The following is a 144,179-nucleotide window of genomic DNA, read 5'->3' as shown; positions in this document are numbered from 1 at the left end:
GCTTATATACAAAACAAATGAGTTCCTTCAACTTTCTCTTTCTTTTCACCATGCCCTTTGACTTGTAACAGTCCACCTGGATCTCACTCGACCCTCCCCTCTGAGTTGAATTCATACTGGTAGAATGAAAAGAGGTATTGCTTTGGCTTGGCACAAGGAGCACAAGGCAAGACAATGAGGTGAGAAGCAAACTGACTCCATTATTTGGTCCCGACTGGCTTGGTTTATTAATTCTTTGCAGCTACCCTACTTAAGACTCATTCACTCAGTGTGAAAAATATGGCACATCGAGTGATTTCACAGTCATATAACTCCTGAAGCTCCCTGCATTAGAACATGCAAGCAAAATATCCACATAGTAAATAATATAAGCATGGGGAAACCTTGCACGAGCAAAGTATAAAACCACATCAACAAAGTATTGACACACGGTAGGTGAGTTGCTCATTCCACAGGTAAAATGGTCCAGTGAAATTTCTGCTGGGTTCTTTGTTGTTGAGAAGGAATAGAAAATGCAAAACAGGGGCCGAAGAGATGGCACAGAGGTAGTGCGTTTGCCTAGCATGCAGAAGGTCAGTGTCAATCCCGGCATCCCATATGGTCCCCTGAGCCTGCCAGGGGCAATTTCTGAGCGAAGAGCCAGGAGTAATCCTGAGCGCTGCTGGGTGTGACCCAAAAACAACAACAGCAACAACAGAAAAAAATGCAAAACATTTATGGTTGTCTGGGTGTATAGGTATTTTGTAAAAATAGTCTTTTAGGTCTATCACCACCAATGGCTAGTCTTAGGAATAGCCCCAGGCACAGGAAGGCCAGATTGTAGTGGGCTCATGGAATCCATGGTGGAGTTAACATTCCTTAAATCAAGTAACAACTACCATTTGCCCTACTTCTTTTGTGTATTAAAGACAGGAGAATTCCATTCTGAAAATGAGGTTACAATGTGTCCAAACATAAGCTATTCTGCTACCAAATCTATTAGCACCTTTAATTTTATGCTGTTGAAGGGACACTATGGCATCCACACATGGTCTTGAGATTTCCACTGAATTCAGAGAGGTGGTGGATGCTGAACCGCAATGACCCCCCACTAGAAAGGTGTGGCCTCAGGGCCAGAGAGATAGGTGTGGCTTCTATTTGGGGTCAGATAGGGGACTGGGGGAGAAACATTAAATTTTTTTTTGTGGTTTTTCGGTCACAGCCGGCAGTGCTCAGGGGTTATTCCTGGCTCCAGGCTCAGAACTTGCTCCTGGCAGGCATGGGGGACCATGTGGGGCGCTGGGATTTGAACCAATGACCTTCTGCATGAAAGGCAAATGCTTTACCTCCATGCTATCTCTCTGGCCCCCAATTTCTTTTTTTTTTTTTGGTTTTGGGTCACACCCGGCAGCGCTCAAGGGTTAAATCATTCCTGGCAGGCTTGAGGGACCATATGGGATGCTGGGATTCAAACCACTGTCCTTCTGCATGAAAGGCAAGTGCCTTACCTCCATGCTATCTCTCCAGCCCCGAGGAATATTAATTTGAGTATGCCACTATTCGTGTAGATCTTTTTTTTTGGGGGGGGGGCACACCTATTTGACGTTCAGGGATTACTTCTGGCTATGTGCTCAGAAATCGCCCCTGGCTTGGGGGGACCATATGGGACACCAGGGGATTTTGGGCATAAAAATATATCTACTAGGGCCCGGAGAGATAGCACAGCGGGCATTTGCCTTGCAAGCAGCCGATTCAGGACCTAAGGTGGTTGGTTCGAATCCCGGTGTCCCATATGGTCCCCCGTGCCTGCCAGGAGCTATTTCTGAGCAGACAGCCAGGAGTAACCCCTGAGCACCGCCAGGTGTGGCCCAAAAAAAAAAAAAACAAAAACAAACAAACAAACAAAAAAAAACCCCAAAAAAAAAATACCTGAGGAGTCCAAAACGCAATTTTACTCAGCCCGTAAGGTACTTAGTACAGTACAGGACCATTGTTCCAGATGAGACACAGGCCCTTTTTAAACTGGCAGAGCAAAGCCCTATTAAGCCTTTATAAGATGGGGCTGATGGAGGCAGAGAGATAGCATGGAGGTAGGGCATTTGCCTTACATGCAGAAGGATGGTGGTTCGAATCCTGGCATCCCATATGGTCCCCCAAGCCTGCTGGGGCTATATTTCTGAGCGTAGAGCCAGAAGTAACCCCTGAGCGTTGCTGGGTGTGACCCAAAAACAAACAAACAAACAAAATCAATTAAAAAAAACTAACAAGGGCCCGGAGAGATAGCACAGCGGTGTTTGCCTTGCAAGCAGCCTATCCAGGACCAAAGGTGGTTGGTTCGAATCCCGGTGTCCCATATGGTTCCCCGTGCCTGCCAGGAGCTATTTCTGAGCAGACAGCCAGGAGTAATCCCTGAGCAGCGCCGGGTGTGGCCCAAAAAAAAAAAAAAAAAAAAAAAAAAAACCCCCAAAAAAACTAACAAGAGGGGCTGGGAAGGTGGCGCTAGAAGTAAGGTGTCTGTTTTGCGAGTGCTAGTGTAGGACGGACCAAGGTCCCCAAAGCCAGGGGCGATTTCTGAGTACATAGCCAGGAGTAACCCCTGAGCATCAAATGGGTGTGCCCCCACCAAAAAAAAAAAAAAACCTAACAAGATGGGACTGATATCTTCCAGATGGGTAGGTGGGGGGAACATCGAAGTTCATGGGGCTAGATAGTAATTGTGAGCTTCACCTGGAACTATGTCTAAGTAGTCTCTAAAGGACTGCAGTGAAAGTAATGCATTTCTACTGAGCCATTTTCAGACTTTGATCTGAAGAGTTAGTAGTTGCTGGCTCATCACATGCACCTTCCTCATCTGATGTAGTAGACCTGGCAGATTAGGGCCTCTCTGGTTTTATGCCGGAAATTAATGATGAATTATTGGCCCTGGGACAGCTTCTAATTCAGAAGTACATTGTCACTAGTAAGGCACTTCTACCCTCTAGTGTAGAAGACAGTTTAGAAAATATGTCATGGGGCCGGAGAGATAGCATGGAGGTAAGGCATTTGCCTTTCAAGCAGAAGGTCATCGGTTTGAATCCCGGCGTCCCATATGGTCCCCCGTGCCTGCCAGGAGCAATTTCTGAGCATGAAGCCAGGAGTAACCCCTGAGCACTGCCGGGTGTGACCCAAAAACCACAAAAAAAAAAACCACAAAAAAAAAAACATGTCATATAGGGGCCTGGAGAGATAGCATAGCGGCGTTTGCCTTGCAAGCAGCCGATCCAGGACCTAAGGTGGTTGGTTCGAATCTCGGTGTCCCATATGGCCCCCCGTGCCTGCCAGGAGCTATTTCTGAGCAGACAGCCAGGAGTCACCCCTGAGCACCAAAAAAAAAAAAAAAAAAAAAAAAGAAAGCATGTTATATAAATTCTTGTGCAAGAGATGCATTTGCAGGCACAAGAATAACATCAAGCCACATCGCATGTATGTCAACTCTCCCTTAAAAGGCTTAGCACTTTCAATCAAGAACCAGGAGAATATTATGGCCTTAATCCATCAAGGGATCACTTGTGAGTGATAACTCACCATTTTTTTGAGGTGTCTTATTAGGTCCTTGTTCCGGGACCACACTCACACTCCACACCTTGTTGGCTTTACAGGCCATAATCCAGGCCAAGTTTGAGTTGTTTTTCTTTCTTTGGCTTTTAAGTCACACCTGGCTCTGTGCTCAGAAATCGTTCCTGTGGTTGAAGAGATGGAGGTAGGGCTTTTGCCTTGCATGCAGAAGGATGGTGGTTTGAATTCTGGCATCCCATATGGTCCCCCCGAGCCTGCCAGGAGCATAGAGTCAGGAGTCACTTTTGAGTACCGCCGGGTGTGATCCCCCCAAAAAACAAAACAAAACAAAACAAAAACAAAAACAAAACAGAAATCGTTCCTGGCAGGCACGGTCGACCATATGGGATGCCAGAATTTAGACCTCTGTACGTCCTGGATCGACTGTGTGCAAGGCAAACGCCCTACTGCTATACTACTCTCCGGCCCACCAGGCCAAGTTTGAGAAAGTGAAATATGTGTGGTTGGAGTGAGAGGAGAGAATGAGGGAGGAAAGAGGAGAGGAGAGGAGAGAAAAAAAATGAGAGGCTTAATTTGAACTAATCCTGCCAGGTAGGCTTTGACATGTAGAATATGAGGAAGTAATTAGGGAAAAATGTCAAACATATAAACCAGGGGTGATCTTTGTTTTGGGAGAAAACAAGTTGTAAGTTATAAACCAACAGCATCTACAGAAGTAAAATAGGGGGGCTGGAGCAGTGGCTTAAGCAATAGGACATTTGCCTTGCATGCGCTAACCTAAGACAGACTGCATTTCTATCCCCTGAGGTCACATATGGTCCCCAAGCTAGGAGCGCATAGCAAGAAGTAATCCTTGAGCATCACCGAGTGTGGCCCTAAACCAAAAAGAAGAAGAAGGAGAAGAGGAGGAGGAGGAGAAGAAAAGAGAAGAAGAAGGAAAAGGAGAAGAAAAGAAGAGGAGGAAGAAGGAGGAGAATAAGAAGGAAAAGAAGAAAGAGAAGAGAAGAAAAAGTAGAAGGAGAAAAAGGAAAAGGACAAGAAGGAAAAGAAGGAGGACAAGGAGAAGAAGAGGAAGAAAAAGGAGGAGAAGAAGTAGAAGAAGAAAAAGAAAAAGAAGGAAGAGGAGGAGGAAGAGGAGGAGGAGGAGATGGAGAAGGAGGAGGGAAGAAGGAGAAAGAGAAGAAGAAGAAGAAGGAGAAGAAGAAGAAGGAGAAGGAGAAGAAGGAGAAGAAGAAGAAGAAGAAGAAGAAGAAGAAGAAGAAGAAGAAGAAGAAGAAGAAGAAGAAGAAGAAGAAGAAGAAGAAGAAGAAGAAGAAGAAGAAGAAGGAGAAGGAGGAGAAGGAGGAGGAGCAGGAGGAGGAGGAGAAGGAGAAGGAGAAGAAGAAGAAGAAGAAGAAGAAGAAGAAGAAGAAGAAGAAGAAGAAGAAGAAGAAGAAGAAGAAGAAGAAGAAGAAGAAGACTTTTTTTTGGGGGGGGAATCCTTAATTATGGTTTTAATTTTCTTACTTGTATTTGGCCTTAAATGGTTTTCTTTTCTTTTTCTTTTTCTTTTTTTTTTAGTTTTTGGGCCACACCCGGCGGTGCTCAGGGGTTACTCCTGGCTGTCTGCTCAGAAATAGCTCCTGGCAGGCACGGGGGACCATATGGGACACCAGGATTCGAACCAACCACCTTTGATCCTGGATCGGTTGCTTGCAAGGCAAACGCCGCTGTGCTATCTCTCCGGGCCTTTAAATGGTTTTCTAATTCTTTATCGTCCACCTTTGGAAGATTACATAGTTCTTAATAATCTATTAGTATTTTCTAGGTTCTTCAGTTTAAGGATATAAAGTTGTTCATATATTTTAAATTTCTGATGGTGCCAGAGCAGTGGCGCAAGTGGTAAGGTGTCTGCTAGCCTAGGACTAACCGTGGTTTGATCCTTTGGCGTCCTACATGGTACCCCAAGCCAGGAACAATTTCTGAGTGGATAGCCAGGAGTAACCTCTAAGTGTCACTGGATGTGGCTCAAAAAAAGCCAAAAAATTTTTTTTCAGAAGGGCATTTTAATTTCACCCCTTTCATGCCTGATCTGATTTAGTTGAATATTTTCCTTTTTTTTTTCTTGTAAGTCTAGCTAAAGGTTTATCATCTACCTTGTTTATTGTTTCAAAGAACCAGTTACTGGTTTTACTGATCCTCTGAACTGTTTTCTGTTTTCTGTTGTTGATTTCTGCTCTCATTTTAAGTATTTCCATCCTACTACTTTTTGGGTTTTTTTTTTTTTTTTTTTTTTTTTTTTTTGGTTTTTGGATCACACCCGGCAGCACTCGGGTTACTCCTGCCTCTATGCTCAGAAATCGCTCCTGGCAGGCTCGGGGGACCTGGATTCAAACCAATGACCTTTTGCAGGAAAGGCAAATGCCTTACCTCCATGCTATCTCTCCGGCCCCAAAGGTTTTTTCTTCTTAATACATGCATGTATTATTTTAAATTTCTCTCTTAGTACAGATTTTGCTGTATCCCATAGATTCTGATAGCTTGTATGTTGATTGTCATTAGTTTCAAAGAATCTTATTTTGTTTATTTTGGGGACAAACCCAGGGGCACTCAGGGTACTCCTGTCTCTGTGCTTAGAAATTAGGCCTGAAAAAAGAAAAAAAGAAATTAGACCTGGCAGGCTTGGGAGACCATCTGGGATGCAAGGGATTGAACTCAGGTCAGCTGTATGCAATGCAAATGCCCTACCTGCTGTGCTTTTGCTCTAGCCCCAAGGAATCTTTTAATTTCTTGACTTCCTCTTTAATTCATTTGTTGTTGAGCAGTTTTCCACCTGTTTTGTTCTGTTTCTGCTCATTGGAAGTTTCTCCATCTTTTTTCTGTGCTTAGTTTTTAGTTTTATGGCTTTTTGGTCTGAAAGGTAACTTGTGAGTTAAAAAAAAAAGAAGATTCTTTGTACAACTTTTATATTTGTAAATTTGAATGTTGGATTACTGGTCCTACCCTAGTCAATATTCATCCTCCACCCTAGGGTGTGATCTGGTGATGAGACTATTGGATTATTCTCTACTTGGTATTTCTCTTCCACCTTAGGGTGTGGCCTGGTTCTTGTCAATAAAAGCAGGAATCTGAGGAAGGAAGACACCCATTTTTCTACTCTTTCCCCTTCATTGCCTATTATGTCCCACCTGAGGGGGCTTCTGCCACCATCAGTGGTGGGGCAACTGAGTGAGGCCAGGGATGAATTGGCAGAACCTATGCTTATCGGGAGCATATCAGTTATCTTTCACCAGCATACAGCCAGGTCCAGATACATTATGTTTTTGGACCCCTCTCTCCTCCCATGATATCAAACTGCACAGTCTCCCCATCTCCAACATAACACAGAAACTTCCTGTGATTGCTTCTGTTATTATATTGCTTCTCTTAATAGCTGTCCAGTGAACAAAGACATCTTCTTTGGTGTTATTTCTGTTGATAAATCCATAACCATTCCAGACATTGAACCATTTGACAGTATCCAGGATTTGGATTGCCAGTACTGGCTTGTCTGCCTGACTTGTCTACCTTGGGGGTGTTGGGGGGGTATCTCTGGTTGAGCTGTTTTTTAGATTCTGAGTCTGCAGAGATGGTAGCTGGCTTATGATTCTTGGGAGTTGGATTCTTTCTGGTTTACTACCAGTACTCAATGATAAATTATCAGCCCTGGAATGCCACTAGATCAACAACTTGTCACCACTGAGAAGGCACTCTTTCCCTCTTTTGGCATGTGTGCAGGAGAATCTCTAGGGAGCCTAGCAGGTACAGTCCAGAGTGAGAAATGCAGGTATGTTGTCCAAAGCAACTTGAAGTCATTCAGAAAAGGGGCCATGTCAACCAATGTTCCAGTGAAAAGCAGAGCACATTCAGTCCAGCTCAAGGGGGTTATCATGGTGATAATCCACCAGAGGGTCAAGTCACTCACCACTGTTGGGGTTTTCTTGGGTCTTCAGATCCCTGTTCTGGCTTCTGTTGTAAAACCATCCTGAGAGCCTTATCTCCAACCCCAGGTGAACACCCGGCATTGCTCAGGGGTTACTCCTGGCTGTCTGCTCAGAAATAGCTCCTGGCAGGCACGGGGGACCATATGGGACACCGGGATTCGAACCAACCACCTTTGGTCCTGGATCGGCTGCTTGCAAGGCAAACGCCGCTGTGCTATCTCTCCGAGCCCATCTGGCAGTCTTATACTTCATCTCTTCACCCCTCTGCCTGACAGAACTACCATTTTTTTTTTTTTTTTTTTTGGTTTTTCGGGCCACACCCGTTAGATGCTCAGGGGTTACTCCTGGCTATGCAATCAGAAATTGCCCCTGGCTTGGGGGGACCATATGGGACACCGGGGAATCGAACCGTGGTCCTTTCCTTGGCTAGCGCTTGCAAGGCAGACACCTTACCTCTAGCGCCACCTCGCCGGCCCCAGAACTACCATTTTTATTGAGTACAGAGACTACCCCTGTGTGGGACAGTAAGGACAAAAGGCTCAGGATATCCTGAGTCAGTCCCACCCAAGTTTACAAGTAAGACAATCTCTGTTTTGGGGTAAATCCAAGTTGTAAACAAACATACAAAGAAACCAGGGATGATCTTTGTTTTAGGTCAAATAAGGTGTAACCTAACAAATTTTTGTAAAAGTTTTTGGGCCAAACCCAATAGTGCACACGGGTTGCTCCTAGTTATGTGTTCAAAAATCACTCCTGACAGGCTCAAGGGACAATATGAGATGCTAGGGTCAAAACTAGGTTGGCCACATGCAAGGTAAGCTCCCTACCTTCTATACTATGAACCCAATCTCTATACTTATAAATTTATATATGTTAAATTATTCCCTAATATGTGATCTCTCCTGAAAACCATTCCAAGTTCATTAGAGAAGAATGTGTTTTTTTTTTTTTTTGTGTGTGTGTGTGTGTGTGTGTGTGTGTGTGTGTCACACCCAGCAATGCTCAGGGGTTATTCCTGCTCTATGTTCAGAAATCGCCCCCGGCAGGCTTGGGGGACCATATGGGATTCCGGGATTTGAACCAGAGACCTTCCACATGCAAGGCAAATGCCTTACCGTGGTGCTATCTCTCTGGTCCCAGAATGTGTAATTTTTTTTGGGGGGGGGTGAAGAGCATTGCATATATGGCCAACAATCTCAGTCCTTTTAGCTCCTAACTAGGGTTTAACTTCAATTTTCTTGTGTCTCATTTTGTTTCTGATAGTCATGTATCTGATTTTGTTTCTTGATATTCTCTCTAGTCGTAAAAGTGTAATGTAATGTTTAAGTCTCCCACAACTATTGTGTTTCCATTAATATGTTTTTTTAGGTTTGTGAACAGAAACTTTATGAACTCTGCTGGGCCTTCATTTTGTGTATAAATGTTGATAGTATTTCTTGATCTTTTGTTTCCTTAACAATAGTAGTAGTATCTATCATTGTCTAATTACTTTCTTTGGTGGGGGCACACCCATCGGTGCTCAGGGGTTATTCCTGATTCTACATTCCGGGGTCATTCCTAATGGCACTCAGGGGACCATATAAGATGCTGGGGATCATCTGGGTCAGCGATGTGTAGGGCAAATCTGGGTCACCTTACCCGCTGTGTTATTGCTCTGACCCTCTAATTACTTTCTTTATATTGGATGCTACTTGGCTTAATGGATATATGACTGTCCTAGATCGTTTTATTCCCCCTTCCATTGGCTTGTATGATTTTTTACATCCTTTCACTCTGAATCTCCATTTAATCATGTGAGGTTAGGTATGTTCCTACCGGTAACAGAGGAATGGATTTTCTTTCCTGATCCATGTTGTTTTTTTTTAATGTTTTTATCCAATTTTTTTGTTTGTTTGTTTTTGGGCCACACCTGGTGACGCTCAGGGGTTACTCCTGGCTTGGGGGACTATATGGAATGCCGGGGGATTGAACCGAGGTCCGTCCAAGGCTATCGAAGGCAAGGCAGGCACCTTACCTCAAGCACCACCGCCCGGTTATTCAATGTTTTTAAGAATTGAAATTTTAAATTTTATTCAAGGTCAGTGCTGATTTATAGAGTCCCCAGGTGCAGTCAACATGTATACAGAGGTTTATTTATGTATGAGCCTAATATTCCATGGCTACTATGCATTGTTCATTTGTAACAGTTATGAAATGTTTAGATTCTACAATCTAAGTGTCACAAAATTTTCTTTTTGTTTTTGGGCCACACCCATCGACGCTCAGGGTTCTCTCCTGGCTATGTGCTCAGAAATCGCTCCTGGCTTGAGTGGGAGAGGACCATATGAGAAGCCAGGGAATCCAACCACAGTCCATCCTAGGCTAGTGCTTGCAAGGCAGATGCTTTACCTCTAGCGCCACTGCTCCACACCCAAAGTGTCACAAAGTTTTAAAAGATGACCACCCTTGGGGCTGGAGAGATAGCATGGAGGTAAGGCCTTTCATGCCTTTCATGCAGAAGGACAGTGGTTTGAATCCTGGCCAGGTTTGACAAAAAAAAAAAGATGGGCCCGGAGAGATAGCACAGCAGTGTTTGCCTTGCAAGCAGCTGATCTAGGACCAAAGGTGGTTGGTTCAAATCCCGGTGTCCCATATGGTCCCCCGTGCCTGCCAGGAGCTATTTCTGAGCAGACAGCCAGGAGTAACCCCTGAGCACTGCCACGTGTGGGCCAAAAACCAAAAAAAAAAAAAAAAAAAAAAAAAGATAACTACCCTTGCTGCTTTTTTTTTGTCAGCTGGAGATGAAAAAAATCAGTTGGCAGAGTTTAAAGTGGATGACTTATTTTATTTGAATTTGATTTTGATTGTGTAGAAATGAACCAATCAAATAATAGGGGCCGGAGAGTTAGCATGGAGGTAAGGCATTTGCCTTTTATGCAGAAGGACGATGGTTCAAATCCCGGCATCCCATATGGTCCCCTGAGCCTGCCAGGAGCAATTTCTGAGTATAGAGCCAGGAGTAACCTTTGAGAGCTGACGGGTGTGACCCAAAAACCAAAACCAAAACAAAACAAAAAGAGGGACCAGAGAGATAGCACAGTGGCAGGGCGCTTGCCTTGCATGTGGCCAAATCAGGATGGACCAAAGTTGATTCCCATCATTTCATATGATTCCCCAAGCTTGTCAGGAGTGATTTCTGAGTGCAGAGCCAAGAGAACCCTTGAGTGCAGCCAGGTGTGGCCAAAAAATGAAAAAACAAAAAACAAAACAAAAATCAAATGCCAACAAAAACTTAAGCAATAAAACTATTCTTGGGGACCAGACCAATAGAATAGGGTGCTTGCCTTGCACACATTACACCTGGATTCGATATCCAGCACTTTATAGTGCCATCTAAGCCTGCCAGGAGTGATAGCTGAGAATTGCTGGGAGTGGCCCCAAAAAACCAAAAAGAAAAGGAAAATTGAAGAGATGAAATAGTACAGTCCAGTTAGATTTATTATTTTTATTATTTCTTGTTTGTTTGTTTTTGGGTCACACCCAGCGGTGCTCAGGGGCTACTCCTGGCTGTCTGCTCAGAAATAGCTCCTGGCAGGCACGGGGGACCATATGGGACACCGGGATTTGAACCAACCACCTTTGGTCCTGGATCAGCTGCTTGCAAGGCAAACGCCGCTATGCTATCTCTCCGGGCCCCCAGTTAGATTTATAATGAACAGGCTGAAGAAAAAGAGCTACAGAAAGTTAAGGAAATCAAAGAAGCACAAAAAAATATCCTTCTTATACTTCCCTTCCAGGAGTCAATCTAAAAAAAAAAAAAAGATACAGAAATTACAACTATATTATGGACATGGAAGATGTTTTATTATTTCTTTATTTTTTTGCTATAGTACAGCAGGTAGGGTGTTTGTCTTGTACATTGCCAACCCCTGTTTCATTACCAGCCTCCCATATGATATCCCGAGCCCTCCAGGAGTAATCCACGAGCACAGCCTGGTATAACATACCTATAACACCCCAGTTTACTTGTTTTGTTTTGTTTTGGGGCCACACCGATGGTGCTTAGTGGTCAGTCCTGATTTTAAACTCAGGAATTACTCCTGGCGGCTCGGGAGACCATATGGGAGGCCTAGAATTGAATTTGGGTCAATCTAGTGCAAGACACAAGTCCAATTCACTGTGGGTGAGGTGTTCAGGGATTACCTCTGGCTCTGCACTCAGGAATTGCTCCTGGTGGACTCAGGGATCATGAGATCCCAAATGGCTGTGATGTAGGAGATTGAACCCTGATCAAACCCCCTCCCATCTTCATGGTTTTGTTTTCATTTTTACTGAATGAAACATACACATGACAAGAGAGAACATGGGCTTTCCCAATGTGGGAAAGTAATATAGCATAGCAATACTATGAACTGTCTATACAATAAAAACAATTAATTATATTTATCTTTGTTGATCTGGACTGAAGTCTATAGTATACTGTTTATTAAAAACTCAAATATGGGGCCCGGAGAGATAGCACAGCGGCGTTTGCCTGCCAGGAGCTATTTCTGAGCAGACAGCCAGGAGTAAACCCTGAGCACCGCCGGGTGTGGCCCAAAAACAAAAACAAAAAAAAAAAAAAAAAAAAAAAAAAAAAAAACCAAAAAAAACAAAAAACAAAAAAAACAACTCAAATATGAGAGTGATGGGGTCGGAGAGATAGCATGGAGGTAGGGCATTTGCCTTGCATGCAGAAGGACGATGGTTCGAATCCTGGCATCCCATATGGTCCCCCGAGCCTGCCAGGGGTGATTTCTGAGCATAGAGCCAGGAGAACCCCTGAGTGCTGCTGGGTGTAACCCAAAAACCAAAAAATAAATACATAAAATAAAATAAATTAAAAGAATATGTGATACAAAAATAGAATTTCATTTTATATTGAAAAATATTATCTGGGGATGGAGAAATAGTATGGAGGTAGAGTGTTTGCCTTGTATGTAGGAGGACGGTGGTTTGAATCCAGGTACCCCATATGCTCCCCCGAGCTTGCCAGGAGTGATTTCTGAGTGTAGATCCAGGAGTGTGAGCACTGCCAGGTGTGACTCAAGGGCCACTACATATATATTGTGGAGCTGTAGTGATAATACTCCAAGAAGTACTCCAGGTATAGCACTTGCAGTTACAGTACATTACTGACACAGATTCAATCCCATGAGATCCTCTAAGACCAACCAAGAATGACCCTTAAGTGCAAAGTCAGATGTAAGCCCTGAGCACTGCCGAATATGGCCATCCTCCCCACAAAATTATTAGTGCAAACATCTGAATAACTGCAATATCAATATAGGACCACATTAGATTAATTTTTTGAAAGAATTATGAAGCCTGTTCTTGTTATTGCCTTGAAAAAATGATAGAGCTGGGGAAATAACTTTATAGTTCACAGTGGTGGAACACATGCTCTGTGTGGAGCAGCTCTAGGTTCTTTCCCCAGCAAGGCATGGTCACCTCGACATTGCCTGGAATAGCCTCAGCACTGCTAAATGTATCCAAAAACCAGTAACCAAAATGCACAAATTCATTTATGAAACTCACCTTTATGGGGACCAGTGGCATAAATAGAGTACTTGTCTTGTGTGTCTTTTTTTTTTTTTTTTGGTTTTTGGGCCACACCCGTTTGATGCTCAGGGGTTACTCCTGGCTATGTGCTCAGAAATCGCCCCTGGCTTGGGGGAACCATATGGGACGCCGGGGGATCGAACCGCGGTCCTTCCTTGGCTAGCGCTTGCAAGGCAGACACCTTACCTCCAGCGCCACCTACCCGGCCCCGTCTTGTGTGTCTTGAGCTTCCCAAAGTTAAATCTCTAACACCTCAAATTAAAAGGATGGACTGTTTACAATTTACAACTTGGTTCCACCCAAAACAAAGATTATCCCTGGTTTCTTTGAGTCTGTTTACATCTTGTTTTTATCCAAAATAGAGATGTTGCTATTTAGCTTGTTTTAGCAAATCTTGATAGGACCGGCTCAGGATGGCCCTACCCTTACTCCCCGCCTGGGGGTGGTCTTTGTACTTAAAAAAACTGCAGTCTTGGGGCTGGAGAGATAGTACAGTGGCAGGGTGCTTGTCTTACACAAAGCCAACACAGGAAGGACCCTGGTTTGATTCCAGGCATTCCATATGGTCCTCGAGCCTGCCAGGGGCAATTTCTGAGCGCAGAGCCAGGAGTAACTCCTGAGAGTTGCCGGGTGTGACCCCAACCCCCCCCCCCCAATTAAAGATTAAAACTGCAATCATGCAGGCAGCTTGCTCGCTTGGCTTGACGAGACAGATTGCTATTTGGCCACATGTATTTCACTGTCAGTTTTGTTTGAATTATTTTGTGCCGCGACCCCTGCTTCAGACCTGCTTTTTCTTGGGTGAAAACATGGCATCTGTTGCCATTACAAGGGACCAGGGCCAGAGCAATAGCACAATGGTTAGGACTTTTGCCTTGCATGCCGCTGACCCGGGTTCAATCTTTTGTATCCCATATGATCCCCTAAACCTGCCAGGAGTCTCTGACACAGAGCCAGGAGTAACCCTTGAGGGTTGTAGTCCAAAAATAAAAAACAAAACAATAAAAAAAAAAGGCGATGGCTCAGTGATAGGGAGTTGCCTTGCACGCAGCTGACCCAGGACGGACTGCAGTTTGATTCCCCGACATCCCATATGGTTCCCCAAGCCAGGAGCAATTTCTGAGCACATAGCCAGGAGTAGCCCCTGAGCATCACAGGGTGTGCTTCCCCAAACAACAACAACACCCCCCCCCAAAAAAAAACAATAAAAAGAAAATGAGGAATGGATGGAAGGGTAAAGAGGAGAGAGAAAGGGGCTGGAGAGATAGCATGGAGGTAAGGCGTTTGCCTTTCATGCAAGAGGTCATCGGTTCGAATCCCAGCGTCCCATATGGTCCCCCGTGCCTGCCAGGAGCAATTTCTGAGCATGGAGCCAGGAGTAACCCTGAGCACTGCCGGGTGTGACCCAAAAACCACAAAAAAAAAAAAAAAAAAAAAAAAAAAAAAAAAAAAGAGGAGAGAGAAAAATACACACACAACCCCCACAGACCGAGAGAGAAGGAATAAAAAGAAAATGTCTATGGCCATACCACCCTGAACGCGCCCGATCTCGTCTACTCTCGGAAGCTAAGCAGGGTCGGGCCTGGTTAGTACTTGGATGGGAGACCACCTGGGATTACCAGGTGCTGTAGTTTTTTTTTTTTTTTTAAAGGTGCTATTAATATAATAGATCCTAGTGAGATATACCTATTGAGTACATGGACTGTTAGTACAAGAAATGAATTTGTTACTCAATTTTAAATAGTCCTAATAGCATAGTTGACCAGTGAGTATATTGATCATCATAAAAATATTTTATAGATTAAATGCAAAAATGATAACAAGTCAGAAAATAATAATTTTAAAATAATAATTATATCAAGAAACATTCTTCATTCTTTAAACCTTTTGAACATTAAATTATTGTTTAACTTCAAAAAAAAAGAAAAGAAAAATGTAGTTGATCCAAAATGGAGGTCTAGATGTTTTTTTTCTTCTATCTAGTAATGAAAATAAGAAACATTATAATCGGGGCAGGAGAGATAGCACAGTGATAGGGCGTTTGCCTTGCATGTGGCAGATCCAGGGTGGACCTGGGTTCGATTCCTGGCATCCCATATGGTCCCTAAGCCAGGAGCTATTTCTGAGCACAGAGTCAGGAATAACCCCTGAACGCTGCTGGGTGTGGCCCAAAAACCAACCAACCAAACAAACAAAAAAACCAACATTATAATCTACTCAGAATCTGGAGGCTTTCAAAGAAAACTCTTTTCCTTGATTTGTTTAACAGTTATTTTTGTTTAATCAGTTTTCCTCCAAACTTGCTGTTTATTTCTGATATTCATTATATTACTCTGCTTACTATCAACCAAATTCTTTTCTTGCTCTATTTGCAATACTTCTCTCTAATCTTTTTTTCCTGAAAGCAAAATGTTTCCTTTTCTCTTTTATGTTTTGGGTCATATCAGGTGGTGCTCAGTTGCTTTTCCTGGCCTGTTACTTTGGTGGTTACTTCTTTTTTTTTTTGCTTTTTGGGTCACACTTGGTGACATTCAGGGGTTACTCCTGGCTATAAACTCAGAAATCTCTCCTGGCTTGGGGGACCATTTGGGATACTGGGGGATTGAACTGCTGTCCTTCTAGGCTAGAGCGGGAAAGGCAGATGTCTTACCACTTGTGCCACCGCTCCGGCCCTTGGCAGTTACTTCTGGTGTCCTTGGGAATTGAGCTAGACTCAGCATACAAAGTACAATGCACTCCAGTTCTCTTTTTTTTGGTGGGGGTTTGGCGCAACAGGTGGTGAGTAGAGGTTACTCCTAGCCCTGCTCTCAGAAATTAGTAACTCCTGAGAGTCAACAGGTTTGAACCACCCCCAAAAAACCAAACATACGAGCCAAAAAAAAACAAAGATAAATTACCAAATACATGGATTCCTACCCTTCAAGGACAAAGCAAAAACTGTAAACAACTTATCTTTATTTTTGTATTATAATAATTTATAAATTATATAAAATTATAAGTGAGTTCTGAAGAGCCATGTCTAATATGTTTCTGAGTAGTGCAAATATAGACTTAACTCTTTTTGTTCTGGACTTAGTAGTAGGTTGAGCTATCACCAGTTCTGTACTAGTCATATGCCATCTGTCACCATAGCAATCACTTCAAAGGGGACAGGAAGCTGAGAAGTCAACATCTCCAGTGGCCTAGTGCTCCTGCCCAATTCTTGGTTGCAGGGCAAGCTTGGATTTACCTGTGTATGGGTAACACATATGCACTTGTGGGGCCTGGAGATCTGAGAGGGCCTGATAAGAAACTCAGCCATAGAAGAAGTTGGAGATCACAAGGAAAATTTTACCCTAAAGCTGTGTCAGGCGGTAACTTCACTGCACCAAGGTCAGAACAGAGGTGACAGGTGATTGCAACAGATTCCAAATCAAACAGAATGAAGCCAAAGTGGCAGAGACCAGAGATTCTATAATTTATTGTCATCTTTGTCTTGTCAACCCCACAGTAAAGCTAGAGCCAAGTGATGCAGAGCAGGGCCATGGCTCTGAACATGTGAGTCCCAGGAATACCAAAGGATGCACTCACAGTAGTCACCTATATTACCCATGGAATATGCTCTCACAGGGCCCCACTCAGCTGACCCCTTGTAGCAGGCACTCTCAGTGCCATCAGTAAAGCACACACAGTACAACAAGCAGAATTCACAGATCATGCAGTCACAGAGCTACCAGTGGAACCCATGGAGCATACATTCACAGCACGACCAGTACAACCCACAGAGCATGCACTTACCATGTTATCAGTGACACCTATGAAGCACTCACTTATCACCACCAGTGGAAGATATGGTACACACACAATGACAATATTGGAATCCATAGGACACACATAGCATCACTAGTGAAACCCACAGAGCATGCATTCATAGCACCCACCCAGTCAAATAAGACAAAGGACTTACTACGCCCCTTAATTTCCACAAGGATCATGGAATAGGCCCTTGGAAGACAGTGGTATACTGATATGCAGGACCAGCCCTCTTTGGAAATCATTTCATCTCTAAAAACAGAAGATGAAACGTTCTATTTGAACAATGTGCAATGGGCACTTCTTTGCTGTGGTTTTGAACTTCATTACTTATTTGATTAATAAAATTGCACACAGGGAGGGGCCAGAGAGATAGCATGGAGGTAAAGCGTTTGCCTTTCATACAGAAGGATGGTGGTTCGAATCCCAGCATCCCATATGGTCCCCTGAGCGCTGCCAGGTGTGACCCCCCAAAAAAAATTGCACACAGGGGCTGGAGAGATAGCACAGCAGTAGGGTGCGTGTTTTGCAAGCGACTGACCCAGGACCAACGGTGGTTCGAATCCCAGCATCCCATATAATCCCCCGTGCCTGCCAGGAGTGATTTCTGAGCACAGAGCCAGGAGTAACCCCTGAGCACTGCTGGGTTTGGCCCAAGACCAAAAAAAAAAAAAAATTCACACAAGGTAGCCCATGATCCTGGCTGCTCACTGGGGTTGCCTCCAGCTGTGATGTCTGCTCCTGTGCTCATACAGACACCTTTTGTAAATGTGAGGCTTATGTACTATGTGGAACACAACTCCTCTAGCTCAGTGTCCAGCTCTGTAACATGCAAATGCTCTGTAGCATGTAGTAAACCTCAGAGCTGACTCTCTGGTTCATTGACACAAAATGACAACAAGAACCAAGGAGACAGCTCAAAGTCTCTGGACATGAGCTTTGCAAGTGGAAGTTCATGGTTTGTACCTTGGTGACATGGGCCCACATGGTCTGGTGGTAACTTCTTTTTTTCTTTTTTTTTTCCGGCTACACCCGTTTGATGCTCAGGAGTTACTTCTGGCTAAGCACTCAGAAATTGCCCCTGGATTGGGGAGACCATATGGGACGCTGAACCGTGGTCTTCCTTGGCTAGCGCTTGCAAGGCAGACACCTTACCTCTAGCGCCACCTCACTGGCCCCTGGTGGTAACTTCTGAGCACAGAAAGAGAGTAGGCTCCCTCCCACGACCTTCAGGTATGGTCTCTAGAACAAAAATAATCCATGTAAACTATTTATTGGTTGTACATTTACAAGTTCTGCAACTTTTATTTCTACTAAACTTTGCTTGTAGACTTTTACCTTAATGCAATATATATTTATTATTTAAAATACTTTAGAGATTATCTGGGGCCGTAGCGATAACACAGTGGTAGGGCATTTGCCTTGCAAGCGGCTGACCTGGGACAGACCTGGGTTCGATCCCTGGAGTCCCATATGGTCCTTTGAGCCAGGAGCAATTTCTGAGTGCATAGCCAGGAGTAACCCCTAAGTGTCACCAGGCATGGCCCAAAAATAAAAAAAAGAGAGATATCCTATTTTATTACTCTGCAATAAAATATTCAGGGGCTGGAGTGGTGGCGCAAGTAGTAGGGCTTTTTGCCTTGCACATGCTAACCTATGACTGACCACAGTTCAATCCCCTGGCATCCTATATAGTCCCCCAAGCCAGGAGCAATTTCTGAGTGCATAGCCAGGAGTAACCCCTAAGCGTTACTGGGTTAGGCCTAAAAAGAAAATATAGATAAATAGATAGATAGATAGATAGATAGATAGATAGATAGATAGATAGCTATAGATATTCAAACACAGTGACCTGTCTGCATTTGGCCAGTCCTACAGATACACTCTGTTTTTGAAAAAGATGTATACCAAGCTATGGAAAATTATGGGCATATTGACCATGACGTGGAAAGCTGATATCACAGGACTTTTTGGGAGTGAGTGTGGACACCTTTCCTGCTTTTTTGTTCTTCTAGAAGCCCTGGCAGATAAAAATATGCCACACAAAAGCCTCAGTACCATCAATAGTGCTTGGAATTCCTGGACTATACAAAAGTTCCTATTTTATTTTTAAATTCTGTCATCCTTTTAGGAAATACCATCTTAGGGGCCAGAGAGAGTAGTGTTTGTCTTGCATGTGGTCAAACTGGAACCTAAATGGGTTTGATGCCCAGCATCCCATATGGTCCCCCCAGCCTGCCAGGAGTAATTTCTGAATGCAAAGCCAGGTATAATCTCATGAGCACCACCAAGTGTGGCCTCCCCCCACCAAAAAAAAAAAAATACAAAAAAGGAAATACCATCTTAGGTGTCAATGTGTTATCTGAAGTTATCTTTTTTTTTTTTTTTTTTTTTTTTTTTGGTTTTTGGGCCACACTCAGCGGTGCTCAGGGGTGACTCCTGGCTGTCTGCTCAGAAATAGCTCCTGGCAGGCACGGGGACCAAATGGGACACTGGGATTCGAACCAACCACCTTAGGTCCTGAATAGGCTGCTTGCAAGGCAAACACTGCTGTGCTATCTCTCCAGGCCCTATCTGAAGTTATCTAATGTTCAGAAGCAAAAGAAGTAACAGAATGATCAACTAGCAATCTGATAATGACTGAACGACCTCTATTAGGCATCAAGATCGACCTCCTACTCAACGAACCAGTACCCTGCACCCAGGCGAGGGGACACCCAGATAAACCCACACCTCGTCTCCTGAAAGAAAAGACAGCCAACTCCCCTGTGGACTCATGCTGCGAGGCCCTCCCTACTAACTCTCCCTAACGCGGACTGTTCCTTGAAACTGGGCCTAGCTCCAAAAGTATCCCCAATGCAAGAACTCTTCCAAGACCTCCCTGCCGCAAATTTTAATAATCTGAAAAAATTGTAATCAAATTCTTGTCGTTGATTTCTCCTTTCAGTTCATGATTGCCCCCAATTTAACGTTTTTTTGCCTGTTTCACTAGTTTATCTCCCCCATTGTTTTTTTTTTTTTTTTTTTTTTTTTGTGGTTTTTGGGTCACACCCGGCAGTGCTCAGGGGTTATTCCTGGCTCCAGGCTCAGAAATTGCTCCTGGCAGGCACGGGAGGACCATATATGGGACGCCGGGATTCGAACCGATGACCTCCTGCATGAGAGGCAAACGCCTTACCTCCATGCTATCTCTCCGGCCCTCCCCCATTGTTTTACATTTGTTTCTTTAGTCCTCGTACCACTGTGTTTTGGTTGTTTTAATGCCTAAATTGACTGTTAGATCAAAAATTGCCTTATTACCTCCTAAATATAATCTTGTGTCTCTCCCCGCTGCAGTACAAAAATCAAACACTGCCATCACCCTAGCCTTATTAAAAGGCCTAGGTGTTATTGGTGTAAGCACAAATATTTATTCATTGGTTCATACTCTAGAATCTGCTAATGCCTTATAACTGTTGCTAAAAATGTTTACAAACTTAAAGAAGTTTACACTACTGTTGATTTCCTAGCAAAGAGTACAGAATAACCGCCGTGGTTCAAAATTTAACATTTTTTTTGAGGGAGGGGGGAATTTGTGTCATCCTTAGAGTAAAAGATTGCTTTTTAAAATAAATTCGGCTTAGCTAGAGATAGCATTCAACACATAGAGGATAATTTAGTAAATAGACAAAAAGATATAGAGCAGAGTGAGAGCTGGTACAAAAATTGGTTTTCTACCACTCCATGGATAACAACAGTGCTCCCAGCCTTTTTGGGGCCCTTCATTGGCTTTATGTTGCTAGTTTCCTTTGGTCCTTGGGCTTTTCGCAAACTCACCACCTTCGTAAAGAATCAAGTGGATGAAGCAACCAGAAAGGACTCAAAGGTTCTATACCAACAACTATGCACCTCAGAAGACCAGCTGACACCTGACATCTCCCCTCCTGCCAACTCTCCGCCACTTAAGTTTGAAGTTATCGAGGAGCTGGCGCATAGACCTCAATCTGTGCCTTGCCAAGCTTTGGAAACGGCTGAATCAAGGGTAGCAGATGCGGTGACTGGAAGCCCCACACCTCTTCACCCAGTGTGGCCAGTCCACCGAGGCACGTCTGTCCCTTCTATATTGTATACTAAACAGGGGGAGATGTGGGAGATCGAGCACCCCACATATCAAAGGAACTCTGAATGAATTTTCCACCGCCTGTCTGATTCAAGCCACAAAAGTTTGCATAGCCCCGAACCAACAGAAAACTCTGCAAATAAATTTAGCTCAGCACAAAGAATCTGGCTTAACCAGATGCCTTAACCTTTCCATGGAACCTGTTTTTGTAACTGCTCTCAAGCATGTAGTTATAGATATGTTTTTGTAAAGTTTAAATTATGATCCTTATTGCTTGCACAAAAGATAGATCTAAATGGAAAATAGGCTAAACAAATAATTGTATTTGCGTAAATATCAATTAGCTATTTGTTTAAGAATTTGCTTCCCCTCCCCCCATCCTGCCAGGTTCTTCTTTATCCTTCCCGCCATCAAAATGTGTTTATGCTCCCATTGGTTAAAATTGTTGTACTTGTACAAATCTGATTGGTTTATGTTTCAATCCTATGTTACTAAAATAGGCCCTGGATTGAGCTATTATGAAAGGGGCCCTTGGGCTACTGTGAAGGTAAGAAGTGCTCAGGCCATGGGGGTATTGTTGGAAAGATGTGTGCAGAAATAATGTTAACCGTATATTAACTTCTGATCCTCAATAAAAATAAGCTATTATAAAAAAAAAATAATGAGAAAGATCAAACTGAAAATTTCCACTTGTTTTAATTTGCATCGGTTGTGTAATTTACACAACACAGTACTGCAATGTATTACAGAACATAAAGTTAGTAAAGTAGGTACATTAAAGCACCAAACCCACAGTACTGTACTGGAGAGTGTACAAGATGGAAAAAGGATATTTAAAATAAGATAAAATAATGGTGAAGAGATGGTAGTAAGTGTGAGCGGTAGCTAAACAGAGAGGTCGTTAAGCGAGGAGTATCTGAATTCTAGAAAAAGGCATAAAAAGATCTAATTAACAATTAGTAGATTGCCACAAGTAACAATTGGCAGATTTTTTTTGGGGGGGTCACACCCGGTGGCGCTCTGGGTTTACTCCTGGCTCTCCGCTCAGAAATGGCCCCTGGCAGGCTCGGGGGACCATATGGGATGCCGGGATTCAAACTACTCTCCTTCTGCATGCAAGGCAAACCTTACCTCCATACCTCCATGCTATTCTCCGGCCCCACAATTGGTAGATTTGATATAAATTTTTTTTGTTTTTGTTTTTTGGGCCACACCCGTTAGATGCTCAGGGGTTACGCCTGGCTACGTGCTCAGAAATTGCTCCTGGCTTAGGGGGACCATATGGGACACCGGAGGATCGAACCGTGGTCCTTTCCTTGGCTAGCGCTTGCAAGGCAAGACCTTACCTCTAGCGCCACCTCGCCGGCCCCTGATATAAATTTTGACTTTGTGTTTTCCTATGTTCAAATATCTTTGTTAGTTGCATTCCAATTTTAGCAAAATGTAAAATATATTGTTGGGAATTTGGGAAGAAGAAAGGAAGCCTTAATATCTTTTTTTTGAAGGGGGGCTACACCCCGCGGCACTCAGGTGTTACTCCTGGCTATCTGCTCAGAAATAGCTCCTAGCAGGCATGGGGGACCATATGGGATGCTGGGATTCGAACCAGCCAGAACTAAGGTTCTGGATCAGCTGCTTGCAAGGCAAACGCCGCTGTGCTGTCTCTCGACCCCTAATACCTATTTTTAAAGGGCTTTATTTCAGGGGTCGAAGAGATAGCACAGGGGTAGGGCGGCTTTTGCCTTGTGTGCAGTCGACCAAGGTCGGACTGTAGTTCGAATCCCGGCATCCCATATGGTCCCCGTGCTTGCCAGGGGTGATTTTTTTTTTTGGGGCCACACCCGGCTGTGCTCAGGGGTTACTCCTGGCTGTCTGCTCAGAAATAGTTCCTGTCAGGCACTGGGGACCATATGGGACACCGGGATTTGAACCAACCACCTTTGGTCCTGGATCGGCTGCTTGCAAGGCAAACGCCGTTGTGCTATCTCTCTGGGCCCGCCAGGGGTGATTTCTAAGCACAAAGCCAGAAGTAACTAACCCCTGAGCACTGCTTAGTGTAACCCTAAAACCAAACCCCCCCAAAAAAGGGGGATTTATTTCAACCTATAGTTCATTCTCTCTCTCTCTAAATATATATATATATATATATATATATATATATATATATTTTTTTTTTTTTTTTTTTAATATTGAATCTTGATTTAAGGGGAAGAGAGATAGCACAGCAGTAGGGCACTTGCCTTACAAGTAGCTGACCCAGGACCGATGGTGGTTCGAATCCGAGCATCCCATATGGTTCTTCGTGCCTGCCAGGAACAATTTCTGGGCACAGAGCTAGGAGTAACCCCTGAGTGCTGCTGGGTGTAACCAAAAAACCAAAACCAAAACCAACCAAACAAAAAACACCTTTATTTAAGCACATGATTACAAGCATGATTGTAGTTGGGTTTCAGTCATAAACAGAATACCCCCTTCACCAGTGCAACTTCCCACCACCAATGGCCCCCTCCTCCTCCACTTCTGCCTGTATTCTCGAAGGGCATTCTACCTCTTCTTCTTTAACATAGTCATGCTAGTTGTTAGTGTAGTTACTTCCCTAACTGCATTCAGCACTCTGTGTGGTGTACCCTCTGTTTCTATTATCACCGTGTGCCTGTTTTTGAAAACTTAAACTTATACATGATTTGCTTTAGGTCGTGCTCATAATTTACTCCAGGTGGCTCTTGGGGGAACATACAGGCTAGGGGTTAACTCCAAGACTCAGGCCCCTACACTTTGAACTATTTCCATTATCCTTAAGAAATTTTTTTTTTTTTTTTGGTCACACCCGGCAGCGCTCAAGGGTTACTCCTGGCTCTACACTCAGAAATTGCTCCTGGGAGGCTCCGGGGACCATCTGGGATGCCAGGATTTGAACCAGTGTTCTTATGCATGCAAGGCAAACACCCTACCTTCATGCTATCCATCCGGCCCATCCTTAAGACATTTCAATTTTTTTTGTGTGTGTGTTTTTTGGGTCACACCCGGCAGTGCTCAGGGGTTATTTCTGGCTCCAGGCTCAGAAATTGCTCCTGGCAGGCACAAGGGACCATATGGGGTGCCGGGATTTGAACCGATGACCTCCTGCATGAAAGGCAAACGCCTTACCTCCATGCTATCTCTCCGGCCCCAAGACATTTCAATTTTTTAATTTTTTTTTGACAATCATTTCTGATAGTTCTTAGGAACTCTGAAATTACTCTTGGTGGGTATGGGAGACCATATGAGATACTGGGGATAAAATCCAAGTTGGCCTTGCAAAGCAAGTGCCCTGCCAGCTGTATTGTCTCTCTGACCCATTAAGACCTTTTATTTTTCTTTTTGGGCCACACCCAGCAGCACTCCGGGGTTACCTGGCTCTAGGGACCTTACAGGTTGCCTGGGATCCTGCAAGGCAAACGCCCAACCCACTGTGCTATTGCTTCACCCTTCTCTCCCTTAAGTCATTTAAAAAAGATCAAAAGGGTCCTAAACTGGGGTACTGTTTTTTAACTTTAGGAATAAAAAGTAGTGTTCTCCCTTTTTAGTAGTAGAATATGCTACTTTGTATTAGTTCTCTTATACACCGTCAGTATTCTCTCAATATGATCTTTCAGTCCCTCATACACATACTAGGAGATAATATTAATTCATTTTTAAAAAGAAAAGAAAATTGAAGAATGGGGCCGAAGTGATGGTGCAAGCGGTAGGGTGTCTGCCTTGCACATCCTAACCTAAGAGAAACCTCGGTTCGATCCCCCAGTGTCACATATGGTCCCCCAAGCCAGGAGTAACCCCTGAGTGTCACCAGGTGTAGCCCAAAAAAAGAAAAAAGAAAAAAAGAAAGAAAATTGAAGAATTTTTTTTCAAGATTTGATCTGCTGGGGCCGAAGAGATAGCATGGAGATAAGGCGTTTGTCTTTCATGTAGAAGGACGGTGGTTCGAATCCCAGCATCCCATATGGTCCCCATGCCTGCCTGGGGCGATTTCTAGGCAGGCATTTCTAGGTTACTGAGTAACCCCTCAGTGCTGCCGTATGACCCAAAAACCAAAATGAAAAAAAAAAAAAAAAAGATTTGACCTGTTTATTGCAAATATGATGATGTTGGTTTTGATTGCTTACTAGCACACTATGATAGAGACTAACAATGTGTTCAACATAAAACGTATTATATATTTTAATGTTTTTATTTTTGATTTTTGAGTCACATCCATCAATGTTCAGTGGCTACTTCTGGCAGTGCTTCAAGAACCATATGGAGTTCCAGGGACTGAATCGAGGTTGGCTGCGTGCAAAGCAAGTGTCATATCTATTATACTCTCTGTAATATGTTTTATTATAATATCCAGAGTCAGTTGTTAATAATAAAAAACTCTTTTGCTTTGGGTCACACAGAAGTTCTCAGAATTTACTCTTGATTCTGTACCCCAGGATGACCCCTGGTGGGGCTTGGGGGCACCTATGTGGTGCTGGGAATTAAATCTGGTTGATCACGTGCAAGGCAAGTGTCTACCTGCTGTACTATCTCTCCAGCTCCAAAATATCTGTTGAAGACTTACCAAGCAGAAGGTCCATGTTTGTTGGTTATTTTACATATGTAATTTTTTATTAAATCCCTCTAAAATATGGGGCCGGAGAGATAGCATGGAGAGATAGGCGTTTGCCTTGCATGCAGAAGGATGGTGGTTCGAATCCCAGCATCCTATATGATCCCCTCAGCCTGCCAGGAGCGATTTCTGAGAGTAGAGCCAGGGAGTAACCCCTGAGTACTGCCGGGTGTAAAACCCCCCCCCCCAAATTATTAAATCCCTCTAAAACAATGGCATTATTATTTTCATTTGCTTAAGAACATATTTTTTTGGGGGGGGGTCATACCCGGCAGTGCTCAGGGGTTACTCCTGGCTCCATGCTCAGAAATCGCTCCTGGCAGGCACGGGGGACCATATGGAATGCCAGGATTTAAACCAATGACCTGCATAAAAGGCAAGTACCTTACCTCCATGTTATCTCTCCGGCCCAGCAACATTTTTTTTAACACATGCCTTCTGTTACCCATTGAGTTATGGGAATAACAGATTTTAAACTTGAGTATTCTTTTTTTTTTAATCTTTATTTAAGCACCATGATTACAAACATGTTTGTAATTGGGTTTCAGTTATAAAAAATAACTTCTAATCTATATTCACAGTAACTGCTATATTTTACCTCAAATACTGGCAAGCTCTTCATTGTTCTATATTCAATTATACCTAACTTAAAATAAAAATGTAATTAGGGGGGCCGGGCGGTGGCACTAGAGGTAAGGTGCCTGCCTTGCCTGTGCTAGCCTAGGACGGACCGCGGTGGACCGCGGTTTGATCCCCCGGCGTCCCATATGGTCCCCCAAGCCAGGAGCGACTTCTGAGCGCATAGCCAGGAGTAACCCCTGAGCGTCAAATGGGTGTGGCCCAAAAACCAAAAAAAAAAAAAATGTAATTAGGGGCTGGAGCGATAGCACAGCAGATAGGGCATTGCATTGCATGTGGCAGATCCGGGCTTGATCTCCGGCATCTCATATGGTCTCCCAGCTGGGTCAGGAAGACTTCTGAGTGCATAGCCAGGAGCTCTGATCGCGATGGACTGTGGCCCAAAAAGAAAAAAAAAAGTAGGAGCCAGAGAGATAGCACAGCCATTGGTTTGCCTTGTATGTGGCCAACCACTGGGTGTGGCCCAAAAACAGAAAAAAGAAAAGTAACTGACATTAGTTTTGAGTGCAAAGCACAGTCACTTGAAATATGAATATCGTATATATTTATTTCATATATATTTATCAAATATATATTGTATATATTTTTGTATGTTGTGATACTTTGAGTGTCACACCTTTGGAGTACCATGCAGTTCTGACAGCTAAAACTAGGGCCTCCCTCATATGTGAGGACAAGTACTTTACCACTGAGTTCCTGAAATATGCATACATTGTGAAACAATTTTCACAATAAACCTATTTAACACCTATGAACCTGATTTTTAAAATTTTTGTTTGTTTGTTTTTGGGCCACATCCGTTTGACGCTCAGGGGTTACTTCTGGCTATGCGCTCAGAAATCGCCCCTGGTTTGGGGGGACCATATGGGACGCTGGGGGATCGAACCGTGGTCCGACCTACGCTAGCGCTTGCAAGGTAGACACCTTACCTCTAGCGCCACCTTCCCGGCCCCTAAATTTTTTGATTATTTTTAGTTTTTGGGCCACACCTGGTGGCAATCAGAGCTCCTGGATATGTATTCAGAAAGCACACCTGGTAAAACTTGGGAGACCATGTGGGATAATGTAGATCAAACCCAGGTAGGCTGTGTGCAAGGCAAATGCCTACCCACAATGCTCAGGATTACTGGTTCTGTGCTCAGGAATCACTCCTGGTGAGGTTTGGGGGGAACCATATGAAATGTTGGGGATCGAATCTGAGTTGGTCATGTGCAAGGTGAGCACCTTACCTGCTGTACTATTGTTTCAGTCAATTTATTTATTATTTATTTAGGGTTTTGGGTCATACCTGGCAGTGCTCAGGGGTTACTCTGTACTCAGAAATTGCTCTTGGCAAGCCAGATGACTAAATGGGATACCTATACCTAAGATCTAACCTGTGTTGGTCCTGGGTCAGCCTCATACAAGGAAAATGCCCTACTCTCTGTGCTATCTCTTCGGCCCCTAAATGAAAGCTCTTAAAATTTCTTCTATAAGTAATTTCTAACATTTTTATTTATCATATTCACAAGTGTTATTTGATCCTTTTTGTAGTTGAAGCTGGTGATGTTAGTTCCCGGGCAATCAGAGTGCTTACAAATTCAAAACCATCATGAACACTTGTGAGGGGTGATAACTTGATTTATTTTTGGTGGGAGTAGGATACTTATGAGGTTAGGGAAAAATAGGTTGTCAGTGCTGTGTGTTTAGGGGATTAGCGGAAAACAGGGTGTGTGTTCTGTGTGCTTAGGGGAAAGCAGGGTGTGTGTTCTGTGTTTAGGCGAAAGTAGGACATGTGCTGTTTATAGGAAAACAGGCTACGTGCTTTGTATGTTTAGCTACAGTGTTTTGCTTTAGTTTATAAAGTATGAAAACTGGTGATCAGAGGGGAAGACAACTTGTTCAAGACTTTTAGCACCAAACAAGTTTATTTAAAATGCAAATCTTTTTTTTTTTTTTTTTTTTTGGGTCACACCCGGCAGTGCTCAGGGGTTATTCCTGGCTCCAGGCTCAGAAATTGCTCCTGGCAGGCACGAGGGACCATATGGGGCGCCGGGATTCGAACCAATGACCTCCTGTATGAAAGGCAAATGCCTTACCTCCATGCTATCTCTCCGGCCCAAAATGCAAATCTTTTTATGAACTCTTTTTTTTTTTTTTTTTTTTTTTTTTTTTTTTTTTTTTTGGTTTTTTGGGCCACACCCAGCGGTGCTCAGGGGTTACTCCTGGCTGTCTGCTCAGAAATAGCTCCAGGCAGGCACGGGGGACCATATGGGACACCGGGATTCGAACCAACCACCTTTGGTCCTGGATCGGCTGCTTGCAAGGCAAACGCCGCATCTTGCCGCTGTGCTATCTCTCCGGGCCCTTTTATGAACTCTTCACACAGACTATTACTTTGTAATATTTAGATACTTTCCCCTCCTTTTTGCTTTCGGGGACTACTTCTGTAAGTGCTAGGGGAGTGCTGTTGTGGAGCTAGAACCTGGGGTTCTTTCCATGCAAAACAAACCTTTTGAGAATCCTCCAGTCTAAGTTTGGGTTCTTAGTTTTCAGTAGTATAAAATAATGCTACTAAACATTTTTTAGTAGTTTTATTGAGTTAAAATTGCATTAATGCATTTGGCATGCATGCAGCTGCCTCTAGTTGGATCTCTGATACCATATATGACCCTCAGAGCCTCTCCAGGAGTGAATCCTGATAGCAGAGCCAGGGTTCTAAGCATCACCCACTAGGTGTGGCTTACTATGCCGCAATCACCCCAAAAGCATACTATAGGGGCCAGGAGGGTCTTAGGGTTTGTGAAGTATGTACCTTGCCTAGGTTTGATTCTGGCACCTTGGATTACCACCCAGATCTGATCCAAAAGGAACCCGAGAATCCACATATGTTGGATTAACCAGATGCCACCCCACTCAGTATACGCCTAGTTACTCATTCTTGGGAATCTCTCTCTTTTTTTTTTTTTGGCCTCGACAGCGCTCAGGGGTTACTCCTGGCTCTACGCTCAGAAATCGCTCCGGGCAGGCTCGGGGGACCATATGGAATGCCGGGATTCAAACCAATGACCTTCTGCATGAAAGGCAAACGCCTTACTTCCATGTTATCTCTCCGCCCCATTGGGAATATCTTTGAATGTAGCACCTTGGATTTGTATTTAGTCTACTTGTTCTCCACTCCAAGGTGTGGTCAGATTCTTCCCAATAAATATCCCAGGTCTCAGGAAAACTCTCTTGCATTTCCGGCTTTCCTCTCTGAGTTTGCTGCCTCTTAGGAGTGGAAGGCTTGCATATTGGAATTCCTGATTCAGTTTCACCCTCGAGTGTGTGTGGATTATTTCCTGCACTGGTGTGTGCTTCCAGACCTGTGTCTGTTTCTCTGGCTTTGGAGATTGAGGCTTCATTCTCATACACAGATGTGGTCCAGGAGGCCCACACCACCAGGTGGCCTGAAATCCCTGGTAGCAGGGCCCAGCAGCATTGCATCTTTGGGCCTTGCACCTGAAATGTCAGTTGGTTGGCTCAGAATCAGGGGGTTAGCGGGCTTCTGACCACTGTTTGGGAATCCTTCCATTTCATACATCATCATCTAAAGTGGCTCTATTCAGTGTTGTGCTGTCCTCACTATAATTAATTTTATAACATTTCTTTAGATATAGAATCTCCTAAACATTGGCTTATACTCATCACTTTTCAAGGTGCAGATACCAACTAATTTACCTTCTGTATTTGTTTGCCTTGTTTGGACAATTCAAATATATATAATAGCACTATGTCATGTCTTTTGTATCTGATTAATTCCCTTAGTACGGGTTCAAGGGTAATCCATTGCAAAGCATGTACCATAACTTTATTCCTTATTATAGCTTAATTTCCACTGTAGGTTTCATTTTGTTTATGCATCCATTACTTGGACATTTAGTCTGTCTCTTCCATTAACAAGTTATAAATATTATATTGTTATGGTTTTAACATAAAATTTAGTATTTTTTTTTTTTTTTTTTGGTTTTTGGGCCACACCCGGTAACGCTCAGGGGTTACTCCTGGCTATGCGCTCAGAAGTTGCTCCTGGCTTGGGGGACCATATGGGACACCGGGGGATCGAACCGCGGTCTGTCCAAGGCTAGCGCAGGCAAGGCAGGCACCTTACCTTTTAGCGCCACCACCCGGCCCCAAAATTTAGTATTTTTATTTAAATATGACAAAAATATCCTGTCACCCATAGTTCGACTTTCAACTAAGAATTCCATACTATGCAGACAGTCCAGTGAACATTTCCAAAGTCCATTGGTTTTGTTCCAAAGGAAAATAAAATATTATATGTTGTGTCGCTTCGGCAGCACATATACTAAAACACATGTTTATCATTCATGTTGATTGTTACCAAATACCCAGGGAGTCTATAATATGAGGGAATTTTTGAGAGCAGTTTACTGTAGTGTCAAAAATCAGGAAGTAAACCTAAGTTTTATGACAGTAGATTTGGAGGTATGTTAGGCCTTCTAAATATAAATTGACCCTAAACTGAACCAGTAATTATTGCTTCATGGTGACAAAATATAGAGCCTAAATGTTCATGAAGTACAGTGTTATTGTGCATTTGGTACCAGAGGATGTTCTTTTCTGAAGTTAGTGACATCCAGAACACTAATTTCAAAAAATACAGATAAGGGTCATAGATATCCTAGTGGATAGGGCTCTTGTCTTGCCGGTGGCAGATCCAGACTTGATCTCAGGCCTGGCAGGAGTAATTCCTGAATGCAGAGCGAGGAGTAACCCCTGGGCATGGCTGGGTGTGGCTCAAAATAAAAAAAACATTAAAGGCTATAGATTAAAAAAATAATGGAGATTTAGGGGCTGGGTAGAAAGCACAGCGGGTAGAGCAGACAAGGGTTTGATCCCGGACATCCCATATATTCTCAGGCTTATGCCAGGAGTGATAGCTGCGTGCAGAGTCAGGAGTAACCCCTGAACAACGCTGGACATGACCCAAATACACTCCCCTATACACGGAGATTAAATATTTCAATTCAGAATCGCAAAAAGTAAATCATGTAGGCTAATCTACAGAAGAGCTTGGAGAAAGCTGCTTCATAGACTGGAGACTCAGTAAGTCGAATGCATTCTTCGCACTTCAGCGTGAGTGGAGGGAGAATGAACTCGCTTCTTCTTTTTTTTTTTTTTTTTTTGGATTTTGGGCCACACCCGGCGTTCCTCAAGGGTTCCTCCTGGCTGTGTGCTCAGAAATAGCTCCTGGCAGGCACGGGGGACCATATGGGACACCGGGATTCGAACCAACCACCTTTGGTCCTGGATCGGCTGCTTGCAAGGCAAACGCCGCTGAGCTATCTCTCCGGGCCCTTGAACTCGTTTCTTGAGGAAGCACGTCGGCTTCCACACAGACGAAGGAAGCCCTGCGGGTCTTGAGGCAAAAAGCACCCGCACACCACGGGCGCCAGCCAAGGGCGACGGAACGTCGTCTCAGAGCTCGAGGAGTCGAATCGTTCGCAGGTAGCAGCCCCTCCTCCTCCTCAGGCAGTGAGTGAGCGGGCCAGCGTCATGGAAGCCGGACCACGAAGCGCGAACCGGCGAAGCCCTGCCATGCCGCCTGTGGCCGCCAGGGCGCCAGCGACCGGGCCGCCAGATCGTGGGGGCTCGAGGCCTCGGTCCGCCGTCCGCGCAGGACGCGCTGTCGATGGGGAACAAAGAGGCGCCGGCCTAGGCCGCAGGGGGGCTCCCGCGTGCAGGCGGGCGCTAGGCCGCGGCCCCTGAGGGGCTGCCTGGATGCCGCGAAGGCCGCAGCCCGCGCCACGAGGGGCCTCGCTGAGGGGAGCCCCGCTTGAGGAGCCCGCGGCGGCCTCCATCTTGGTGGAGGGAGTCGGGCGCGGGGTCCGGGCCAGTCTGGGGCCCAGCTCGCCGCCCTTCGAGTGTGAGCTACCGACTGCGTAGCCAGGGGCCGCCATTGCGGGGCCCGGTGAGAGAGAGCGAGAGTCCCCGAAGCCCTGAGGGCCGCGGGGGCACCGGCCCCCGCACAGTTGTTCGGCGGCCCGACAAAATGGAGGACGCCGTCTCTGTCTCCTCGGGCAGCCATGACTAGCGGTGGGGGGCCCGCTCCGCTCCCCTCCCCACGGGGCTGAGGCGAGTGGAGCCCCGCACCCTCGGGGCGGCTTCCCCCGCAGCTCGCCCTGGAGCGCTTCCGCCGGTCGGCCGCGCCCGAGGGCGGGGAGGGGGCTTCGCGCCTCGGGCCGGCCAGTCAGTCAGTCAGTCAGGACCGGGCGGGAAGCGAGGGCCATCGAGGCCGGGCGGGCGTCTCAGTCTAGGCAGGCTTCTCCACAGGAGCGGCCGCCTGAGGGCCTGCGAGAGCGCCCGAGCGACCGCGGCCGCCGTCCCTCTCTTCCTCCCTCAGCCTGCGGGGCCCGCGAGAGGCGTCGTCCCCGGGGAGCAGACGCGAGCTCCCAACTCGGCTCCCTGACTGACCCTGACAGAACCCGGAGCGAGGGCGGGCTCGGAGGGGAGGGGAAGGGAGGGGAGGGGCGCGGCGACGAGGAGCGTCCGCGCGGGGGGCGTGGCCGGCGTCGAAGGACGGCCTTCCGGACCGCCTCCTCATTGGCGGTAGGCGTGACGGAAGGCGGAGGCACCCAATAGCGCGGCGGGAGCTTTCCAGCCCGCCCCTCGGGCCCGCCAATGAGGAGCAGGGGCGGGGCCTGCCGCGCCGCCGCCGCCTCCGCCTCCTCCTCCTCCTCCTCCTCCTCCTCGTCGCCTCAGCGCTCCTGCCGGGCCTGGACGGAGCGGAGCGGAGCCGAGGCGAGCCGAGCCGAGTTGCGCGTCGCCGCCGAGGGGGCCGGGCCGGGCGGGCCGGGCGAGGAGGAGGCGGCGGAGGCGGGAGGTCGGGACGGTCCGCTCGGCGGAGCCGCGGCCGGAGCCGGGTGAGGCGTCTCTTCTGTCCTCTTCTCTCCTCTTTTCGGCGCTGCGGTGCGGGGCGGTGCGGGCGCCGCGCGTGGGGTGGCGTCCGCGGCGAGTGAGGCGCCCTGAGGCGGAGACGTGAGAGGGAAGGAAGGAAGCAAGCAAGCCTCGGAGCCTCGAGTTCCCCGCGGCGCAGCACGGCGCGCTTCGAAGCGCCGACCTCGGCCGCCTGGGCCTGGGCGCGTCGGGGCCTCCCTCCCTCCCTCCCTCCCTCCCGTCCGTCCGTCCGTCCCTCCCCCCCCCCGAGGGCCGCGGCGGGCGGGGGCGGCTCGGCTGGGCTCGTGTCGGCGGCGGGTCCCGAGTGGGCGAGGCCGTCCGGGCCGGGCCGGGCGGTGGGTCCTGCGGGGGCTCCGCTCCGCTCCGGGTGGGGTGGGTGGGGGTGGGGCCGGCGCCTCCTCCTCCTCCTCCGGCCCCGCGTCGGGCCCCGGCCTCTGCCTGCCTCGCTGCCCCGCTGCCGCGCTCTCCCTCCCCTCCGGCGTCGGCGCCGCCATCCCAAGTTGCTTCTTCTTCTCCTCCTCCCCGGGTCGGCCGTGCCCCCGGCCGGGCTCCCCTCTGCGCCCCTGTGCGCGGCGCGGCGCGGCGCGGCTCTCGCTCCGCACGTATTGTTTGGCTCGGGCTCTAATGGCGGACGTGGAGGCAGCGCCGCCGGTCGCGACGGACTGCGGGGGGTGGGGGCGGGCGCGTCTCCGGGCCCGGGAGTTACTGCTCGGGGGCCACTGGGACCCCCCTGGGGCGCCGGGCCGCCACCCTCGCGAGCGGCTCTTCTGCGACCTGGAACCCCGAGCCCGGCTTCGGCGGCGCCCGAGGGGAGCGGATGCCCTTCGTGGCGTCGAGGCTGCTCGCCCTTCCCCCGCCCTGCCTTCCCGGTGCGCCCCTCTCCTGCCCCTCTCCTGGGGGGCTCCTCGAGGCGACTGGCCCGAGGGAGGGTCCGGACGCTTGGTGATGACCTCGCCTTCTCTTCACGGACTCTCAGGGCGGGGGACGAGCAGACAGACACACAACACAGACCTAGCTTTCCACCTGGCTGCAGCATTTTTTTCTTTCTTATCCCCCCCCCCTTTTCCTCCCAGGACCTGAAATCTCTCCTTAAATCGTCTTCTCTGGTGCATTCCTGCCTGCAAGTGAGGACAGCACTCCGATTGATTGTGAGTCCTTCGTGGCTAAATCTCTCGGTGGGTGTTAAAGAGGACCGTGTACAGTCAGGTTGGATGTCTTGATTTCAGGGTCCGGCTCTCGAGTGGCAGCTGCCCCCCTTGGCTGCTGCAGTGGGGATGGGGACCAGGCTTCGCAGCTGCAGCAGCTGGGAGTGGACGCTGCTTCTGCACCGCTGCAGACCTAGTGAGTGCTTGCCCGCGGCTTGCTGCAGACCAACCTCGGCGACCAGTGCTGGGCCTTGCAGCTGCTGGCTTTTGGGAGTAGGGCATCTTTTGGGTGCCCCCTAGAGTTCCGAGTAGGAATGGATGTTGTTTGATCCGCTGTGCGTTGGGGCTTCTTAGAGCATTGTCAGCTGGACCCCTGCTTATGAGAAAGGGTGGTGTGTGTGTGTGTGTGTGTGTGTGTGTGTGTGTGTGTGTGTGTTTGTGGGAGAAGAGCAAAAGTAGGAAGAACCACAGGGTATCTTTTGTTGATGTTTTTTATTTGGAGGACGGATGTGTGTGTGTGTGTGTGTGTGTGTGTGTGTGTGTTTGTGGGAGAAGAGCAAAAGTAGGAAGAACCACAGGGTATCTTTTGTTCATGTTTTTTATTTGGAGGACGGAGAGGATAAGAAAGGGAGAGAGGAATATGGACTTCTCCAAAGGTGGGAGAGCCAGCATGAAAGTAGGAAAGTACTCCTATCAAGAGGGCAATCGGTTCATATAAAGACCATGTTCCATGTGCCCTGGGAGCACATGTGCACCAGACCACTCAGTTTTTGACTCGAGTTAAAGCACAAAGTTAGACAGCTTACATTCACAATTGGCTTGCCTTTTTTATTGTCTTTAGTTAGTGAAGGGCACGAAGTTGCCTCCTGCGTACTCAGAAATTGCTCCTGGCAGGCTTGGGGGTGACCATATGGGATGCAGGGACTCGAACTAAGGTCCATTCTGTGTTTGCCCCGTGCAAGGCAAACGCCTTACCTCTGTTCTGTGGCTCCGGCCCCCTGCTTTGTTAGTTTTTAGGTGGACTTTGAAGTGCTGCAGCTCGAATCAGTGGAAGCATGAGCTTGAAATTTGTTACAGAGTACCAGTAAACCTAATGTTGAGAAGACCTTGTACCTCTCTTGAGCTTGTCAATACTGTAACTTTACATCAGTTAGATGTGGAGATGATAAGCACACTAGCTTAAATAGGTCAAATTGAAGTTTATTGTTGATTATTTAGTAAATACTGGTTTTGAAGGATAAAGTAGGACAGCAGCTTATTAAAATGCATACCATTCTGGTCACAGTAGACCACTTTCATGTATCTGTTTTGTTTTTGTTTTTGGGCCACATCTGGCAATGCTCAGTTGGTTACTCCTGGATCTGCCCTCAGGAATCACTCCTGGCAGTGCTGTGGGACCACACCAGATGCCAGGTTGACTGCTTGCTAGGCAGGTGCCTTACCAACTGTACCATCACTTTGGCGCGCGCCCCCCCCCCCCCTCAGCTTTCATGTATTTTAATCCTAGCAAGTAGCCTGCAGAGTCCTTAACTGCCAGCACAGTTCTAAATTTAGTGTTAAAGAAATGGAAAAAAAATTTTGTTCTTGGGTTTTTGGGCCACACCTCAGGGGTTACTCCTAGCTATGTGCTCAGAAATCGCCACTGTGTTGGGGGACCACATGGCACGCTGGGGGATCGAACCACAGCCCATCCTAGGCTAGCGCGGGCAAGGCAGATGTCTTATCGTTTGCGCCACCGCTTAGGGCTGGAATGATAGCACAAAGCATAGGGCATTTGCCTTGTATACGGTGGACCCGGGTTTGATTACTGGCATCCCATATGGTCCCCCGAGCTGGCCAGGAATTTTTTTTTTTTTTTAATTTTGGGTTACACTCAGCAGCTCTTAGGGGTTACTCCTGGCTCTACACTCAGAAATCACTCCTGGCAGGCTTGGGGGACCCTATGGGATGCTGGGATTCAAACTAGCGTCCTTCTACATGCAAGGCAAATGCCCTACCTCCATGCTATCTCTACGGCTCCAGGAAAAAAATTTTTTTTGTTTGTTTTTTGACTTTTGGTTCACACCCAACAGCGCTCAGGGGTTACTTCTGGCTCTACGCTAGGAAATCCGCTCCTGGCAGGCTCGGGGGACCATATGGGATGCTGGCATTTGAACCACCTTTCTTCTGCATGAAAGGCAAACGCGCTACCTCCATGCTATTTCTCCGGCCCCCAGGCATAATTTTTTAATGCAGAGCAAGGAGTAACCCCCTGAGCACTGCCGAATATGACCTAAAAAATTTCAGATTTATAAGTGAAATTAGTATTCTGAATCTGTCATTTATAAAATGTTAACAAATTATCAGTACACAACCAAACTAATGTTTAACAAACATTAAATCATTTCTCATTGATGATGATGGGAGGAGACAGGAATAGCCTAGATAACCCAGGTAATTTTGGTAAATCAAAATTTTCAACTTAAAAAAAAAATTCAACTTAAGCAGTTTCAGAGCCTAAGTTCAGCAACTGTGTAAATATCTACTTTAATATGTTTGTTTTACAAATTTAGAAATAACAACAGTAAATTCCCTCCACCCCCCCACCCAGACTCTGATTCTTTGTTTGGGGACAATGTAAATAAATAAAGTGTGAACCTTTTTAGAAGAAAACCTAGTAGAACCAAAGGTAGATTGCTATACTATTTTAGTGCCTCATTTCAAAATTTAAAGGATTTCTTTCTTTTATTTATTTTTTTGGATTTTGGGTCACACCTGCCAGCGCTCAGGTGTTACTCCTGGCTCTATGCTCAGAAATGATCCCTGGCAGGCTCAGGGGACCTTATGGGATGCTGGGAATCGAACCACCGAACTTCTGCATGCAAGGCAAATGCCTTACCTTCATGCTATCTCTCCGCCCCCGGATTTCTTGAGTCAGAATAACATTCTTTTTTTTTTTTTTTTGGTTTTTGGGCCACACCCAGTAACGCTCAGGGGTTACTCCTGGCTATGTGCTCAGAAGTTGCTCCTGGCTTGGGCAACCATATGGGACACCGGGGAATGGAACCGCGGGGAATGGAACCGCGGTCCATCCAAGGCTAGCGCAGGCAAGGCAGGCACCTTACCTTTAGCGCCACCGCCCGGCCCCTCAGAATAACATTCTTAAAAAAAATTTCTTTTCGGGACCCGGCACAGCGGCGTTTGCCTTGCAAGCAGCCAATCCAGGACTAAAGGTGGTCGGTTCGAATCCCAGTGTCCCATATGGTCCCCCTTGCCTGCCAGGATCTATTTTTTTTTTTTTTTTGGTTTTTGGGCCACACCCGGCGGTGCTCAGGGGATACTCCTGGCTGTCTGCTCAGAAATAGTTCCTGGCAGGCACGGGGGACCATATGGGACACCGGGATTCGAACCAACCACCTTTGGTCCTGGATCGGCTGCTTGCAAGGCAAATGCCGCTGTGCTATCTCTCCGGGCCCCAGGATCTATTTCTGAGCAGACAGCCAGGAGTCACCCCTGAGCACCGCCGGGTGTGGCCCAAAAACCAAAAACCAAAAAAAAGAAAAAAAAAAAGAAATTCCTTTTCAGTGCCTGTATAAGTTATTTGGTTGTGTATAGAGTCCATAATTGTTTATTAGATGCTACTATTTTAATGTAATTTCTCTTAAGTTCTTTTCATGCATAATGTCGTTTCAATGAAATCTGAAGGTTTTTTTTAGTTGTTTTGGGAGATGTCCAGCAATGGTCTATGTGCATTCCTTGTTCTGTGCTTGTTCCTAGTGACACTTTGGGGGACCATAAGAAGTGCCAGGGATCTCACTTGGGTAGAACCTATAAGGGAATAACTGCCTTACTTGTTGTGTTGTCTTTCTGGGCCCAACACTCAGGTATTGCAGATAGAGGGGCAACACTTACCATATTTCCTAGTATTTAATCACCACTGATATTTTTTCTTTGTCTTTAGTTTTCACAAAGGAATTTTTCTTTTTTTCCCTTTTTGGGCCACACCTGGCGGCGCTCAGGGGTTACTCCTGTCTCTGTGCTCAGAAATTGCTCCTGGCAGGCTCAGGGGACCACATGGTATGCCAAGAATCAAATCCAGGTCTGTCCTGTTTCACTGTGCTATCACTCTGGCCCCACAAAGATATTCTTAATAGGTGGTTATTTTTAGTAGATATTTGGAATTGACATACAAAATGTACAGTCAAAACTTGATCATGGGGGCTGGAAAAATTGTATAGCAGGTAGAATGTTTGCCTTGCATTTATTAGACCTGGGGTTAATCAATCTCCAGCATCCTGTATTGTTCTGGTATGCCACTGGAATGATTCCTGAGTGCAGAGCCTGGTGTGAGTTCCTGAGAATTGCCTAGTGTGATTTCAAAACAAAACAAAACAAAAACTTTGTCAGTCATAGGGTCACAGTTCTTAAAGATAAAGCCAAAAATGTGATTATTTACATGCTGATTTACCTCAGAGTTATAAATTACTTGAAAAGCATCAGCATGGGGCCGGGCTGTGGCGCTGAAGGTAAGGTGCCTGCCTTGCCTGCGCTAGCCTTGGACAGACCGCAGTTCGATCCCCCGGTGTCCCATATGGTCCCCCAAGCCAGGAGCAACTTCTGAGCACATAGCCAGAAGTAACCCCTGAGTGTTACCGGGTGTGGCCCAAAAACCCAAAAAAAAAAAAAAAAAAAAGAAAAGCATCAGCAGATCATTCTGACATGTGCTGGATAAGTAAGATAAAAATAACATGACAGGGGGCCCGGGGCCTGGAAGGTGGCACTAGAGGTAAGGTGTCTGCCTTGCAAGCGCTAGCGTAGGACGGACCGCGGTTCAATCCCCTGGAGTCCCATATGGTCCTCCCAAGCTAGGGGCGATTTCTGAGCGCATAGCCAGGAGTAATCCCTGAGCATCAAACGGGTGTGGCCTAAAAATAAAACAAAAACACACACACAAAAAAAACATGACAGAGATAGCATGGAGGTAGGGCATTTGTCTTGCATGCAGAAGGTCAATATTTCAAATCCTGGCATCCCATATGATTCTCCCGAGCCTGCCAGGAGCAATTTCTGAGTGTAGAGCCAGGAGTGATTTCTGAATGTAGAGCCAGGAGTAACCCCTAAGCACTGCCAGGTGTGACCCAAAAACAACAACAACAACAGAAAAGGAAAATGATAACATGACAGTTTTAAAATATTTTTTGATTTCTGGGCCATGCCTGGCAGCACTCAGTACTTATTTCTGGCTCTGTGCTTAGTGATCATGGGCATTTGGGACTATATATGGTGCTAGGATTGAACAAGGCAGACACACCCTACCTACTGTTCTGTTGTTCTGGCCCCTAATGTGACTTAGGGGTTACTCCTGGCTATGTGCTCAGAAATTGCTCCTGGCTTGGGGGACCATATGGGACACAGCGGGATTTACTGTGGTCCATCCTAGGTCAGCTACATGAAGGCAAATGCCCTACCGTTGCGCCACCATTCTGGCCCCAAGAATCTTTTTTGTTTGTTTGTTTGTTTTGTTCTTTTGTTGGGGGGGGCTACATTCAGGTGCTTGGATTTCTCCTGGCAGGCTTGGGGAACCATATGAAATGCTGAGGATTGAACCTAGGTTGACTGCATGCAAGGCAAATGCCCTATCAGCTGTGCTATCAATCCGGCTTTTGTCTTTTTCTTTTTGGTTTTTGGTTTTTGGGTCACACCCGGCAGCATTCAGGGGCCACTCCTGGCTCTAACACTCAGTAATTGCTCCTGGCAGACTTGGGAGACCATAGGGGATGCCGAGATTTGAACCACTGTCCTTCTGCATGCAAGGCACCTTACCTCCATGCTATCTCTCCGGCTCCTCACTCCGGCTTTTGTGACAGTTTTTGATTGTCCTTGACTTAAGTTCTTTGGGTCACTTAATATTGAGTTATGCGTGTAGGAATGTAGTTACTTTTTTTTGTTTTGTTTTGTTTTCTTTTGTTTTTGGATCACACCTGGCTGCGCTCAGGGGTTACTCCTGGCTCTGCATTCAGAAATCTTTCCTAGCAGGCATATGGCAGGGGTCTCAAACTCGTGCACTTGAGGCCCTCTGTACAACATTTTGTGGCCCGCGGCCGGCCTTCAAATATCATAGTAATCACAATAAAAATCGCATTAGAAAGAAAAAAAATTGCATTAAACATTCAAATATCCGAGCAGTTTCGTTTGGGTTATGCAAATGTTTAATGCGATTTTTTGCTTCTTACTAATGTGATTTTTTTTTTTTTTTGGTTTTTGGGCCACACCCGGCGGTGCTCAGGGGTGACTCCTGGCTGGTCCCCAGGATTCGAACCAACCACCTTTGGTCCTGGATCGGCTGCTTGCAAGGCAAATGCTGCTGTGCTATCTCTCCGGGCCCACTAATGTGATTTTTTATTGTGAATATTCGGTAAGTGAATAATTGCGAATACTTTGCGTCTAGCGCAGACGTCATTTCCGCTGCTCTTGCCCGCTGTCCTTTGCGTTATCGGAGGCCTAAGGGAGAGAAAGGAGAGAAGTTTATTACAGAATTAGATTTTGTCATACTTTCATCATAACTTCATCAAAGCCTGCAGTGAAGAGAGTGATTGATGATGAGCACAATTTCAGGGAAAGTGGGAGATGCAGTATTTCTTTGTTGAGCACAGGGGCATCCCCACATGTCTTATTTGCTCAGAGAAAGTTGCAGTGCACCAGGAATACAACTTGAAACACCATTCTTCAACTAAACATGCTGAGGAATGTGCAAAATATCAAGAAAATGAGAGAGCCAAGTGGGTTGCCAGTCTTAAAGCATGTCTAATGAGGCAACAAGATTTCCTTAAGAAAGCAACTAAAGAGAATGTTGCATCAGTCAAAGCTAGTTACATGGTTAGTGAGATGATTGCTAAGGCAGGGAAACCATTCACAAAAGGAGAGTTTGTTAAAAAAATGTATGTTACAGGCTGTGCAAGTATTATCTGTCCAGAAAAGAAAGGTCAGTTTAGCAAAATCAGCCTTTCTGCCAGCACTGTGGCAGAGCACATTTCTGACATGTCAAGTGACATTTATCATCAACTGTGTGAGAAAGCCAAATGTTTTGATGTATACTCAGTTGCTTTTGACGAGGGGACAGATATAACAGACACTGCACAGTTCACAATTTATGTCCGTGGTGTTGATTGCAATTTTGAATCAACAGAGGAGCTGCTCTCAATAATTCCAATGCATGGCCAGACCACCACTAATGAGATATTTCGGCATCTGTGTGATGCCGTTGAGAATGCAGGTTTGCCATGGAAGAAATTTGTTGGAATAATAACCGATGGAGCACCATCGATGACAGGGAGGAAAAATGGACTGGTGGCACTTGTTCAAAAAAACTTGAAGAGGAGGGTGTAGCGAAAACCATTGCTCTTCGCTGTATTACCCATCAGCAGGCCCTTTGCAGTAAATGCCTGTTGTGTGACAATGTGATGTCTGTTGTTGTGAAATGCATCAACCAAATCAGATTCAGGGGCTTAAAGCACAGGAGGTTCCGTGCTTTTTTAGAGGAAATGGAGTCAGAATATGGGGATGTGCTCTATTTCACCGAGGTATGAGGTACGTTGGCTCAGCAGGGGAAATGTCCTGAAAAGATTTTTTGAGTTGAGAGAAGTGAAAGCCTTCATGGAGAAGGATGGGAATGCTGTTTCTGAGTTGCGTGATCACAAGTGGACTTAGCTTTTCTTGTTGACATCACACATAAGCTGAATGCACTAAATAAGATATTCCAAGGCCCAGGGCAGCTTATCAGTGCTGCCTATGACAACGTGAGAGCATTCTCCACAAAACTTGTGTTATGGAAATCCCAGCTCTCTCAGACAAAACTTTGCCATTTCCCAGCATGCAAGGAACTTGTGGATGCAGGCATACCAGTCAGTGGTGAGAAATATGTTGATGCTATTTTTAAGGTAGAGAAGGAATTTGATCACAGATTTGCAGACTTCAAAAAGCACAGAGCCACTTTCTAAATTTTTGTGGCCCCTTTTCCTTTGATGTGCAAGATGCCCCTCCTGTGCTTCAAATGGAGCTCATTGACCTGCAATGCAACTCTGATCTCAAAGCCAAGTTCAGGGAGATTAGTGGAAAAGCAGACATGCATGGGCAGTTTTTGAGAGAATTGCCCCCCAGCTTCCCTGAGCTTTCCCGAATGTTCAAGCACACCATGTGCCTTTTTTGGGAGCACATGTTTGTGTGAAAAGTTATTCTCCACATTGAACTTCAATAAGTCAAAGTACAGGTCTAGACTTCATGATGATCATCTTCAAGCCATACTGAGGGTCTCAACTGCTTCCTCTCTAAAGCCAAATGTGGTTCAGATTTGTGAGAAGAAGTACTGTCAAGTCTCTGGCAGCAAGGAGTAGGCAAAAGATGCCATGTTCAGAAGAACTGTTCATGATCTTCACTCATTTGATTAAAAAAAAAAGTATTTTGTTAAATGCTGGAGAACATGTGTTGGATGTGGGAGCCTTTTGATTGATCTCCCAGCATTGCAACTTGCTTATCCTCAACAGCCCAAAAAAACTTTTTACATTTGTGATATTTTTCTGTAGTGTATCCTTAATAGTTTCTTACTTATTATTATTATTATTTTTGTGCCACACCCGGGGGTGCTCAGGGGTTACTCCTGGCTGACTGCTCAGAAATAGCTCCTGGCAGGCATGGGGAACCATATGGGACACCGGGATTCCAACCAACCACCTTAGGTCTTGAATCGGCTGATTGCAAGGCAAACGCCGCTGTGTATCTCTCCGGGCCCTACTTATTTTTAATATATTTATTTAAGCACCATTATTACAAACATATTTGAAGTTGGTTTTTAGATGTAAAAGAAAAACCAAATCACCCCCCTTAACTAGTGCAAAATTCCAATCACCAATGCCCTCCATCTTCCTCCGACCTCACCCCTTGCCTGTATTTGAGACAGGTATTCTGTTTCTTTCATTACCATTGTCATAATAGTTGTTGGTGTAATTACTTCTCTAACTGAACTCACCACTCTTTGTGGTATCATTGGCCAGTCCTTCCCAGCTCTCATTTATTGTCTCTGGGTATTATTACAATAATGTGTTTTATTTTTCTTAAATCCAATAGATAAGTGAGACTATTCTGTGACTGTTTCTTTACCTGTGACTTATTTCACTCAGCATAATAGTTTCCATGTCCATCCATGTATAGGAAAATTCCATGACTTCAATTTTTCTGACAGCTGCATAGTATTTCATTATGTAGAAGTACCACAGTTTCTTTAACCGCTCATCTGTTGTCAGATTTATCCTTAATAAGTTTGTAATTCTCTTGCCATCTCCTTTTAATCTGTCCTCTTAGATATTTGGGGAGAAATCTGTTTTTTTTTTTTTTGTTTTGTTTTTGGTTTTTGGGCCACACCCGGTGATGCTCAGGGGTTACTCCTGGCTATGCGCTCAGAAGTCGCTTCTGGCTTGGGGGACCATATGGGACACCGGGGGATCGAACCGCGGTCCGTCCTAGGCTAGCCCTGGCAAGGCAGACACCTTACCTCTAGCGCCACCATGCCGGCCCCGTAATCTATGTTCTTTTTTTTTTTTTTTTTTTTTTTTTTTTTTTTGGTTTTTGGGCCACACCCGGTAACGCTCAGGGGTTACTCCTGGCTATGCGCTCAGAAGTCGCTCCTGGCTTGGGGGACCATATGGGACGCCGGGGGATCGAACCGCGGTCCGTCTCCTAGGCTAGCGCAGGTAAGGCAGGCACCTTACCTCCAGCGCCACCGCCCGGCCCGTAATCTATGTTCTTATATAATCCAACGGGGTGGACTTTTGTACTCTATGTTATGAAATAATTCTAAAACATAGCACAAAGATGCTGGCATGAATGTTTCAGCTTTTTTCATGAATGTGGAGCTTTATGTATATGACAATTTTTATGTTAGAACTGTTTTTTGCCTTTGCTTTCTTTGTATGGTGGGGAAAAAAACAATGCATTTGTAAGAGTGAATCTTTCCTTTTGATCAGTTGCTGTGTTATTACTGTTTAAAAGAATGAGCCGGGCTGTGCAGCATTTATGTTGTATGTGACTGAACAGGTTTGATCCCCAACATCCCATATCGTTCCCTGAACTCACTAGGAGTTAATGGCCAGGAGTGACTCCTCAGCACTCATGAGTGTGGCCCCCAAACAAAAAGGGCCTGAGTGATAATATAGCACGTAGAACATTTGCCTTGCATTTAGATGACCGGGGTACAATCCCTGGCATCTCACATGGTCCCTGAGCTTGCCAGGAGTGATTCCTGGGCGCAGAGCCAGGAGTAATAATGCCTGATGACTAATGTTGATCATTAGTGCCTGTGACACATAAAACAAAAAAAAAAGTTTGAAATTCTGAAACTCCTCAGTATGTGTGGTACAATTAGAAATCTTCTGGTTTTTTTTTCTTCCCCCTATTAGGTCCCTTTTAAAGATGTTGGCATATTCAACTTGATGCATTTGAACATTTTTGATTAGGATATTTTGTTTGTTTTGTTTTTGGGTCACACCCAGCAGCACTCAGGGGTTACTCCTGGCTCTATGCTCAGAAATCACTCCTGGCAGTCTCAGGGGACCATATGGGATGCCGGGATTCAAACCACTGATCTTCTGCATGCAAGGCAAATGCCCTACCTCCATGCTATCTCTCCAGTCCCGCATTTGAACATTTTTAAATTTTCATGTGGGCCATACCTTCCTTGGGTACCACCAGAGTCACAAATGATTTGCTGGAGGTTGGTATGTGTGGTACCAGGGATCAAAGTCAGGGCCTTAAACACGTACTTTATCACTTGAGCTATCTTTCTGACCCAAACCTGGAGAAACTTTTTTTTGTGTGTTTTTTTTTTTTTTTGGGCCACTCTAAGCGATGCTAGGGTTTCTCTTGACTCTGCACTCAGAAATTACTCCTGGCAGGTTTGGGAGAGCATATGGGATAATAGGGATTGAACCCAGTTCGGCCATATGTAGGGCAAATGCCATATCCACTGTGGTATGACTGGCCTCACCAAACCTGATTATATTTTTTAAGGAAATATCAGAGTTCAAAGTGTTCTCCTTTAGGATTTATCTTTTTTGGGGGAGCCACAATGTGGTAGTGCTCAGGGTTATTCTTGGTTCTGCACTGAGAAATTCTGGCAATGCTCAGGGGACCATATGGGTTGTCAAGGATTGGACTTGGGTTGGCTACGGATTCGTGTGTGCAAGAAAAATATCCTACCCAGAGGTCCCACACCTCTCTGGGTATTTTCTAACAGTGTTTTCTCTAAAGAAACAAGGAGAGATTTCTTTGAGTGCAGACATTTTTTTCAGTTTTAATTGCATTCTGCTTATTTTTCATTTTTTTTTTTTTAGGCCACACCAAGTGGTCAGGGGTTACTCACAAATTCCTGACTTTTTTATTTTTGGGCCACACCCATTTGACGCTCAAGGGTTACTCCTGGCTATGAGCTCAGAAATTGCTCCTGGCTTGTGGGGACCATATGGGACGCCCGGGGATTGAACTGTGGTCCTTCCTTGGCTAGCATTTGCAAGGCAGGCACCTTACCTCTAGCGCAACCTCACCGGCCCCCTGACCTTTTTTTTTTATGGTTTTGGGGTTATTCCTGGCTCTCTGCTCAGAAATCGGGGGACCATATGGGATTCTGGAAATTGGACCTTGAACCTGAGTCCCTCAGTGGTTGGTGTATGTTAGGCAAAAACCCTACAGCTGTCTGTTGCTCTGGCCCCAAACCCCTGACTTCTATTGTTTATTTGTATATTTTCTGTTACTCCTGGCTCTGTGCTCAGAAATTGCTCCTGTCAGCCTCGGGGGACCATGTAGGATGGCGGGAATCAAAACACTGTTTGCCCTGGGTTGGCTGTGTGCAAGGCAAATGCCCTACTGCTGTGCTATCTCTCCGGCTCCTATTCTAGGTGCTTTTTTTCCCCCTTCAGTTTATTTATTTATTTATTAATTGATTGGTTTTTTTGGCCACACCCGGTGATGCTCAGGGGTTGCGCCTGGCTCTGCATTCGGAAATCGCCCCTGGCAGGCTGGGGGACGACTATGATTGCTGGAATAGAATCAGGTCTGTCCTGGGTTGGCTGCATGCTAGGCAAATGCCCTACCACAGCGCGATCTCTCTGGCCCCTATTCTAAGTCTTAATCATGCTATACTTAGATGGGGCTTATCCAGATTTTATTTCATTTTATTTTATTTGGGTTTTTGGGTCACACCTGGCAGCGCTCAACTCCTTGCTCTACACTCAAAAATTGCTTCTGGCAGACACGGGGAACCATATGGGATGCTGGGATTGGAACCACTGTTCTTCCTGGATGGGCTGCAAGGCAAATACCCTACTGCTGTGCTATCTCTCTGGCCCCATTATCCAGATTTTAGAAACAGTTTGAATTTGGTGAGATCCTGGGATTTGGTCTAGTTCTAGTGGTATATTGAGACCTTACATAGAAAGCGAATTAGTGAAACTTTTCAATCTTTCTGTCTTAAAAATCTAATTTTTGGGGCCCGAGAGATAGCACAGCGGTGTTTGCCTTGCAAGCAGCCGATCCAGGACCAAAGGTGATTGGTTCGAATCCCGGTGTCCCATATGGCCCCCCGTGCCTGCCAGGAGCTATTTCTGAGTAGAGAGCCAGGAGTAACCCCTGAGCACCGCCGAGTGTGGCCCAAAAACTAAAAACCAAAAAAAAAAAAAAAAAAAATCTAATTTTTGGGGCCAGAGAGCTAGCATGGAGGTAAGGCGTTTGTCTTTCATGCAGAAGGACGGTGGTTCGAATCCCGGCATCCCATATGGTCCCCTGAGCCTGTCAAAAGCGATTTCTTTTCTTTTTTCAGGAGTGATTTCTGAGCATAGAGCCAGGAATAACCCCTGAGTGCTGCCAGGTGTGGCCTCAAACCCGCCCCCCCCCAAATCAAATTTTGCAGGCCAGAGAGATAGCATGGAAGTAGGACTTTTACCTTGCATGCAGAATGGACAATGGTTTGAATCCCAGTATCCCATATGGTCCCCTGAGCCTGCCAGGAGCAATTTCTGAGCTTAGAGCCAGGAGTAACCCCTGAGCACTGCCAGATGTGACCCAAAATCCAAAAAAAAAAAAAAAAAAAAAAAAGGAAGGAAGGAAAGAAATGCGTGCAAGGCAAGCGCCCTACTGCTCTGCTATTCCTCCAGCCCCAAAAATCTCATTTTGCCAGTGAGCATCCCAGAAATGATTTTTTTGGGTGGTGAGGGTGTTCTGAAAGTACATTGTGGCAATGACTTCCATAGGTGTCTACGTTTAGTATAAGCTTGGGTGCTAGAGTGATAGTATAGCATGTAGCATATTTGCATGTAGCTGACCCAGTTTCTATCCCTTTTATCCCTGGCATCTGATATGGTACTCTGAACACTACCAGGCATAATATCCGAGTACAAGCCAGGAATAACCCTGAGAATCAATGGGATGTGATCTTTTAAAGGCCCTCCTCCCTTTTATTTAAAACGAATGTTTAATTATATTTTAAGTTTAACCTGAGTACAATGTTTATTCTAGTTTTATTTCACTGTTTATCAGTTTTTGATCTTTGGTAAGACATTTGACAAATGATTGTAGTAAAGCCTGTTTTCCTGAGATTGCTAGGAGATAACTGTTTACAAATAGTACAGTTTAGCCAATTTTAGGTACTCAGTAATAGCAGTTATGATTCAGTCTGTATGCCTATTATACTTTTTTAAAATATTTTTTTTTCGGGGAGAGACACAACACCTCACAGTGTTCAGAGCTTCTTGGCTCTGCAATTTTGGTGTGCTTGGGATGCCACTAGGCAGCCCAGGATTGAACCAGGGTTGGCCACATACAGATCATGCTTTCCCCTGACCTCTGCTATTTCTCTGGTTTCAGATTTGCTCTCTTGTCTCAGTTGCCAGGTCTCCTTTGTTGTTTTAATTCTTTAATATATAAAATTTAATATTTTTATTTCTAGACTTCTGGGAGTTTGAATTTAACATGGTCCTGACCATTTTCTTTACCAACTTTTATTGAAATTCATAAATATCAGGACCTTAAGTGTTCTTTTTTTTTCTGGGGGTGTGTGGCATACCTAACAACACTCGGATTACCGTATTTTTCGAGAGATAGCATAGAAGTAAGGCGTTTGCCTTTCATGCAAAAGGACAGTGGTTCGAATCCTAGCATCCCATATGGTCCCCTGTGCCTGCCAGGAGTAACTCCTGAGTGCTGTCGGGTGTGACCCAAAAGCCAAAAAGAAAGAGAGAGAGAGAGAGGGAGGGAGGGAGGGAGGGAGGGAGGGAGGGAGGGAGAGAGAGAGGGAGAGAGAGAGAGAGAGAGAGAGAGAGAGAGGGAGGGAGGGAGGGAAGAAAAGAGAGAAAGAGAGAGGGAGGGGGAGAGAGAGAGCTCGAGGGAGCCACCTTTCTTTGTTTTTGTTTTTTTTTGTTTTTTTTTTTTAATTGCTCCTGGCAGGCACGGGGGACCATATGGGACCCAGGGATTAGAACCGATGACCTGCATGAAAGGCAAATGCCTTATCTCCATGCTATCTCTCAGGCCCCCGTTTTTTTTTAAATATGGAATGCTTCACAAATTTGTGTGTCATCCTTGGCGCAGGAACCATGCCAATCTTCTCTGTATCGTTCCAATTTTAGTATATGTGCTATTCCTCCTTTCTTTTTGACTAGTTGTTTACTTAAAGGTGTGTGTGTGTGTGTGTGAGAGAGAGAGAGAGAGAGAGAGAGAGAGAGAGAGAGCGAGGGGGAGAGAGAGAGAGAGAGAGAGAGAGAGAGAGAGAGAGAGAGAGAGAGAGAGAGAGAGAGAGAGAGAGAGAGAGAGAGAAACCAATTGTTGGTTTTTTGTTTTGTTTTTGGGTCACACCTGGTAGCACTCGGGTTCCTCTTGGCTCTACTCTCTGAAAGCGCTCTTTCTGCATGCAAGGCAAATAAATGCCTTACCTCCATGCTATCTCTCTGGCCCTTTGGGTTTTCTTTTATGCTCTTGTTATTTTTAGCTTCATTCCATTTTAAATGCAGAAAAGCTATTCTGTGTAATTTTGTTTGTTTGGTTTTTGCTACCCCTATGGTGGTGCTCCTGGCACTGCACTAAGAAATATTTTTTGTATTCTCAGGAGACTATGGAATGCTGAGGATTGAGCCCTGCTTGGCTGTTTGCAAGGCATACGCCCTACTTACTGTCCTATTTCTCTGGTCCCTTTATATAATTTTGTCTTACTTTTGTTTTTGTTTTTGGACCACACCCAGTGACGCTCAGGGGTTACTTCTGGCTATGCTCTCAGAAATTGCTCCTGACTTGGGGGACTACATGGGACACTGGGGAATATAACCGTGGTCCGTCCTGGGTCATCTGCTGCAAGGCAAATGTGTACTGCTGTGCTGTCGTTCTAGCCTCTGATTTTGGCTTTTTTAAATTGGTGTAGAAATGTTTTGTAGTTACCAGAGAGTTTATACAAGTGAATTTGTAGTTGAGAACATATGTCTGTTGTTGTTGGGTGGAGTCTTTTATTTGGCCCCCATCCAGCAGCTTTGAGGGCAGCTATATTTTTGGTGCTTGGAGAAACATGGGTGAGTAGGGATTGAACCTTGACCTTTCACTTCAAAGTAAAGTATATGTGCATGGGGCCGAAGTGATAGTACAGCAGGTAAGGGCACTTGTCTTATATATGGCTGGCTCAGGCTCAATCTGCGGCACCCTGAATAAGCCCCCAAACAATGCCCAGAGTAATCCCTGAGTGTAGAGCTAGGAGTAATTCTCTAGCACTGCTGGGTGTGGCTCCCCAAATAATGAATAAATAGAAAAAATTGAAAACAAAACCTCAAAGTACAGTCTTTATAGCTCCAAGTAGAGCATTCTAGTTGATTTGTGGTGTTGGTTCTACCCATTATTGAGAGTATATGTGCTTGTTTTATGTTGTGCTTGTTTTTTTAATGAAAATAAAATAATTCACCACCCATTCACACCCCCTTTGTTTTGAGGAGCATACACGAGTGTTGCGTTGCTTGCATACTTGGTTCTGGTGCTTTTTTGGGAGTCTCAACTCTTGGTTGTGGGGTTCAAGGGATCCATATGCAGGGTAGTGTCTAGGATTTTTTTTTTATGGGTTTTGGGTCACATCCGGCAGCGCCCAGGGATAACTCCTGGCTCTATGCTCAGAAATCATTCTTGGCAGACTAAGGGGACCATATGGGATGCCGGGATTCAAACCATCGACCTTCTGCATGTAAGGTAAACACCTTACCTCCATGCTATCTCTCTGGCCCCCCCCATTTATTTATTTTTTTTTGGTTTTTGGTTTTTGGTTTTTGGGTCACACCTGGCTGCACTCGGGTTACTCCTGACTTACTCAGAAATCGCTCCTGGTGGGCTTGGGGCCCAACTCTTATGCTTTTTATTATTTTGGGGAAGATTTAGGATTAAGGTACAGAGATCATGTGGTGTTGGGGATGAAACTACAGTCATCTTCATGCACAGCTAGTGCCCTTGCCCTGTCCTATCATTTCATTTACTATTTAGTTATATTCTCATGCTTCCTTTCACTCATTCAGACCAACTTATTACAAACAACTGTGGTAATAGTAAAAAATATACTTGGGTCATGGAGCTTGTTCATCTGTAGAATGCACGACACATGTGAGCCTTGGATTCAAACCCCTATGCTACAAGAAATACATATATTCTTGTTTTTGTTTTGTTTTGTTTTGTTTTTGGGCTCCCCAAATCTGCCAGGAATAACCCCTGAGCGCTGCCGAGTGTGACCCAAAAACAAAAACAAAAATCCTAATAAAAAATGTTCAAATGCGGGCCCGGAGAGATAGCACAGCGGTGTTTGCCTTGCAAGCAGCTGATCCAGGACCAAAGGTAGTTGGTTCAAATCCCGGTGTCCCATATGGTCCCCCGTGCCTGCCAGGAGCTATTTCTGAGCAGACAGCCAGGAGTAAACCCTGAGCATCGCCGGGTGTGGCCCCCCCAAAAAAACAAAACAAAAAAAATATGTCAAATGCATCACCGGGTGTGGCCCAAAAAAGCAAAAAAAAAAAAATACCAACCAAAACACCCCAAAATAATAAAAACAAAACAATAAATAAATACAAATAAAATAATAATAAAATAATACAAATAAAAACAAAATAATAAAAACAAAACCAGGAGCCTGAGTGATAACACAGCGGTAGAGCCTTTGCCTTGCACATAGCTGATCTAGAATGGACGGTGGTTCGAATCCTGGCATCCCATATGGTCCCCCAAGCCTGCCAGGAGCGATTAATGAGCGAAGAGCCTCGAGTAACCTTTGGGGTATGACCCCAAAACCAAAACCAAAACAAACCAAAAACATCCCAGAGCTGCGATGTGACTGAACATAGTACTTAAGGAATACGTATACCTACAGGTTTGAATCTTTGAGCTTGATCCTATAATTTGTTGCATTAAATTTTTGTATTCAAGAAATTAGGGTTCGGGGCCGGAGAGATAGCATGGAGGTAAGGTGTTTGCCTTTCATGCAGGAGGTCATCGGTTCGAATCCCGGCGTCCCATATGGTCCCCTGTGCCTGCCAGGAGCAATTTCTGAGTCTGGAGCCAGGAATAACCCCTGAGCACTGCCGGGTGTGACCCAAAAACCAAAAACCAAAAAAAAAAAGAAATTAGGGTTTTTTTTCTTTCAGTTGTTTAGCAGTCATTAGAACCTTTACATTCTGGATCAGTTTTAGAATTTTAGTCTAGATTGCTAAAAAGCAGGCATATGTCTGTAAAGTTAATTTACTGGTGCTTTTTGTCAAGTGGTTACTCAGTTACTAACTTTGTAATGTCTGTATTTGCAAAAATAAAGGTACTCATTTTTTGTGCTGGGGCAGATAGGATACTGGGCTATAACTGGCCATGTAAAACATGCATTTTTTTTAACTATAATGGAACTTTATAAGGAGTTTACCATTTAGTATGCTAATAAGTTTTTTTATAATCTTTTTTTTTTTGTTTTTTGTTTTTGGGCCACACCCGGCGGTGCTCAGGGGTTACTCCTGGCTGTCTGCTCAGGAATAGCTCCTGGCAGGCACGGGGGACCATATGGGACGCAGGGATTCGAACCAACCACCTTAGGTCATAGATTGACTGCTTGCAACACCACTGTGCTATCTTTCTGGGCGGTATGCTAATAAGTTTTTAATACCTAGTTATTTCTTTGAATTCTAAGAAAAGTCCTGATAATTCTTATGTCACTTATAGTAGTGAAAATTGAAATTCAGAATACTTGTATTGCCTTGGTACATGGTTTCTGAGCACATGTCGCCCACATTAACTTTTTTTTTTTGGCCACACCTAGTGGCGTTCAGAAGTTATTCCTGGCTCTGCACCTAGAAATCGCCCTTGAGGGCCCGGAGAGATAGCACAGTGGTGTTTTCCGATCCAGGACCAAAGGTGGTTGGTTCGAATCCCGGTGTCCCATATGGTCCCCCGTGCCTGCCAGGAGCAATTTCTGAGCAGACAGCCAGGAGTAACCCCTGAGCACAGCCGGGTGTGGCCCCCCCCCAAAAAAAATGTCGCCATTGGCAGGGTTGGAGGACCATTTTTTTGTTGTTGTTGTTGGGTTACACCTGGCAGTGCTCAGGGGTTACTCCTGGCTCTATGCTCAGAAATAGCTCCTGGCAGGCTCGGGGGACCAAATGGGATGCCAGGATTTGAACTGTCCTTAAGGCAAACGCCTTACCGCTGTGCTATCTCTCTGGTCCCTGGGGGACCATTTGGGATGCTGGGAATCACCCTAACGCTGTGCTATCTCTCCTGCCCTAAAATTTTTTTTTTTAGCTTTTAAAAAAATCCCAGAGAAGTGATTTGCTTAATAATCTAAATAGGTAATTGGAAATTGACTTGGCCTAAAAATGTGTCTTAATGAAATAGGTTTTATTTGAATGATGTAGTTTTGTTTTTTTTTTTTTTTTTTGTTTTGTTTATGGGCCACATCTAATGGCATTCAGTTGTTACTGCTGGCTCTAAGCTCAGAAATTACTCCTGGCAAGCTCAGGGAACCACATTGGCAATTGAACCTGAGTTGGTTGCATGCAAGGTAAACACCCTTCCCACTCTCTTAACTATTCCTCCAACTTTGAATGATAATAGATATTGCAACTGAGTAGTTATTCTGGTTTTGATTTATTGCTTTTGGTTTTTGGGCCACACCAGTAGTGTTCAGGGGTTTCTTCTGGTTCTGCACCCAGACATAAGTCCTGGTCATGGTTGGGGGACCACATGGGATGCTGGAATCCAAACCTGGTTGGCCATGTGCATGGCAAGCAAGTGCCCTGTCCACTGTACCTTATTATTCTATTTTGTTGGTTTATTTATTTGCTTTTTTTTTTTTTTTTTTTTGGATACACCTGATGGCACTTGGGTTATTCCTGGCTCTGTGTTCAGAAATCGCTCCTGGTAGGACTAGGCACGAGGGACCATATGGGATGCTGGAGATTGAACCTGGGTCCGCCACATTAAAGGCAAATGCTTTACTTAGTGTGCTATCCCTCTGGCCCCCCATTATTCTGTTTTGTGACATTGATTGCTCTGTGCTGACAAGGTTTTGCTATCTTTTGGTTGGGGAACATGAGTTTTTTTGGGGGGGGTGGGGTGGGGTCATTGGACCAGTGGTGGTCATTGGACCATATGTGGTACTGGGGATTGAACCCTGAAAGGCCATTGCTTTGCCACTGCCTAGGGGAAATTTTTTCTCTTTTAGGTAAGCAGAAACAAAGGATATAGAAACTCATGTACTTGAAGCTTTGAATTTCATAATACATGAAGATTTGTCTTTTTCTCTGAAAATTGTTATTTTGCTTAATACTACCATCATTCTGATGAATGAACATTAACCTCAGGTTTAGCTTATGTGTTTTTGGTGGTACCTGAAATATACAACTCAGGGAGCACATACCTAAGCCTGTGCTTGACCTCAATCTCATTTATATTCTTTTTATTTTAACTACCTCCCTCCACTCCCTTTGTTCTTTCTTTTTTGTTATTGTGAAGAACAGGGTCACACTTTGTATACGGAACTTGCATAAATTGTCTTAGGTGCTTGCTGATGTTTATGCTTCACTTTTTGGGGTTTGGAAGGGGTTTTGAACCACATCTGGTGACATCGGGATACTACTGGTTTTGTGCTCAGGAATCACTCGGACCATATGGGATGCTGGGGATTGAATTTAGGTTGGTTGTGTGCAAGATAAATGCCCTTCCTGCTGTGCTATCACTTGGCCACAAAAGTCCCTTATACTGTTGGTTTTTTTTTTCACATTTGTTGGGGGTTGAACATACTTGGCCTACTTGTCAGTGTTTAGTTTGCTACTGGCAGGCTTGAGGGACATATGGGATGCCAGGGATTGAAACTGGGGAGATGCATACAAAGGGGCTAATCTGGAGTTGCGGTTTAATGGTCAGGTTGTAATGCTGGCCAGGGATGACCATGATGCTTGTCCACTTGCCAGGGTCATCCTTCTTTGCCATGATTGCTTGAACATCTTTTCTTTTTCCTTTGGAGCTTCATCTGATTGTTCTGAAAAAACTGTGCTGCTGAGATTTAAACCCAGGGCTCCTGCATACAAAGTATGTGTTCAGTCTTTTTTTTTTTTTTTTTTTTTTTTTGGTTTTTGGGCCACACCCGTTGGTGCTCAGGGTTTACTCCTGGCTGTCTGCTCAGAAATAGCTCCTGGCAGGCACGGGGGACCATATGGGACACCGGGATTCGAACCAACCACCTTTGGTCCTGGATCGGCTGTTTGCAAGGCAAACGCCACTGTGCTATCTCTCCGGGCCCTGTGTTCAGTCTTTTGAATCATCCTCCCAGTCATTGCTCAATGGCACCCTGGCAGCAGTCCATTGCAGGATTTTATTTTTTTGAGGCAAGGGTTGTTACATCCAGTATCGCTCAGGGCTTACTCCTGTCTCTGCACTCAGGGATCACTCTGGGCCAGCTTAGAGTATCCATATTGGGTATTGGAAATTGAACTTGGGATGGCCATGTGCAAGGCAAGTGCCCTATCCTCTTGCTCCAGGCGCTGTACAGGCTTAGTTTTTTTTTTTTTTTAAAGGTTTTGGGTCATACCCAACAATGCTCAGGGTTTACTACTGGCTTAGGAATCACTCCTGATGGGCTCAGGGAACCATATGGGACACTGGGGATCAAACCTGGGCCACTCGAATGCAGGCAAGCACTCTACCTGCTATATATTGGTCTGGCCCTACAGGCTTAATTTTGAGGCTGAATTTTCTTTCAATCTGAACATTGGAAATAATATTTTTACTTCAGGGTGGGCTATAACACTTACCTGAAATGAGGCCGGAGAGATAGCATAGCGATAGGGTGTTTGCCTTGCATGCAGCTGATCCAGGACAGACGGTGGTTTGAATCCCAGCATCCCATATAGTCCCCTGTACCTGCCAGGGTGACTTCTGAGCACAGAGTCAGGAGTAACCCCTGAGTGCCACTGGGTTTGATCCAAAAACCAAAACCAAAACAAAAACCAACAATTATCTAAATGAGTAATGCTCATAACAAGAATGAAGTATTTGTTAAGCATTATTGATTAATGTACTATACACTAAAATTACTGAATTATGAACATTTTGATATGCAATGATGTCATAGTACTATCAACATAACATAAATGTTATATCAAAGCAAAATAAATATTCTTACCTTGTCTTGTGATTTGGTCACACTTGGCAATATTCAGGGGTTACTCTTTGCTCTGCACTCAGGGACTCACTTCTGGCTATGTTTGGGTGACCATTTGGGATGCCAGGGATTGAACCTAGGTCAGCTTTGTGCAAGGCAAGTGTCCTACTCATTGTACTATTGCTCAGGTCCCAACATGAATATTTCTTTTTTACTTGTTTGTTTGTTTTTGGGCCACATTCAGTGGTGCTAGGGCTTATACCTGGCTCTATGTGCAAGGGTCATTTCTACAGTGCACACCTGGGTCAGCCGTGTGCAGGGTATACGTCTTACTTGCTGTGTTATTTCTTCACCCTTCCCCTAAATCAGGGGTCTCAAACTCAGTTTACCTGGGGCCGCAGGAGGCAAAGTCGGGGTGATCCTTGAGTGCAAAGTCAGTAGTTAGCCTTGAACATTGGGGGTGTGTGACCCAAACAACTAAAACAAAACAAAACAAAAAAAGATTCCTCTAGGGCAGGGCCACACAATGTTGTATGGAGGTCTGTTTGCTGCCCGCGGGCACTGAGTAATTAATTATCTTTCAGAAAAGGGGTTGTTAGTAGGTTAAGTATGTTTGGGAACCTCCACTTTGGAGTAGTAGTGTTTCTATTTAAGTTTTGAAAATGTATTTAAAATTGTCTTATATATTTGGTTGGGGATGTAGCATAGCAGTAGAGCACATACCTTGTGTGTGTGAAGTCCTGGATTTGATTCCCAGCTCTACAAACAAGAAAACAAACCAATAAAATACCTTAAATGGAATGATAGTTTGTAGGTCTTTGGAAAAGCAAATAATTTCCCATAATGTTTTAAAGCAGAATAAGTATCTTTTGCCATTTCCACATTAACTTGTCTTCATTACTGAAGACAACACTTAAGGATGAGTGGACTGGTTTTGGAATTGAGTTTTCTTTTGTACATGGTGTTTGAAAATTGGTGTGTTGTCTTAGAACCTTGAATATAAACAACTCAGGTTATTTTGTAGGTTATTATTATTATTATGAAAAGCTTTATAAACACGTGAAGAGGAAAAAAAAGCAATTTAGTTTTTCTGTCTCTTATCATTAATATTGTTTCATATCTCACTGAGATATGTCATCGGTGATAAGTGACCAGCTAGTTGGGCTTTTTTCTTCCAGTTTTGCTCTTTTGTGGTATATTTCCCTTGCAGTGTAAACATAAGTGAGGTTGTATTAGCCTTTTAGTGAAAACACTGCAATGTTTTTTGTTACAGTAAAAATCAAACTAAAACCTTTAGAATTTTTGCTTTCTGATGATAACAAAGTTCAGCTGTTTGTTTATTGTTTCTCAAGTATATAGGGTGGTATTTTGTAAATATGCTGTGCTCTGTAATTCATTTTATTATCTTGCATCCGTTTTTATATTTCACCTCATTTGCATGTTCCAATCACTTTGATTTTTACTGTGCTTGAATTTTTCCATCCGTCACTCTTCTGTTCAGTTCTAGCATCATTTTATGTCATTGTCCTTTCAGAGACTTTATATAGTAGTATAAGCAGTGCAGTCTTTGTGGACTTTATTACAAAAAACCCAGATTACAGAGGATTTAAATGTTGATATTTCGGTCTTTATAACCATCTTTAAGGGGCTAGCGCTTGGAGTGATAGCACAGTAGCACACGTGGCGGGCATTTACCTTGCACAAAGCTGCCTCAGAATGGACCCGGTTTTGATTCCCGGCATCCCATATGGTCCTCCGAGCCTGCCAGGAGTGATTTCTGAGTACAAAGCTAGGAGTAACCCCTGAGCACCGCTGAGTGTGGTCCAAACCCCAAAAACAAAAACTAAAAATCTATCTTTAAAAACTCTATATTTGGGGGCCGGGCGGTGGTGCTAGAGGTAAGGTGCCTGCCTTGCCTGTGCTAGCCTTGGACGAACCACAGTTCGATCCCCCGGTGTCCCATATGGTCCCCCAAGCCAGGAACAACTTCTGAGCGCATAGCCAGGAATAACCCCTGAGCGTTACTGGGTGTGGCCCAGAAACAAACAAAAAAAACAAAAAACAAAAAAAAAACTATATTTGAAAAATAAAAGGGGGGAGGGTCCTAGAGAGGTAGCATGGAGGTAGGGTGTTTTCCTTGCATGCAGAAGGACAGTGGTTTGAATCCTGGCATCCCATACGGTCCCCTGAGCCTGCCAGGAGCGATTTCTGAGCATAGAGCCAAGAGTGTGTGTGACCCCAAACAAAAATAGAGAAATGTATATTTACTACTTACCTTTTCAAATAGTTTAGAAAGAGGCTACCTTGATAAATCAGAATTCCATACATTCTATTTACAAATTTACCTGCAAGTTATATTCACATACTCCACATTTCATTTTGTTTCCTTCTAGGTTTGGGTTTTCTTTTTATATTGTTTTTGTTTTTTTTTTTTTTTTGGTTTTTGGTTTTTGGGCCACACCCGGCGTTGCTCAGGGGTTACTCCTGGCTGTCTGCTCAGAAATAGCTCCTGGCAGGCACGGGGGACCATATGGGACACCGGAATTCGAACCAACCACCTTTGGTCCTGGATCAGCTGTATCTCTCCGGGCCCTATATTGGTTTTGTTTTTAACCCTGTTTAGTCACTGAGATTAGGGAGATCTATTAAGTTTTACTTTGACCTATGCCCCTCTCTTTGCCCTCTTCATCAGCTCAAGCATTTGTTTTTTATTTTGGGCAACTTTCACATGATTTTGGCTTTAGTACTATCCATTATATTTAGTTGGTGCTCAGAAAATATTAATTGAAAATAAAACGATGAAGAATATAAATTGTTGAGATAAAGATTTGGGCATGTAGCTGTGTGATTTGGATATGTAAGTCCTTTTTTTTGTTTGTTTTGTTTTGGGTCATGCCCAGAGGTGCTCAGGGGTTATTCTTGGCTCTGCACTCAGAAATTGCTCCTGGCAGTCTGTGGGGGACCATTCGGGATGCCAGGATTTGAACCACTGTCTGACCTGGGTCGGCTGTGTACAAGGGAAATACCCTTCTGCTGTGTTATCTCTCTGGCCTAATCTAAGTCATTCTTTTTTTTTCTTTTTTCTTTCGGTTTTTGATTTTTGAGTCATACCTAGTGATGCTCAGGAGTTACTTCTGGCTCTGTGCTCAGAAATCTCTCCTGGCAGGCTTGAGGGACCATATGGGATGCTGGGAATCAAACCCAGATCCACCCTGGGGAGGCTGCATGCAAGGCAAACACCTTAGCACTGTGCTATCTCTCCAGCTCCAATCTGTCATTCTTATGACAGTATTTGGGTTGGGGGTTTGGGCGATACCCCTCTGTGCCAGGGTTTATTTCGGGCTTTGTGCTCAATGATTGGATCTGGTTTGACCACATGCAAAGCACTTGCCTTTTTGTTTGGTTTTGTTTTTGGTGCCACACCCAGTGTTGTCAGGGGGTTACTCTTGGCTCTGCACTCAGGGATCACTTCTGGTAGTGCTTTGGGAAGATCATTTGGGGTGCAGAGGTTAGAACCTGTTTGGTTATATGCAAGGCAAGTGCCTTACCTACTGTATTTTCACTCCTGCTCCTTTACCCACTGTACTTTCTTCAATCCCATAACCAGTGTTTCTAAATGATTGCAGTAGGATAAATAATGCATCAAGGATTGTTTTGAAATTGTACAAAATTTGTCACTCATGATAAATTACTGCAAACTTATTGGCTTGACAAAAAGAAATTTTGTTTTCAAAGTTCTGGAAGTCAGAAGTTAGAAATCAGTGACACTAAATTCGTCAAGTTGTGCATACCGTCATGCTTTCCTCTGGAGGATTTTAGAGGAGAATCCAATTCTTGTCTCTCTATGTCTTATGACTGCCACCATTTCCTGGGCTATTTATAAGTTCACCTATGATCAGATGGCCTGTTCTTCCTATAATCTCCCTCTATCTCCTGTTCCTAATGCTATGTTTATGGTTGTATTTAGATTCCATCAGGTAATTTAACTCGAAAATACTTAGATTATTTATATTATGCAATGATCCCTACTTTTTTTTTTCCTCTTTAAGGTAAAACATTACAGATTGCTTTGTTTGTTTTTGTTTTTGGACCACACCTGGCTGGATTCAGGGGTTACTCCTCTGTGCTCAAGGAGGGCACTTATGGCAGACTTGGGTGAACTTGGGCCATCTGCATGCAAGGCAAATGCCCTACCTCTGTGCTAATATTCTGAACCCAATATTACAGATTCTTGATATGTTTAGGGACCATCCTTAAACATATTATATAATACATGATTATAAAGAACCACAAAATAATGATTGAAGTGATTTAGTTATATAGAACTGGAACCATTTGGAGGCATTAAAAGAAAATGAAAAAAAAAAAGTTAAGGATTAGGCCATATAATTTTTTTGTTTGTGTTTTGGGTCACACCCAGCAGTGCTTAGGGGTTGTTACTGTTGGCTCTGTGCTCAGAAATCGCTCTGTAGGCTTGGGGGACCATAGAGATGCCGGGGATTGATCCATGCCCATCTGGGGTTGGCAGCATGGTGCCCTAACGCTATGTTATTGCTCCAACACTCATTTTATTTAATGGTATAAAACTAAAGATTTTATTTTGTTGGGTATGTGGGGCGATTTCTGTTTCATTTTTTTTGTTTTTTTGTTTTTGGGCCACACCCGGCGGTGCTCGGGGGTTACTCCTGGCTGTCTGCTTAGAAATAGCTCCTGGCAGGCACGGGGGACCATATGGGACACCGGGATTCGAACCAACCACCTTTGGTCCTGGATCGGCTGCTTGCAAGGCAAACACCGCTGTGCTATCTCTCCGGGCCCTCTGTTTCATTTTAAGGTTTTAGATTAAATAGTGTGCTCTATAAGAAGGTGGTAGAACATAAAATTTATATATTACTGAAGTAATATTTAATTAGAATAATTTAAAATCACATACTGACAATTTCTGTTTTCCATCTCATTAACAGACACTGGCATGGACACAGGATCAGTGGCAGGATTGGAACTGACTGATCAGACTCCTGTTTTATTAGGGAATACGACCATGGCAACTAGTCTCACAAATGTAGGAAATTCATTCAGTAGTCCATCTAATCCTTTACTATCCAGAGCTAATAAGTTTCAAAACTCATCGGTAGAAGATGATGATGATGTTGTTTTTATCGAACCTGTACAACCTCCCCCACCAGTGGTACCTGATCAAAGAGCCATAACATTTACATCATCCAAAAACGAAGAACTACAAGGAAATGACTCAAAAATTCTTCCTTCCTCAAAAGAATTGGCTTCTCAGAAGGGGAGTGTAAGTGAGACAATTGTCATTGATGATGAAGAAGACATGGAAACAAATCAAGGTCAGGAGAAAAATTCCTCCAATTTTATTGAACGACGACCTTCTGAAACTAAAAACAGAACCAATGATACGGATTTCTCCACTCCTACTTTTTCAAGAAGTAAGGTAAATGCAGGAATGGGTAATAGTGGTATCACCACAGAACCAGACTCTGAAATTCAGATTGCTAATGTTACAACTTTAGAAACAGGTGTAAGCTCTGTGAATGATGGCCAATTAGAAAATACAGACGGGAGAGATATGAACTTAATGATTACACATGTAACATCACTGCAAAATACCAACTTGGGAGATGTCTCTAACGGACTACAGCCAAGTAATTTTGCTGTTAATATACAAACATACACCCCATCTTTAACTTCACAGAGCAAGACTGGAGTAGGACCTTTTAATCCTGGTAGAATGAATGTGGCAGGAGACGTTTTTCAGAATGGAGAATCTGCAACACATCATAATCCTGGTAAGTAGTCAGCAGTCTCTAATCCTAACCCTAACCCCATGCATATGAATTAAAATTTTGACTGATTCTTTTCATTGTAGTAGTTGGTGCTACTTTGCTTAGCTTATATATGTTAATATTCTTGATGTTTATAACTAATAAGAGATGTGAAACCTGGGCTGGCGAGGTGGCGCTAGAGGTAAGGTATCTGCCTTGCAAGCGCTAGCCAAGGAAAGATCGCTACCGCGGGGGTCCCATATGGTCAACCCAAGCCAGGGGCCAATTTTTTTAAATATATTTTTTATTTAAGTAACATAATCATATTTGGGTTACAGTCATAACCAGAACACCTCCCTTCACCAGTGTAACATTACCCCCTCCCCCCTTCTCATCCCCTGCCTGTATTCGAGACAGGCATTCTGCTACAGTTATTTGTTTTTAAGTTCAATAAGTTGTATTTTTTTTCCTTAAAGGATAAGAGTAAAAAAGTATAGTAAAGGTGTGATAGTGGCAATCGCCGTTGTTTGCATAGGTCCAGTAAAATGGGGAAAATGGAAAAAAAATTCTTTTTTTTTTTTTTTGTTTTTGGGCCACACCCTGTGACGCTCAGGGCTTACTCCTGGCTATGCGCTCAGAAGTTGCTCCTGGCTTCTTGGGGGACCATATGGGACGCCGGGGGATCGAACCTCGGTCCGTCCTAGGCTAGCGCAGGCAAGGCAGGCACCTTACCTCCAGCGCCACCGCCCGGCCCCCGAAAAAAAATTCTTGACCTGATTACAAAAAGGCCTCACGCCAGAAATTTATTGGCATAAGACAGACTCTGGGTTCCAGGCATACCAGTTCGTCCAACTGGGATGATGGGATTCCAACTGGGTCCTTCTCGGTCTGGCCGCATGCAAGGCAAATGCCCCACCACTGTACTATCTCTTTCGCCCCAGAAAAGTAAAAAATATTATTATTATTGTTTGCTTTTGGGTTACACCCGGCAGTGATCTGGCAGGCACTGGGGATGGGGGACCATATGGGATGCCGATATTCGAACCACCATCTTTTAGAATCAGCTGCATACAAGGCAAATGCCCTATTGCTGTGCTATCTCTCTGGGCCCAGAAAAGTAATTCTTCTTGAATAAAGCAGGAATTCTGTGAACCAGTTCCCATGGAGTCAATAAACGGTTTCTATCTTTTGATTCTCCAAAGACTTAACTATAGTTGTCTCTTGGAATCTGCAGAGTCTGAGAGAAAGGTTGTGAAGGTCGGGATAGAATTGGTTTTAGGATAACCTAATGGACCCCCTAGCTCAAGTCTCTTATATTTGGCCCAGCATGAACATGACCTCCAAATTCATGGATTTGATCGCCTGCATATGTTGCACAGCTATACATGCATTTAAATTTGTTTTCACTTTCTGTTTAATTTTGACATTTTTTTTAGAGGGTGGAGAGGGGGAAAAGGAAAAAATAGGGGGGCAGGAAAGGAAGGAGGGGATTAGAGGAAGCTAATTTTGATTTCTATATGATTTTAAACTTTTATTTTATTAGTCCTTTTGGTTTTTATAAAGTCTTAAAAGCTTCTTGACTATTTGAAAGTTTTTTTTTTGTGCCAGCTTTTCTCTGAAAACACTAGAGAAATCTCAGGAATTATCTCTTTCTTAGGGTCATATCTTTTTATTCCTTTATATGCCCTCAAACCTTTGAGTTGATTTCATGTACCTCTGACTTTATATTAATCATATGTATGTATATAAAATTATTTAAATTAGGCTCTAGCAATTATCAATCTCAGAATTGTGGAGAATAATGTGTGATTTACAATAAATTTTTTTTTGTCACACCCGGCAGTGCTTAGGTGTTACTCCTGGGTCTACGCTCAGAAATTGCTCCTGGCAGGCTTGGGGGACCATATGGTATGCCAGGATTCAAACCACCTTCCTTCTGCATGCAAGGCGAACATCTTACCTCCATACTATCTAATGGGCCCCAAGAACATCCTTTTTTTTTTTGTTTTTGGTTTTTGGTTTTTGGGTCACTCCTGGCGGTGCTCAGGGTTTTCTCCTGGCTGTCTGCTTAGAAATAGCTCCTGGCGGGAGAGATAGCACAGCGGCGTTTGCCTTGCAAGCAGCCGATCCAGGACCAAAGGTGGTTGGTTCAAATCCTGGTGTCCCATATGGTCCCCCGTGCCTGCCAGGAGCTATTTCTGAGCAGACAGCCAGGAGTAACCCCTGAGCAATGCTGGGTGTGGCCAAAAAAAAAAAAAAAAAAAAAAAAAAAAGAAATAGCTCCTGGCAGGCACTGGGGAACCATATGAGATACCGGGATTCGAACCAACCACCTTTGGTCCTGGATTGGCTGATTGCAAGGCAAACGCCGCTGTGCTATCTCTCCGGGCCCCCAAGAATATTCTTTAAAAAAATTTTTTTTTATTGTGGGTGGAGAGATAGCAAAGCGGTAGGAGTTTGCCTTGCTTGCAGCCAGACAGTGGTTCGAATCCGGGCATCCTATATAGTCCCCTGTGCCTGCCAGGAGCAATTTATGAGCACAGTGCCAGGAGTAAGTGCCGCCAAAAAACAAAAAAATGTGTGAGAGATGTTATTGAATATTTGGAAAATTGAATTTGAAAATGAAGGAAGTTTCTTATAGCACTAATTAAAGATTCTTTCCTGATCCTTTTTTTTTGGTTTTTGGGCCACACCCAGCATTGCTCAGGGTTTACTCCTGGCTGTCTGCTCAGAAATAGCTCCTGGCAGGCACGGGGGACCATATGGGACACCGGGATTCGAACCAACCACCTTTGGTCCTGGATCGGCTGCTTGCAAGGCAAACGCCGCTGTGCTATCTCTCCGGGCCCCTCTTTCCTGATCCTTGGGAGCTTGGGTACTTGGGAGCTATTCCTATTTCTGTGCTTAGAGGCTATGCAGAGGATCAATTATGGAAGGCTGTGTGGCTTAACCCCCACAGTGCTATCTCTCGAATCCTCTGTCATTTTCCTTTTTATTTTCTAACTAAGTTGAAGTATGATAAATTTGCTTCTACCTTTCCTTCATTTAATTTTACTGTAATTTCTCAAAACATTAAGATTGACAGCTTGCTCCAACTTACTCTGTTTGTTAATTTGTTAATATTTTTAGCTCAGCTCTGATGTGTATACCATTTACATATTTTAATTTTACATAGTCTGCCATATTTTATTATAGTAGGTACATATTATGTTTGAATTTCATATTTCTATAGAGTAGACTATATCATAGAAGTAAAGTTAATAGACTAAAGAATGGTTATCTGTGCTTTCATAAAATTTTTGGTCTTACACAATTTAGTGGGGCCGGGCGGTGGCGCTAGAGGTAAGGTGCCTGCCTTACCTGCGCTAGCCCTGGACGGACCACGGTTCGATCCCCCGGCATCCCATATGGTCCCCCAAGCCAGGAGCGACTTCTGAGCACATAGCCAGGAGTAACCCCTGAGTGTCACCGGGTGTGGCCCAAAAACCAAAAAACAAAACAAAACAAAACACAATTTAGTGATTTTAAGAAAAATACGTTTCTTACTATTGTTTTGAAAATTCTTAGGGGCCGGGCGGTGGCGCTAAAGGTAAGGTGCCTGCCTTGCCTGCGCTAACCTTGGACGGACCGCGTTCGATCCCCCGGTGTCCTATATGGTCCCCCAAGCCAGGAGCAACTTCTGAGCACATAGCCAGGAGTAACCCCTGAGCATTCCCGGGTGTGGCCCAAAAAAACTCAAAAAAAAAAAACCAAAAAAAAAAAAATATTCTTGACTTATAAGACCACATGTGTTTGTATTATAGAGGTAGGTTGGTAGGTTGGTCTGTTGGTCAGTTGTTCAATCTGTGAGTGCCTTTTGTTGTCTGCCTCTGGATGTGGGTTTTTTTTGGTGGGATGTGTGTGTGGGTATGAGTATGAACATAATTAGATTAATACTTTTCCAGAAAAATCCATATTGTCATACTACTAACAGTTATTTATTTAAGTGTCTTTTGTTTTTTTTTTTGTTTCTTTGGGTCACACCCAGCAGCGCTCAGGGTTCTACGCAATTGCTCCTGGCAGGCTCAGGGGATCATATGGGATGCCAGAATTTGAACCACCGTCCTTCTGCACGTTCTGCACGCAAGGCAAACGCCTTACCTCCATGCTCACTCTCTGGCCCCATTTGACTGTTTTTTATTGTAGTTTTCAGCTTATGAAAAGTTTTATAAAGGATCAGTTTTGCATATGCAAGATTTTGATTTTGGGTTAGGGAAGTAGCACAAAGGGTTGGAGCACCTGCAAGTTGTGGTTGAGTTTGATATTAGCACATGGTATTCCAGGCACTGCAGGATGTCACCCTGCTGACTCCCTAGTGTTGTTTCACTAAGTTGTCAGACCTGTGTAGTGAGGAGTGGCCTCTGGGTTCTCTGAACGTTGCTTAGGAGTCTTCAAGCCTCCTCACAATAACCTGTTTTGATTTTTTTGTTTTGTTTTGTTTTTGTTATTCGGTCATACCCAACAACTCTCAGGGGTTACTCCTAGCTCTACTCTCAGAATTCGCTCCGGGCAGGCTTGGGGGACCATATGGGATGCCGGGATTCGAACCATCGTCCTTCTACATGCAAGGCAAAAAGCGCTACCTCCATGCTATTTCTCAGCCTCCTCTTTTGATTTTTTTATATATATTCGTATATAAAATAAGAATGTGAAAAAGAAAATTACATTTAATCTCCCCAAAGAGAATTCTAATCTGAGGTTAGTTTTCTCTCTTTTACCCTTTAAATGCATAATAATAAATACTTTAAGGGTAATTGTTATTTTGTTAATTTGAGCTCAGCTTTAGTTTTCTTTTCTCTTTTTGGGGGGTTCATACCTGGTGACGCTCAGCATTAATCCTGGCTATGCGCTCAGAAATTGCTCCTGGCTTGGGGGACCATATGGGACACCAGGGGATCAAACAGCTCTCCACCCGAGGTCAGCCACACGCAAGGCAAATGCTCTACCACGGCGCCATCGCTCTGGCCCCTAGTTTTCATTTTTTAAATAACTCAAAATTTGTGGGGGGTGGTTCTTGGGCCACACCTGGGTTACTCCTGGCTTTGTGCTCAGGAGTTGCTCCTGGCTGGACCATATGAGATACTGGGGACCGAACCCGGGTCTGTCTAAGGTCAGCAGTATGCAAGGCAAATACCCTACTGCTGTGCTTTCGGTCTGACGCCAAAATACCGCAATATTCTTTTTTTTTTTTTTTTTTTGGTTTTTGGGCCACACCCGTTTGACGCTCAGGGGTTACTCCTGGCTATGAGCTCAGAAATCGCCCCTGGCTTGGGGAGACCATATGGGACGCCGGGGGATCGAACCGAGGTCCGTCCTACGCTAGCGCTTGTAAGGCAGACACCTTAGCTCTAGCGCCACCTTCCCGGCCCCCATCCGCAATATTCTTATACACAAATTTTGATTCTGTTTGTTCCTCTACCCAGGGGCCACCCTAAGTGGTACTCAACAGTCTCGGGTGTTCCCCACCAGGAATACCTGGCCAACTGGACAAGTCGTTCAGTGCAAAGTCTTGCAGATACAATGCTGTTAAGACCTAGCAGTGCTGTGGATACGTAGACTACCCTGGAGGTATTTAGGGGTTGCTAGGACTGTATCTCTATTTTTTGGGGGGCCACACGGCGCTTGGGTTTTACTCCTGGCTCTGGCTCAGAAATTGCTCCTGGCAGCCTCAGGGGACCATATGGAATGCGTGGTATCAAACTTGGGCTTGTATGGGCCCCAACCAGGGCTGTATCTCTAATGTTTGGGGGACTGTGTGGTGCTGGGATTCAAACCCATGACAGGTATAGAACAGACTTGTAACTTTATTAATTAATTAATTAAATTTTATTTTTTTTGCCACACCTGGCTGTGCTCAGGGGTTACTCCTCACTTTGCGCTCAGAAATCACTCTTGGCAGGCTGGGGTAGGAAGAATGACCATGTGGGATGCCCAGGATTGAACCCAGGTCCATCTTGGGTCAGTAGCTTACAAGGCAAATGCCCTACCACTCTGTTATCACTCCGGCACTCAGATTTGTACTTTAACTGCTGTGTTAGTTCCTAGCCATGGTGGTGGTGGTGGTGGTATTCCTTCCTTCCTTCCTTCCTTCCTTCCTTCCTTCCTTCCTTCCTTCCTTCCTTCCTTCCTTCCTTCCTTCCTTCCTTCCTTCCTTCCTTCCTTCCTTCCTTCCTTCCTTCCTTCCTTCCTTCCTTCCTTCCTTCCTTCCTTCCTTCCCTCCCTCCTTCCCTCTCCCTCCCTCCCTTCCTCCCTCCTTCCCTCTCCCTCCCTCCCTCCCTCCCTCCCTCCCTCCCTCCCTCTCTCCCTCTCCCTCCCCTCCCTCCCCTCTCCCTTCCTCCCCCTCCCCTCCTTCCTCCTTCTGGCCCGCAGAGGTTCGTCCTGGATCAGCTGTGTGCAAGGCAGATGCCCGACTGCTGTGCTATCGCTTCTGTCATGTTTCTTATTTTTTTTATGAGTCATAAACTAATCAGGTGCTTATACTAGCTCAGGGGACAGTGTAATGCTGGAAATCAAATCTGAAGCAATATCTTGAATGTCTGCTGAATCAGTTTTATGTATTATAGGAATTATATTCCTATTCACTAAAAAATAATCCAACTTTTAAATGTGCACTCATTAAAAGTATAACACCATGTTAAAAGATAACACCATGTACCAAGATAAAATCCAAATGGATAAAAAGTCCTTGATATTAGATCTGATACCATAAGGTATATAGAACAACATGTAGGTAAAACACTTCATGACAATTGAGACTAAAGGCATCTTAAAGGAGGAAACTGCACTTTCCAAAGCAAGTGGAAGCAGAGATAAACTGATGGGACTATATTAAACTGAGAAGCTTCTGCACCTCAAAGGAAGTGCCCAGAATACAAGAGCCATCCAATGAGTGGGAGAAACTATTCACCCAATACCCATCAGATAAGGGACTAATATTCAAAATATACAAGGCACTGATGGAACTTTACAAGAAAAAAAAATCTAATCCCATCAAAAAATGAGGAGAAGAAATGAACAGACACTTTGTAAAAGAAGAAATACATATGGCAAAAAGGCACATGAAAAAATGCTCCACATCACTATTCATCAGGGAGATGCAAATCAAAACAACTATGGGGTACCATCTCACGCTACTGAGATTAGCACACAAAGAATGAGAACAAGCAGTGCTGGCGGGGATGTGGAGAGAAAGGAACTCTTTTTTTTTTTTTTTTTTTTGTGGTTTTTGGGTCACACCCGGCAGTGCTCAGGGGTTATTCCTGGCTCCAGGCTCAGAAATTGCTCCTGGCAGGCACAGGGGACCATATGGGATGCCGGTATTCGAACCGATGACCTCCTGCATGAAAGGTAAACGCCTTACCTCCATGCTATCTCTCCGGCCCCGAGAAAGGAACTCTTATCCAGTGCTGGTGGGAATGCCGTCTAGTCCAACCTTTATGGAAAGTGATAGGGAGATTCCTCCAAAAACTGGAAATTGAGCTCCCATGCGATCCAGCTATACCACTCCTAGGGATATACCCTAGGAATACAAAAATACAATACAAAAATCCCTTCCTTACACCTATATTCATTGCAGCACTATTTACTATAGCAAGACTCTGGAAACAACTGAAATGCCCTTCACCAGATAAATGGCTAAAGAAACTGTGGTACATTTAGACAATGGAATATTATGCAGCCGTCAGGAGAGATGAAGTCATGAAATTTTCCTATACATGGATGTACATGGAATCTATTATGCTGAGTGAAATAAGTCAGAGAGAGAGACGCAGAATGGTCTCACTCATCTATAGGTTTTAAGAAAAATGAAAGACACTCTTGCAATAATTTTCAGAGACGAGAGGAGGGCTGGAAGTTACAGCTCACTTCATGAAGCTCACCACAAAGGGTATTGAGTATAGTTAGAGAAATAACTACATTGAGAACTAGCCTAACAATGTGAATGAATGAGGAAAGTAGAAAGCCTGTCTAAGAGTATAGACAGGGGTATGGTGCGGAGGAGGGATATTTGGGACTTTGGTGATGGGAATGTTGCACTGGTGAAGGGGGGTGTTCTTTACATGACTGAAACCCAACTACAATCATATTTGTAATCACAGTATTTAAATAAAGATATTAAAAAGAAAGTATAAATAAGACTAGAGTGGTGGCATGGAGCGGTAAGGCATCTGCTTTGCTGGTGCTATACTAGGAAGAACTGTGGTTCGATCCCCAGTGTCCCATATGGTCCCCCAAGCCAGGAGTAACCCCTGAGCATCACCTGTGTTGCCAAAAAATTAAAAAAAAAAAAGTAATACATATACTTTTATTTATTTTTTCTTTTTATTATATATATATTTTTTTGGGGGGGGGGGAGCCACACCCAGCGTTGCTCAGAGGTTACTCCTGGCTCTCTCTCTCTCTCTTTTTTTTTTTTTTTTTGGTTTTTGTGTCACACCCGGCAGTGCTCAGGGGTTACTCCTGGCTCCATGCTCAGAAATTGCTCCTGGCAGGCACGGGGGACCATATGGGACGCTGGGATTCGAACCGATGACCTCTTGCATGAAAGGCAAACGCCTTACCTCCATGCTATCTCTCCAGCCCCACTCCTGGCTCTCTGCTCAGAAATAGCTCTTGGCAGGCACGGGGGACCATCTGGGACACCGGGATTCAAACCAACCACCTTTGGCCCTGGATCGGCTGCTTGCAAGGCAAACATCGCTGTGCTATCTCTCCAGGCCCTATTTTTATATATTTTGTATTTGTTAATAGAAAGTTGTAATGTCTTGGCTAATTAGAATAATTGTGAGTGGGAGAAAATTAACCCTTGTATAAAATAATTTATATAAAATTATTTAATCACTTCTAAGGTATTTTGATATTAGAGGAAATGATAATTTGAAGGTAAGGACGTGTAACATAAGGGAATCATGATTTACACAGGCTCTAAATTGAATTGAACTTAAACAGAATAGAAATTTGCCAGTTTAAAAAAAATAAAAGTTTTGCTTTCAGTTTAAAATAGATGGTACAGTGGGTTGGGTGCTTGCCTTGGGCACAGCTGATTCTGGTGTGGTCCTAAAACAGTCCAGAAAATAAAACCTTATATTGGTTTCTTTACTAATTATTCTCCAGTGCTGTATCTACAAAGTTGAAAACCTGAAGGTGTCAGTAATTGCTTTGTAAACATAAACTATATGTTCTTGTTAATGTTCAGATTTTTAGATTAGTTTGTTTTTAGACCCCATCCAGCATTGTTCAGGGATTACTCCTGGCTCAGCACCCAGGGTTCATTGTTGGCAGCGCTTGGGGGACCATAGGGGATTCTGGGGATTGAAACCCAGATTGACTATTTACAAGGCAAATGACCTATCTTCTGTACTATTCTTCTAGTCCCATATGTTCAATTAATATTGGATTTTTTTTTAGTGGGGAGAGATGAAGTTCCCAAGCAGTGTTCAGAAAGACACCCCCACCTCCCCTGGTGATGTTTTAATTTGGCCAATTATTTAGGGCAAGAATCAAAAGATGCAATACTTTTAGGGCCCTTCAATGCCAGGGATACCCGGGCCTTCTAAGCAGTGCACTAGGGGCCATCAGGATCACACCTGGAGCTACAGGATGGGGTGGGGTGAGCATGTGGTGCTGGGGATTGAACCTCAGTAGGGTACATGTTAGGCATGAACACTAATTGCAGTATTATCTTTCGGCCCCATATTCACAATTAATTTTTCTTGATCAGAAGGAATGCTTAAGGTATTTATTTAGGGGTCACTACCTGTAATACTTGGTTATTGAATACAAATTCAAGCCAGGGATTCAAGCTGCATGCAAGGAAAGTTGCTTATATATGTGGAAGTTCAAAATTCAGAGATACTAGTAAGGGAAATAATGAAGGGAAATTTAAGTAGTAGAGGTTAGGAATAGTGACCTCAAAGTTTGAAAATAAAGTTGGGGGCAAAGTGATAATACAGTGGGTAGGGTGTTTGCCTTGCATACAGCCAGCCTGGGTTTGATCCCTGGCACCCCATCTGATTCCCCAAGCCCTGTCAGGAGTGATCCCTGAGTGTTGAGTCAGGAATAATCCCAGATCATTACCCGTTGTGGCCCAAAAATAAGGGAGAGGGGACTGTTACTTTTAGTAATATAATGAAAAGACTGGAGTAATAGCACAGAATAATAGCACAACGGTAGGGCGTTTGCCTTGCATACCACTGATTCTGTATGACCTGGATTGATCCCCAGCATCCTATATGGTCCCCCAAACCTGCCAGGAGCAATTTCTGAGTGAGCCAGGAGTAAGCCCTGAACGCTGCCAGGTTTGGCCCCCCCCAAAACCAAAACACAAAAGACGAGACTGTGGAACAATAAGAGTAGTAAGCTGGTGACTTGTGAAAATGTTACTCAGTTGAGAATAGATATATCTGTGCCCTCACAATGTAATGTCAGACATTTTTTTTTTTTTTTTTTTTTGGTTTTTGGTTTTTGGGCCACACCCGGCGTTGCTCAGGGGTTACTCCTGGCTGTCTGCTCAGAAATAGCTCCTGGCAGGCACGGGTGACCATATGGGACACCGGGATTCGAACCAACCACCTTTGGTCCTGGATCGGCTGCTTGCAAGGCAAACGCCGCTGTGCTATCTCTCCGGGCCCTAATGTTAGACATTTTTTAATGCTGTGTGATGCCAGATTTGTAGTGGTATATGATGGATTGGTCACTATGTTTTTTGTTTTTTTGTTTTTGGTTTTTGGGTCACACCTGCGGTGCTCAGGGGTTACTCCTGGCTCTACACTCAGTAATCTGCTCCTCACAGGCTCTGGGGACCATATTGGATGTCGGGATTCGAACCACTGTTCTTCTGCATGCAAGGCAAACGTCTTAGCTCCATGCTATCTCTCCAGCCCACTACATGTTTTTTTAACAAAATTTCTGTTAGTACTCATAGTATACTATGAGTATATATGATATATATTATCAAATATTTTTATAGTTTGTATAAACTATACCTAAGAATAAACTAAACCTAAGAATCTTATATGGGCCGGAGAGATAGCATAGAGGTAGGGCATTTGCCTTGCATGCAGAAGGACAATGGTTCGAATCCCGGTATCCTATATGGTCCCCTGAATGTAGAGCTAGGAGTAACCCCTGAGCGCAGCTAGGTGTGACCCAAAAACCAAAAAAAAATAACGAAAAATATGTTCCCAACCTGTGTTTGTATCTTGGGACTATGTACTTCCTTGAACATCTGTAGTACAGCCTCTGAGTACTATTGGATTTGGCCAGTTGAGGCCCTAGAGGTCACCCTCAGCATTGCTGTGGTTACCCAGGTTTCCCTCATACAGCAGAGCCTGTGTGGCATCACATCCATGGGCCCTTGCACTAAATTGATGTGACTTGCTTAGAATTGCTGTGGGCCCCAGTCCCTCTGAGCATTGCTTGGGAGGTCTTCACTTCCCCAAAAGAGAACCTATTTTGTTTTTGTGCCATACCCATAAGTGCTTGAGGCTTACTTCTGGCACTATACTTAGGGATCACTCCTGGTGGTTTTGGGAACCATATAGGCTATCTTGGGGTCAATCTCTGGTTGACTGAATACAAGGCAAGCAATTGACTTACTGCATATGTTCAAAAGGTGTCTTGAATTAAAGCTTATGTAAGTTTATCTTATCTTTGTTATATTTGTTAAAATTGAGTGGCTGATGTTTTTTTATACTTCTCTATTGATGTACATGTAGTCCTTAAAGTTCTGTAAGTCAGTTATTTCCATTTTTTTGGTTTTTCGGGCCACACCCGTTTGATGCACAGGGGTTACTCCTGGCTTAAGCGCTCAGAATTGCCCCTGGTTTGGGGGCACCATATGGGACGCTGGGGGATCGAACCATGGTTCTTCCTTGGCCAGCGCTTGCAATGCAGACAGACACCTTACCTCTAGGGCCACCTTGCTGGCCCCCAGTTATTTCCTATTTTAACAGCTAAGTAAAGGTTAGTATTTTTTTTTAGTGATTTATGCTTTTTTTTTTGGGGGGGACACCCGTTTGATGCTCAGGGGTTACTCCTGGCTATGCGCTCAAAATCGCCCCTGGCTTGGGGGGACCATATGGGACACCAGGGGATCGAACCACGGTCTGTCCTATGATAGCGCTTGCCTCTAGCGCCACCTTCCCGGCCCCTGATTTATGCTTTTTATTAAAAAAAAACAAAACAACGGGCCCGGAGAGATAGCACAGTGGCGTTCGCCTTGCAAGCAGCCGATCCAGGACCAAAGGTGGTTGGTTCGAATCCCGGTGTTCCATATGGTCCCCCATGCCTGCCAGGAGCTATTTCTGAGCAGAGAGCAAGGAGTAACCCCTGAGCACCGCTGGGTGTGGCCCAAAAACAAACAAAACAAAACAAAACAAAAAAACAAAACTTGGGTCATACCTGGCAGTGCTCAGGGATTACGCTTGGCTTGCGCTCAGAAACCACTCCTGATATCTCAGGACCATATGGGATGCCAGGGATTGAACTCAGGTTGGCCGTGTGAAGACAAATGCCCTAGGTACTGTACTATTGCTTTGGCCCCATGTTTTTTTTTTTTTTTTTCTCTATTAGTTTTTGGGCCATACCCGGCGGTGCTCAGGGTTTACTCCTGGCTGTCTGCTCAGAAATAGCTCCTGGCAGGCACGGGGGACCATATGGGACACCAGGATTCGAACCAACCACCTTTGGTCCTGGATCAGCTGCTTGCAAGCCAAACACCGCTGTGCTATCTCTCTGGGTCCCGGCCCCATGTTTTTTTAAAGAGATTCCTACATGCTAGTCTATGAAGTTTTTTATACCTTTTGAATGTTACTTTTTGGCACTCTTGGGGTTGTCCAGGGGTTACTCCTGGCTCTGTCCTTAAAATCATTCCTGCAGGCTAAGGGGACCTTATGGGATTCCGGGGATTAAACATGGGTTGGCTATGTGCAACCCTACTCACTTTACTATTGCTCCGGCCCCCTGAAGTTACCGTCTTTTGAGGTTGGTTTCATCTCTTATTTGGGGAAGAATACAGTTCAGTTTAAACAACTTTTCAGTCTTATTGAAGTGAAATATTGCCAGCCAGTTGATAACCTGTATACTTTACCTTTTTGCTGTAGATAGCTGTTTAGATAATGCAGTTTTTTTTTGTTTTTGGGCCACACCCAGCGATGCTCAGGGGTGACTCCTGGCTGTCTGCTCGGAAATAGCTCCTGGCAAGCACGGGGGACCATATGGGACACCGGGATTCGAACCAACTATCTTTGGTCCTGGATCGGCTGCTTGCAAGGCAAACACCGCTTGCTATCTCTCCGGCCCGATAATGCAGTTTTTTTTTTTTTTGGGTCACACCCGGCGGTGCTCAGGGGTTTCTCCTGGCTGTCTGCTCAGAAATAGCTCCTGGCAGGCACGGGGGACCATATGGGACACCGGGATTCGAACCAACTCCCTTTGGTCCTGGATCGGCTGCTTGCAAGGCAAATGCCGCTGTGCTATCTCTCCGGGCCCGATAATGCAGTTTTAAAGTTGATTAGGAAAAACTAACCTGTTTTTGGGTTGTACCACTGTCAATTTAGGGGGCCGGGCGGTGGCGGTAAAGGTAAGGTGCCTGCCTTCCCTGCGCTAGCCTTGGACGGACCGCGGTTCAATCCCCTGGTGTCCCATATGGTCCCCCAAGCCAGGAGCAACTTCTGAGCGCATAGCCAGGAGTAACCCCTGAGTGTCACCGGGTGTGGCCCAAAAACCAAAAAAAAACAAAACAAAACAAAACAAAAAAACATTGTCAATTTAGAATTTGTATGTTCTCCCCATGTTGGTTTTGATTTTGAGTACTCTTCTGCTTTCTAAGATGAGTGTCAACAATGTTTAATAAAAGGGACTAGACTACTGTTTTAGTAATGTTTAAACAACTATAAAACTGATTTATAAATTTCAGTATGTGTAAATATTGCTTCATTACTCTTTCACATTTTGTTTTTAAGATTCTTGGATCTCCCAATCAGCTTCATTTCCCCGCAATCAGAAGCAACCAGGGGTGGATTCTTTATCACCGGTGGCCTCGCTTCCTAAACAGATTTTCCAGCCTTCTGCTCAACAGCAGCCTACTAAACCAGTAAAAGTCACTTGTGCAAACTGCAAAAAACCATTGCAGAAGGGACAAACAGCTTATCAACGGAAAGGGTCTGCTCACCTCTTCTGTTCCACCACCTGCCTCTCCTCTTTTTCTCACAAGCCTGCCCCAAAGAAACTCTGTGTTATGTGTAAAAAGTAGGTTACATTTTCAAATATCATTTCATATGCTTGAATATTCATAGAAAATATTGAGAAAATTGTAATTTTTTTTTCTTTCAAGTTTTTAACACTTTAATACATCTGCCAACCTGATTCCCTAGCCTGGCCAGCCAGGAGCCATCCCCTGAAGGAGATGCGCCCCACCCAAGGTCATGATCAGAAAATTGTAATCTTAAAGACAAAGAGATGTTTAAAATATTGTTAGACTGATTTAATTATTTTTCTTTTTTGGGGGGAGGTTCACACCTGGCAACGCTCAAGGGTTACTCCTGGCTTCATGCTCAGAAATCACTCCTGGCAGGCTCGGGGGACCATATGGGATGCCGCGATTCAAACCACTGACCTTCTGCATGCAAGGCAAACACCTTACCTCCATGCTATCTCCCCAGCCCCAGATTGATTTAATTTTAAAGCCTAATTCAAGCTTGAAAACTTCAGAGAATTTTCTATTAAAATTAAGCCTATATTGTTTATTAAAATACTTTCTGCTTGGGGCTCTGGGTTCAATCTCCAGCACCCCAGATGCTCCTCTGAGCATCTCCAGGAGCATAGCTGGGGATGACCCAAAAACAAAACTTGTGTTACACTGGTCACTTCTATGTGGGCTGTGTGTGTATGGTTGCGGGTATATGGGAGTGGGGGAGAAGAGTTGGGAATTGAACTACTGTTCCATTTTGTTTCACTATTTTTAGATTTATTTTGGGGGCTGGGGGTGGTTTTAAATATTCTCGTCCCCTCCTCCACACCAAGGATTGAATCAGTGCTTTGCACTTGAGATATTACGTTACCATTGAGCTTTTTCGTCCATAGGCCTCTCTGCCATTAAGTATTGGTTTAACTAATTTAAAGTAAGTGAGATCGGCTAAGGATGTTGTTCACTGATGTGTGAGGCCCTTGATTCAACCCTTGACTATAAAAGGAAAGAAAGTAAGGAAAGGAAAATTACATAGTTCAATGCTTAGGATGGATTTTCATCCTAAGCCTCAGTTTGTTATATATCTTTGTTTTGTTTGTTTTTAGGCCACACCTGACTGCACTCAGTGTTTACTCTTGGCTCTGCGCTCAAAAATCACTCCTGGCAGGCTCGGGGGACCATATAGGATTCCGGGTATTGAACCCAGATCTGTCCTAGGTTATTCACGTACAAGGCAAATGCCCTATCACTGTGCTATTGCTCTGGTTCCTTGTTGTGTACCTTTAGATCTTAAAGACTTAAGGTACATCCTGTAAAACCGGGATTACACAGTTTTTTTGTTTTTTGTTTTTTTTGGGTCACACCTGGCAGTGCTCAGGGTTACTCCTGGCTCCATGCTCAGAAATCACTCCTGGCAAGCTCGGGGGACCATATGGGGTTGGGATTCGAACCTATGACCTTCTACATGAAAGGCAAACGCCATACCTCCATGCTATCTCTCCGGCCCCGGGTTACACAGTTTTTAAATTATTTTTTAGTAGATTTGTATATTATAGTATGTAGGATCATAAAATTCAGAATTAAAGGATGCTTTCTTTCATTGGTCATCAATGTTGCAATTTTTAAATTTTTTTTGTTTTAAATTTGTTTTAATTTTGTTTTAAATTTATTTTGTCTTTTGTTTTTTTGGGTCACACCCATAAAGGGGTTACTCCTGGCTCTATGCTCAGAAATCGCTCCTGGCAGGCTCGGGGAACCATATGGGATGCCGGGATTCGAACCACTGTTCTTCTGCATGCAAGGCAACTGCCTTACCTCCATGCTATCTCTCCGGCTCCCCTTTTTTTTTTCCTTCTGGTTACACACATTTGATGCTCAGGGGTTACTCCTGGCTAAGTGCTCAGAAATTGCCTCTGGCTTGGGGGGGGGGAACCATATGGGACGCCTGGGTCCGTCCTTAGCTAGCGCTTGCAAGTCAGACACCTTACCTCTAGCGCCACCTCACCGGCCCCAGGCTCCCTATTTTTAAATTTCTTGGTTTTTTTATTTATTTATTTTTTTGTTTATTGGCCACACCCCGTGAAGCTTTAATTACTCCTGGGTATATGTTCAGAAATTACTCCTGGCTTGGGGGACCATATGGGACACCCGGGGCTAGCTCGTGAAAGGCAAATGCCTTACGGCCTGTGCCACCGCTCCAGCCCCTCTTTAAAAAAAAACAACAACAAAACTTTATTGATTGATTGGTTTTTGGGTCACCACCCCGTGGCGCTCAGGGGTTACTCTGCACTCAAAAATCGCTCCTGGCAGGCTCTGGGGACCATATGAGATGCTGGGAATCTAACTGGGTTTCTCCTGTGTCTGCCACATGCAAAGCAAATGCTCTACCACTGTACTATCTCTCCCGCCCTGCTATTTTTAAATGTCTGTTTGCATTTGGAAAGCTGTAGAATGATAGGTGGGATTTTTCTTTGTTATGGAAGTGTATTTCAGTTTAGTTATCCTCTATTATGTATGCCATTGTTCCTATGTCCTAGATAGACTTTCTAATTACCCATGGAAATGAGTATTTATTTATTCTCTAAGTTACTTTTTTTCCTCTAAGTTTCTTTAAGCACTTGATATTAAGCTTATTTTCTGATTGTTCTGATTGTATCTGAAAATGTACTCTGAAGCTTCAAGACAAATTTGGCTTGCCAATCACTTAATAGTATGAATGGTTTCCGTCTCCTTTTGTATTTAGATTTTTATTGCCAAGAATTTTCACATAAAAGTGATTTAATGGATTTTAAAATGGTGTTTGATTCTAGGATTAACTTACGAAGATTAAAAGTATTTATTATACTACCTTTTATTTCTTTCATCATAGAATTTTTTCTTATTTTACAGGGATATAACTACAATGAAAGGAACAATAGTTGCTCAAGTTGATTCAAGTGAGTCCTTCCAGGAATTCTGTAGTACATCTTGTTTGTCTCTCTATGAAGATAAGCAGAATCCTACAAAAGGAGCTCTAAATAAATCAAGATGTACAATTTGTGGTAAACTAACAGAGGTATTATTGTGCTTTATTACTCATTTTAAATAATGGATATTTTGTTTGTTTTTGTACCTCCTTGTGGTGCTCACGGTTACGCCTGGCTCTGTGATCTCGAATCACTGGCAGGCTTAGGGGAATCCTATGGGAGGTTGGGTGTTGAATCTGGGCCAGTAGGTTGTAAGGTAAATGCCCTCCGCTCTTTACTATGGCTATGGCCCCTAACTATGGATATTTTTTTGGGGCCACACTCAGGAGTGCTCAGAAATAACTCGTGATGGGCACGGGGGACTATATGAGATGCCCGTAACCAAACTCGGGTCAGCGGTATTCAAGGCGAATGCTCTACCTATTGTGCTACAGCTCCGGCCCTAATTTTTTTTTTAATTTTTTATTTTTTTGTTTGGTTTTTGGGCCACACCCAGTGACACTCAGGGGTTACTCCTGGCTATGTGCTCAGAAATCTATCCTGGCTTGGGGTACCATATGAGACAATGTTAACACTTGTGTCAACATTCCAGCCCCCTACTGTTTTTTTTTTTTTTTTTGGGTCACAACCAGCAGCATTCAGGGATTTAGTCCTGGCTCTGTGCTCAGAAGTTGCTCCTGGCTGGGCCGGAGAGATAGCATGGAGGTAGGGCATTTGCCTTGCAGGCAGAAGGACAGTGGTTCAAATCCTGGCATCTCATATGGTCCCCCAAGCCTACCAGGAGTAACCCCTGAGTGCTGCTGGGTGTGGCTCAAAAGCCAAAAAAATCAAAAAAATTTACTCCTGGCAGGCACGGAGGACCATATGGGATGCCAGGATTTAAACCACCATCCGCCCTGGATTGGCTGCATGCAAGGCCAACGCCCTGCCACTGTACCGTCTCTCCAGCTCCCCCCCATACATATTTTTAAAATAATAATTTCTTTAATAGAATCACCATGAAACACATGACCACACACACCATGGGTACACCATAAGATAGAAAATTGTTTATGATTGAATTTTAGTCATAGAAAGTTACAACACTCATCCCTTAATTATAAGGGCTTATTTCTAGCCACCAGTGTTCCCAGTTTCCCTCCCATCCCCAATCCCCTTATCTCTATGGTAAACATTTTTCTCGCTCTCCCATTTTCCCTTAGTCGTTTTGACTATGGTTTGCAATATTGTTACTGAAGGGGTATCATGGAAGTTACTTTATCTCTTAGTACAATTTTTGTCCAGAGTGAACACTTTTGAGTATTGTAGTTATAGTGATTACTGCCCTAACTTTCTTTATTTTTCCTTTATTTTGGTTCCCTAACTTTTTTTTCTCCTCTTTGTGCCAAACATGTATTACATTCATAACATGTACTACTCTTCCTGGTCCTCATCTCTAGTCTTTCTGAGTACAGTGTTATTCATAATTAGGTTTCAGGCATTCACTCTTTGAACACTTAATTCTTTTACCAGTGTCCACTTCCTCAAAAATGACATTCTTTTTGTTTTGTTTTGGTGCTACAACCAATTGTGTTTAGGAGTTCATCCTGGCTCTGTGCTCAGGTACCACTCCTGGCAGACTGGGTGGAGGAGGGTGAAACTATATGGGCTTGAGTCCTGATTGTCTGGGTACAAGGCAAAAACCCTATTTGCTGTATTATTCTGACCACTGAAACAAATAAAAATGAGGAAAAATTTAATTTCAGTTTTATACTGTTAACGGTATTAAAATATTTGTTTGAGAAAATATAAATTTGTGCATAAATTGCATAAACTAATGAACTCTGTTGTCTGCTTTATGCTGGGTGTGTGTGCATGGGACTCCTTTATAGTAAAATTCTTGGCTAACTTTGGTGGTTGAGAGGATCTGCCAGAGCCTATTTATGAGGCTCTGAGGGAGTGTGGGGTTGGACTGGGATCTGCCACAGCAGGGGTCTAAATGAATGTACTTTATCCAGCTTCAGTTTTTTTTTTTTTTGCTTTTTTTGGGCCACACCCGTTTGATGCTCAGGGGTTACTCCTGGCTAAGTGCTCAGAAATTGCCCCTGGCTTGGGGCGACCATATGGGATGCCGGGGGATCGAACTGCGGTCCTTCTTTGGCTAGCGCTTCACAAGGCAGACACCTTACCTCTAGCGCCACCTTGCCGGCCCCCCAGCTTCAGCTTTATATTTAATTTATACAAAGATTTCTAGTCTCTTTAGAAATTTAGTATCCAAATTATCAAAACTGGATCTATTCCTCTTAGTTTTAACTCCTGTAGAAAACTTGATAGTGATGATAAGCCAGGTTCCTCCTGGCTTACATAGTCCTTAGTTGTATAGAAGTAATATTAACATAATGTTATTCATTTCTATTTTACCTCAAAGAGGCATTATTAGAAAAATTGTTGAGACAAGTTCTTTCTGTTAAAATACTTTGTAAATAAGATAATTTTATCATGCTGCTACAAGAAGATTTTTAAAATTCTATTTCTTTTAGATTCGCCATGAAGTCAGCTTTAAAAATATGACTCATAAGCTTTGCAGTGATCACTGTTTTAATAGATACAGAATGGCTAATGGTCTAATAATGAATTGCTGTGAACAGTGTGGAGAGTACTTGCCCAGCAAAGGGGCTGGAAATAATGTTCTAGTGATAGATGGTCAGCAGAAAAGATTTTGCTGTCAAAGTTGTGTCAGTGAATACAAACAGGTGAGTTGCTTTATTTTTATTTATTTTTACAAGTGTCCCCAGTTTTCCTCCTGTATTCCCTCCTGCCCTCCTTCCTGCCTGCCTCTGGCATACAAAATTTCTTACTGTCTCTCACACTTTCTTACACTCTCACTTTCCTCTTCTCCCTCTCATTCTTTCTGTTTTTCATTTAGGCATGTGGTTTGCAATATTGTTACTGAAAGGGTATCTTTAGTGTGTATCACTTTACTTCCTTTCCGCACCTAGTTCTTTTTTAGAATGATGATTTCCAACTATTATTGTCATAATGGTCTCTTCTCTGCTCTAACTGCTCTCCCATGCTGTGTGGGAAGCTTCCTACCATGGACCAATCCTCCTGGCTCTAATCTCTATATTATCTTAAGATATTATTCCATACTATTATATTTATATATACACATATCCCACAAATGAGTACAATAATTCTTTTTTATCCCTCTCCCTGTGATTCATAATACTCTATATCTATCCATGTATAATCAAATTTCATGACTTCAAATTTTTCTAACATAATATAGTATGTTAATATAGCTGCATAATATTCCATTGTGTAGGTGTTCCATTGTTTCTTCCTCCACTCATCTATTATTGTGCACTTGGATCTATAGCCAGATTCTGGTATATTAGCCAGAATGAAAATTGGAATGTAGTGGGCCTTTCTCCATTTTGTTTTCTCCATTTTTGGGCCCCTTAGGTATATTCCTAGGAGTGGTATTGCTGGCTCATATAGAGTGCTCAATTTCTAATTCTTTTTTTTTTTTTTTTTAATTTCAATTTTTAATTTTTGAGATATGTGCATACTGTTTTCCAAAAACAGTTGACATTCCCATCAGCACTGAATGCAATTCCCTTTCTCCCTGCATTCTCTCTAGTACAAGTTGTTCTTATTTGTGGTGTGAGATGATACCCTATTGTTTGTTTGTTTTTTGGTTTGGGGCCACACTGGCAGTGCTCAGTGGTTACTCCTGACTCTGCGCTCAGAAATCACCCCTGGCAGGCTTGGGGGACCATATGGGATGCCAGGAATGGAACTAGGTCCATCCAGGGCTGGCTGTGTGCAAGGCAAACACCCTGATGCTGTGCTATCGTTTTGCCTCCCCTATTGTTGTTTTGATTTGCATGTCCCTGATGACTAATTATGTGGAACATTTTTCTTGTTTGTATTTCTTCTTTGAGGAAGTTTCTTTTCATCTCTTCCCAATTTTGGATGGGCTTAAATGTGTTTTTTCTTATTAGATGCTACCAGTGTGCAAACAGACTGCTGCATGGGGCTGGAGAGATAGCATGGAGGTAGGGTGCTTGTCTTGCGTGCAGAAGGACGGTGGTTCGGATCCCGGCATCCCATATGGTTTTCCAAGCCTGCCAGGAGCGATTACTGAGCATAGAACCAGGAGTATCCCCTGAGCGCTGCTGTGTGAAAACCGGGGGAAAAATATAAAAAGACTGCTGCAAAAGTATTATTATTCTTACACCATTTATTTGCCAAATTTATCTTGGAATCTTTTAACATCCATTATTGTCTTCATACAATGGAGTTGACCTATTAAAAACAAGTTCTGAAATACTACTGATAGATTGTTGGTTTAACATACTATGGTAAAGTATGGTAAGGAAGCTATTAGAATGATTTCTCTTTGGAATTTTCTTTAGTGTAGGATGGACAGGGATTGAAAATATGATTTTCAAACTGTTAAAAGTTTACAAATGATTGGTTATCTTATTTCCTCTTTTTTTTTCCCTTCCCTTTTATGGATCACATCTGGTAGTCCTCGGGCTAACTACTGGGTCTGACTTCAAGGGAGCTTCTGGCACATACAGGGCAATTGCCTTCCCCATTTTGTTTTTCCTTCAACCCCTATATTATATTTCATTTTTTTTGTTTGTTTTGGGCCACACCCGGTGGCACTCAGGGGTTACTCCTGGCTATGCACTCAGAGGACAATATGGGACGCCAATGATTGAACCAAGGTCCATCCTGCATTAGCTGCATGCAAGGCAAACACCCTACCGCTGCACTATCAGTTGGCCCTATATTGTATTTCTAATTCTTCTTATTCTTTTTTTTTATTTAATTTTTGGACCACACTCGTGACGCTCAGGGTTTATACTCCTGGCTATGTGCTCAGAAATCACCCTGGCTTGGGCGACCATATGGGATGCTGGGGGATCAAACTGGTTTGTCCTAGGAGAGCACCTGCAAGGCAGATGCCCTACTGCACGTGCCATTGCTCAGCCCCTAGATTGTATTTTGAGGGTGTTGTCTCCATACCTGGAAGCACTTAGGGGTTACTCCTGGCTCTGCACTCAGAAATCGCTCCATGCAGGCTTGGGGGACCATATGGGATGCTGGGATTCGAACCACCATCCTTTTTCATGCAAGGCAAATGCCTTCCCTCTATGGTATCTTTCCGACCCCTATATTGTTTTTGGTTTTTGGGTCACACCCGGCAGTGCTCAGAGGTTCCTCCTGGCTCTATGCTCAGAAATTGCTTCTGGCGGCTCAGAGGATGATATGGGATGCCAGGATTCGAACCACTTTTCTTCTGCATGCAATGCAAACTCTTTACCTCCATGCTGTCTCTCTGGTCCCTATATTGTATTTTTTAATAAAAATTCTCAATGTTAAAATTTTAATTCTAAGTTGGTCTTTTTTGGATGAGGGGAGTGGGCTTGATAGGGGCATACTTGTCCATACAACACTACTATTAGCATGTTGGTTGGAGTTGCTCTCTCTCCTGTTTAGGAGATTTTGAAGTGCCAGGAATAATAACCCTGTGAGTTTGGTCCATAAAGTCTTTTTTTTTTAATTTAGTTTTGTTTTGTTGGGGGGAGGGGGGAGGGGGGAGACCACACCCTGCAGTTACAGGGGTTACTCCTGACTCTGCTCAGGAATTACTTTTGATGGGTTTGGGGGACCATATGGAATGCCAGGGAACAAGAGTTCATTTAATTTCAGATTGTACAGAATACTGGATAGACCAAACATTTGAAAAGAATATACTTTCACCTTGCCAGGAACTGGGCTAGGTTCACATAGCTAGGTAAAAACAACATAGTGAGAACCAAAAGGTTGAATTGCCCTCTTCTACTCACCCTTGATGTCCCCAGTCTCTCCATGTATTGCTCCCCCCACCTTTTCCTTTTAGCACTACGATTTGTCGTATTGTTCCTGAAGGGCTATTATGCTTATTGCTTTACCTCCGTTCAGAACCCAGTTCTTGTCCAGAGTGATTTCTTTTGGTATTTTTTGTTTGTTTGTTTAGTTTAGTTTTGTTTTGATTTGTTTTTTGGTCACACCTGGCAGCATTCGGGTTACTCCTGGCTCTACGCTTAGATTGCTTCTGGTAGGCTTGAGGACCATATGGAATGCCAGGATTTGAACCCCCATCCTGCATGCAAGGCAAACATCTAACCTCCATTCTCTCTTCGACCAGAGTGATTTCTTTTTCTTTTTTTTTTTTTTTGTTTTGTTTTGTTTTGTTTTTTGGGCCACACCCGGTGACACTCAGGGGTTACTCCTGGCTATGCGCTCAGAAGTTGCTCCTGGCTTGGGGGACCATATGGGACGCCGGGGGATCGAACCACGGTCCGTCCTAGGCTAGCGCAGGCAAGGCAGGCACCTTACCTCTAGCGCCACCGCCCGGCCCCTCCAAAGTGATTTCTAACCATCATTATCATAGTGGTTCCCTCTCTGCCTGAACTGCACTGCTTTCTATTTGTGGCACGTTTCCTATTAGTCTTTCTGGTCCTCAACTCTATTGTCATAATGGTATTATTATCATTCTGTCTTTGGTTATTATTACCTATTATTTTTTCTATATACCCCAATGAGTATCTTCATTTTTCTTGGGGTGGGGCTGTTCATACCCTGCGGCTCTCGGGTTACTCCCAGCTCTGTGCTCAGAAATCACTCTTGGCAGGCTCAGGGGACCACATGGGATGCTGGAATTCGAACCACCGTCTGTCCTGGATCTGCTTCATGCAAGGCAAATAAACGCCTTACCGCTGTCCTATCTCTCCAGCACCGAGTGCGATCATTCTATATCCCTTTCCCTCTGACTAATTTTGCTTACTGAAATACTTCCATATCCATTTATAAACAAATATCATAACTTTATTTTTTGTAACAACTGTGTAGTATAATTTTTTTTTTGTTTTTGTTTTTGGTCACACCTGGCAGCGCTCAGGGGCTCTATGCTCAGAAATTGCCCCATGCAGGCTTGGGGAACCATATGGGATGTTGGGATTTGAACCACCATCCTTCTGCATGCAAGGCAAACGCCTTACTGCTGTGCTATCACTCCTTATCAGCTGTGTAGTATTCTATTGTGTAATTGTTCCATCATTTATTTACCTACTTCTCTCTATTCAGGTACCTACATTGTTTCCAGATTCTGGCTACTGTGAATATTGCTGCAATGAACATGGGAGTACAGATGCCTTTTCTATATTGTGCTTTGGGGCCCTAGAGTATATTCTCAAAAAATGTTATTGCTGGGCTATATTGTAGCTCAATATGTAATATATATTTATTTATTTGTTTATTTATTTATTTTTTCTTTTGGTTTTTGGGCCACACCTGGCATTGCTCAGGGGTTACTCCTGGCTGTCTGCTCAGAAATAGCTCCTGGCAGGCACAGGGGACCATATGGGACACCGGGATTCGAACCAACCACCTTTGGTCCTATATCAGCTGCTTGCAAGGCAAACACCACTGTGCTATCTCTCCGGGCCCTATTTGTTTATTTTTGGTTTTTGGGTCACACCCGGCAGTGCTCAGGTGTTACTCCTGGCTCTATGCTCAGAAATCGCTCCTGGCAGACTTGGGGACCATATGGGATGTTGGGATTCGAACCACCGTCCTTTGCATGAAAGGCAAATGTCTTACCTCCATGCTATCTCGTCGGCCCCAATATGTAATATTTGAGGCATGTCCATATTGTTTTTTAAAAATGCTGGAGCAATTGGCATTCCGACTAGTAGTGAATGGCACTCCCTTTTCTCTCTGCATCAGGACCATCACTGTTTAGTTCTTTTTGATGTGTTCCATTCTCTGTGGTGTACCTCTTTGTTTTGATCTTCATTTTCCTGATAATGATATAGAGCATTTATTCCTGTACCTTTTGGCTCTCTGTATTTCTTCTTTGATGAAGTTTCTGTTCATTTCTTCTCCCCATCTTTTGATAGGTTTAGATATTTTTCCCTTCTTAAACTCTACCAGCCTTATATATCTTAGATATTAGACCTTTTTTTGTTTCTTTTTGTTTGGTTTTTGGGTTTTTGGCCACACCCAGTGAGGCTTAGGGGTTACTCCTGTTTATGTGATCAAAAATGTCCCCTGGCTTTGGGGTACCATATGGGACGCCGGGGATTGAACCGAGCGAGGTCCATCTTGCGTCAGTAAGTGCAAGGCAAACTCCCTACTGTTGCGCTACTGCTCCAGCCCGAGATATTAGACCTATATCAGATCTCCCAGATATCTCTCTCTCTCTCACCCCCTCCCTATCTTCTCTCCCCCTTACCTCCCACTCCCCTCCCTGTTTCCCCTCTCCATTTCTCATTCCTACCTCTCCCTCTCTCTTCATATCACTTCTCCCCTTTTTCCTCCCCCATGGCAGGCTCAGTTGACTATACAAGATGCTGGGGATCAAACTATTTAAGCTAAATACCCTACCAATTGTCCTATCTCTCTGGCTCCTAGATTTTTCTGCTGCTTCTCCTGTTTCTCTTTGAATGAATTATCTTCCTTATCCATCTCCTTGCTTTTTTGAGTGGCTTTATGTGCTTTATCTTTCATACCTTCTCTACCCGATTGACACCTCTTGTCCAGACTCTGCCAGTGAAAACTAGTATTACCACTTTGTGTGCCTGCTGATTGACTCCTAATCTATTTTACTTTTTTTAACTTTTTTTTGCCTTTTGGCCACACCCAGTGACACTCAGGGGTTACTCCTGGCTATGCACTCAGAAAATGCTCGTGGCTTGGGGGGGGGGGGTTTGGTTTTTGTTTTTTGGATCACATCCGGCAACACTCAGGGGTCACTCTGGCTCTACGCTCAGAAATCGCTCCTGGCAGGCTCGGGGGACCATATGAGATGCCGGGATTTGAACCACCATTCTTCTGCATGCAAGGCAAACGTCTTACCTCCATGCTATCACTCCGGCCCTAGAAAACCATTCTTTGCCACAGGTACACATCCCCTAGAAATAATTTTACCAGTCCCAAACAAAAGCATTTTTAGAATATCAGATCACATGCTTAGTTCCTTGGAGTTGTAAAAAGAAAAATGTGTAAAAAAAATCGCACGGGAACAAATACATTTTTTTCTTTTTTTTTTTTGGTTTTTGGGCCACACCCAGCAGTGCTCAGGGGTTACTCCTGGCTGTCTGCTCAGAAATAGCTCCTGGCAGGCATGGGGGACCATATGGGACACCGGGATTCGAACCAACCACCTTTGGTCCTGGATCGGCTGCTTGCAAGGCAAATGCCGCTGTGCTATCTCTCCGGGCCCAAACAAATACTTTTATATAGAGCTAATACAACATTTCATTGAATCAAAAATTTTTCTTTATATCCCCATTGCCCGCAGGCCTGGAGGATCTCCTTTGATAGGTCTGCTGTAAAATTAAGAATGTTCCTTTGTATGTAATGTCTGCTGTAAAATTAAGAATGTTCCTTTTTATGTAATTTTCATCTTTCTTTGCTTTCAGTGTTTTCTAGCTCTCGCTTGGTTTTAATCATTCTATTTGGGATGTGTTTTGGAGTATTTTTATTTTGATCTCTTTTAGCTGGTATTCTTAGAAACTCCTGAATCTTAGTGCATGTGTCTCTAGTTCTTTTTCCAAATTCCCATCTATTATCCCTTTTCAATTTTGCCCTTAACTTTGTCTTGTCTGTCTTGTTTTATTTTCCAATACTCACATTTCTTCTAGAATATATTGATACAGGTAATTTAAATTCTGACAGTGGAGACTACATTTTTGTTTATCACTTATCCTTCTATGTCATTGTTTTCTTGGGAGAAGGGGGACACCTCTGGCAGTGCTCAGGGCTTACTACTGATTCTGTGCTCACATATCACTCATGGCAGTGTTTAGGATAACATGTAGTGTTGGAGATTGAACTTGGGTCAGCTGCTTTATCAAGGCAAGCATCCTTTCTGCTGTACTATCAAAGTTCTGGCCCTTCCAGTTTCTTATATTTAGGGGGGAGTGGTATTGGGCCACATTCACCAGTTTATTTCTAGCTCTATCCTTAGGGAATTAGTTCTGGTGATGCTTGGGGACTATATGGAATGCCAGGGATCAAACCCACATCAGCGGCATGAAAGGCAAGCTGTCCTTTGTGCTGTTCTATTGCTCTGCCTCTCTGATATTGTATTTTTAATTTCTTGAAAGGCAGAAGTATGGATTTTAATCTTTCCTGCAAGTTTGAATGCTCTGGAAGCTGATATGTTGATATGTGCTTTTTTTTGTTTATTTGTTTTTGTTTTTTTGGGTCACACCCGGCAGCGCTCAGGGGTTACTCCTGGCTCTATGCTCAGAAATCGCTCCTGGCAGACTTTTGGGACCATAGGGGATGCCGGGATTCGAACCACCTTCCTTCTGCATGCAAGGCAATGCCTTACATCCATGCTATCTCTCCGGTCTCTGATATGTGCTTTAATTCAAGATCCTTAAGTCATTTGTAGATGATAAAATTTATGATTTGTGTAATCTTCAAGCACTTAATTTTATACACTTGAGATATCTTAAATTATTAATAGAAGAGTAAAATCTTATAATACATTGTTATCTCTCTAAAATCAGTAAATTTTTCTGATAATATGTACTTAAATGATTCAAATTTAGTGGTTTATCTTTTAATTTCCATTATTTTATCATAACATTTTTTCTATAGGCAAATTAAATTTAAGAATTCTATAAGTGGGGCCGGAGAGATAGCATGGAAGTAAGGCATTTACCTTTCATGCAGAAGGTCATCGGTTCGAATCCCGGCGTCCCATATGGTCCCCCGTGCATGCCAGGAGCAATTTCTGAGCACGGAGCCAGGAAAAATCCCTGAGCATTGCCGGGTGTGACCCAAAAACCACAAAAAAAAAAAAAAAAAAAAAAAAAAAAGAATTCTATAAGTTGGCATTTATGTTGTAGACAAGACATAGCATTTTGAAATAATGTTGAAATTTATAAATTGAAAAAGTAGGTGAATAAGGGCTGGAATAGATAGCATAGTAGCTAGGGTGCTTGCTTTGCATGCGACTGACCCAGGTTTGATCCCCAGCATCCTATATGGTTCACCAAGCCTGCCAGAAGTAACCCATGAGTGCTGCCAGGTGTGGCCTAAAAACAAAACAAAACCAAATAAAAGTGGATACAAATCAACTTCTATAGATTGCTTATTTGTCATCTTTTACTCTGCCTTCTCATTTTAAATGTTTTTATAAAGTCTTTTTATTTGGTCTTTTTTTTTTTTTTTTTAGGTAGGTAGCCATCCAAGCTTCCTGAAAGAGGTTCGAGATCATATGCAGGACCCTACCTTCTTAATGCAGCCTGAGGTAAGCAAGGAGTTAGCTGGATTTAAGACTGACAGTTTAATGCAATGGTCTTTTAATGGTCTTTGATACATGTTCATATATATTAAAACTTATGAACTTTGAAAGTTCTTAAGGTAGTGACTATTTTCTTTGTTTTAAGGCTTATATGAAATTTCACTAAATTTTACAAGTTTTTTTTGTTTTGAGGCCACACCTGTTGGTGCTCAGGGCTTTTCCTGGCTTTTCATTCAGGAATCATTCCTGGCAGGCTTTGGGGACCATATATGGTGTCAGGGATCAAACCTGGGTTGGCCACATGCAAGGCAAACACTACCTGCTGTATTATCATTTTGTATCATGAGGAATTGAAGAAAGTTCAGAGTATGCCTCTGATGTTGCTAGCAAAAGCAGGAAGATTTAGGGGACCCAGCACTTAATACAGGGGAAGCTGGGCCTTTCCTGGCTTAAAGCATGGAAAGTGCTGGGCCACAGAAGGGGGCAATCAAGGGAGAGGCCTGCACCTGGGGGGGAGGGAGTTCACTGATGCTGTGTGGCCCATAAGGTGCCAGGAATCACCTGGACCATCTGGGAGTTGCTCAGAGAGTTCTAGATCTGTACCTTGAAATGTTCCAGGCCATGTAGTTCAGAAATTGAATCTGAGTTGTACTCAGACTACAATACTGTTTCCTGGCTTGATCTCAGGCTTAATCTTCCCTCTGAAGTAAGATTGGCAGGGTGGGTTGAGAGATCTCTCAGGCAGTTCTCAAAGATCTTATAATCATCCTGTGCCGACCTAAAGATTCAGCTCGAAGACCCTGCATTCTGGGCCAACCACGAAGTGTTTCTCAGCAGGCACCAATGCTATACTTGAATCATGTACTGTAGATTGAATGCAGGACCTAGCCTGGCATTCTATGCAGCACTTTGAGCTCTCTCTCTGGCTCCTAGAAATAATTTTTAACGCACAATTATTTTCCCAGCACCATTTATAAGATTATAAAAGTGTCTTGTAAACTATATTACAGTATGAAAATGAAGGCTTTTATGTTAATGTAATATTGCTACCTGATTAATCTATAGATCATAATTAAAATTATAGCTATTTATGTCTTTTATAGCAAAAGAAAAAAATTTTTTACCCAACCCAGGATCATAGACTATTAGCTGAAGTCTTTTTTATGCCCCACTTCTCTCTCTCAAAATATATATATAGGGCCAGAGAGATAGCATGGAGGTGTAAGGCGTTTGCCTTTCATGCAGAAGATCATTGGTTCGCCCTGCCAAGAGCCAGGAGTAAGTAACCCCTGAGCGCTGCCGGGTGTGACTCAAAAACCAAAAAAAAAAAAAAAAAAAAAAAAGTGCGTATATATACACACACATTATATGAAATATACAATGCATATATATAATTAAAACTTTTTTTTGGTTTTGGGGCTATACTCGGTGGAAGTAAATCAGGTTTACTCCTGATTCTTCACTCAGAAATCCTGGCTGACTTTTAGTAGACCTTACGGGATACAGGGATTGAACTTAGATCAGCTCTTAGATGGCAAGCACTACGAGTACAGTACCCAGTGTGCTATCTCTGACTGTTACCTCTCTATTTTGCAGAGTTTTAATGCTTTATCTTTAGTTTACTAATCTTTTCTCATAATTTATGTAATATATTTTTCATCTTATTTATCATTTCTAGAAATTTCATCTGGGTGTTATTCTATGTCTTCTATTCCTTGCTTTATTATGTGTATGAAAACTTTACTGTCTTGTTTATTATCAACACGCTATAGCTCTTTTGGCATCTTTGCCTGTTTTTACATGTCATTTCTAGATCATTTTATAGCTTATTAGTGATTCATTCTTTTTTATTTTGGGGGCAAATTACTTGGCAGTTTTTTTTTAATCTCAATTTTTACATTATTGCTTATTGGCTCTTTTGGTTTCATTGTACTATTCATTGTACTATTTCAAATGGTTTTGTACTTTAGTCTTAGCATGCTTTCAGGATCTCTTGCATATACAGTTTCATAGCCTTTGGTGGTACAAATCTGCAATCAATTCTTTTCCTCACATTTGTGGTGACACCTAGTTACTTTATCTGATGCTCCCTGCCATTCAACAAGTAGGCACAGAGAGTAATCTCAGCCCTGGGCATATCTTGATTCTGAGATTTTCTGTCCTCTGGTGCTTTACTGTCACATATGTAAAGATTTCTCATCCAAACACTTTAAGAAGACAGCTCCTCTTTAGGTACTCCAAATACATTTTTTGGTGCAGCTCTTCATCTCTGATGATTTATTCTAGCTGCCTAGGTATTTTAACAAACTCTTTCCTCGTTGATATAAGGCTGTTTGTAGCACCATTCTAAGAAATGGATATTTTGTTTTTGCCCTTTTTTTTTTGGCAAATAAGTTGGAAACATCAGTAATAAATAAGAGTGATGGAAGTTACTTCTCTTCCCTTAAGTTTTATAGTTGTACTATGTTTTGGGTAATGTTTAAATGCCAATGTTTCACAACTTTTATCTAGTTTTCTAGTTGTTTAAGGTGGAGGTTATAGATTATCTCTGTTAACTTTCTCGAGCTAGGAGTGGAAATCCTCTCTTTAAATTATTCCAGTCTTTCTTGACCTTGAGCAATTTGAATATTGAGTATATTTGGTACCATGACTTTGAAGTTGAGTTTCTTGGATGTTTCTCAAGATTAGATTTTTGTATAAGAACTTCATTAGTGATACTGGTTTCTTTGCCTATCTGTCAGAAAAGCACATGATGTTTGCTTATTCTCATTACTGCATAGTAATTGATTCACTTGGTTGAGGGGTGTTGGATTTTTCTATGGTATAAATGCTATACCCCCCCTTTGTGTGTGTGCATATTTATATTACACATTATGTAATAGTAATACTATAATAATATGTAATAACATATAATAGTACACAGCAAACTGTTCACTTAGCACTTTTATATTGTCAGTATTTTTAAATTACATAGGTAATCTGTGCCGAAAAATTACAAATTAGACAGTAGTAAGAAAGTAAAAAAATAATCGTTTGTGAATCTTAGAATTTTTCCCTTTTTGCAATTTAATGATATGATTCTAGTGATTTTTTTTGAATAAAATTATTTTACTTGAATCATCTCTTAGATCTTTGCTTAAAAATTAAGTTGTTGGGACCGGAGAGATAGCACAGCAGTAGGGCGTTTGCCTTACATGCAGCTGACCCAGGACTGACCGTGGTTTGAATCCCAGCATCCCATATGCCGCTCCTACCCTCCCCACCCCCGAGCATGCCAGGAGCGATTTCTGAGCACAGAGCCAGGAGTAACCCCTGAGCGCTGCCGAGTGTGACCCAAAAACCAAAAAAAAAAAAGAAAAAAAAAGAAAATTAAGTTTTATTTCCTCTTACTCTGTTAATGGTTTCTTACTATTTCTATACTTTCTACATTCTTGATAATGGACATTTGAATTCTCAGAATGCATTTAAATGCAAGAACTAAAACCTGAGCCAAATATACTGAAATATAGTTAGTTAATTATTTAAAAGAACTGAAATGTAATAAAATATTTAACAAAACATTACATTGGAGGAGGGAGGGAGACATTGATGGTGGTATTAGTGTTGGAATATTTTATGCTTGAAACAACTCTAATGAACAACTTTGTATGTCACGGTGTCTTAATGAAATTTGAATGAAAAATAATAACAACATTAAATGTGCTTGTTTTTAACTATAATGCATTCTGAAATAAATTTAATATAAATGCTATTTATTTATTTATATTATTTATATTAAAATCTCTATATTACCCCTACCTCCTCCTAAAGTTCAGGTGCTGGTAAAAGTACTCTGGTTTATTACCACCAATAGAAATGACAAATAATGCTAAATTTCAGTGATACTAAGAAATATAAAGATATATTTAACTTGCAATTGAATGTACTAGGTTCTGTACAGACTGAATTTATGAAATGATGACCATTTTCTAGATTATATTTGTAGCAACTAGTAAAGTGTACATTAAGTCTTTCTGTCTAGAGCACCCTTCCATACAGTACTTACTTAAACTGAAGTATTTACTTACTCTACATTTTATTTAGTACAATTTAAGTATTCAATGAAATGTAGTTTTATTCATTCTACCCAATGATATTTATGAATTATAGATTGGAAGATGAAAATCATGAAGAAATTTTTAAAAAATCAAGTGATGTTTAGTTTTACTTTTTAAGTAGAATTGTTTTAAATATAAGTCATCTTGGATTAAGTAATGGATGTGATTTATTTGTTATATATTTTAACATGAAAATAATTACTTTGGAAATTATTTTATTAAGACATTTTTAGTAAGTAGGCCAAAAATCTATTTGTCCTTTTTTTATCCATTATTTATCTTTACCAGTATCTAGTTTTAAGTCATGTCTGTCTCATTCTTTTTCATTGAACTCATAAGTAGGTTTATTTTTCCCATGGGTGAGGAAATAAAATAAGTGGATTTATTCCGCTTTATTTTTTTAAATGACACAATGGATATATTTATGACAGTTAATTATTAATTTTATTGTGTACAGTTTGAAACAGCTATTGTGACATGAGCATGTATTTCTTTTCCATTAGACGGGTCTTTTTGTGTTGAAGCACTATGAAAGTGGCTTGTTAAAATATTCTCAGTATTAATGATTCTATCTTTCTGATAGTACTTTCTCATTCTCCTCAGATAAAGCATTTGTCAATGTTGATTAGCTCCTTGTTTACTTGATCCAATTCAGCTGTTCTACTTTTTATTGGTACGTCTTAAAACTTACTAATTGTATGATCATTCTGCCAATAAAGTTAGTTTCAAAATAAAGATGGTTTCTAATAAACAAAAAAGTCTTATCGAACATTAGAGATGATTGGACCTCATTTATATTGATAAAAGATTCTTTATAGGTGACCTTCTAGGAGCTGCATTGTTTTTTCTTTCTGTAATTCTGTGACACATGGCAGATATCTTGATATTTTTAGTGTTCCAGATTTAAAAATTCTTTTTATTATCCATTGTTTGATTGATGAATTTTTTGATCTTCTCATTTCTATTTTTTTTATTGTGATAGAGTCCTCAGGGAAATAAGCTGTTAATTCAAAAGCATAAAGAATCTTAATATTTATTATCTGTAACATTGCTATATTTATTAGATTGAGTAGATTTACACCTTTTCTATTTTTTGTTGCTTATTACTATTTTTTCTTTTATCTCTTACTTGGAGCCTAACAGGCTAAATAATGAGTTATTTTCCACTTTGTAAAGTAAAATTCATGGCTTTTTAATGATACTTCTGTAAACAAGAAACAGATAGCACTTTATTTTTTACGGTTCCAGAATAAAGGAAAAACATACGCATCTGGCTCATAGATAACTGTTATCTTAGATCTGTTTTATTCATTGTATGATGAGAAAATTTTTTGTGTGTGTGTGTGTGTGTGTGTGTGTGTGTGTGTGTGTGTGTGTGTGTGTTGAAGTTAAGTTTTGGTTATTGTTTTATTCTTTTAATTTTTTTTTTTTTTTATTTTCTAAAATTCTGTGGCAGTTGTGAAGTTTACCCGTACAGTTTATCTGCTTTATATGCTCTTTGTGGCTTCCCCGACTTGATAATTTTAGATTTGGCCATGGAACATTTTGATGCCTTCTATGTCATCAAGTTGTATTAGATTCAGATATTGCTGGATATGAATCTGAGTCAATAATAGCATCAGGTGAAAAGGCAGTAAAATCGTTTTGTAAAGTTGCATGTAATAGTTAAACTGGTTGTGGCAGTTCTGTCTTTAGAAGAGCTCAAATACAAGTTGTACTTAAAATTTTTGTTTTCCTTCTGTTTATTTTCTGATTGTCTATGATATAACTTTGGAAATCAGACATACATACATCTGTTTATCTGAATTACATTTTTCTGTAAGACTATAAATCTCAGTAATTCTATTATTGTCCTGGTAATTGTTTTTAAGGTGTATCTGATTAGGTCTTATCTTCATATAATCTGTTTCTTTTTATTTATATCAGAGCTGACAAATACTTTTAACAGGAGGATTTATTTTGTTATTATTTATGAACTAGTTATTTAAATTTTGATATTTATAAACTAAGATATTTTGAATATTTTATTATGGTTTAAATGAGATTTTAAATATAATAGCAAATAAGTAAAAAAGTGCTTTTAACAGCATCTCAGTGGAAAAGTATTGTCTTCAAATTGCTTCTTCACCAGGGTTTATATTTTTTATAGGTACATTTAATTTTTTTGTTAAAGGGTGTCAATAATAAATGACAATAAGTAATAAAGAATTTGTGTCATTTTTATAAACAGAATACATTGTGCTCTTTTTGATTTTGGTTTCTGCTATGTGTAGGGATTCTATTAAATTTTTGGAAATAAACTTTTTGAAGAAGACAGATGGTTATTATTATTATTTGAATTTAATTTAGCTTCATTGCTGTTAACAGTTTGTATCCAGATGAAGACTTCTGAACCATTAAACCTGATTAGAGGTGAAAAAAATTGTTTCACAGAATGTATTAATAAAAATATATAACTTTACCTTTAAAAATAATGGTTAATTATATTTTTGTTTTAAATTTTAGAAATATGGAAAACTGACCACTTGTACTGGTTGCCGGACACAGTGCAGGTTTTTTGATATGACTCAGTGTATAGGTCCTAATGGTTATATGGAGCCATATTGTTCAACTGCTTGCATGAATAGTCACAAGACAAAATATGCAAAGTCACAAAGTAAGTTCCAGGTATTTGGAAAGTTGAAAAAAAACCTTACTTAACATGAATCAGTTCATGACTCTCCTTTAAATTTCATTTTATTATCATACTAAATTTCTTAACAACTTTAAAAATTTTATCGTTCCAGAAATCAAAAATATTTGAAGTTATAGGGAAACTTATGTCCATAATTATATTCTCAATAAATCTGTTTTCCGGACTAGGATTAATTCATTGATCTCTGTGCTTCTAAAAACCCGTCACATATAAGAAGTAAACAGTCTTGGAAATTAAAGTCTATGAAGTTGGTTTTAAAACTGTTCTGAGGTCAGTTAGGATTCTTAAAAAAATTCTTATTACTTTATGAAGAAATCAGATTTGTATCTTCTTTCCTAGGTTTGGGAATTATTTGCCATTTTTGTAAACGAAACTCTTTACCTCAATATCAAGCCACAATGCCTGATGGAAAACTGTATAACTTTTGCAATTCCAGTTGTGTGGCTAAATTTCAGGTTTGTTATTTATTTTATATAACCATAATTCTCTATTAAGAATACAAAGAAAACATGAAGTGTAATGTATTAAATTTTTTATTTTGCTAATTTTTTTTTGTAGTTTGAAGTTCAGTTGAAGGGTGGCAGTTATAGGCAAAATAAACAGCATGTCGCCTGACTGACTTTTTCATTGTTTTTTTTTATATGACTCAAGACTTTGAAAAAGAATTTTAGTATAATTGAGATCAGTATCTGATATGTAACGTTTTCTTAGTATGGACAATTGTATGAATTGTGACTCTTAAAAAAATTTCATATTCTGGGACTGGGAGAGAGGATAAAGGGTTGGAGTTTATGCTGTTTGATATGTAAGTTTTTATCCTCAGTACAACTTCTATCTCTTCCCATAGGACTCTCCTCCAGCACCATCTATATAGCTTTAATCATCAAAGCATCACTAGAGTACTTCTATTAGTTAGCCCTGCTAAGCCCAAGCAATAGCATACCCCCAGGCCAAAGCATTGAGCTGGTTCTCTTAAGTATCACTGGGTTCCATAAGCATTGCTTGGGTAATCCTTTGCCACTCTCATTGCCCCAAATTCTGTTTTATGATAAATTTATGAAGGATTTAGAATTATTTAGCCTGGGAGTGACAAACTTAAGTTTTCTTTATTGATCAGACATATGCCTTGTACTTGGGGATTGTACTGATTTTAGTACAATTTCATGGTTATAGTTTTGATTTTGATTACATAAACAGTTTCTTAGTTTTTCAATGTTGTAGTATCTATTAGAAGATAGTATTAGTTTAGACTTAGACCATTTGAACTCAAAGAAGGAAAAGTATAGAGGGAATTTGATACTGTTTTCCTATTGCGTAAAAACAAAGATTTTTATTTTTATTCAAAAGTACAAACCAGTGCTCAAAGCCATGCTTCTCAAGTTAACTTACCCAACAGTTCTATTTTCCAGGCACTATTTGAGTATATTAAAGTAGTTATTAGAAATTATTAATCTTGGGGCCGGGAAGGTGGCGCTAGAGATAAGGTGTCTGCCTTGTAAGCGCTACCAAGGAACGGACCGCGGTTCGATCCCCCGGCGTCCCATATGGTCCCCCCAAGCCAGGGGCGATTTCTGAGCACATAGCCAGGAGTAACCCCTGAGCGTCAAACGGGTGTGGCCCAAAAACCAAAAAAAAAAAAAAAAAGAAATTATTAATCTTTATAGAACATTGTATGACCACTTGCCTTACATGAGACTGACCTGGGTTTTATCACCTGCACCCCATTTATGGTCTCTTGAGCAGTGCCAGAAGTGATCCCTGAACAGAGCCAGGAGTGAGCCCTGAATATCACTAGGTGTAGCCCCAAAACAAATTGAGAGAGGTATTTTTTAATCCTGACAATTGAATATTATGTTAATGATTGTGTCCTTGAATGAATATAATTGATAAATCACATTTGGACTAAATTTTCAATTTGGAAGTTGGGATCTTGGTGATTCACTTATCCTTATTAAATATGGCTTCTGAATTGCTGGGCTATTCTTGAAGTAAAAAGTAAGGATTAAAAGTTATTTTTTGGGGGGCCAGAGATAGTTGGAGGGTAGGGCATTGGCCTTGCATGCAGAAGGACGGTGGTTCGAATCCCGACATCCCACATGGTCCTCCAAGCCTGCCAGGAGTGATTTCTGAGTGTAGAGCCAGGAGTAAACCCTGAGCACTGCCAGGTGTGACCCCAAAACAAAAAACAAAAGTTTTTTGGGGGGACTGGAGCAATAGCACAGTGGTGGGCTGTTTGCCTTGCATGCGGCCAACTGGGACAAACCGGATTTGATCCCTGACATCCCATATGGTCCCCGAGCCTGCCAGGATTTCTGAGTATAGAGCGAGGAGTATCTCCTGAGTGTTGCTGCGTGTGGCCCAACCTCCCACTCCCCAAGGGTCATTTCTCCTGAGGTGCTCAGGGAACTAACTATATGGGGTGCAAGTGACCAAACCCAGATTGCCTCTGTGCAAAGTCACTTGCCTTACGATTGCACTGTTGCTCCAGCAGGAGGATTAAAACTTTAAATTTACCCTCTCTTTGCCCCTTTCTTGCTTCTCCATGACTCTCTCTCTCTCTCTCTCTCTCTGTCTCTCTCTCTCTCTCTCTCTCTCTCTCTCTCTCTCTCTCTCTCTCTCTCTCTCTCTCTCTCTCTCATTCACACACACACACACACACAGAGAGAATGCTTGTTGTATGTTGTGCTCTTTAGCTATAGTGCTCACACACTTGATTGTTATATACTTCTTGTTATGGCACTGGGGGTCCCAAAGAACACAGAACCACTGAGGATCACGTTTAAGTTGAGGCTTGTAAGCCAGGTGCTTGATTGCTAAACTATCCGGGCAATTTTACTTTTGATGTCAGGTAAACTAAGTGGAATTTTTAGCTTTTGTTTTGGGGCCACTCTGATTGGTACTCAGGGCTTAATCCTGGCTCTGTATCTCAGTATCACTCCTGGTAGTGCTCCTGGGGCATAGGGGACATATGTGGTTTTGCAGACTAAACTAAGTTGGCTGCATACATACCAGGTACCCCGTACTGTCTTTCTAGCTGAGCAAATAGAATTGTGAGTACTGTTTTTATTATATTTATATTACCCATGATTTGTTGGAATCATACATATATGTTCTAGTTTTTTAAGATTTTTATAGGGTAAAATTTTATCCTCAAGGTGTCAGGTAGTCCTAAAAACATTGTCTGGCTATGCAGGCTCAGGTGACGGCTGGTTGTACCCATAAGAGGTTTGTGTGGTATAGGGCTTGAATTCATTGCCTTGTATGTTATAGACATTTTCATTTTGTTACGCATTTGAGCTATCTCCTAGGCTCTTGAGCATTGTAAATAATTTTATAGACACATTTTGTGTGAATCTCTAGGTTTGAGCTTAATATTAAGCAAAAGCAATATATGTGCAGACTCATTTTTTGAGGGATTTATTCAGGTAAGCTTGTAGACAGCCTAGTCATTCTCCGAGGAAAGCAGCATTTCTGCCTCACCTCACACCTTTCTTTTTTGGTGGGGAGTAACACCCAGCAATACTCAGACATTATTCTGGGCTCTGAGCTCAGAAATAACTCCTGGCAGGCTTGGGGGACCTTATGGGATGCCGGATCTGGGTTGTCTGTGTGCAAGGCAAATGCTCTGCCAGCTGGGCTATTGCTCCAGCTGCCAGACTCACCCACGTTTTTAAGCTTAAAGTAAACCATATGTTTTGAAGTCTATCCTTATTAGATGTATTTTAGTTTCTTTTTAATTTCAAACAAGATAAAATTATTTACTTTGTTTTGAAATAATAGTTAATATCGCTGAATTCAGCTTTATAGACACACAAAGGATAATGTTGCTGGTTTAATTTATTTTAACTTAAGTACTTTATATATATATATGTTTATCTGATTTTTGGGGTCAAATTCAACAGTATTTAGGGATTTCTCCTGGCTTTGAACATAGGGATCATTCTTGGTGGTGCTCAAGGGACCATATGGGATAAAACGATCTCAAGTCAGTTGTATGCAATGTGAGTATGCGAGTGCCTTACTAATATTATCCCTCCAATTCTAATTATTTAAAATTTTATTCAGCTATCTTAAATCTGCTTACTTTATTTTCCACGAATTTTAATTGTTTTATACTATTGTTAATTATACTTTCTGTGTATACATTATTTCAGAACCACAATCATACTCAGGCAAGATTAGTGCCTATCCCTTGTACTCTCTCTAGTCCCTGGGGAGAAGTGTAAATGATAAATTTTTGGAGGACAGAGAAATGTAGGAATTAAGGCACATTCCTTGAATGCAATCAGTTCCAGTTTTGTCCCATGAGTACCACTGGGAGTGATTACTGAGTAAAGAGCGAGGAGTAAATTCTGAGCATCACTGGGAGTGGCCCAATCCCTCATCCTTCCTGTAAAAATAATCATTTACATCTCCTCTCCTTTCACTATTACCTATATATTGTTAGTTATCTGTTTAATTTAGAGGGTTAAACGCAATGTGTATTAAGAGTGATTCTTAGATACCAGTGCATTTACCCCTCACATTAAAAGAAAAAGTGAACATTTTAAATTCTATGCATGCTTATATCACTTTCTGTAAATTGATTTTACTCCTCACACTGTAGCCCATACTAAAATAAATTTCTGTCTATAAATCCCCCCATTTGGTTTTTGGGCCACACCAGGCAATGTAGGTTTCTCCTGGCTATGTTGGGGGGGACCATATTGGATGTCTGTTTCTTTTGTTGTTGTTGTTGTTGTTGTTGTTTTTGGGTCACACCTGGCGGTTCTCAGAGGTTACTCCTGGCTCTGTGCTCAGAAATTGCTCCTGGCAGGCCTCGGGAGACCATATGGGTGCTGGGATTCAAACCACCGACCATCCTGGATTGGCTGTGCAAGGCAAATGCCTTACTGCTTTGATATTGCTATTGCTGGATGCCTGGATGCCTGGTTTGAACCTAGGATGGTTACTTGGAACTGCCCACCTGCTGTACTACTGTTCTGGCCCTATAAGTCTCTTAATAGAGATGTTAATTCTAAAATACATATAAGCTTTTTTAACTAAACTTGGAGTAAAAAAACAATAGCATTGATGAAATTTGGCACATTGGACCTGATTGTAAACTATGTAAAATATGTAAAATAAAAACTATTGTTTTTATTTTGGGGGGGTGTGTATGTCTTTTGTTTTTTTAATCACGCCCGGAGGCACTCGGGCTACTCCTGGCTTTGTGCTCAGAAATCACTCCTGGTGGCCTTAACGGAATCATATGGAAATCTCTCTCTCTCTCTCTCTCTCTCTCTCTCTCTCTCTCTCTCTCTCTCTCTCTCTCTCTCTCTCTCTCCCTCCTCTCTTCCCCTCCCTTCTCTTCTCTTCTCTTCTCTTCTCTTCTCTTCTCTTCTCTTCTCTTCTCTTCTCTTCTCTTCTCTTCTCTTCTCTTCTCTTCTCTTCTCTTCTCTTCTCTTCTCTTCTCTTCTCTTCTCTTCTCTTCTCTTCTCTCTTCTCTCCTCCCCCCTCCTCCCTCTCTCTCTCTCTCTCTCTCTCTCTCTCTCTCTCTCTCCCTCCCTCCTCTCTTCCCCTCCCCTCCCCTCCCCTCCCCTCCCCTCCCCTCTCTTCTCTTCTCTCTTCTCTTCTCTTCTCTTCTCTTCTCTTCTCTTCTCTTCTCTTCTCTTCTCTTCTCTTCTCTTCTCTTCTCTTCTCTTCTCTTCTCTTCTCTTCTCTTCTCTTCTCTCTTCTCTCCTCCCCCCTCCTGTCTCCCCCTCTTTTTTCCCCCCTTCTCTCTCTTCATCTCTTTCACCTTTTCCCTCCCCATCTTTTTTATTGATACTGCAGGAATACTCATGAATATCTCTTTCTATTCTCTCTTGTTCACATTGATCATTTTCAGTTATCATTGTCATAGCAGTGTCTCTGCCTTTACTTTTTCTTTGTTTATTTTTTGTTTTGTTTTATTCTGTTTTTTTTTTTGGGGGGGGGGGTCACACCTGCAGCGCTCAGGACTTATTCCTGGCTCTTCGCTCAGAAATCGCCTCTGACAGGCTCAGGAGTCCATATGGAATACCAGGATTCGATCCACCATCCTTCTGCATGCAAGGCAAATGCCCTACCTCCATGCTAATTCTGTGGCCCCTACTTTTTCTTATTTTTTTCCCCTCTTTGTGTTTTTGTTTTGGGGCCACACCTTAACTTTGCTCATGATTTAGTCCTGGCCTCCTTCTCAGATAGGGATGGTGGTGCTCAGGGGACTTAATGAGGTGTCAGTGATCTAATTGCCAGGGAAGACTGTGCAAAATCAGCACCCTACCCTTGTACTCTCTCTCCAGCCCCTATTATCATAATTTTAAAAGAAAAATTAGAAGTGCTTTATATATTTAGAAAGTAATCAAGATATGTATTACCATAGAACATAGGAAATTATAGTAATAAAAATATGAAATCTATAACTTAGTGTTTGTTCTTTGTTTTAGGCACTAAGTATGCAGTCATCTCCAAATGGACAGTTTGTAGTACCAAGTGACATTCAGTTGAAATGCAACTATTGCAAAAATTCCTTTTGTTCAAAGCCAGAAATTCTGGAATGGGAGGCAAGTTTTATATGACATTACTATTACCTTGATGTTTAAATAAATGTCTAGAAAAAATATGTTTTCCTTTTATCTTGCTAAAGGCTAACCTTTTATTTTGATTTCTGGGTCATACCTGGCAGTGCTCAGGAGTCACTCCTGGTGGTTCCCTGGGACCACCCTGGGTCAGCTCTCTGCAAGGCAAATATCCTATTTGTTGTCTGGCCCCAAAGCTAACTTTTTAGGTTTTGTGGTGATCATAGTATTTACTTCCTTATTTTTGCTCTGTTCTGCAGAAGATTGTGTTCTATAATATCTTATATGACTTATTACCTGTAAGAATTGGAATCTGTCATTTATTATGTGCCATTCGATATGTTTAATTGCATTTAATAAGTATCCTAATAGAATTTTTATTTTCTATCTTGTTACTTCTAACTAGTGGATATTCATTTACTTTGCCAAGTTATTTTATCATTAGCATAACATTGATTAATATTTGCTTACATCAGAAGGCAGTAAGGGAAGGCATAATAAATGGAATGCCCTAATTTCCCATTTCTTTTTTGAGCAGTATTGGTCATTCTTTTTGCCTTTTTCAAGGCCATGAAGTATGTAACAAAGTGGTGTGCAAGATATATTGAATTGCTCTTTAGCCAAAATGTTAGTAAATGGTTGTTGAGTCAGAAAATTAATACCCAGAATTAGACTTCATGATTTCTATAAAGTATCATAGTCAGCATTCCTCTGAATCTGATCTAGAATTCAGAGAGTGACTGTTGTTGTTGACCATTGTTTTCTTATTCCTATTTGCTTATAAATTATATGCCAATAAAGGACCAACTTTTACTGTGGATTGTTTTTGCTATTTGAGTTTTTTTCTATAGATCCCATCACTTTCCTTACTTTTTCTTTTGATGTATTTGCTAATTGTTAAGTCAAGTCTGATTTTAATAACAATCAAGGGGAAATACTATACCTCCCCAGAAATTTTAACAAGTTCATGTTTTGCTGGTTTGCTTCTTTTTTTTTTTCCAATCTTATTTTTAATCTTATTTTTTGAGGGGTCCCACCTGGCTGTGCTCAGGGGTTACTCTTGGCTCTGCGTTTGAAGTTGCTCCTGGCAGGTTAGGGGGATCATACGGGATCCTGGGAATCAAACTCAGGTTTGTCCTGGGTCAGCTGTGTGCAAGGCGAACTCCCTACCGCTGTGCTCTCTCTTGGCCCCTGTTTGCTTTTTTAAAATGTAGCTATGGCTGTTGTAGATTTGAGGCTAGGAGAAATATTATTAACCTTGGTTCATGCAAGAGAGCTAAAAACAATGGAACTAGTTACATTTATGTTGAGACAGGAATATGACTGATCCCATATGAATATATTCAAAATAATGTTTTTAGTGGAAATGTTATTAATATTGGGATTGATATCTTTTTGTAGCTTAGCGTTCTCTAGATTTATTTTAATGATCCTTTTATTAGTCTTTCTTTTGGGGGAGGGTTTGGTCAATCCTGATATGGTGCTCAGGGGTTACTCCTGGTTCTGTGCTCAGAAATTGCTTCTGGCAGGCACAGGGGACCATATGATATGTCGGATTTTGAACCATCGTCCGTCTTTTTTTTTTTTTTTTTTGGATTTTGGGCCACACCCGGTGACGCTCAGGGGTTACTCCTGGCTTGGGGGACCATATGGGACGCTGGGGATCGAACCGCGGTCCGTCCAAGGATAGCGCAGACAAGGCAGGCACCTTACCTCTAGTGCCATCGCCCGGCTCCCCATCGTCCGTCTTGAATTGGCTGCATGCATTCGGCTGCTATGCTATCTCTCCGACCCTCCTTTTAACCAAGTAGAGTTAAAATAGTTAAAATAGGGCCAGAGCGATGTCACAAGCGGTAGGGCATTTGCCTTGCATGTGCTAACCTACGACCTTCCTCAGTTCAATCCCCCAGCGTCCCATATGGTCCCCCAAGGCAGGAGCGATTTCTGAGCACATAGCTAGGAGTAACCCCTGTTTTTTGGCCCAAAAACAAAAAGAAAAGTTAAAATAGTTAATAGTATTGAGTTTTGTTGCATAATTTAAGTTTAGCAGGAAATTAAACAGGTTTTATCAGCCTATAGCATATAGTTGAGGTTTATATAATTTTGTAGGTAATGATTTAATTTTTTGTTTATTTTTTTAATGTGGCTTGTTTCTTAATCTTGTTCTTGAGATGCTTTTATACTTACCAAGGATCCCACTTTGCATTTAGAATAAAGTACATCAATTCTGTAGCAAAACATGTTCAGATGACTATAAGAAGTTACACTGTATAGTTACATATTGTGAATACTGCCAAGAAGAGAAGACTCTTCATGAAACAGTAAATTTCTCTGGAGTTAAGAGACCTTTCTGTAGTGAAGGCAAGTATTCTCATTGTTGTTCCTAACTTTTGTTATTGTTATTTTTTTGCCATACTATTTAAATATACATAAACGCATAAATAAAAAATATATGTTCAAACAGTCCTATAAATTTTAGTATAGCAGATAATAACAAAAGTTTCTTTTTGCGGGGCCGGAGAGATAGCATGGAGGTAAGGCTTTTACCTTGCATGCAGAAGCTCGGTGGTTCAAATCTTGGCATCCCATATGGTCCCTGAGCCTGCCAGGAGTAACCCTGAGCGCTGCCAGGTGTGACCCAAAAACAAAAACAAAAACAACAAAGTTTCTTTTGCCATGAGTTGTTTATTATAAATATGTAAATCTCTGATCCTCAAGTTGTTTTATCTCTAAAAAATTTGGTAGCTTGTTTTTTCTCTTACAAGCAAATATGAGATCTATTTTGATCAAAGTACTATTATACCATCTAATTTCTAAACATAAAAATTTGTGGCCTGGGGCCGGGCGGTGGCGCTAAAGGTAAGGTGCTTGCCTTGCCTGCGCTAGCCTTGGACGGACCATGGTTCGATCCCCTGGTGTCCCATATGGTCCCCCAAGCCAGGAGCAACTTCTGAGCACATAGCCAGGAGTAACCCCTGAGCATTACCGGGTGTGGCCCAAAAATCAAAAAAAAAAAAAATTGTGGCCTGAAAGTTGACTTTTTGACTGGATTAGAATACCTCCAACCCTAGTGTCTAATTTACTGTCCAGCTTGCTAAGGCTTTTAATTGACCCAAAAGGAAAATCATGGACCATTACTACAAATTAAGATCTTTCATTTGGGATGCCAGACTCTAGGCATCAGAGTATATAAGCATGGATTCCAATTCTTTTTTTTATTTAACCACCTGTGCGGGCTTACTTCTGACTCTATGCTGTGTTAACTCCTGGCAGGGCTTGGGGGTTGGGGGGACCATATTTCCAAGACTGGGGATTGAGCCTAGTGCAAGGTAAGTACCCTAATCCTAATCAAGGTTGTAGTTAGGAATTTGGAACTTCTGTTATTATTTAAAAATACTTCTGTTGTAAGTTAGCTTTTGCTTTTTATTCTTTAAATTTATCCATTGAATTCCAGAACTTCCCTTCCTTTCTCCCTCCCTTCCTTCTTTCCTCACCTTCCTTCCCATTATTTTTTTTGGGGGGCTACACACAGTAGTGCTCAGGGGTTACTTTTACCCTGTCAGCCAGGAATTACTCCTGGTGGTGCTCAGGGTACCATATGGAATGTTGAGAATCAAACCTTGGTCAGCTATGTGCAAGGCAAATGTCCTACCCACTGTACTGTGGTGCCAGCCCCCATCCCACTTTCTTTTTTTCATTTTTTAACCTTATTTGTTGATTAATTGATTGATTGGTTGTTGGTCCACATCCAGTGGTGCTCAGGAGTTCCTCCTGGCTCTGTATTCAGAAATTGCCCCTGGTGATCCCTGAGCATAAGAGTCAGGAGTAAGCCATAACCACTGCTGGGAGTACCCTCACTCCCCCCAAATAAAAAAATAGTTTTATTTCCCTGAAATAGTTTTACTTCCCTGAAACTTTCTGTTAGATTAGACAGTTAAGGCTAGATAATTAGATTAAAACACCTGTTTAGTTGAATATATCTGTAAGATTTTTTGTTTGTTTTTTCGGGCCATACCCGTTTGATGCTGAGGGGTTACTCCTGGTTAAGCACTCAGAAATTGCCCCTGGCTTGGGGGAACCGTATCGGACGCCAGGGGATCGAACTGCGATTCTTCCTTGGCTAGTGCTTGCAAGGCAGACACCTTACCTCTAGTGCCACCTCGCCGGCCCCCTGTAAGATTTTTTTTAAGATTAGTTTCAATAGTTTAAATTGCTTGATTTTTTGTGGATTTGTAGACATTTATAAAAATAACTGACTTGAATATCACTGTGTAAGATTTGTAATTCACTTTGGCCACAATAAAAAAAATAAAAACAAAACAAAATAACTGACTCGACCTATAACATTTTTCTTAGATCAAAAATTAATTTAAAAAATTTTAAAGGGGTTCTGAGGCAGTGGCACAGTAATAAGGCATTTGCCTTGCACGCAGCTAACCTAGGACAGACCGCGATTCGATCACCTGGTGTCCCATATGGTCCCCCAAGGCAGAAGTGATTTCTGAGTGCATAGCCAGCAGTAACCCCTGAGCATCACCAGATACAGCCCTCAAAAAAGCAAAACAACAACAAACCTTTAAATGGCGGGGGTGTCAGTGAGAACACTTTGGTTGACCCGGGATAGACCTGGGTTCTATTCCTGCCGTCCCATATGGTCCCCTGAGCCTGCCAGGAGCTATTTCTGAGCACAGAGCCAGGAGTAACCCCTGAGTGCTGCCAGGTGTGGCCCAAAATCAAACAAACACACACACACACACACACACACACACACACACACACACACACACACACACACACACACACACACACACACAATTTTTTTAAATGGTAAAACTTTGTTTTTCAGGTTGCAAATTGTTATACAAACAAGATTTTGCAAGACGTTTAGGATTGAGATGTGTTACTTGCAATTATTGTTCTCAGCTTTGTAAGAAAGGAGCAACAAAAGAACTCGATGGTGTTGTAAGAGATTTCTGTAGTGAAGACTGCTGTAAAAAATTTCAGGATTGGTACTATAAGGCAAGTAACTCAATTTTTATTACAACAACTATTTTAACTAGGCTGAAGTATAGTTATTACTATTACAAATTGTCTGTTTAAAATGTCAGCACATTAGGCCTAGTTCAGCTTTCATTTACTGATTTTATAATCAGTATAATATATATTATGATATAATATATATGATGTTATATAATTATATAATATGATATATCAGTATAATATAATATATTTTTATAATGCCAATTTGTTCTTTATAATTTATGGTAACATACTTGACCATAACTTAGAACTAGAGGTAACTTTTTGAGCAGTAGTTCATAACAAAGCTGATAATTATCTAAATTTCATTATATTTCACTGAAGACATGTTCTTCTTGACTATAAAGGTTGAACATTAGCAGATAACTTTTAGTTACGACACTGATTTTTTTTTCCTTTTGAATTATGGTTTATTGGAAAATACTAGATTTTTCAAATTTACTGTATGAGATTGTGAATTAACGTTTGTATGTCTTATTAAAATTTACCTTTGAGGACCAGAGAGATAGCACAGTGGGCAGGGTATTTGCACTGCATATTGGTTGACACGGGCTAGATTCCCAGTATTGCCTGTGGTCTCCCAAGCCTGCCAGGAGTAATTTTTTTTTGGGGGGGTCATACCTAGCAGTGCTCAGATTACTCTTGGCTCTACTCTCAGAAATCACTCCTGGCAGGCTTAGGGGACCATATGGGATGCCGGGATTCAAACCACCGACCTTCTGCATGCTATCTCTTCAGCCCTGCCAGGAGTAATTTTTATGAGGGTAGAGCCAGCAGAAGTGCCGAAGTGCTGCTGGGTTGGACCCAAAATTAGTAACAGTAATGATAAAAAACAAAAAAATCTACTTCTAAAGATGAATCCCTTTTGTTTTGTTGTACTGTTTTTGTTTTAGATACAAAAATAAAAAGGATCAAGAATATAGTTCAAAACATTGGAGCATGAACTTTTTCATGTAGATGCTCCATATTCCTTATATCATGGTCTGTCACTCTTGCTACAGCACCACCACATGTGGCCTTCTCAGTCCCTGATTTTAGTATAAAAAAGTAATTTCCTTGCTAAAGCATCTTTATGGATGTAGTTCTAAAGTAAGTCTCTAGTCTGTAAGATAGACATCATAATTTAAAACTTATGAAATACTATTAAAGAAATAAAAAGATGTACAAAGAAGCTAACAGAAATGGTAGCTGGAAATATGTAGGTAATTCTTTTAGTGAAGTGATAGTGTTAAAAATGATGCAGCTAGAATTGTAGGAATTCTTTGTTTAGTTTTTGATTGAATTTTAGAGTAACACAGTGATTAACACTTTAACTTTATTTTATTTTATTTATTTTTTGGTTTTTGGGCCACACCCGGCATTGCTCAGGGGTTACTCCTGGCTGTCTGCTCAGAAATAGCTCCTGGCAGGCACGGGGTACCATATGGGCGACCATATGGGACACCGGGATTCGAACCAACCACCTTTGGTCCTGGATCGGCTGCTTGCAAGGCAAACGCCGCTGTGCTATCTTTCCGGATCGATTCCTGGTGTCCCATATATATGGTCCCCCGTGCCTGCCAGGAGCTATTTCTGAGCAGACAGCCAGGAGTAACCCCTGAGCACCACCGGGTGTGACCCAAAAACCAAAAAAAAAAAAAAAAAAAAAAAAAAAGATGAGTATAATAAGTTTTATCTAAGACATTTTTGGGATGAGATATGGTAACATTAGCTAATAGTCATAACTTTAAATCTTTATTCATTTAGCACTTATTCAGCAGGAGAACTAACCTGACCCGAAGGAAAAAAATAAAGCCTGTGCTCTAACTTTGGGGTATGTTCACTATCTAAGGCTTGTTTACCAACACAACTAGTTGTTAATATTACACTAAGGGGGAATTCTGACATAGTATTTGTAGGACTCCTGTAGATATAAATTGATATTCTAGCCCCTCCCCCATAATATTCTCAAATACTTAGGACAAAGAGGAAAAACTATATATATATATTTATCTACATATAAAACCATGTACTAAAAACTCTTTTATCAAAATTTCTAGGGTGTGGGGCCAGAGCGGTGGCGCAAATAGTTGGTGTCTGCCTTGCCCGTGCTAGTCTAACCACGGTTTGATCCCCCGGCGTCCCATCTGGTCCCCCAAGCCAGGATCGATTTCTGAGCGCATAGCCAGGAGTAAACCCTGAGCGTCACTGGGTGTGGCCCAAAAACCAAAAATAAATAAATAAATAAATAAATAAATAAATAAATAAATAAATAAATAAGTAAGTAAGTAAGTAAGTAAGTAAATAAAATTCTAGGTTGTTAAAATGTAATGGAGTTTGGGAGATAGTTCAAAGGGTTGGTTCTCCTTTTTTTGCTTTTGAGAGCCTTAGTTTTTATTCCTGTCTCAAAATGAACTGGTTCCTTGAGCAGTGCTAGTGATGATTCCTCAAGCACTGCCAGAAATGGCATTAAAAAAACTTGAATAGTGGCTGGAGAGATACCATGGAGGAGAGGCATTTGCCCTTGCATGCAGAAGGACGGTGGTTCGAATCCCGACATTTCATACGGTCCCCAAGGCTGCCAGGAACGATTTCTGAGCATAGAGCCAGGAGTAACCCCTGAGTGCTGCTGGGTGTGGTGCTTCTCTCCCCCCCCCCCCAATAAAAAAGGAAAGAAAAAACTTGAATAAAAATTAGCCAAAGTATGACCAGCATGTAGGGTGTTCACCTTGCTGCTGGCCCATGTTTTATCCCTGGCATTTTGAATGGTTCTCAGAGCTCAACAGGAATAATTCCTGAGTGCAGAGCCAGGAGTGACCCTTGAGCACTGCTAGTGGAGCCCTCCCCCCCTCCCAAAAGCCAAAACGTGTCAAAGAGATGGTACAGAGATACTGCACTTGTCTTGCATTGGGCTTACCTTCATTAAATTCAGGCAGCACAGGTGAGCTCCCAAGAAGTGTCAAAAATGATCCTTAGAGCCAAGAGGATGTATAGATCTCAACTGGTTGTGACTCAAATCTTTCCCCGCCTCTCCAAAGTGTAAAAAATTACAGCAAGTTTTCTAGCTCAGAAACTTAAATATCAAAACAACTAATTTTGGATTATCTTATTTCTTTGGCCACTCATTGATCAAGACATTAAGAAATATTGAAAATGGCATTAGTTTTCTGGGGAAATGGGAATCTGAGAAATAATAATCAATCCATAAATTATTGGTTTATCAGGATTTGAGGGTAATATAGTGGATAGGACACTTGTCTTGCAAACTGTCAGCTGAGTTTGCACCCCATATGATCCCTCAAGCCTGCCAGGATTAATCCCTGAGCACAGATCTAGGAGTAAACCCTGAATACAGCTGGATATTGCCCAAACAACTCAATCCCCCTCAATTAGTAATTCACTATCATACAGTGTAACTTTATATGAATAGTTGTTGGTTTTAGAATGTGTATTAAGTTGTAGCCCAGTTTATGCTAATTATTTTTCAACAAGCTAGTGAAAATTTTTATCTTAAAAGAGCACAGTGAGTAGGGCATCTGCACACGACTGACCTGGGTTTGATCATCAGTATACCGTATATATGTTACCTGAACCTGCTAAGAGTGATTTTGAGCTTACTAGATCCAGGAGTAACCCCTGAGCACTGCCAGGTCTGGGCCAAAAACAGAAACTAAGACAAAATAAATCCTTACACTTAAAATATTGAGTTGAAATTCTCGCTAAGATTAATTATTTATACCCAAAAACCAAAAACCAAAAAAAAAAAAGATTAATTATTTATTAAAGTGCTATAAAATTGTGATATTAAACAGGAAACAAAGCTATTTCAAATAATATCTATAAATTTGATGTCACAGGAGCTTAAAAAATTTCAGGTTGGATCTGGAGCGATAGCAGTGGGTAGTGTGTATTTGCTTCGTTATTAAGCAACTTGGGTTATATCGTCTTCCATTTTGGTCCCCTGAGCTCACCAGGAGTGATTCCTGCATGTAGAGCCAGGCATAACCTAAGCACTGCTGGATGGGCCCCCAACATCACCATCTGTACCACACCTAGCACTACACCCTTAGCCACTAAAAAAGGAAAAATTCAGGCCCTATACTTCAAATTGAGTATCTGTTGAATTTGGCATTTTTTATATCATTAATCCGAAATTTTTAGTGTAATAAGACTGGAATTCTTGAATAACAACATTGCCTTCAAAACTTTTGATACTAAAATATTTTTTATCAATTTAGTTCAAGAGTACTCACGTTTTGGGAGTTATTCTGTTAATGTAAATGCTATTTTCCTTGTGGTAGGTATAGAAAGAGATTGTCTATTAAGTACATTTTTAAATTTATTATGCATGAAATATTGTTGCCCATGGTTTATGTTGGAATTATGTTGTTTTTCTAATCAGGCACTCTTTTCATTCTCTTAATATTTTTAGCACTCACTGATAAGAGATATTTTTAAATACATGTCTGACTTAAAATGTCTTAGTTCCAAATTCCTGATACTTCCCAGTTTTTTTTAAGGCTGCAAGATGCGACTGTTGTAAATCTCAAGGAACTCTTAAAGAGAGAGTGCAGTGGCGTGGGGAAATGAAACATTTCTGTGATCAACACTGCTTACTACGTTTCTACTGTCAGCAAAATGAGCCTAATATGACAACTCAGAAAGGACCTGAAAACTTACATTATGGTATGTAATAGTTTTGATAGCCTTTAGTTTCTTAGTTATGAATTTGTAGTAAAATAATAATAATAATAATAATAATAATAATAATGAATAGTTGATTGTGCCATTAGTTCAATAGCAGTATAAAATTTCATTTCTTTAGGTGGAAATGACATCTATGTTTTTTTCTATAAATGCCTTGCCATTTATTAAAAAATAAAACAACCTTTTTTAAAATTTAATGCTAAAGTTAAAGTGTCTATTTGACATGGAAAAGTCAAAATTACAAAAAATTCTGAAAACATTTTATCTACTCATCGTGTGGTCAGCAATTTTAAATGAAAATCATCTTTAGTAATTTGTACTTGAGTAGGCTGGGATGAATATGAATACCTCTTTATAATTGAGACTTGAATTAAGTTTCAGTACATTAGTATTTCCACTTTCTTCAAGAGTATCTTTCTGTGGTGAATAATGGAGATAATTTACCTTATTTAGTTCTGTTTCATACTCTAGTTTTATATTTTTTTACTTAAGATAACTTGATTCATTTTTTAAAAAAATATCCACTTTAAAATATAAGAATTTAATGAGTAATTAAAAAAGAAAAATTTGAAGAGAGTGATTTGTCTTACTGTTTGTTTTTATTTAGATCAGGGTTGTCAGACGTCCCGAACCAAAATAACAGTAAGTATTATTTAAAGGTTAAGTAATGATTTTTAGAATGTGGGAATAAAACAATAACTAATGGTTCTTTATTTTTGTGCAGGTAGTATTTAGCTGAATTACCATATATTAACACAGGTAATCCTGTTCATGCTGAGGAATAGGAATATTCTGAGTGAATGTTCCCAATTATAGAATAAATGCATCATATAAAATGTAGCTGAATGTTGAATGATAAAGACATGCTGTATACAATTACAAGTATAAAGTGGTTTTGAAAGAAACAGGCTTTATGTTTATATAAAAGGAACCTGATATTGTATTTTCTTTTACAACAAATAATTCCGTTATTGTAACAAATTATGTGGTGACTTAACTACCCCAAGTATATAAAAATTGACTGTTAGGGCTGGGGCTATAGTAAAGCAGATATGGTGCATGCTTTGCATGGGTTCAGACAGGTAGAGTGCTTGCGTTGCTGCCAACCTAGTTTTTTAATTCCTTGGCATCCAATATTGTTCTCCCAGCCCACTATGAGTGAACCTTGAGTGTATAGCCAAGAGTAAGCCCTGAGCACCATGGGGTATGGTCAAACGAAACAAAAACAACCAAAAATGAACGAAGAAAACTTTTAGTATTTTATTCTTTATTTTTTATCCATATCTATAGATAGTATGAGAGACTAAGTAATAACAATCTGATTCTGTTATTATTTTATTACTTTTTTTGCATCTTTGTTCTTTGTTAATGCCATACATAAATTGTATACCACTAGAGGGAGCTAGCATCAAATAGCCATTATATCTGTAAGAGCTAACAGTATTGCCTTTGTACTTAAAAAATAAGAACTATCCTTTCCTATATGAAAAACGGCTAATAGTATCCTTTGAAGATAACATGGATTTGTAGAATGAATTCTTCTGTTTTGCCAGTAGTTAGTATATATTCGTATTGATTCTTTTAGATTGTATTTATAGTGTAAACTTTGTAGTAGTTTAATTTGGCTCTATTCTTCCATTTTTGTATGTTTTCTTCTTCAGGGCCAAGAAGTCAGATACTTATTAGAATCAAGAATCAACAAAAAATAATAAGGCAAAAATAAAGGTTTTTTTTCTTTGCTTCCCTTAAGGGTTCAGCACCGCCCCCTTCTCCAACACCTAACAAAGAGATGAAGAACAAAGCAGTTCTTTGCAAACCTTTAACAATGACAAAAGCTACTTACTGTAAACCTCACATGCAGACAAAATCTTGTCAGACAGGTAACAGGAAAATTGGAATTATGTACTTTCCTAGACTTTAGGCCTAGAATTAAATTTCGGGGGGGGGGATTTGGGGTGGAGAAATGGGGTTGGTAAAAAGATAATATAGCAGTACAGTGGGTAGGTGTTTGCCTTGTGTATGGCAGACCCAGGTTCAATCCCTAACATCCCATATGGAGCCATAAACACTGCTAGACGTGGCTTATTCCCCACAAGAGACATAGCTTAGGGACAAGGCACTTGTATGTGGTCAACCTCAATTTTTATGGTTGCTTGGGCACTACCAAGAGTGGTCCTTCATTTTGTGTGTGTGTGTGTGTGTGTGTGTGTTATGCATTACATATATATTTTTATTTTTATTTATTTTTTGGTTTTTGGGTCACATCCGGCACTACCAAGAGTGGTCCTTCATTTTGTGTGTGTGTGTGTGATGCATTACATATATATTTTTATTTTTATTTATTTTTTGGTTTTTGGGTCACATCTGGCAGCACTTATGAGCTCTTTCTGGCTCTATGCTCAGAAATTGCTCCTGGGGTCGGCGAGGTGGCGCTAGAGGTAAGGTGTCTGCCTTGCAAGCGCTAGCCAAGGAAGGAACGCAGTTCGATCCCCCGGAGTCCCATATGGTCCCCCCCCCCCCAAGCCAGGGGCAATTTCTGACTGCTTAGCCAGGAGTAACTCCTGAGCATCAAATGGGTGTGGCCCGAAAAACCAAAAAAAGAAAGTGCTCCTGGCAGGCTCGAGGGACCATATGGGATACCGGGATTCGAATCACTGTTCTTCTGCATGCAAGGCAAACGCTGTACCTCCATGCTATGTCTCTGGCCCCATATTTATTTGTATTTATTTATTTTTGTTTTTTTTGGGTCACACCCAGCCGTGCTCAGGAATTACTCCTGGCTCTGTGCTCAGAAATTGCTTCTGGCAGGCTTGGGGGAACCATATGAGATGCTGGGGTTCGAACTGCTTACCTTCTGCATGTAAGGCAAACACCTTACCTCCATGCTATCTCTTATATATCATTATAATGGGGCTGGAGAGATAGCATATATATATACATATATTTAAGCAATTTCTTTTTTTTTTTTTTTTTTTTTTTTTTTTTGGTTTTTGGGCCACACCCGTTTGACGCTCAGGGGCTACTCCTGGCTATGTGCTCAGAAATCGCCCCTGGCTTGGGGGGACCATATGGGACACCGGGGGATCGAACTGCGGTCCGTTCCTTGGTAGCGTTCCTTGGTAGCGCTTACAAGGCAGACACCTTATCTCTAGCGCCACCTTCCCGGCCCCAAGCAATTTCTTTAGGAGTAAGATCTATAGATTTTCGGGTGGGTTAGAATGAGGGACCACATCCAGTGGTGCTCAAGGTTTACTCTTGGGTCTGCACTTCAGGTATCACTCCTGGCAGGCTCACAGGACCATATGGGATACTGGAAATCAATACTGCATGCAAAACAGCATCTTACCAGCTGTACTATCTCTCTGGCCCTAGGTACATCTTTTTAAAGTGTAATCTGCAAAGATAGTAGAATACTTCCTTATTAGATAAGTTTCCCTCAATTTTATTTTATTTTTGGTTACTCCCTCCATTTTAAATATTTACCTGTGTTCTAATTTTATCAAACTTGTGGAGACTGGGATTGTATATAGGAGAATGTCTGTGCCTATTGAATGTTTTCATTTTTTAAATTAATTTTAGGGGAAAGGTAGGCTAAACTCGGCAGTGCACGGGGTAGTGCTCTTGGTTTTGTGTTCATGAGTGACTGTTGGTGGTTCTTGGGGGAACATCTGTGGCACTAGGTATTTGAACTGGGGTTGCTGGGATATAAGACAAGCTCCTAACCTCTACTATTTATTTCTTCATCTTTAGAATGATCTTAAAGAATATTTATCAAAGAAATTCTATTTGTGTGTCTGAGTAAATTATAGTGCATGTTACCTGTGCTGGAGTACTTGCTTCTATCCCTGTAACTGGTGTTAAGGGTTCCTGAGTACTTCAGGATTTGACTCAAAAACAAACAGAATTCTTTTTGCTCTATTTAACAGCTATTATAGTCAGTTTATGTTATTCATATTTTCCTAGTGCAAACCAGGAATTTCTTTTAAATGGCTACTAAAGCACTTAACGTTTCTGTTAACAAATCATTTTTAATACCAAGCAAGCTATATGTTCTAATTAATGTTACTCCTTTAACACTGTGATTTTTAGATGATAATTGGAAGACAGAATATGTTCCAGTGCCTATCCCTGTGCCTGTGTATATCCCAGTACCTATGCATATGTACAGTCAGAATATTCCTGTTCCTACGACAGTTCCCGTTCCTGTAAGTCAGGTTTTAAGTTTTTATTCTATTTTGAAATTTATTAGGCATAGATGAGAGAACATTGTTACAATTACATACCTTTACTACCAGTAAAGTGGAGGGTTGAAATGTAGCCTTTCTTCTTTAACTTAGGTTTGATGAACTCTCTTGTAAAGATTGCTTTCTGTTTAATCAGATGTGTTCATACTAGTGAATAATATTTAGCATACTATGTTTTATGTTTTAGTTCACTTTATAAATATTTTTTATGGGTCTGTGGTAACACAGATGGTAAAGTTCTTGCCTTGCAAGTGGCAGACCTGGGTTGATTATTGGCACCCCATATGGTACCTCAAGTACCTTGAGGAGTGATCCCTGAACACTGGGATGTGGCCCAAAAAGAAAAAGAAATACCGTATTTTCACTCTATAAGATGCACCTGACCATAATACACATATAGTTTTTAGATGCTTTTATTCCCTGGACTTAGGTTTCAGCTCCAGGTGGTACTTGCTATATAAGTTGCACTTTCTTGGGGGGGAAAGTACTTCTTTTTTTTTTTTTTTTTTTTTTTTTTTTGTTTTGTTTTGTTTTGTTTTGGGCCATACCCGTTCAATGCTTAGGGGTCACTCCTGGCTAAGTGCTCAGAAATCGCCCCTGGCTTGGGGGGACCTTATGGGACGCGGGGATCGAACCGCAGTCCTTCCTTGGCTAGCGCTTGCAAGGCAGACACCTTGCCTCTAGTGCCACCTCACTGGCCCCGGAAAAGTACTTCATATGGTACAAAAAGATACTGTACTTAATAAGCAGTAACGTATAGAACTGAAACATTGAGACTAGAGAGATAGTACAGCTGGACACTTGTGTTGCATGAAGACCAACCTGGGTATGATGCCTAGCATATCCCATCTGGTTCCTTTGAACACTGCTAGGAGTAATTCCTGTGTGTGGAACCAATAGTAATGAACATTGCTAAGTGTAACCCAACAACCCCCCACCCCCCAAAAAAAACAACCAGAAACTAAAACACCCAACAACAAACAATAGTTTTTAATGTAAAATACTATTGTTAGCCACAACAGTTAGGTACTATATCAGGATATCATTGTCATAGTTCTATGTGGAACAGAAATACCTTAAAATTAAATTGTTAAAAAAAAAAATTAGATTGTTTGTATTTTTGTTTTAAAACTTAGCTGCTTGCAGCCAACCTAGAATGGACTGTGCTTCAAATCCCTGCATCTTATATGGTCCCCTGTTCCTGCCAGGGGCGATTTCTGTTTTGTTTTGTTTTTGGTTTACACCCAGCAGCGCTCAGGGGTTACTCCTGGCTCTAGGCTCAGAAATCGGCTCCTGGCAGGCTTAGGAACCATATGGGGTTCCAGGATTTGAACCACCAACCTAAATGAAATTCAAATAAATGCCATACCTCCATGCTATCTCTCCGGCGATTTCTGAGCTCAGAGCCAGGAGTAACCCCAGAGCGCTGCTGGGTGTGACCCAATCCCCCCCCCCCCACCAATTAAAAAAAACATAGCTGCTTTTATATGATCTTTTTTGTGTATCATAGTTTTTATGTGCAGTTCTGCTTTGTGGTTTTAGTTGTTTATTCTATTTATTTATTTATTTATTTTTGGTTTTTGAGCCACACCCAGTGATGCTCAGGAGTTACTTCTAGTTCTGCTCTCAGAAATCGCTCCTGTCTTGGGGGATGCTGGGCATCAAACTGAGATCTGTTCTGGGTCAGCCGCATGCAAGGCAAAAGCCCTACTGCTGCGCTATCGCTCCGGCCCCTACTTTGTATTTTATTTAAATCTAGTATGGGATTATAAAGTTGATTGTAGTTGGTTATAAAGTTGATTTACTTTGCAAAATAATTTTTCATGTGGAAATGCCTTAGAATATTAAGTAAATGGTAACAGTAATTACTTTGGTTAAATAGGTGCCAGTTCCTGTTTTTCTGCCTGCCCCTTTGGACAGTAGTGAGAAGATTTCCGCAGCAGTTGAGGAGCTAAAAAGCAAAGTTTCTTCTGATCCCCTTGATTCAGAGTTACTTACAATGACAGATATAATGACTGAAGATGATGGGAAAACAGAAACTTCCAACATAAACAGTGAGCTGCAATATATTACCCCTTGTGAATAAGTATATTCTTGTTTTTAATAAGAATTCTAGTTTGTCACAGGGAATGGTAATTGTCATTCAACTTGATAGGGAACCATTTCAAAACAACATGTATTTTCTATTATGTACTCTCATTAGTATTTGAGAAGGTAGTACTTTTAAAAATACTCTGCATATCAGATGCTTTACTATAAAAGTTTGCAAATTAGATTTTGAATAGAAACAGTTAAAAATATCTAGACTGAAGTTAGTATATTAGTTTTCTTAATTGTAAAGTTGATACATCTCAAGATGTCTTTTTGAGGCCTATTATTCTACCGTATTTTCCGGCGTATAAGACGACTTTTGAAACAAACAAAAAAAAAAGTCAACTGAAAATCGGGGGTCTTATATGCCGAGTATATCCCGAAAAATGTTTCAATATGCCGCTAAACGAAAATTGTCTGAATATTGATTGCCACAAAACGAATTTTCCAACTCGATCCTGCACCAATCACTGCCAGTCTGCTTGGACTGCCTCTCTAACTCAGCCAATCCAAGCAGGCTTTTTATGCATGCAAATTAGACAATGTTCTGGACCCAAATCTACACTGTAAAAAACCTGCTCAGATTGGCCAGAGTCAGAGAGGAAGTCTATTACAGTAGAACCTTTGAACCTTTGCTTGTTGTGATTGGCTCACTGTGGTACATACAGTTGCAGCACAGGAATGTTCTGTCTGATACAGCGAATATAGGCCTAAACCTATGTTTTAACTGCAAAATTAGGGGGTCGCCTTATATGCCCAGTCGTCTTATACGCCGGCAAATCGGTAAATATTCTTACTCTTCATTTACAAAGAAATTATTTACTTTTGCTCAATTAAATATATTTCTGAGATTTTATGTTTTGATTTCTAATATTATGAATTGATTACAGGTGTAATTATTGATACAGACATAATTGACTCAGATCTGCTGAAGAACTCTGACCCAGAGACACAGTCCAACATGCCTGATGTGCCATATGAACCAGATTTAGATATCGAAATAGATTTTCCCAGAGGTATTCAATAAACTGCTATTTTATTCTTTAAGTATGAACTGTATTTTAGGGAATTATGGAATTACAACTATGTTTATGGTTAAAAATTTGAGTTTGTATCATTGTCTTTATGGTTCATATGTACTTTTACCTTCTTACTAACATAAAATAATGATTAACTTCTAAAATGAGGTATATGGTGAAAGTGTAGTCATTGGAGAGAGTACAGCCAGTAAAGGTACTTGGTTTGCACCTATTAGACAGACCAAAGTTTTGATTGATCCTTGTCACTAAATATGATCCCCTGTGTACTGCTAAGTGTAAATCCTGAGCATCCTAGGTTTCCCCAAACCCAACATTTATCAAGGTACTGTAGACAAAATTTAAAAATAGAAAAATCAATAAAGCTTGCTTCCCTTCAGAAAAGATTTTATTTAAGTAAGAAAAAAAGGAGAAAGGGTAGAAAATCTCTCATGGTATGAGATGGGTGTCTTCTAAACAGGATTCCCAAGATAAGTGTCTTTGAGGGCTGAGAGGCTAATATACTTGTCATGTACTTGACCAATCTGTCCTATCCTGGTATCTCATAAGGTCAAACCCTACCAGGAGTGATCCTGATCATTGAGCTAGGAGTAAGTCTTTATAAACAGTTGATGTGACCCCAGAGTAATCAAGAGTTGTGTCTTTTAAAAATATTAAATTAAAATATTGGTTGTATTTTTCTTAAGATCTTTTGCAAAATTAAGTTCACCTTCAATATGACAAATTTGCTTTTAGATCTTTTGTTGTAAAAGAGGTGTACCCTACCTTTCATTATTTAAAAATTCTATCAATGGCTAGTTTTTTTTTTTTGTTTTTTTTTTTTTTTGGTTTTTTTGGGCCACACCCGTTGACGCTCAGGGGTTACTCCTGGCTATGCGCTCAGAAGTTGCTCCTGGCTTGGGGACCATATGGGACGCCAGGGGATCGAACCGTGGTCTGTCCAGGCTAGCGCAGGCAGGCAAGGCAGGCACCTTACCTCTAGCGCCACCGCCCGGCCCCCAATGGCTAGTTTTTATCACACCATTTAGTTTTTTGGTTTTTGGTTTTGGTTTTTTTTTTTTTTGTTTGTTTGTTTGTTTTGGTTTGGTTTTTGGTTTTGGTTTTTTGTTTTTTGGGTCACACCCAGCAGCACTCAGGGGTTACTCCTGGCTTTAGGCTCAGAAATCGCTCTTGGCAGGTTCGGGGGACCATATGGGATGTCAGGATTCGAACCAATAACCTTCTGCATGAAAGGCAAATGTGTACCTACCTCCATGCTATCTCTCTGGCCTCTGATTTAAATTTTTTTTTTTTTGATTTAAATTCTAATAGTAATTCTCAGGTATTTTTGTAAAATAGTCTTGTTGATACTCATTTTACATAATTTTATTTTATTATTTTGGGTAGCTTCCCGAGCACTGCTAAGGGAACCTGAGTCCATTCTTGGTAATACTGGGTCAAACTCTTAATTGGTCCAGGACATCAAACTCTTGAAAGGCCCAGGACACAGTGCTCAGTGACCTTCAGGACAATACTTGATAGTCCCAAGTGACCTCCAGGGCTGCAATCTGGCAGTGTTTAGGAGGCCATGTGGATGGAGCCAGTGATCGAATTCTGGTCAGGTGCATAACCCATCTATTAATTCCCAGGGCTCTTTTTATATATATATATATATATATATATATATATATATATATATATATATATATATATATATGCTATTAAGAGTCTAGGCAGGGTTTAATAAAACATGTTGATTTGAAAAATTATTGCCTCCACACAGGCACAGGTTATCCCCATATACATTCCCCTTTATTATTATTATTTTTTTTTATTTTACAAAAAGTTGTGATTAGTTTTTGTGTTTATATTAGCTAAGCTGTGTTATAAGCCTATGCAATTTGTTTTTAAATAAAAATATTTTGGTTTAATTGATAGCTGCTGAGGAGCTTGATATGGAAAATGAATTTTTATTACCCCCTGTTTTTGGAGAAGAGTATGAGGAACAACCTAGACCCAGATCTAAAAAAAAGGTATAAAATTTAAGTCTTTTTGCATTCACATAGTTCTCTGTCTAGAAATTTTTATTTTTAACTTTATTTATTGATTGATTGGTTTTTGGGCCATACCCAGAGGTGCTAAGGGGTAACTCCTGGTTCTGCACTCAGAAATCACCCCTGGCAGACTGGGAGACCACCTGGGATGCCAGGAAATTGAACCAGGTCCCTCCCGGGTCGGCCGCATTCAAGGCAAATGCCCCACTGCTGTGCTAATCTCTCTGGCTCCTAGAAATATTTCTATATAGGTAGATAGAATAAGAATATAGTGATCTTCAGGTTATACCTTTAGAGTATTAATAAATATTTTGTTTTTTGAATTTAAGAAGACTTTTAAGAAAAAGTATTTGTAAGTAATAAAATTGTCATTCAGTTGTTTTATATAGAGTAAAAAATATTATTGGTGCACCTCTTAGTTGCTAAAGGTAAGGTGCCTGCCTTGCCTGCGCTAGCCTTGGATGGACCGAGGTTCGATCCCCCGGTGTCCCATATGGTCCCCCAAGCCACGAGCAACTTCTGAGCACATAGCCAGGAGTAACCCCTGAGCGTTACCGGGTGTGGCTCAAAAACAAAAACAAAAAAAAAAGATTGATGTAGATAAATGGATGAAATGTTGTTCCAAAAAAGTAAATAACAAATATCTTCTAAGAATTGGGGTTATTTTCAAGAACTTGTTTTTTTCATGACTATATTAGGTGAGACAAAGAAATTAATAAAATTAAGGTACACAGTTTATTATATCTGATCTTTTTCAAGTATGCCATCACAGAGAAATCTTCTTGGATAGTTTGATAATGGAGGTAGATCAAACTCAAATAAACAAATATAATTGTTTAATGTATTAACAATTTTCTGTGTGCTCTGGTTTCCAGCATAAATGCAGATCAGAGTTAATTCTTCTCAAAAGTGGCTTTCAGGATGCATTTTACAGTGGGTAGTGTGTTTGCCTTGCATGTGCCTGATGTGGGTTCAATTCTTAGCACCCCATATGGTCCCCCAAATAAGTCTGAGTTTGGAACTAGGAGTAACCTCTGAAAACTGCTAAGTGTGGCCCCAAAACAAAAAAGAGGGGAAAAATTACTTGCATCAATTTCCCCCCAAACTGAAAAAGAAATGATTATTTGTAATAAAATGAAATTGGACTTACACTGACACTACACAAAATGAAGTAAAAATACGAAAACCTTAGAAGGCCCAAGTATTTTTGAGCTTAATTTTGGTAGTATTTTTTAGATACAACATCAGAAATACAAGTAGCAAAAAGAAAAGTTAATTGGATTCTATAAAACTTTTGGGGGGGTTGGGCCACACCGGTGACAATAGGGTTACTCCTGGCTATGCACTCAGATATCGTTCCTGGCTTGGGGGACTATATGGGACGCCAGGGGATCAAGCTGTGGTCCATCCTAGGTTAGCGCATGCAAAGCAAACATCCTATTGCTTGTGTCACCCCTCCGGCCCCTATAGAAACATTTTGCACAGGAATCAGTGTCATTAAAAACAAAATTAGAGGGGCCGGGCGGTGGCGCTAAAGGTAAGGTGCCTGCCTTGCCTGCGCTAGCCTTGGACGGACCGCGGTTCGATCCCCCGGTGTCCCATATGGTCCCCCAAGCCAGGGCAACTTCTGAGCACATAGCCAGGAGTAACCCCTGAGCATGTGGCCCAAAAACCAAAAAAAAAAAAAAAAAAAAAAAAACAAAATTAGAACGAGTTGTTGAGTGGTATTTTTCTAGAAGAATAAATTTAAGTGTCATTGAAAGTTCTTAAGTCATTTATTTTTCTTATTAGTGGTTTTCACAATTTAAAATTTTGCTCAAAGTGGGGCTAGAGAGATAGATAACTCAGCAGTGGGGCACTTGCATTGTATGCGGCTGACCCAGGAAGGGACCTGGTTCAATTCCCGGCATCCCATATGGTCGCCTAGCCTGCTGGAGATGATTTGTGAGTGCAGAGCCTGGAGTGGCCCCTGAGTGCCACTGGGTGTGGCCCAAAAACCAATCAATCAAGTTTAAAAATTTTTATACAAAGTGATTTATATAGAAATATGATATTCCTGTATATGCATTTCAAGTCATGCTATAATGTAACTGTTCTCTAATTCAAGACTACCAGTCAATTTAAGCATGAAATATATATATTTTTTAATTTGCTTTTGTTGGGAAATGGTATACATTGTCTTGAAATAGTAATTGATTTTGCCAAAAAAGAATTTACGTCGTTTTTTACTGGTAGGGAGCCAAGAGAAAAGCTGTATCAGGATACCAGTCTCATGATGATAGTTCTGATAATTCAGAATGCAGCTTTCCTTTCAAGTACACATATGGTGTAAATGCTTGGAAACACTGGGTCAAAACTAGGCAACTTGATGAAGATCTTCTGGTGTTAGATGAACTAAAATCCTGTAAGTATTCTGATTTTTGTTGCCGTACATTAAATTTAAAAGTCAAGGTTTATTGGGGGGGGAAAGTCAAGATTTATTAAGATTTGTTTAAAAAAATAAAGAAAACTTTAAAAGCTGTTTAAAACACTTTGAAGCTGAGTAGAGCTCTTGCCTCGAATGTGGTTGACTCAGGTTCAATCGTAAGCACCCCATATGGTCCTGGAAACCCACCACTAGTAATTCTTGAACACAGAGCCAGGAGTAGCCAAGTGTGGCCAATCCCCCCCCCCCCCCCCAGAGATCAACTATTTTAAATAAATTTCAATGTAGATTTCTTTTCCTTTTAGTTTTATTTTTGTTTTTGAGCCACGCCTAGCAGCATGGCTTTGTGCTCAGAAATTGCTACTTGGCAGGCTCGGGGACCATATATGATGGCTAGGTTAACTTTGTGCAAGGCAAATACCGTATCCGCTGTTATTGCGCTGGCACTCCTTTATTTTACTTTTTTATTTATTTTAATTTTATTTTTTAGTAAAATTTAGATGATTTCTTAATCCCTGTATCAGTAACAATATTACTAATTTTTCATCTTATTTTTGTTTAGCTAAATCAGTAAAGTTAAAAGAGGATCTACTTGCTCACACCACAGCTGAGCTTAACTATGGATTAGCTCATTTTGTCAATGAAATTCGAAGACCAAATGGAGAGAATTATGCACCTGACAGCATCTATTATCTTTGTCTTGGAATACAGGAGGTTAGTAATTTGATGGCCACATTTGAATATATATATATTATTATTATTATTATTAACAATACTTGTGATGATGTGATTTTGTTTTGTTTTGAGTCACATCTGGTGGTGCTTATGATTATTCCTACAGTGCCTTGGGGCACCATATGGGGTGGCAGGGATCAAACCCAGGTTGATGCATGCATACTAACCTACTGTAATGTCACTCAAGCCTGATAGGATAGTTTTTAGAGAGGAAAAATGCTCTGAGAATATTAAGCTTAGCATTATAGAGCCTGATCATTGCCTAACAAGACAAAGAATGGAATATCTTTTGAAAACTTTAGAATATTCTAAAATATTTTTTAATTGATTGTCGGTGTTTTTGCTACAAAAGAATATATTCCTTTAAACTCCCAAGTTCTCTTAAAACTTCACCACATCCAAAATGAGCTTAATATTGAAAAGTAAGTTAAAGACAAACACTCAACTCATATTTTTTGTAACAGGCAGATCTAAAAAGGTTGTATATTTGCTGCCATGTATTTGATAATCATGACGATATCATTCCCTCAAAATAGCAAATAAATGAATTACCTTTATGAGTTATGGTGTATGTGTACGTACATATAGATCCATACTGGTTTTTATGTAAACATAAAAATACAAATAATTCTGTTTCTAACTTGTTAAATAGTATAACCTCTCACTCCTACATAATCATCTTATAAAAGATCATTATTTGTTGTTTTAAATAATTTTCAAATTTATGTCTGTGAATTGAGTGAATAATTACCTTAAGATCAGTTTTAGGTAATGCCATCTAGGCCTAGAGAAATTCTACAAATTAGAATCCAGAGGTCAGAAAGGATCCTATATGTGTGAATATTTAGTTTTTGTTTGTTTTTGTTTTTGGCCACAGTTGGCAGCCCTCAGGGGTTATTCCTGGCTTTGCACTGAGAAATCATTCTGGGAAGCCTTGGGAGACCATATGGGATATTGGGGATCAAACCTGGGTCGACTGCAAAGCAAATAAATGCCCTACCTGCTGTACTATTACTCCTGCTTCTTATATATATATTTTTTTTTTTTTTTTTTTTTTTGGTTTTTGGGTCTCACCCGGCAGTGCTCAGGGGTTACTCCTGGCTCCACGCTCAGAAGTCGCTCCTGGCAAGCACGGGGGACCATATGGGATGCCGGGATTCGAACCGATGACCTTCTGCATGAGAGGCAAACGCCTTACCTCCATGCTATCTCTCCGGCCCCATATATATATATATTTTTTTTTAATGTGGCAAGTAATAGGAGATCTTTTATGTAATTTATGTAATTGTTTGCCATAAATTATATGTTAAGCTACTAAGAGATGGTGACAGTAAATAAATTACAAAAATTGTAAATTATTTTACTTTATACTGGACTTTAATTCTTTATGATATGAATTTGTCTAAGATGGTCTAATCAGCAGTGGTAAGGTAGTTCATGCTGCAAATTATTATATATTCAAAGGCCATAATTTTGCATTAAAAACAATTTAGTAAGCTGTATTTCTTTACTTTTCTTTGGTAGAATTGCATGTACTTTTCAGTTATATATTTAGGTGGTATAATGGGTCCTCTATTTAGAAAAAGCACTGAAAATGGGGACAGAGCGATAGCACATCAGTAGCGCGTTTTCCCTTGCATGCAGCCAATCCAGGATGGACAATGATTTAAATCCCGGTGTTCGATCTGGTCCTCCAAACCTGGAGCGATTTCTGAGCGTCTAGCCAGGAGTAACCCCTGAAAGTCACCAGGTGTGGCCCCTCCCCCCAAAAAGATAAAAGTACTGAAAAGTTTTTCTTTTAGTTTTTCAGAAAGCTTAATTATATAAAAAAAATCATGCTTGAATTTAACTTACATGAAACTATTGTCTTTATTATTCTTTGTGATCAGTCATAGAAATATTAACTGTAGAACTCATATAGAATATCTATATGGGTTTCTAAAAACTATATGTTTCTGAAGAAGTTGACTAGGTCTTCCCTAGACCATTTTAGGAAGTGAGATTTTATAGTTTTATAAATACCGTGTTTTTCTCTGTAAAATAAAACAAATTAAGTCTTGCCTATGACTGATCCTGTTTTCATTCCTCGTACCAGGTATTGTCCCCTGAATAGAGTCAGGAATATCCTCTGCTTATGTTCTGGTCCAGGATTTGTAGATCTCTCTGTTTTCTCCTTTTACTTCCAATAATATGTGGTGTTAGCATTTGGAAAGTATCAGGTGTAGGTAAAAGCATTTTAGTTCTGTAGCTCCAGAATGAGTTGTTAACTACATAAAAAATATTTCTGGGGCTGGTGAGGTGGCGCTAGAGGTAAGGTGTCTGCCTTGCAAGCGCGGTTCGATCCCCAGCATCCCATATGGTCCCCCCAAGCCAGGGGCAATTTCTGAGCGCTTAGCCAAGAGTAACCCCTGAGCATCAAACGGGTGTGGCCTGAAAAACAAACAAAAAAAAAGAAAAAATATTTCTTTTTTTTTTTTTTTTTCTTTTTTTTTATTTTATTTTATTTTTGGGCCACACCCGGCGGTGCTCAGGGGTTACTCCTGGCTGTCTTCTCAGAAATAGCTCCTGGCAGGCACGGGGGACCATATGGGACACCGGGATTCGAACCAACCACCTTTGGTCCTGGATCAGCAGCTTGCAAGGCAAACGCCGCTGTGCTCTCTCCCGGCTCGAAAAAATATTTCTAAGAGCGAAAGGAACAGGATCTTAGTTTATTTCTAGTGCCGCGCTAGCTGCATTGTTTGCATTTGGATGATGTTATGACTTTACAGATTAAACATTTGGTATTTGTTTTCTGTCTCGCTTTTTTTGGGCCGGGAGGTGGAGGGCCGCTTAACACAGTACCCTTCAGTTCCATTCCTGCTGCAGCCAGCTGGGTAATTCATTGTATATTATATATACTAGAACTTTTGGATTCATCTGTTGTTGGACATTTAGATTGTTTTTACGTCCTGACAATATAATAATAATAATAATAATAATAATAATACTTACAATAATACTGAATAGTACTACAGTGAACATATATCTTTACAAATTAATAATTGTCTGATTTGGGGTAGATACCAAGAAGTAGAATTGCTGGTTATGTTGTATTTAGGGCTTACTTCTGGCTCAGGGGTCCCTCTTGGCAGTGCTCAGGAAATCTAATGCATTACTAGGGATTAAACTGAAGTTGGCTGTTTGCAAGACAAGCTCTTTACCCTGTACAGTCTCTCCAACCCTTAACTTTGTGTTTTTTTTTTGTTTTTTGTTTTTTGTTTTTTTCGGATAACACTCAGCTGTGCTCAGGGGTCCTCCTATCTCTGCACTTAGGAATTATTCCTGGCAGTACTCAGGGGACCATATCCGCTTGGAATTGAACTTTTATTTTCATACCCATCAAATAACTTTTAGTTCTCTGCTCCTATTCAGACACTTGTGACCACCATTTTCTCCCCCCAAAAAGGAAAATTGCTGGGTTTTTTTCCTGAATGCATAATGAATGGTGGCTATTATTAATATTTAAATAATTTTAAAATAATATATAATATCTCATGCTTTAACATATTTTTATAATTATGTGTATTTCTTTTTTTTTATACTCAGTTCTTTTTTTTTATTTTTTTTATTTTAATTATGACAACAAAGATGCAAAGAAAGAGGACAGGGTAAAGTTACAGTGGAAGCCCAATCACCCATAAACAGAATTCTCGGTAGTCCCAGCCTTGAACTTTCAGCCAAAGAAAATTAAGAAAAACAAAACTGAACCCATGTACAATACAATTACTTTGTCCCTCAAATCCCCAGTTGTAGTACATACTATTTCTTAGCAGCACACAATATAATCTAAAGACATTAGACTTATGTAACTCCTTAAACATTGAGGGCAAAGTACATTTCTCTAGTTCCATGCACATGCTTACTAGTTTAAGTTAACCTCAAAGGTTTTAGTGGGTTGTTTTTCTTAAGGATTGGAGTCAAGGGAACATAGTAAAAAAACGGTATTAAAGTGGCATTTGTTTGCATAGGCCCACCAAAACATAAGGGACATGGAAAGACAAATTATGGTCTTGTATTTAACAAGGAGACCCTACCCCTGAAGTTTCCTGGCACAGGACTGACTCTAGGCTCCAGGCAAACTAGTTTGTCCAATTCAAGTCATCGTCTGTAGTGGCAATACACCTCCATTCCTCACATAGTCTCTGTTGTTGGTATCATGCTTCTGTATTAAAGATCCTGGAGTCTGCATATCCCATATTGTAGTCAGGATGGTGCAGAGCATCCTCTCGTTTCACCTCACACTTAAGGGGCACTAGAGAGAACCATGTCCTGTAGAGCAGGTCATTGTTGTTGTCAAGTCTTCTCAGTGTAAACGGAAGTCTCTTTTAGGAGGTCGATGTCAGACCCTTGGTAGAGTCTTTCCTGGTAGAGGACTGCTTCCAGCTGTTGCTATAAAAGACCTTGGATGTTTCGTAAATAGCTTGCCTGGTTCCGGCATGAATGGAGGATGCCCATTCTTCTGAGGCCTGTGCCAGGTCATTATATCAATGTTCGGGGTGTAGGGTACATTGTACTGAGATTTATTAGATAAGAACTTATCTGTATGTATGGTGTTTTCCCATTTTAATGTGTCTATGCAAACAAGGATCAATGCCATGAAGCGTTATTGGTGCATCTGGAGGCAATAGGAGCAAGACCAGCAATTTCCATGACATAGTTCAATCATAGGCATCAAACTGAGGGACAGTTCCAACAACAATCCTTACTTAACAGCTTACAAAGAAAAGACAAGATGAAAAGTGGATAGAAACATCATGGTAGAAGAATATATAGAGAGTTACATCAGTTAAAGAAAATACCTATAAAATATTCAAAAGATATATGTGTTCAATATGTGTTCAATTTGTGTCCTTCTAAATAGTTCTGGGATTTGTTATATCTACTGTATGTCTTAAGTCAGAGATTAGAACTATGTGTTACTGAAGTTAAGAAGGGTAAATCTGGGATACTGATGGTTGGGAGAAGCATATGTTCACGCGGGGGCACTAGCCCCCGAGCGGTTTGCAAAATGTAGACTGTATGAAATTGCCAGTGAAAGCCTGAGTATAGCTGAGCAGCGTATTTCTTTAATTTTATAAAATTTTACTACTGAATTGGTAAAAAAAAAAACACCTTGGAATACCCTCTGAATACCACTGAGAGTGGCTCCCATACAAAACGAACAAACAAAAATACTGTTTAGATGTTTATATTTCTATGTTTTCTACACCTATCCTACTACACAAATTTTCTGAGGTAAGATTCCTTAAAGGGATCAAGGTATTTTTCTTAAATTTTTTGTTTGTTTGCGTTTTTTTGTTTGTTTGTTTTGTTTTGTTTTTTGGGGTTACTTCTGGCTCTATGCTCAGAAATCACTCCTGACAGACTCAGGGGACCACGGGATGTCGAGATTTGTACCATCAACCTTCTGCGTGCAAGGCAAATGTCTTATCTCCATGCTATCTCTCTGGCCGCTGTTTATCTTAATTTTAAAAGATACCACCAGATGCAGTCTAAGAAGATTGAGGATCTTCATTGGTCATTTGGGAGAACATTTTTGTGATTTGCCACTCCTATGTCTATCAGTTCTTTTGGTTTGCATTTTGTTTTGGGGATACAGTCGTGGTACTCAGGACTTCTTTCTGACCTTGCACTCAGGAATCCTGGAAAAGCTTGGGGGGACCAGGGGATCAAACCCAAGTTAGCCATATGCACTGTATTATTTCTCCAGCCTTTTGGGGGGGTTTTGTTAACACTCTTTTTTTTCTTTTAAGAACACCACCCATCACCAGTGCAACATTCCCATCACCAATGTCCCAAATCTCCCTCCTCCCCACCCGACCCCCGCCTGTACTCTAGACAGGCTTTCCATTTCCCTCATACATTCTCATTAATAGGACAGTTCAAATGTAGTTATTTCTCTAACTAAACTCATCACTCTTTGTGGTGAGCTTCCTGAGGTAAGCTGTAACTTCCAGCTCTTTTCTCTTTTGTGTCTGAAAATGATTATTACAAGAATGTCTTTCATTTTTCTTAAAACCCATAGATGAGTGAGACCATTCTGCGTTTTGCTCTCTCTCTCTCTGACTTATTTCACTCAGCATAATAGATTCCGTGTACATCCATGTATAGGAAAATTTCATGACTTCATCTCTCCTGACAGCTGCATAATATTCCATTGTGTATATGTACCACAGTTTCTTTAGCCATTCATCTGTTGAAGGGCATCTTGGTTGTTTCCAGAGTCTTGCTATGGTAAATAGTGCTGCAATGAATATAGGTGTAAGGAAGGGGGTTTTGTATTGTATTTTTGTGTTCCTAGGGTATATTCCTAGGAGTGGTATAGCTGGATCATATGGGAGCTCGATTTCCAGTTTTTGGAGGAATCTCCATATTGCTTTCCATAAAGGTTGAACTAGACGGCATTCCCACCAGCAGTGGATAAGAGTTCCTTTCTCTCCACATCCCTGCCAACACTGTTTATTCTCATTCTTTGTGATGTGTGCCATTCTCTGTGGTGTGAGGTGGGACCCCATAGTTGTTTTGATTTGCATCTCCCTGATGATTAGTGATGTGGAGCATTTTTTCATGTGTCTTTTGGCCATTTGTATTTCTTCTTTGTCAAAGTGTCTGTTCATTTCTTCTCCCCATTTTTTGATGGGATTAGATGTTTTTTTCTTGTAAAGTTCTGTCAGTGACACTTTTTTTTTTTTTTAAAGCAGGGCAGCAGTTTATTGTGCTTAGAGGTCAGTCCATGAACCCTGTTAACCCTTTTGAGTTTTTTTTTTTTTAGTTTATTTTTTGGTTTGTTAGTAGGGGGTGCCAGTGACCACACCCAGGTATGCTCAGGAATTACTCCTGGCAGTGTGCTTGGGAGACTCATGCAAGGAAAGTATCTTTGTATTATCTTTTGTATTATCTCTTGTATCTTTTGTATTTTAGGCTTTTTTTTTAAATTTATGTACATATTCCATTATAAATGTTTGTTTTTTTACATGCTATGTTTCTTACCTAGAGGCATTTAAGAGTTTGAACTCTAATCCAAAAATTAAGAAAACAGTAAACTGAATTTACATGATTTAAGTTTTTTTTTTTTGGGGGGGGGGCCACACCCGGCAGTGCTCAGGGGTTACTCCTGGCTGTCTGCTCAGAAATAGCTCCTGGCAGGCACGGGGGACCATATGGGACACCGGGACTCGAACCAACCACCTTTGGTCCTGGATCGGCTGCTTGCAAGGCAAACACCGCTGTGCTATCTCTCCGGGCCATGATTTAAGTTCTTGATACATGAAACAAACATACTAAAGTATTGACTTTTTCTTCAAGCTGGTGTTCTCCCTTGATCATGTTTATCTTTTTTTTTTGGTTTTTGGGCCACACCCTGTGACGCTCAGGGGTTACTCCTGGCTATGTGCTCAGAAGTTGCTCCTGGCTTCTTGGGGGACCATATGGGACGTCGGGGGATCCAACCGCGGTCCGTCCTAGGCTAGCGCAGGCAAGGCAGGCACCTTACCTCCAGCGCCACCGCCCGGCCCGATCATGTTTATCTTGCTTGCATGTCTGTATGTCTCTTTGCTTGCCCCTTTCCATTCTGGTGCAGTAGCACAGTGGGTAGGGCATTTTCCTTGGTGTGGCTGAACCAGGTTCAATTCTGATATCCCATATGGTTCTCCAAGTACCTCCAGGAATAATTTTTGAGTGCAGAGCCAGAAGTAAACACTGAACATCACAGTGTATGATCCCAAAATAACAACAACAAAAGTTGCACTGATGAAGGGGGCTATGCATTTTATGGCTGAATCCCAATCATGAACATGTTTGTAGCCGGGGCTTAAATAATTATTTAAAAAAGAAAAAAAAAAGTGATGATGGTCATTGTTTAAAAATGTTTGTCTTGTCAAGGAATTTTCTTCAGGATTACTTCCTAAAGTTTGACAGAACTTGGTAGCTTCTCCAGTAAACTTTCTTCCATGATTGGTTTTAGAACCAATTGGTAATGGAGCAGATTAAATAATACCAATTAGTAATGGCGGGGGATTAAAAATGATTAAATTATACAATTTAGTTAATATTGCTTCTTTACCGTAACAGTGATTGAAAAGTGAATTAAAGATAAATTATCATTTTACTTATTGTGTACTGCCTAAAAAAGCCTTTTCCAAGAGACTGAGTATTGACAGTTCATTTAGGATTTGCGTTTAGTTGAATTAAATTGGGAGTTTTGGCTTGTTATTGTTCAGGTTTTGGATATACATAGAAATTATTTTCTTTATTGCTAGATCATAGCTAAAGATCATTTAAATCACTTAAATGTGTGTTATATGCCATGAGTAAAAAATACAAATGGCTGTTTTAAATATAAGGATTTTGCTTTTCTGATTGTTTGATTAAAATGTGCATTTTTTCATTTAGAAGTTTTAGGAACCCACACTGTAGAGCTATTACAGTTTGGAAGGCACTGCACACAGTAGACCTGGGTTCTATTCCCAGCACGACATATGGGTTTCCTATGCACCGTAGGGGGTGGCCCCAAAACACAAATTAGGAACCCAAATTGAAAAACAGAGGCTGGAGAAATAGTATAGCAAGTAGGGCATTTCTCTTGCATGGTTTCCTTCAAGTATTTTCTGAGAACTTTCAGATGTGATCCCAAAACAACAACATCAAATTATATAAATTAGTCTCCACTGCCTCCATACTATATATTTAACTAAGCTTTAATGTGTAAAAAGTGCTATTTGTAACAATGAGTGTTGAAGAATATTTAATACTTGTTGAGTAAGAGTTTATTTCCTAACTTTTCAGAATTTTTTAATCATTAATTTTTTTTAGTATTCTGTTTATTATCTTACAAACTGACAATTAATGTCCTGTTCTTCATTCTGGACTTTTAGATAAATATTTTGTGAGTCTTTTAAAACCCAGATTTAATGGGTTTTTACTTATAAATCATTACTGTTTTATAATTTATGATTTTGGTAGTTTCTCATTGTTTTCTCAGTATATAAAGCTGATTTTGTGTTTTATTAGTGTTGCTTTTTTTTTTTTTAAAGATGCACTTTACTTTTTTCTTAAATACAGAGTATAAGAAAACATAGTCACTGTATACATAGTAGCATTTCCTTCAAGATATTTTTTTTTTAATTGTAGTACTTGTGTGGTAGTAATCGAAAAGACAACATATTTATTGATCCAGGATACCAGACATTTGAACAAGAGTTGAATAAAATACTCCGAAGTTGGCAACCAAGCATTCTTCCAGATGGTAATGCTCTTTTAAATATAATTGTTGCTGAATTGTTACTAGTGTTTTATTGATGGAAGCTTTAGAGCATAATTAAGTTAGTAAAGATTTGAGAGTATTCATAAACTTGTCACTTTTTGTTGGATTAGAAATAAATTAGAATGTGGTTGGTAACTAATGTTTATGAAGAATTTTGAAATAAGTATGACCTACTTTCTCTGGATTAAGGAACTGGATGTTTATTTCTTAAGCCCTCTAGTGGAGATTATGATGTAAATATCTCTTAAGAATCCTGCTTTAGATGTGTGAAGAAATTGTGTTTGTGAATAGAAATCACCTATATTTTTCAGGAATCCTACCGATTTAAATTCCTTTCTGATCTTTGTCTGCTTGTCCTACGGAAGAACAGAAGCAAACATCCAGTCCCTTACTCCAGAGGCACTAGTTCCATAGTCTGATGTGTTCCTTAGCCTCTGTATTATTAAAGAACTGCATAGGTAATTCTGAAATTAAATCCAGTTGGCCTGGTGTAAATGGAGGATTGGAACAGATTTGTTCTTTACTTTATTTCAGACAGTTAAACGAGAACTTTATTTCTTTTTAAATATCTCTATTTCAGGGTCAATATTCTCTCGTGTTGAAGAAGATTATCTCTGGAGGATAAAACAATTAGGATCACACTCTCCTGTAGCACTTCTGAATACCCTGTTTTACTTTAACACTAAGTATTTTGGTCTGAAAACAGTGGAGCAACACTTAAGACTTTCCTTTGGCACTGTATTTAGGCATTGGAAAAAAAATTCGTTAACAATGGAAAACAAAGCATGTCTACGATACCAAGTGTCTTCCTTGTGTGGAACAGATAATGAAGGTAATGTGATGGGTTTGGATTATCTCTGACTGGGTTAGCCAAACCATGCCTTACTAAAGACCATCTGAGTTAAGAACCTAAGAATAGTTATTTTCATATTCATGAGGCAAATTGTCTAATTAAAACATCTGATTTTGTTTTGTTTGAAAAACAGTTAATTACAAGAAGCTACAGCTTGGAACTCTGAAAGATAGCTTGTTTTATTCTTTGGTATAATAGATACTAGGAGTGAATTTTCTTCAGATTAGTTCTTAGGAAACTTACATAGTCTTTATTTTTTTAAGATAAAATTACTACTGGTAAAAGAAAACATGAAGATGATGAGCCATTATTTGAACAAATAGAAAATACAGCCAATCCCTCTAGATGTCCTGTTAAAATGTTTGAATGCTACTTGTCTAAAAGGTAAGTGTTAATAGCTTTAAAATTTTATTTATTTAGTTAATTATTTTGTTTTAGGGCCTCGCCTGGCAGTGCTCAGGGGATACTTCTAGCTCAGTGCTCAGAGGCCATTCCTGGAGGTGCTTGGGAAACTATATGAGATGCCGAGGATTGAACCAGGCATTTACACAAGGCAAATACCCTACCCCCCTACCCGCTGTGCTATCTCTCCAACCCCAGCATTACAATTTTTTTAAATTTAAATTTTAGAAAATAATATTTCTCACTTTTTTGGGGGGTGATGGTCATTGTTTTTGGGTCACACCCAGCAGTAACTTCCTGACTCTTTGCACTCAGCTAAGTGCAAGCCGAACACCACTAAGGTGCTGTCATTCTGGCCCTCAATGATGACTTTTTTGGAAATATAAATTCTGGGCCCCACTTTTTTTTTTCCTAGTACCCAAGACATCATACCTGTGAAGGTGAGACATGCAGTCTGTGTCTCATCATTTACTAGCCAGATGAATTCAATTACAACTTTTTGGTCTCAGCTTTTTTTTTTTTTTATAAAATACTCAATACTTTTGGATTTAATATATTAAATATATTAATATTTATTAATTATTATTATTATGACTAATATATTATGACCACTATTTTATTTTATTTTATTTTTGGTTTTTGGGCCACACCCATTTGACGCTCAGGGGTTACTCCTGGCTATGCGCTCAGAAATCACCCCTGGCTTGGAGGGACCATATGGGACACCAGGGATCGAACCGCGGTCCGGTCCGTCCTACACTAGCGCTTGCAAGGCAGACACCTTACCTCTAGCGCCACCTTTCCGGTCCCATGACCACTATTTTAATTCTTTAAATAGGGCCCACCATCAGCCCCTTCCCCCCAATATTCAGAAGGCTTCATTTAAGGAAAGGAAAGAATAGCAGGGAAGCTCAAATTATGGGAGGGGGTTCCTGAGGAAGGATTCCAAAATTGGCTATGAAATGATATTCAATCCAGTGACTTGTAAAGCAAGGACATACATCCTTTTCTGTAGAGGGAAAATAGTATAGTATAAATGTTTTAGACTTCTTCTTCTTCTTCTTCTTCTTCTTTTTTTTTTTTCTTTATGACTATCTCATTAGGCGTAGGATAGAGTCACTAGTGCGACTACTTAATTTCCTGATGTAACCAGGAAAAATTTAAATTTTAGTATTAAAATGATTAAAATATATTTTGCTTAGCTTGTGAAAGTATATTTGGTAGAAAGGTGGAGTTGAAAATATATTAAGAAAATAGTTTTTTTTATAATCCAAAAGATAAGAACGTTGAAAACATCTTTCGATTATACCACCACCAATGACATTACCAATGGTAGTTAAAATTTTTTTTTTTTTTTTTTTTTTTGGTTTTTGGGCCACACCCACTGATGCTCAGGGGTTACTCCTGGCTATGAGCTCAGAAATTGCGCCTGGCTTGGAGGGACCATATGGGACGCTGGGGGATCGAACCTAGGTCTGTCCTAGGCTAGCGCAAGCAAGGCAGGCACCTTTCCTCTAGCGCCTCCACGCCGGTCCCAAAAAATAATTTTATAAGGGAATGGAAAGAGAGAGTGTACAGTGCCAACTCAGATTCAGTTTCTAGCACTACTTATGATCCTCGTGGCTCCTTCAAGTATGATCCCTGAACACCTTGGGTGTGGCCCAAATACCAGTTGATGATGATGATGATGATGATGATGATGATAAAAAATTGAAGTCACTGAGGTGTTTACACCAAAGATTATTATTTTTTTGCTTATCCATTATTTTTAATGTGCATGCTAATTTAAAAATCAGCATTAACTCATTTTCTTATTAAAGCAGTTTTATAAATGATAGTGAAGGAAGGCCACTGTTTAGCTCTTTAGAACTCCTAAGGCCATTATGACTTAATTGCTATATCTGACAAAGGTCTGGGATGGCCTTGTTTGGCTACAACTCTACTCGGCATATGCTAGTGATGGTAACTATTGGAAATCTTTACTTTAGTATTACCTTGTTGGTTTTTTTATTACTAAAAGTTTTTGATGTATAATGTTCAATACTTTTAAGTATTGAAGAGATAAAGATGGCTTTCATGCAGCCAATCCTGTTGGATTTTTGGCATCGCATGATTCCCCCCCTAAGTACTGTCAAGAATGGGAGTAATTCCCAAGCACACGAGAGTCCCCAAACAAAAATATTACACTTGTATTTTTATGTGCTAGTAATATTTTATCAGTTTAAGGCTTTTTCATATTTTACTCTCTGAAGGTGGAATACTTGTTATTGTTGACAAATTGTAAAAGTGGCAGCATTATGTTTGTGTTATAATATTTATGTTTCTGTCGATAGTATAATGGATTTAATGCAATATGGTTTTTATACTTCAATATTAAAGACATTTATTTCCAGTATAGCATATAGTGATGATATTTAATGTCTGACCATATTTATTGTAAATGACAATGGGCTTACTCTTAAGAGAATAAAAGAAAATTATATACTGTGAAATTAAACTCTCTTCTTTTTTCCAAGTCCACAGAATCTTAATCAGAGAATGGATGTTTTTTATTTGCAACCAGAGAGCTCTAGTACTGCAGATAGCCCTGTCTGGTACACTTCTACTTCACTGGACCGAAACACCTTGGAAAATATGCTCATACGGGTTCTTTTAGTAAAAGATATTTATGATAAAGACAATTATGAACTGGATGAAGACACAGACTAAGAGAAGAACATTTCAGAAGGAATCGGATTAAAACAGCATTAGTTAGTCATGCTGCTAGATCTTTATTATGTAAAACATTTCAAGTTTACTCCTGTTTTGAGTTTTGTAGCAGTGTATCCACACTGGGTATTACCATGTAAATAATCTGTGAGTGAAAGTTGCCATTATTCTATGTAGTGGTTTTAGGATACTTAACAACTACGTTCAAATTCTTTTTTTATTGTTATTTATTTAATTAGGTATGTTTGTAACTTTTTACATTACAAAATATGAATGAGAATGTGCCATTTATAATTTTTTTCTTGTAGTAAGAAACATCCATATTTCACAACTCTACTGTTGAAAACTATTGAATTCAGGGGACTCTTTGGATTCTTGACCATATAGATGGTTATGTTTGGGTAGCACTACTAAAAGTGTAGAACTTGCAGTGTCTTTCAGAATTTTAAAAATAAACTGTAAACTAATAGGTTTTGTTTGTTTTGTTATGGGGGGTTGTTTTGTTTCACGTTTTAGTTTCTGAAGCCTTACAAGGTTATGTAGAGAGATACCATCTTCTGTACCAAAAATAGACGAGAATGCTGTCAATATTGGTGTACTGTAATGTGAATCTATACCGGTAAACAAAAGTTTTTGTTCCCATTATTAAAACCTTAGTGTCCTTTTTTATTTGTGGCTTTCTGCATTATCCCAGTTGGGTGTGTGTGTGCGCGTGCATGTGTGTGTGAGCGTGTGCTCGTATGTGTGTAGGAATAAATATACACAGGTAAATATTTATACAGAGATATCCTATAAATTGAAAACATAATCAAGACCATTTCTTTATAAAAATGTCTGATGAAAGTATAAAAATGTTTTCTGTGCCAACCTTACTTACATATTTGGCACAAAAACATTCAGAGAAATCTGATTTCTCTTTCCTCACTATTACCCCTTCCTGTTCCCAAAAAATATAGGCCATGCTGCAATATCTAATTAGTACTCTAAAACTTTACTATTTTATTGTAATTCTTGTACGTGCCCTCAACATGACTGGAACATACTCTGAGAAAATTATTTTTAGTTATACTACTATTTGGGGGAGGGATGTCACACCTGCTGGCGCTCAGGAGTTACTCCTGGCTCTGTGCTCAGAAGTTGCTCCTGGCAGGCTCGGGGACCATATGGGATGCCAGGATTCGAACTAGAGTCCATCCTATCCTATGTTGTCTGCGGTGCATGCAAGGCCATACCGCTGTACTATTGCTCCAGCCCAGCCCCATCTACCACTATTTCTTTTAATAGAAAAATTCAAGCTACTTTGAATGAGATTTCATCACGTTTTAATTATTAAGATATCTGTGTAGCAATTCTTATATTTCAGATATTTGAAAAAAGAAACTTATGTATAAAATATATCTCAAAGTAAATCACATTCATTGTTAAGTTGTTGCCTTTAAAATTATTAATTTTAAAAACGCTATGCTTTGCCTAGCACTTTATTCATTCAAACTTTTTAGAATAAATTTACTTAGAATCTTAAGTTACTAAAAGATGGAACAAAAGTACTATTTGTGAAAACATTTGCTGACCAAAGCAATAGTATAGCAGGTAGTGTGTTAGCTTTGCACACGAACAACACAAGCTTGATCCCACCACCACATGGTAACCAACAACCCCACAAAGAGTGATCCCTGCCCACACAGCCAGGAGTAAGCCCTGAGTACTGCAAGGTCTGATACCCAAGAAAAAAATTAAACATAATTTGTATTTAAATATTGTTACCTTGTTTCTGACTCTAGGATCATCGAACACCTTGACAGGTGGTTTTTGTTTGTTTTTGTTTAGTTTTTTTATTGCCACTCCCAGCAGCACTCAGGTGTTAACTCATGGCAGGGTCAGGGGACCATATGGGATGCCGGGAATTGGACCACCATCTGTCCTGAGTTGGCAGCCTGCAAGTCAAATGCCCTACTGCTGTGCTATCTCTTCCGCCCCTGCTTTTTGTTTTTAATAGATGGTGGAAATGAGTGTTCTTAAGGAAAGATCTAGCCATTCCTTACATTATTTCTCTGCAGGATAAATGTTAGTATTCAAAAGAAAGCATCTCAGTCATGATTTAGAAAATCTTAAAAGTGTAATTTCTATGTATTTAAGCAATAATTACATGGATTTTTTGGCATAAAATTACTTTATGATGACCTACCTCGGTTTATATATTTGAGTAATATTTTCTATCCTAAAGTTTTTTTCTTTGTTGGTTACTGTCAGTAACAGTTTTTCTATTTACTAAGATTGCATATTATCTGTTGAATGAAGAAAATAGGTAACTTACTTGAAATACATATAAGATTTCACATACTCTAACGTTTTTCTAAAACTATGGCAACTTATTTGGAGAATGCATATTGTTGATTAAAAGATTATTCTAACCATCTTTTTAATCTTTAAAAATTTATTTGTTCATTTATTTTGGTTTTGGGCTACAGTTAGTGGCCCTTAGGGATTGCTCCTAGCTCTGCACTTAAATTATTTCTGACAGGCTTGGGGGACTGTAGGAGGATCCCTGAGCCAGTTGCATGCAAAGCAAATAATGCATACACTGTGCTATATTGCTCTGGTCTCCCACCTCTTTTTAAAATCTTAAGAGGTGATATCGTGGGCGGAGCAGTTGGGCAGTGGTAGGGCATTTGCCTTGCACGCAGCTGACCTAAGACGGACAGCAATTCGATCTCCTGGAGTTCCATATGATTCCCCAAGCCAGGAGCAATGTCTAAGTGTATGGCCAGGAGCGTCACCAGTGTGGCGCATGTCCCCCTCCCCCCCCAAAAAAAGGTGATATCAAAAGCAATAAAGTTGAGGATGGAGCTATAGTGCATACAGTGTTTGCCTTGCATGTGTCCAACCTGCTTTCAACCCTGGCATCCAATATAGTAGTCACCTAAGCACTGCCAGAAATGGTTCCTGAATACAGAACCAGGAGTAACCCCAGATCACTACTAGGTGTGGTCCAAGCCTTTTAAAAAAATAAAGAGCAATGATGTTTTCCAAATGTTTTATATATATATATATATATATTTTTTTTTTTTTTGGTCACACCTGACAGAGCTCAGAGATTACTCCTGGTTCTGGGCTCAGAAATTATTTTTGGCAGGCTCGGGGAACCATCTGGGATGTTGGGGATTGAACCTGGGTAGGCCATGTGCAAGGCAAACACCCTACCTACTGTATTATATCACTCTGGCCCTCAAAATAGATATTTTACAAAATACCATATATTTCTGTCATGGTGGTACAGTTAAGCACCTTTTTATTTACATTGCCTTTATTTTGCTAAACAATGATATATTTTTTGGTCTTGATACTGAGAATTTAAAGATCTTGCCTTTTTCTGAATTTGGATTTTGGATTATACCCAGCCTTTCACGGTTTACTACAGGCTCTGCACTCAGGAATCATTCCTAGCAGTTTTTTGGGGGGACCATGTGGGGTGCCAGGAATTGAAATTGGGTCTGCTGTGTAAAAGGCAAAGTGTCTTCTTACCTGCCGTGCTATCTCTCTAGCCCCTGTTGGTTTTGTATTGATTGTAATCTAAGGATTAATTACTTTGACTTTAATAGGGAAAATAAAACACTTTTATGAGATTTGTTCTGTGAAACTTATTTTGCCTAGAATAATACATTTCAATTTCCTTGACCTTATTTTTAAGTATGGTCCTAACTGACAACTCAGAAGGAAAGTTAAACAGTTTTTTCTTCTCAGTATTTTTGTTTTGCTTTGCTTATTTGTTTTTGGGTTACACCTGGCAGCGCTCAGGGATTTCTCTTGGCTCTGTGCTCAGAAATCGCTCATGGCAGGATCGGGGGACCATATGGGATACCGGGGGTTGAATCGGGCTCGGGTCATCCGAGTGCAATGCAAATGCCCTTTCGCTGTGCTATCACTCCAGCCCACTTCTCAGTATTTTCTAATTACACCCTAAAACAGGGATCTCAAACTCAATTTACCTGGGGGGCCGCAGGATGCAGAGTCAGGGTGAGGCAGGGCCGCATAAGGGATTTCGCTTACCGAATATTCGCAATAAAAAATCGCATTAGTAAGAAAAAAATCGCATTAAACATTTGCATACCCCAAACGGAACTGCTCGGGGTATGCAAATGTTTAATGCGATTTTTTCTTACTAATGCGATTTTTATTGCGCTTATTTGGTAAGTGAATAATCGCGAATACTGCGATATTTGAAGGCCGGCCGCAGGCCACAAAATGTTGTACGGAGGGCCGCAAACGGACCGCGGGCCGCCAGTTTGAGACCCCTGCCCTAAAACATACTTGTAAAGTCTTTAAGATATCTGTTGAGGATGCTACACTTATCTGGTCTCAAGATGATTTGGTTATTTAAAATGAACCAATGGAAAAGTTGAGGAAAGTGAATTTTCTATATGGATTGTCTCCTTCTGCCCACTTTTAAGACTTCTTACTGTATTATAAGATATTTCCCTTTTTGAGCCATAAAAGTATTTGTTTTCTAGGCAAGAAATAAAATTTTTTCTTTCCCTTTTTGTTTTGTTAAGTCATAAAGCTGCTTCTTTATATTCTAGGCAAGAAATTAATTTCTTTTTTGGGAGGGTTAATTTGCCACCAGTAAAGGTTTGCTTGATTAACATTTTAGCGACACTGCAATTTATTTTGGTTGCAGCCTTATTTTAATTTCTTCGATTTTGTGAGATTCGTTTTTGGGTCAAACCCAGCAGCGCTCGTGTTACTACTCCTGGCTCTATGCTCAGAAATCGCTCCTGGCAGGCTCGGGGGACCATATGGGATGCCGGGATTTGAACCACCGTCCTGCATGAAAGGCTAACACTACCTCCATGCTATCTCTCTGGCCCCTTGTGAGAATTGTTTTTAAAAAAATTTTTTATATAAGTTACATTAAAAATTTCTGATTGGGGCTGGAGGGATAAACACAGCTGGAAGGGCATTTGCCTTGCATGCAGCTGATCGAA

General features: G+C 41.4%; 1 protein-coding gene, 1 non-coding gene and 1 pseudogene across 2 annotated transcripts; 2 read left to right on the top strand and 1 right to left on the bottom strand.

Moving 5' to 3' along the window:
* Positions 1-14,591: 14,591 nt before the first annotated feature.
* On the top strand, positions 14,592-14,710 carry LOC126021609 (5S ribosomal RNA). The gene has a single exon (XR_007500110.1). It is a non-coding gene; the product is annotated as a 5S ribosomal RNA (ribosomal RNA).
* Positions 14,711-33,022: 18,312 nt separating this feature from the next.
* ZMYM2 (zinc finger MYM-type containing 2) lies at positions 33,023-139,848 on the top strand. The gene is made up of 25 exons (XM_049782604.1): positions 33,023-33,138; positions 60,952-61,442; positions 61,704-61,797; positions 75,777-76,062; positions 78,890-79,055; positions 81,486-81,698; positions 90,197-90,271; positions 96,868-97,018; positions 97,397-97,512; positions 103,507-103,623; positions 105,849-105,999; positions 108,485-108,657; positions 113,178-113,343; positions 113,972-114,006; positions 115,115-115,244; positions 117,454-117,569; positions 119,491-119,662; positions 120,590-120,715; positions 122,654-122,748; positions 125,005-125,173; positions 125,757-125,908; positions 135,101-135,215; positions 135,814-136,065; positions 136,350-136,470; positions 139,005-139,848. The coding sequence occupies exons 2-25, from the start codon at positions 60,960-60,962 to the stop codon at positions 139,195-139,197; spliced, it is 3,867 nt and encodes a 1,288-aa protein (XP_049638561.1). The 5' UTR covers positions 33,023-33,138; positions 60,952-60,959; the 3' UTR covers positions 139,198-139,848.
* LOC126021717 (uncharacterized) lies at positions 48,879-48,979 on the bottom strand (annotated as a pseudogene).
* Positions 139,849-144,179: the final 4,331 nt, after the last annotated feature.

The sequence above is a fragment of the Suncus etruscus genome, chromosome 10 (genome assembly GCF_024139225.1).
Source record: "Suncus etruscus isolate mSunEtr1 chromosome 10, mSunEtr1.pri.cur, whole genome shotgun sequence".
Lineage (NCBI taxonomy): Eukaryota > Metazoa > Chordata > Mammalia > Eulipotyphla > Soricidae > Suncus > Suncus etruscus.
The sequence above is the reverse complement of the archived record's forward strand: the minus strand, read 5'-3'. Positions and strand labels throughout refer to the sequence as shown.

What these genes read in the sequence shown, in the direction of transcription:
- ZMYM2 (XM_049782604.1), top strand. Translation starts at nt 60,960, where the DNA reads ATGGACACAGGATCAGTGGCAGGATTGGAACTGACTGATCAGACTCCT. An exon ending in ACCTGAAAACTTACATTATG is followed by an intron (nt 113,344 to 113,971) that starts GTATGTAATAGT and finishes GTTTTTATTTAG; the next exon opens with ATCAGGGTTGTCAGACGTCC. An exon ending in GACAAAATCTTGTCAGACAG is followed by an intron (nt 115,245 to 117,453) that starts GTAACAGGAAAA and finishes TGTGATTTTTAG; the next exon opens with ATGATAATTGGAAGACAGAA.